Genomic DNA, 144,179 nt, shown 5'->3' on the forward strand with positions numbered 1-144,179 from the left:
TGCTGTCTCCGTGGAAGCTGAAGCTGCAGACTTCCTTAATTAATCATACTGGTCTGGAAATTGAAGACAATAAGGCCTAAGTACAGTGGAGCCTTCTGCTATAGTCAGCACTTTTTTGCTTTAAATACATGGTTTGGATGTAAGCTATCAGTGGTAATTTTCAGGGAGAACTCTGGGCATTTTAAATATACCCTGAAATACTTGCACACTATACCTTTTCCCAGAGGCTGAGTTCTTCTTTCCACAAAGAGCTTCCCAAACTGCTGCCTTAAAGCAGAATGCAGGCTGTGCACAAAACCCTTAACAATCTGTATTGTATATCATCAAGGAAATGCTGCTAGCAAGGCTTTATCCAAGTGAGAAACCTGACAATTCCTGATCATCACAAGGATCACACATAACTAGTAGACTAACCTAGTAACAGGATTAAACCTAGTCCTTGAATTACATGGTTCTTCAGGAGGTTTCAAGGTGCTCTGTAAAACAGCTGAACGGTATTCTTCTCCTGTATGAGGAGAGATTATCAAAGGGCTCAGTGACTTGCTATGTGGTACAACACAAATCAGAGATGGTGGGGACAAACATTCAATCTCACTCTCATAACTGCATTTTGAATTTTAGGTTTCATTTCTTCATTTTCATGCATTTAGTGTTTTTGTTTTTTTTTTTCTTCTTTATAGTGAGAAAGTGACATCAATGGATCAGAATGGTTCCATTTTTTTCCTCTGTCTTCCAGAATGTGTATGTCCCAGAGAAGTGGTTTTAATTTTGGTAAGATGTTCTCCTCCCACTTTGATGGGCTCCTCGATGGTAAAACAGACAGTGAAATAAACAGTATTGCAGTATTTTTTTCCTTCAGACAATAATACAGCGTTTGCTGAAAACACTTATTTTTGTCAAATAATCTAAGAAACACATTTCTCACTGAAGATTTATGTCACCACATTTCCAAGAGGCAGTCTGCTGAAACTTGTTTTTAGTGATTAAGCATAAATACGGCCCAGTGAAGGCTTTCTCTCGTATCACATCAGAGTTGCTTGCATTTAAATTAGTGGGTCAGCAAGGCAGGACAGTGGAACCTTTTCTTAGCAGCTGACTTCTCTCGAGTCTCATTTTACATTTTTGGTTCCAACACTATTCAGTTGAAAGGAGATACTGTAGGTAAAATAAAGGAGGTGAATAACAGAGACAAGGCAGCTGCCAGACATCAGCTTCCACTGAGTTCTTCAAAAATATCAGTATTCTCAGTGATAGTACAAAGAATCATAATGCAGTACGTTCCCTGTGAAACAGGTAGTCTTTTGTAGTCACTAATAAGAGCTTTTCATAAGCAAAGTCTATGAAAGAGTTCTTTTTTTTTTTTTTTTTTCTTTAAGCTGTCTTAGATGAAGGGGATTACTATTGAGTAAGAAATAATGGGAAATATCCATATAAATTGTATTTCACCTGCTGAAATCTTTGTGGTAGTGCTCTTCTCTAAGGAAGTCCATATTTTCCCTAACATCACTTTGTAAAAAGACCTCACAAGTAAATTTGGTAACGCTGTTATTCTGTCAGGATGTTGGACAACCTGATGCTCATTCATTGGCCTTTAGTGATGGCATTCTTTGAAAAGCTGGAGATTGAAATTCCTCCTGAATTTTGTTTGCAAAGGTACAAATGACAGAGACCTTGTGCGATGTACATAGAGAACATATAGCCTGTTATAGCCTTATATACATCAACAAGTAAGTCAGAGATGTTATGATCCTTTCTTTTTAGCACTTTCCAGCTCTAGCTGGACATAAGTGAACATTTTTTTGTCTGGTAACATGGGAGAAGGTTGTTGATCATTGGTATATTATGAATTACAGAGCACGTACAAACTTACAGGGCTACATTCCCTATAGAATGATGTATAATGAATACGTTTTACAGTTCTGTAATGAAAATGTAGAATACTAGAAAGGGTTTGTTGTTAAAGCTGTGTTTTCTTTGGGATACAATGTAAATGATCTGCTGGAGGAGCAGATGACAGGGCTAATTTATCCCTAGTGTAACTTCACTGGACTCAGTTGATTTGCATGGGATTAGCTCTGTTCATTCTTTTGTAAAAAAATAATAATAATAATAAAGTTGAGGATTATGTGACTGGGAATGTGTCCAGTATGTCATGTTTTAATGTGTTTTCTTGTTAGTATCTTAAATATGAAACTGTTATGCCAGATTTAGAGGCTCAAGTGCTTTCATTTACCGTTGGGGATTTAGAGAAAAATAAAGTCAAATTTAAAGCTATTGTCATGGACTGAAAATATTAATTAATTTTTTTCTCACATTGTATAAACATTAAAAGGAAGCCCTTCCCTTCCCTCACTACCCTAGAACTTTTTGCTTGGATATTTTAAGTTACGAGAGACTTGTGTTCTTCCAGGTTTGATTTTTCTTTTTTTCTCTTCTTCTGTCCTGAGTCAGAGGGGCAGTGAAACCACTTCAGAAGCTGTTAAGTCTCTTATTAGGAAGAGGCAATAAGAGGAATAGATGAGACCTGTGCAGAGGCCTTTAATTAATCAAGCTGCATAGCAGATGTAAAGAAGACTCGGTGGCAGAGGACTGGAGCAGTTTGAATGAGAATTATTTCAAAAAATTACATCTGATATTTAAAATGAATCATTTAAAATTATTATTGGAAAGAAAATGAAATGCATAAAATCTTCTTTATCACAAGATAAAATGTTTGTACATCTTGCAAGTGTTAATAATTCAAACTTAAATACTAGCTTATTGAGCAAGACTTGCAAGACTTTCTGGCAGTTACATGCAGCAGGAACTTTACATTTGCTGTACACTGAGGTACCACATCCATCATTTCAGGGAGGGTGCTTTTCCCAGACGGGGGTATGGCATTTTGGTGGAAGGTGGGCTTGTTGCTCTCCCCACAGTGAATCCGCAGTGGCATGGGCACTTTCACTTTATCCTGCTGATGCCACAAGTGTTCACAAGATCCCGGTTTCCTGATCACGAGGAACACTCAAATGCATTGTTTGTGTTATGATAGGAATATGGGATTCGCTCCAGTAAAGTACCTTTCAACTCCGGGGTAGTTGAGATGTGAAAAATAGAAAGAGATCCTATCAGGGAACAGCAGCAGGGGAGTCATAGGAGGAATACAGTAGTGCAGATAAATTCATTTGGGCACTGTTTGGAACTTGCAGTTTTTCTTCTGTTTGCTAATCAGCAAAAGATGTTAACTACTTCATAATAGGAGGCTTTCTAAATTACAGAGACCAAAATTTAGCTGCCTAAATGTAACATATTTACAGATAATTAGATTCTGTGAATTTCCATGTGGTCTTGGTAACCTTAGGAACTCATGTATGATTTAAAGACTATATTCAATTAAACATTTTGTGCTTGTTTTCTGCGACTTATTTACATAACTTAACAGGGAGAAATGTTTTCACTAGTCTACAAATGTGATATTGCCTGAGAAAATACAACAAGTACAGAGCACCATCTAGTGCAGAATATCCCTAACATAAAAGTCCTTCTGCTCCTATGTCACTTGACTGTGTTTATCTAATTTAATTTGAACATTTATCATATTGTAGAAGGAGCCAGCCCAGTGGCTCCTGTGGCAATATAATTACTTGGGAGCTTCAGCTCAGGACATCAAAGCTGGAAGCACGGAAATTCGGGTAATCATTTGTGAGAAACATGTACTTGTAAGAGGAAGTTGTTTATCTTGCTGCCCACAGTGCTGGGTGATACATTCATTACAACAACACAGTCCAATCTACCTATAAACCACGTTGGACATTAATTCTCTCACCAGATTTAGAGATCTAACTGCCATTTTAAGTGACTTGAGTGCACCATTTAGCTCCTCAAAGCCTTTGCTCAGCTTCCGCAGAGCCTCAGCTAGCCAGGTTCCTTTAGCTGAGCATTCACCGGTTGTGTATGCAAATCGTGACTAACGGGTGAGATTAAAGATTTGATTGTCATTAAGAAATGAAGAAATGAAGGAAGCTGAGATTGTGTAGGAGACAAGGAAAAGACTTACTGTTAATTGCTGAGGAACTGCAGAGAAAAGTGAGCTACAGGTTTTTGTTTGTTTGTTTTTCCTATTTTTGTTTTGTTTTGTTTTGTTTTTGCAAAGGCCATATTTTGATTCTTCTGGAAGCCAATAAATACATGATTTCAGCCCCAGGGTTGATTAATCAATATTTGAATATCAACACTCTTTTTGATGCGATCTATTTAGCATGAGGGTAGGATTAAGAGGAACTGTCTTAGTTAACTGAAGATGTAGTGGTGACAAGCTGGATTGCAATCTGCACTAAAAAAAGGTTGAAAAGGGCCCCAGAGAATTCAAAAAGATGATTTTTCATGAATGCTATGTTTTCAGCAAAAGGTAATAGAGCGTTGAAGAGCCACTGTCACTAGTGGCAGTTTCACATTCTCTTCTTATGTAGAAGGTGAACAAACATTGTAACTAACAGGAAATGAGAAATCCTCTCTCTCTAAGCATCTGTTGCACATGGAGTTTGGCTGAATGCTTGAAACCTTGCTGATTTCCCAGCTCTCAGACACTCTAAGGAAACAGCAAGCACACAGTCGTATTTATTTCAGAGTACCTCCTGATGTTGAATAGCTCTGGTTTTTGCTTTCTACTTTAAACTGTAATAGTCAATTAAAACAAACAAAGAAAGAAACAAACAAAAAGCAAACAAGAAAACAAGACAGAAGTAAGTAGAAATGTTTGAAAATCTAGATACAGAATACTTTCCTGGCTATTTTTTTCTGCTCTTTCTACCTCTTTCACAACTGCCAAAGAGCACCTACTACTGAAGCTAGGAAAAAAAAAAAAAGTGAAAAAAAAAAAAGTATAAAAAGTTGCATTTTCATTCTTGAGCTAATGAGGAGTAAATTAAAGAAACATGATAGGATTGTTAATGGACCTGGCAAGCTGTGGTTCAATTTGTTTTTCTGGATATGTATACCATTTTGGTAACAGCAAGAAGTAGCTTGGACGGAGCAGAGTGTTATACTTAAAGAAGAGGTTCAAGAGCTGGTGTTAGAAATAGCAGTGTGGGGGATGCTGGGGAGACACAGACAGTAGAGCTGAAAAGACGAGTCTCCACTGGAAAGAAGTAGGTCAGAAGTAGGCCTCAGCTCATTGTCAGAATGTACTAAAAGTTGTAGCAAAAACAACTGTTGTAACACATAGGGCTCTTTTACCACCCATAGGGCTCTTTTTACCAGGTGAATCTTTTTAATTCACCTGGGCTGTGGTTTCCATTGTTTTAATATCCAAAATGTTTAGCAAATGGAAGAAAACGGAACTAGCCAACTGAAAATATAAAGATGTTTCCCTTGAACAAGTATTACAAGAAGAGGCACTTCTGACTGCATGTTGCTTGTAGCTATGATTATGTTCTTTATGAAATCATCACTGACAAAACAGTTTCCATGTTATTTCCTTGATTCTACTTCCTCTTCTTTTGGGTTATATGATTTATATCAAGAGATATGTATTCATCTTCAGCTATTTGGGAGTTATTATGTTGTTCTAATGTCAGAACAACAACAAAAAAAAAACTGGCCTTTGCTCTTCTATCTTGTAAGAATAAAGATTCCCCTACAACATGTTCATACTTGTTAAGGAAATAAATAATTACCAACAGGACATGCCAGGCAAATAAAAGAATACTCGTGGTTTCTCTTCTATGCTGTAATCTCTTTTCCAGAATGTATTTAAATTTCCTCTTTGAAAATAAAGAGGTTGTTTATCTGAGAACAGTTATATGGCCATTTTGAATTACAACACCTCTTTCACATGTTTTTTATGTAACCAAAAGGATCAACAGAGAAAAAGCCATAGAGCCAAAATGCTACGGAGAAACAAAAGACCATAGAGATGGTGGGAATTAAAAACTGTATTTGTGTATTGCTAGCAATGTATGCTAGGTGCTTTTCAGACAGCTAGGATGCCAAAGACATTATTCTGAAGAGCATTCAGTCCAAATAAATGTACAAATGCATTTTGAGATGTACAAAGAAAGATTTGTTCCTCCATTTTATGATTTCCAATACAGAAAAGGGGGTCAAATTTTACATCAGAGTATAATAATTATATTCCACCCCTCACTCAGCTGGAAGATGTCATTAACATTCTCATAAGCAAAGAGGATGGATTTATGTTGCCACAAACAACAACAAAAATATTGCAGATTTTATGAGAACAATTTGTACACATTAGCAAAAGTCCGTGCTAGACATCCAACTTTGTTGTCCTTAAATCTTCTATGTCTTTCATTTAAATTAAGTGTTATGTGATCTGTCTTAATACTCTCCAAATATATGAGCTAATCTTTCCATTTTCCTGTGAAAAATTAAGACTTTTTTTACAATTTCAACATAATGTTATCCATGTTTTTGCAAGGAATTAAATATTTCGCCTCCTAGAGTAGCAAAATAACTTGAAAGTCATGATACAAAATACTGTACTTATGTTTTTAAACCACTCCAAAACTTCCATTGTATTTTTAATGACCCAAACCTATAGACTTGCTCCCAGAGTTATGCAGGAACATATTTTAAATTCTCTAATTAGATTGGATACATATCAGACATCGAATGCTGAATATATACATGTACATATTCATATATATGTATACACACCCATCCATACAGAGGCCAGGGTGTCTTCTTGTCAGATAGAGAATTTAACTTGGTTTAACTGATTAACCAAGGCTTCAGATAAGCAGTTATAGAGCTATCCATTGGTCCTCTCGTGCAGGGATACAGGAATGTGCTAAAAACTAGAAATCTCTAGCAGAGTATCTCTTGATACATTAAGAAAAAGGCTGTATGATCTAGAAAACCTCCTATTATCACAAAAATCTCAGACTGAAAAATCTCTGTATTCCAAATGTTTATCAATGTTATTTTTACAGGACAATTTTCTTTTTAGCTGCCTCAACCCCATTTTTTCTTAACTTCCATTTTCTGGTTAGATGTAATTTATTTCAGTGAATGAGGTACTGTTTTATATGAACCTCTCTTTTTTTTTTTTTTTCCCAGTTGTTCTACAGATTCTGCATCCCTTATTCCAAGCACTTATTTCAAGGATTCTCACCCAACTTCTGTTTTTAGAGCATTGAAATGGAAGGAACAATGGCCATGCAGAGAGTTCTCATTCAGCTGACTTGTTTTCATATAAATATAGATGTGAGTTGGCTGGTAGATTGCCAAAAGTTATTATGTTAATCTTGACTGAAAATCGTCTTGAGGTTCAAATACTGTATTTGGACAGAAGGAGATAGATTTATAGTCCAACCACAAAAGTAGCATCTGTTTTGTGAAAGCAGGAAAAGAAAAGTGTCTAAATTTGGCTCAGATCCATGTGTTTTATAAAATCATCATTCTTATCTGCTCAGCTGAAATGGATTACATTTCATCAGGTAACTTTCTAGCGAGTGTGCCTATCCTTCTCCATGGCAGAATGCATCAACCAGTATTTTTTATTATTACTGGCTATTACAGTCTACTGTGGTGCTAGGCACAAAAGCTATGGCTGGGCAGAATTTCTCTTATGATTTTTCTTGTACAAGAATAATGTGGATCTGTAGCTTGAGAGGGGTAAAATCCCAGAGAGACAAGAGAAAGACAGAAGAAAAGGAGAAGATAGAGGCTTAGAAGCAGAACCACTTAGAACTGACTGAACAGGGCATTCAAACCGTGAGAGCTGTGGAAGTTAACAGATACATAAAGATAGTAAGGATTTATGGAGTCCAGCACTAAGAACTGCTAAATGCCAGATTCCAGACTGCATGTGAAACATAATTCTCTCTACACATGCATTATGTTCAAAGCATAGCTCACATTAAGATTAGTTGCAGCTTTTGTTATTAAACCTTTTGCTAAACTCCAAAATGTCAATATATTAAAGTCCAGGATATCTATGTGGATACCAAAAAGAAGAAAGGTGTAATTACTGACCATCTGAAAATTTTTGATTGAAATGAAATCTCTAGAAGCTCATTTGATTCTTGCCTTGTAGCATCCCTTCTCTTCCTCTAGTTTCCTCCATCATTCTTTATGTTTTTTATACATGTTCTGTACACAACACATGCAACAAATAAATCAGAGGAATTTACAGACAACAGCTTTCTTCTAAAGCCTTGGTTCATTCTAGAGAAAGTATATCCACTGAGTAAACCAACCTTAAGGTTCTATTTAGATTTTTTTTTGTGTGCAATGCATACAATTCATTTTAATTTTTGAGACATGACAGTGACAATATATTTTTCTATTAAAAAAGTTAAAGGATTTGTAGGCACTTTTCATAAAATCATCGAATCACAGAATGGCTTGGGTTGGAGGGGATCTTTAAGATTATCCAACTCCAACCCTCCTGCCATGGGCAGAGATGCCACCCACTAGATCCGGTTGCCCAAAGCTCCCTCCAGCCTGGCCTTGGACACCTCCAGGGATGGAGCACCCACACCCTCTCTGTGCAACCTGTTCCAAGACAAAAATGCTCCATGTTTACGAAGATGTCCTTATTCCTAGGCAAACTCTGCCTTTTTTAAACAAACAAACAAACCCATAGACATGTTAGCAGTAGTGTTTGTATCTATGAATTCATAGGCCAGATTCTCTTCTGATTTATGTCTCATAAAGCTTTTGGTTGCAGAGGAATTATTCCAGATTTATATAAGCATATATGAGAAGCAAAAATCTGCCCATCCGTTTTAGTTTGGATTGATTTGCTAAAAGATTAACTGGACAAATCATCTTAATAAAATACTTAAACAATATTAGGTTCAAAGTCTGCTGGTCTGACCTTCATTACAACAGATTTCAGAGAATACCACCACCCATGCCAAGTGTACCAAACAATTCCATTGTCCGTCTTCGCAGTATAGGGGCCTTTATAGTACAAACCATTCAGGTTGGCTGAGTGACACCTGGTGGAAAAGTAAAGGAAAACATAAATTAGTCTTAGTCCAAATGTGGAGAGCATTTGTGATTTGTCTGCAAATCAAAAAGTCACTATGTTGTTAACAGCCCAGTCTGACAGCTGCAAAAATTTACATTTGTGGACTTCAGTTCCTCTAAACGTGCAGAGTTTAGTTAGGGGACAATTGCAAGTGCTTATACCATCTTAGAAACAAAAAGTTATTTCTATGCTTTCTACAAGTTTTCTGACATCAGTAGGTCTCTGAGTTTTGCCTGCTAATCTGTTTCAGTGGAGAGTGATTTCAGAGTCCTTCAGGTCATGTGTAGCAGCAAAGCATACAACAAGCAAAACTCTAGGAAAGAAATAGTGATGCTTTTTATTGTTAACAATTAATAACAATAATATTATTATAGCTAATTAAACATATATGTACCACTTCACTGGATCATCAGAGCTGGCATTTTATTGGATTATACAAACTACATTCTTTTTGGCTGTTAGACACACTGAAATAGAAATGTTGTTACAGTTGTTAAACATGCTACTAAAAGCTATCAAAACCCAAAAGGCTTGACTAGATACCACCACAATCTTGATACTCATTTGGCATTTCTATGAGAAGGGAGGAAATCTAGATCCTTGTGTATATATGGAAAGCAAAATGGTTGTTTCTTCTGCAGCACACATTAATAAATCTGCTTTGCTTATCTGCCAATTCAGTATTTTGTTATTAGTGCTGTTAATATCTAACTGTCCCACACAACAATGGATTTCCAAAGCAGACTTCAGAAAATATTAAAACAGAAAACAGTCCAAATGGATATTATTACTGGCAAATCCTAGTCCCTTTGGCTTTGCTTACACTTTATTAACAACAGGTTTTGAGAACTGAAATAGAAACAGTGATAAAAATCTCGTAGAAAAATTCTCTTACACATATGCTTATTTACTGCTTACAAGTTTTAAGCTGTATTTTGGTAATAAGCTGGTTGAGAATAAACTTAAGATATCAACAGTGACTTCATTTTTGATAAGGACAAACTTGTATGAGAGCTGACACAGCCTTTCTAGCCATACAAATCCTGCACTGAACAGACACTTTATTTACTTTGAATCAAAACATTTTGGTAGAAGAATCATAATTGATAAGAGGTATCTAGATCAGCTGAATCCTTTCTTCTACTTCTTCTATTGGAAACAGTCAAAAGTTGATTTTATCGCCAGTAATATGAGCCAGTACTAACTTGTAATTAGTGCTGGGAGGCATTAAGACCAAGAATATGCAGTATTCTGTAATAGACTAGATACAGGCTGAAGTAACTGGACATACTAAAGAAATAATTGGCATGCAATATGATATGAAGCAACATTCATTACTCACAAGTCAATAATCACCTTAGAGTTAGCCTATGTTCCTCCCTTCTTTCTGACAGGCTATTTTTTAAAGCAAAAAACTGCACAGCAATAGTTTCAGAGGCACAGTCAACTCCCAATTATCCCTGGACATTTCACCTGAGTTATATACTAACTGTATGACAGACGCAGAGAGACGGAGTTGCTTCTCTGGGAGAACTGGGAGTGCTGGGGGAAACAGCGTGCTCATGTCCAAACAGACTCGTTAGCTCTTATTTTCCCATTGTGAACCTACTGATCTGTGCAGCATCTTGGATGAAGGAAGCCCTATGAACTGGGTGTAGTACCAGCGAGAAGGAAGCTCTGGGGACTTGCATCCAAGCTGCAAATCTCTGCTTACAAAGTCACACAGAGAGACCGTTCTGCTGCAGAAGTCCAAGTTAACAAGTGCAGAGCTGGAGCAAAACCAGTGGGTTTAAATGAGATCTGAGCTATTTCCTGTGCCTCACTTGTATCACATCCTTTGGTATTCATATTATCTGGGCATTTATATATTTCATTAGTCCAGATAGCATAGAGCTGGCTACAGAAAATTCCTGCCTAGCTGCGAGCTCCTATACAAACCAGCCAAGAACACTAATTCCTTCTATGTCTGCTAATCTGTGCATGACATATTTGTGTTCTTGGTGCTTTCCTTTCTCTGGGCCTGCCAGCGCTGTTCTTTTGGGTAGGATTTCAGAATAGCAAAAATCTCTAGTATTTTGCAGGATTCAGTTTTCTATTAAGCGTAACATTAAAAAGCCAGTAGCAAGACAGTGGAATAACACTACTAGTCACACACTTTCATTATCCAGACAGACTGTCCCTTTAACAGTGTCAGACACACAGCCATAATAGGAACTAGCCTGGTAGGAGTCAGCTATCTTTAGTAGTTATGTAGCACCAACTACAAGGTATTCATAACTGTCAATTATGCCATGCAGTTACTATTGCAAAGGGATCACTTTTCTGGTCGGACCAATCTGATATTTAAAAAAAATAAATGAAAAAGAAAAAGAAAGTTTATAAAAGACAAAAAGAAAATGTAGTTGACTATAAGTGATTGATGATTCTCTGTTAATAAACTCCATGTCATGGTATCACAGTTTTGTGCTATTTGAAGTCTAGACATTCCTCTAAATCCACAAAAGTTCTGATTTCATTGGAAAAGTATCTCCAGCACAATTGCTTTTCTCTTTTATGTCTTATCCTTTATGAAAACTGAAAAAAAAAAATAAATGTCTACATGTGATTTTTTTCTATATTTCTCAAATAATCTGCCAACCTACCATCCCTGAAATATACTTAAATAATTAATTAATTGTGAAACACTGGGGAAATAGCTACCTCATTATAAGCTAAACTGGTCACAGCTTAAGACTACTTATTGAAACAGAATTTGGAAAAAGAGGAGTTAAAAAACAGAAACAAAGGATGACACAACAGAGGGAAACAATGGAGTTGATCCAGCCTGGCAGTTCCTGCCAAGTGAACTGAGATCACAGTGAGAGAGTACTATGCTTCCCAGAGCTGTATTTTAAAGCTATCTATTACACAGATACATTACATTGTTTCTCTTTATGGCTAGATTTATCTAATTAATTATGTGAAACAACATAGTTGCCTATACAGGCAGTGCTAAGGTTTATCCTTTCTTTTGAATTGCTATTTTGTATTTAGGGATTGTCTTAAAATTCTTTTACTGAACCCTATTTATTTATTTTTTTCCTCTTAGTCCAGTCATGTGCACTGAGAGAAACTGAGTGGATGCATTCCCATCTTGATATACATGTAGAAAGGATAACAAGAATGAAATGCTGTGAACTGAGGTGAAAAAACTATGGTTTATTAACCCAGCACTAGCTTAACTCATCAGACATTCATCCGTGCTGCTGCATCTAGTCTAGTGAAACAAAGGAGAAATGCAGGAATGAAGTGCAGCAGGGATACGTCTGCAAACTCTACATGACCTACTTGTGTAAACACTGGTTACCTTAAAGGGACAAAATTGTCTCCTCCTTACTGTCTGAGAACAAAGATGGCCAAAGCCCGTGGCAAATAGGCAATGAAATGCAAGTGAAATGGCAAATTTCACAGACACCTTGAGTTGTTCAGTATGTATTGGCACTTCTAAGGCGGGTCTTGGTCCTATCAGCACTGACATCTCTGGTAGGGGTCAAGGACGGATTGCAATTACAATAAACAATGCATATCCTTTCTTCGACTGTATGTTATTATTGTATGAATACATACAAAGTAGAATAGTTGATAATACAGATATGAAATTAAAATACCTGTTAAACCACCAACCAGCCTTTTCCTCTTCAGCACAGTTGCCTTCATAGTTGTCATTGTCCCTGTCTCGAGTACTGAATTTCATTCCTCGATGATCAGCCCACCATTTTACTTCAGGATGAAATCCCCCTGTCAGGGAATCACCAGCTGTGCCAGAATATTCACCACAGCTCATCTCATAAGAATGCTAATGAAAAAAGTGAAGGAAAAGAAAAAAAAGTAATCTAATGTGTCTTTTAGCTTTTAGCATATCAGAGAAGAAACTAACCTGTTCCATTGTTCCATTCGCTACTATGCCCAGTATTGTCATGGCACTTAGGCACTGCATACTAGCTAACAAGGGACTGTACAGATGCTTACCAGGGTAAAATTTGTCAATAACTTTGTGCATAAGCAACATAAAAACATTAGAGTTAGTTTTCAGTACATATTAACAAATCAGAACATTGTGTACCGTTATTGTTAGACATATAAATGAAAACAGAAAAATGCTTTTATCCATGACTTCTAGAAAAAATAATTCATCCAATTTACAGAAAGAATGAAATCAGTATATCCATATAAATGACTATTGTTAGATATTTGAAAAGTGGAAGCATTTGTAAGAAAGAATACAAGTTAATAAGGCTCTAAAAAAATCTTTATGAAAATAAGGGAACATGTGTGTTTAGTGTCTCTGTCTATAGAATCTTCATTTTCAATAAAGCTCCCAGTCATTATTTAATATTTAATTACCTCTTCACCGGCAACTCCAAATCTTGTATATTGTGCAAAACGCCGTTCTCCTTCAAAATCAGTTAGATCAATTCTTAAAGTATAGTTCCCTAAAGAAAAGACAATAACAATTATTTTTGTTAAACTAGTCTATCTCACTACTTCTCAAAGCAGAGCATTACAGTACAATATTAAAATACTCATTATGTTTTTATCATGAATCTTATCCATAGCATCACAGCATATTACGTGTTTTTTATTATTATTATCTCTTTATGCTCATTAAGGCATATCTTGCTATGTCTGTCTTTATTCACATTCTTCATCTTCGAAAAAATTAGAATTATTCCAATACAGATTTATATACATATTCAATACATATTCAAATGTATTTTGTTCTGAAACTTTGGGGAGGTCCATGCAGACAAACAACACAACTCAAGATTTGTTCCAACAAAAAATGCCCTGGAAAGAACAAAGAAACAGAAACAACAGAAGATTATTGTCACCATGCAAATCTTACCTTGACTGGTCAAGTAATGAAGATTTTTATTTCCAAGCCAATATTCACCATTTTTCAAAACAAAATTTCCAAAGCCTTCTTCATAGTCAGTCCAGTCTCTGAAAAGGAGCATAAATTACTAATTTGAGTAACAAAAGAAGTATGTTTGAATATTTATTTTATCATACAATCATAGATCACTGAATATTTTGACCTGAAGGAAAACCTTGGGAGGTCGTCTAGTCCAATATCCAGCTTAAGGCAGGGTCAGTCATGAGATCAGACCAGGTAACTAAGGGCTTTGTCCAGTCAGGTCTTGAAGAGACTTCACATCCCCTTTGGGCAACCTGCCTGATCATTCTCACAGTGAAAAAGATTTTCCTTATATCTGGCCTGAACTCTTTCTTTCAATTTATGTGCATTGTCTCTCACACACCCAAGAGACACTATTGTGAGGAGTCTATTTTCTCAAGGATTTCTCAAACAACTCAGTTTTCTTAGTGATCTCCTTGTAGGATGACAGGTTGCTATTAGGTCCTACTGAATCCCTCTCTTCACCAGGCTGAACAAGCCTTAGATCCACATAAGGATGTAGATATCTGAAATACAAATTGGACAAAACAGATGTCCTACAAACCTTCTTCTTGTTTCTAATATTTGCGTATATATATATATATATATAATATATATAAAAATTTCACCAAAAATTTCACTTCTGGGCATTCCCTCTAAATGCTTGAGTCTTGGCAAAGGTAAGGAGCTTACATGTCCACATATCAAGTGCTCACACATTTTATCTTCCCTGGAGGCATTTTACTATGAAATACAAATTACTTCATGATGGGTTTCTCTCATACTTGTGTGCCAATGGTATTTTATTTCCAGAATATAGCTTGCATACTCTTTACATTTTACATACTTTTTACATTTTTACTATTTGCAAAACACAAGATAGTCCTTTGCTTGGCATTAAGAGTCCTTGCTCCAAAAATAGTTAATGCATTTGACATTGAAATGTCTTTATGTAAAATGCACTAGTTGTCAGAAAAAAGACTAAAAGAGATGTCTTCCTGTTTCAAGGACATTGTATTGATTTATCTTTCTGTCTAACATTGTGCACACTGCACCGAGTCCAACAAGATGGATGCTATGAAGAGTGTGAAATTAGATCTTAAATACTTTGTTGACTTGACCTAGGAGAATTGATTTGGATCATACAGACAGTTTGTGACAGAGCCAGAAGTGATACCTCATCTGGAGGCTGTTCCACAGCATAACCGTTCCTACTTTTTATCTGACATAATAACTTCATATAATTCTAAAGTTAATGTTTAACTTAGTTCCATCTGGTTTTATGTTTCTCCACTTTGTTTCCAGTTTTAATGACCAAGTCTAGTACCTACCTATCAAAATTCTGGCTGCCATCAGAACGCCTCTGAAAAACAGTCCAACCACCCCCTTCAGACATGTCACAGAAGGCCAGGAATTCATTAGGACTCTGGATAGGTTTCATCTTATAAAATCCACTTTGCTTGTGGCCATCGTTGTAGATTTCAGCACAATCTGTTCATAAAACATCCATTGGACACAGTTCTTTTAATCCTATACTTACTGGCAAAACCAGAAAACAAGTCGGTGAAAGAAATCAAACCATGTCAGGTAAAGTCACATATGAACCTGGCTAATAGAAAGCAAATACCTCTGCAAATACATTTTTTATGACTTTTTGGCATTTTCTTGTATTTATGTTGCTTTAAAACTTTATTGAGCTATAATTATTTTGACATTTCTGTGAAAGAATCTTTTTTTCCACCATAAAATACTATTATTTCTGTCTTCACTCAACTAGCAAAATAATTCCTCTGGTTTAGGTGGCGCCACTTCCAATTTACAGTGGTATAATCCACATTAGAATCCTGTTACAATCATAGAATTTCTCTACATATAAACCACTCGGTAATCTTCAAAAACAAAGATGTGCTTCTGTGTCAGTCCCCAGCAGAACTGCTGAACAGGAGAGAATGGAATCACCAGTGTTAGAAAGAGGAAACAATTGCTGGACCTGATACTGTTGTCCCTTGTATCAAAGAGGTGCAAATACACACAGAAGACTATCCCCCTAAAAGCCCAATGTATGTCTAAAATCATACCACTTCATCTTGATACTAATTTTTAAGTCTGGTTTGGGTTGGTTTTAATGAAAGCAATGACAGAATTCAGAGCTCATGAAAATGTAACAGCAATGTAATTGCATAATCTTTTTTCCTCTAGGAGCTAAGAAACGAAAGGAATTCTTTGTTTATATGTAATCAGTACGTACCATCAAGCAGTCATACAGAAAAGATGTATAATTTTCAACATTTCTGTTTTTCCTGGCAAAAGTAGAGCTTATTAACTGCAAGATTTTCCCTGAATGCATTATGAACGTGTTGGCTGAACTTCCAGGCCATATTGGAACTTTGTGAACTATTATATTTCTTCTTAGTGAAAACATCAGTGAAGATTAGACAGAGAAAAAAATAAACAGTTTATAATGAAAACAAATAGCTATGCCAGGATTTGAACAAACCATAAGAGGGAAAAAAAAAAAAAAAAAAAAAAAAAAGACACCCTTTAAAGAACAACCAAGATGTTTTTGCAGAGAATGTTTGAGTGCGTTGTAGAAATACTTTTTTTTAATCTTAAGCAGGTATATATATGGAATTCCTTCCTCATTGTCTAACTCCAAATTATCCAACTCTGTTGACATTAAAATGCTACAGCAGCTTGAATGAAATAGTGCAATATCAATGGGGAAAAACATTTACCAAGCTATAGGAAAGTAAAAAAAAAAAAAAAGGGGGGGGGGGGGGAAGAAAGGGGAAGAATCAGCAGATACTGAAAACAAGAACTTAGATTTGTTATCCAGAATCACATTTTAAGAAAATAAACTGAGGACAAAGGACAAAGACATTCATCTGAATGTGGTTTTAATAATTTTTTCCAGTAAAAAATAAGTCAACCATAATAATAAAAAAGTCTTCTAGGATGCTGAATATGTAAATAAATATATAAATAAAATTTCAAGTCAAACTCATAACTGCTTTCAATTTTATTTTAATGGTGTTTTATTATATGTGATGCCTTGGTTTATGTTATGATTTCTTCCAGAAGCATAAATACTACAAGTATATTCAAGCAAGCTTATTAAAACTTATAGAAGTTAGGACTCTCTAGTGCTGGACAACTAGAAAGCAACACCATCCAAGAATCACACCCCCAAATTGTATTTTTCAATCCAGCTATTGTTTGGGAATTTTTATTATTTTAGATGAGTTTGGACCTCACTCCAGCAATGACGGATTAACACACTGTTTTCTTCCACTGCAGAGAGACTAGATCACCACCAGAATATAAACAACTTAAACCCAGTATTTTAGAAACTGTGAAGTCTGGAGCTGAACCTAACTCAGTCACAGTTTTGCAACATTAAGAATATAAGAGATCCAGATATCACAATTTCAGGCTTATTTTTGTAAACATGGATGCTTCAGGGACTTTACAGATCAGAACTCGCACACCTATTGTATTAAACAAGAGGATTGTGCATGGCAGGTGTTTTGTTTTGAGTGTCTTTATCAGTTTGGGGTTTGGACTTGGGTGTTGAGCATCTTAAGTTCCAGTTAAGTAAGGTCATTAAATTGCTAGCCATGTGTCCATCTGTTTCATGATTTTTCCTATTTTGCAGACATCCTATTTTTGAATGAGTTACTTAATTAGCAGAGTATGGAGGACTTAATATATGTTGGGATATTGCTGTCTCTTGTACAACAAGAGTCTCTAATATATTACTTCTTTAATCCCACTACCTTTCAAATAATTTCTAAAACTCCTTCTTTAAACTATTCTGCAATTAGAATCAAACTTTCAGCTTTCAAACTAGATTCAAACATTCATTTTGGGTTAGCAATTAAAACACTATACCCCAATGTTAAAGGAATAAAAGTACAATTGTGATGGAGAACATCTTTACTGGTGATAACACAGAATACCAAAGACATTTTAATATTCCTTGGTCTGTTAGCAATTTGACCTAAGACTGTAATATGCTGCCAATTTTTGGCAGTTAAGCATCTTAAAATGGGAAAGATTAGTAATGGTATACTGAACAGCTTCTACTTCTACATGCCAGTTTTCAAAATGTTCTGTTGGAAGAACACTGTAAATTTAAGGTAGTTGCATTTAGTAATCTCTCTGTCCTCTGAGGCCTTCCTGGTCATTTAGTTCATCTGCCTTACCTGTATTAAGCTAAATCATTTGGGATGTAACTCTAAGAGTTATTAGGACAAGTATGTTCTACAGCACAACAACAGTTTTACCACATTTAGGAGATAATTAATAATTCATTAGGAATTTCTTAGATGGGAATGCTCAAAAGCTTCAGGGTTGCAGAGGTGCTGTACTTGCAATTCTTTAGCATGATTTGCCTTTTTGTAACAGAAACCAGTCCTTTTCAATGTGCAAAACCACAAAAGCCATATTTTCCCCATAACGAGCATAGTCTGCAAATGGTTTCATTTTATGAGGAACAGGCCACTAGAATTATCTATTGCAATTATTATTATTATTATTATTATTATTATTGGTATTGTTAACTATACTAGCATCTTATGGTTAGGTATTATTTTTTATTTATAGTATTCCTCTAAACAGTTCTCTCTTATACTGAGAGAAACATCAATTGAAACCTTACTACTGTTTGCAGCTGAGAAAGAAAAGACTGCAAAAGCAGTCAAAAGATAGATAAGCCCCTAAAATCCTTCTGGGCTTTGTCTGTCAAAATGCCATCTTAAAATCTATTAAGAAATCAAGAGACAAAGTAGATCATACAGCTACTGTGTAATATATTTTTTCCATCATGATGTCTCACTTAAAATAAACAAAAAGTAAAAGGAAACCATTTTACCACATTCTCCTTCCAACCACTTGAAAGGTATAGCTCCTTGTAGCAAGCATGACTTTCTTCTGAGTTATCATAGATGTCAGGGTGTCTGTACAACCCCCTGGTGGTAACATGACCAAGATAACCAGACGTTATAGGAATGTGAGTTTACAAACTCTGTGTGTGAGTACAATATCTGAAACTATCTTTTCTGAGATGATGGTTGCCTCTAAAATGATAATGTGAAACAGTGAATTATCACTGATGAAATTTACTGAAGTTGATCATCAACCAGATTAAAAAACAACCGGGATATCACCAAACTATTATCAGTTGCATTGCTGATACTGATTCTAAATGTATTTTTCACTGATTGCTTTTTAATTATGTGCTATTAATAAATAAATAAACCTCTTCAATCCAGATTTGATTTATGAACACAGGCCTAGGTAACAGCTGAATACTGTGCTTTAAACAAACCATTTTCTGTGAGCTACAAAACAATATGTCAATGGGTCTAATTGTGCTAAAGCTTCTGGGTATCACTACAATGAACAGAAATGAAAAGAATAGCTTCATTTCTAACCTGAATACTGCCTTTTTCCTCCCAAGTCAATGGCACTGTTTTCATCTCCTCTGTCACTGTACTGTATCTCTTTCTTCTCTAAAAGCTGTATAATTTTTAACCGCTGCTGTTTCACACGATGTTCCAGAAGTCTCACCTGGGCCTGAAGTTGTATCTGCTCTCGAAAACAGTTTTGTAGATCCTAAAAATGAAAATGCATCCTATTGTAAAATCAATATTTTTTTGTCAAGTTTAACATATAAAGAAAAAAAAATAACCTGAATAAAGCATTTCTGTCTTAATTCCTTACAGATACTATTTTGACTTCTACTTTAGTTGTTACCTCTACTTTAACTGATTTAATACACTATAGAGTATCCAACCATACCAGCTTTGCACAGAGACTCAACCTTTATCGGCTAAGCTACCAGCTCTCTCTGGAAACACACAGAGGAGACTCCATAAAAACACTATCATACAGATTGTTTATTCTCTATCACCTCATCATGCACAGAGATTTACTTCCCAGTGAGGCCTCCTACCAACATGGTGCAGGTTCCAAAACTGCCAGAATTTTAAAGAAATGCAGTCCATGCTGATACCTTTTCAATTTCATTGTTCATTTTCAAGTGCTTTTTGATTACACACTTCTTATGATAAGGATCTAAATATTGCCAACATAAACATTGTAAAGTTTCAAGCTCTTTTTGGCACACTAAATTAAATAGCCCCTAAGAAACTGCAAATATGCACGAAAAATAAGAGTTTAAAACTTAAAGTCGGTATCGTGCTATGACCTGTACTCCTATCTTACCGTGCGGAGTAACGGAGATGTGATGATTTTAATACAGTGATACCTTCCACTCACTGCACATACTGATATATGACACAGGAGAGCTGGAATAACAGTTCCAAATTCTGACATGCTCAATGTATACAGAGCAATATATTTATTTATTTAGTTTTTAGATTAATGGCTATGGTAAGGCTATGGCCTGAGCTAGGGAGCTTAAATTACAACAGCTTGTACAGTTTCGAATACATAATAAACAAATTTGATTTCAAAAGGGAGGGGAAAGCCTCTGGGATTTTCTGATACATTCTACAAACGTGACATGAGGTTTTGTATCAGTAACATCATGTCTGCAACTTTATATGAGCAAATAGTTTAGTAGCTATGGTGTTTGCATGAGAGCATAACCAGCACTGTAAAAGTAAAATCAGAGGACAACCTTTTGGAAATCTGATAGGCGAGATCAAATATACAGCAGTTCTAAATTGGTACAACCTTATTCATAGGGCAACATTATTTGAATGTAGACCTGTAACACTTGCCATCCATACGGAAGAGCTGATATCTTAGAACATTGCCCTATCACGCTGAATGAGAGATCTGAAGCAGCATACTGATGTGAAGCTCCACTGGCATCAGCATAATTTTGTACCAGGCTCAGGCCTCATGTATTTTCCATGAAAACTACCATCAATATGGTTCTTGTCACTTTCTTGCTGCAGTGATGTGTGTGTGGTTTTTTTTTGTCTATATGAAAAGCTGGTACCATTCTGTACATTTCTGTGCAGCACAGGCATGGCTCTGGTTGGACTGACTTCCTTGCAGTACCATTAGTACCTCACCACAACTCTAAGAGCAAACTCAAATTAAACTAACAGTATTAATAAGAAATCACATTTCATGATCAACACATATGGACTTATAAGTAATTTCTGGTACTAGTTAAAAAGCAGAACTTCTGCTACTGTTGAGAAACATCTCTATGAACAGTGTCATGACTATGATGTCATTTCTGATAGAAATAAGTGTTGCTGATGTCCAAGCCCCTTTCCTTTTTGAATACAGAGGATAGAATTCATTTTCAACATAGACAAATGAACTTAACAAATTTCAGGAGAGTACTGTATGTCCGTGAGTTCATTCAAATGCTTCCTAGCCATCATGTGCCATTTGACTGTAATGTTCAGTCTCATTGAAAAACGTGTTGATCACACTTGCTGTCTTTGCAAACAAACCTGATTAGAGGCCTCTGCTCTGAGTATTTCTGTAGTGCATCAGATGGCTGTTTAAGTGCCATCTAATATATACAGTGGAATAAAAGAATGGGGAATATACATGCGGCAGGACTAGGCAGTTTGTCGGTGACCTGTCTGAGAGGAAAAGGTTTGGCTGCCTCTCTGGGGCTGGGCTGCCCATGTCAGCCGGCTGTGTCAACAGGTTTGTCTGCAGGCTCCGACTGTCTGCTTCCTACTAGGTCCTGATAAGCCTTGAAGGTGCTTGACCACAAGGAGGAGCTGTAAGTGAGATGCACAATTTACCAAACACTAAAATTTTGGGGAGGAAATAAAACAAAAGCAGCCAGTGACCTAATATCCCTAAAGTTCTATGCTATTTAAGAATATTTAAGAAAATCTGTTTTATTTGTTGATAGCTATACAAGATCCCTAACATGCCCTCTTTTATTTTTATTTTATTTTATTTTTTTCCTAGCAGGGAACTTAAGAAGAAAAATAAATACATGCATGTACACACTTTCTACAGAGGCTTATAGGTTATTTGACCATACGTAATGACTAGTGTGCTACATGCTTCATATTACAAAGAAAGTTTTTCAAAAGAGTAGAGCCATTCTGAGCCATTCAGAAGAGAAAGTTCTCTGCAAATTCTCAGCCTGCTCCTGAGTGCACACAGAAAATGAATGGGAACTGGACAGATATATAGGTGGGTTGAGAAAGAGTGAGTTAAAAAAAAAAAACAAAAACCAAAAACTTCTCAGATGAAATATTAATCTTAATCATAGTAAGCTATAAAGGAGCTCCCATGCTTTTGTTTACTGAGGAGGTTGGCCTTTAACAGTCTTACCTCAGTACGCACAACTTGGGAGAACATGGTAATAAAAAACAGGAGAGACTTCAGTTATCCTGGAAATGCTGGCCCCTGCAACCAGGCCCCTGCAATGTCATAAGCAAGACCTCAGGTAGATAGTTTTTTTCCCATGTGGCAGAGTCTGAACTATGAAGAGCTATTTTCACTTAAAGTGAAAGTTAAAGTAAGAGTCTGTGCTTTTGAGGAGGGAGAGCTACAGGCAGCTGTGTTTTTTGCAGGTCTAGTGAAAATGCATCATTCTGCCTACCTGTACTGCTGACAGCCATTCTCCTACTGTTTTTAAATTATATAGCAAAGTACAGACCTTCTCCAAAAAACCTTTTTGTACCTTAGAAAAACTTGCCATCTACCTTTAATGTGGCACTACTTCATATGCTGCCATAAAAGGTCTGTTCCTTTTAATCAAATTAAAACTATCCAGTCTGTATCTCCAAATATTATTCTTAACTTTGTATTTTAAAGTTATCTTTTCATTTTGTTGACTTAAAAAGTGTGAATTATTTCATGAAAATGGAAAAGTAACATCGAACCGATTCTCATCCTCTTTACAGACTGCACACTTGCTATAGGGTAAGAAATAACATATTTGCATTATACATCACAATTTCCTGTTGCAAAAGATTTAAGCTCATGATGCTGACTAGGTGACTAAGTACTAGGTGACAATAAAGAAACCATGAACAGTGCTAAGTACACCACAAGAAACAAATGATTTAACAGAACTAGTCTTGAAAGCAACCTTGAACAGTACTTGTATCTGATATTTTGCTTTCTCTCCCTGACTCAGGTCTTCTCATTGCTATCTCCTGCTGTGAACTCCAGTTCCTGTTATGCTTTACTGCTGAACAGCAACACTGCAATTCTCGTATTTGGAATCCCAGACATATTTTCCCCATGGGACAATCCTAAGTTAGCTGTGTAACTTTCAAGGTGGATCGCTGTGGCTTTTAGATTTGCATGTCACAAGATTGCTCTTTGCATGTACTACTCCGCTTTGTCGCAGGATAACTCTTTTAAAATCATTGAGGTTAAAACAGTGCACAGCTAGAGTAATACAGAAGCAAAAGGTATCCTAGGGTTACAGTGTAAGAGTTGGCAGCTATAACTTACTGCTATTCCTTTTGTTAGATATGGATCAAAGTAAAGCAATTATAATAGTGAAATGCTCTTAAAAAATGTGAATTTGACCATGACTTTCTCTATTGGACAGTAGTGCACACTGAAACTAGACTAAACACAACCTGTTCTCTCTGTTTCAGTGAAGCAACTGTTTGTACTACACATTGAGAAGCAATTATCTAACTGTTGCTGACAGCTCTGCTCTTGGACACACGGTTCCATATTTAAGCAGCTGCTGCAATTAGTATGCATTCACATTCTTTATTTTATTTCATTATCGTGAGGGCTATTTAGCAGCCAGTGTCCTTTCATTAAAACTGATGCTACAAATTATATTTAGAATAATTTATGAAAGCTACAAAAATACCAACTCTTTCTTTGAGGTGCTTTTTCCTGTATTTTTAGAATTTAAATGAGCTTAAAGAATACCTCGAATGAGAATAGTATTTTAAAGAGATTAAATATGAAAACTTAGAGAGGAATTTCAGAATGTTCCCAGTGCTCAGTCACAGTCAGCCACAGCCCATAATATTCCAACTAAAAAAGAAAAAATCAAAATAAATCAAATGTATTTCATTGTATTGCCTTTTTCTCAGTAGGTTTCTATAAAAATCAATATTTATTTTTTTTTCTCCAGTAAGCAAAGGTGATTACAGAGGCAGGTGCATCCTACCTATTTTCTCCCTGTAGAGCTACTTTTCTAAACAAAAGGCTTTCCTAAGACAGCCACAAACAGTTATGCTTACCTAGTTGTAAATTTGACAACCACTTCCACAGAGGCAATTACGAATCAAAAATTCAGTCTCCAAGGTCCCTGCCAATTAGGACTTGAATATTAAACTAGAAAGGACAGCCAAGACGGGCAGTACAGGACTGATAAGGTTACGACTATTTTAATTGGTGGAATAAATGTGTTTCTGTGTTTCTGCTGGAGACGCAAAATAAGTAGTACAAAGTCTGGGAAGCCAGAATCAAAGGAGTTGTGTTCATTGTTTCTCAGTGTGAGCTACAACATAGTAACATGGCAACAAGTAAGACAGTGAAGCTGTGGATCTGATTTGAGAGGAAGTCCTAAGGCCAGTGGACCAGGTAGAAGAGGATAGAAACATTCTTCTTGCTTTGTATCAGCATAGCACTGCTGTAGCCACTAAGTTTGTGAGACATGAGCTGTTTTGGCCTTTCTGTAAGTACGTTACTCAAAACTGAAGCTGTTATTCTGAGTTAGCATTACCACGGAATGGAAGCAATAACTGCCTTCAGTGCAATAACTGCCTTCAGTGCATCCTCTACAATGTTCATGTTAACGCATCATGTGATAACTTTTTAGTAAAGGTATTCTATTGCCTCTTTCTCCATGTTGGATCCAGTCACAAACTGACTGGATTACTTTCTCCAGTGCTATTGCTCAGCCATTGTATATTTATGCACCTGTTTTGTCATTCCTTATCAGAAACTTGTCTCCACTGAACACTGGTAGAGGCTATTTCCCCAGTCTTCTGGATTTGTTTTGTATTCTAATCTTTTCTGTCAAAGGTTCTGCCATCAGATCTAGCTGAGATACACTGTAAGGGCTAGAGAAGTTCTTCTTTATTTAGAAGAAACTCTAAACATAAACTTAAGGAGTAGAACTTACAGAGCTCGCAATAGTATCCGTCAGGCTAGCTGCAAGGACAAAATCAATCACTATCAAAATCTTCATTCTCTGGAAGCTGTGAAGTAGAGGGACAAATGAAATAGTAGTTAACTTAAACGTTAAAGCTAACGATTTACACCTGACATCTTTACTTGTTATTGCAAATAATCAAATTAACCTATAATTATTTCTCTATAATTCACAAATACAGCGTATATTTAGGCTTCATTACAATGTATAAAATAGTCTGATAAAATACACCTTCAAAAACCAGTAAAAACAATCCTTTTTAGGCCACTAAGGATCAGAGATCTCCAAACATTTTAGGAGGGTTAATCAAGGCTACAAAATGACATGACTTACTGTGGAATAAGACAAAAGCAAAATACCCCTTTAAAATTTTGAGTAAAGCAGAAGAATATTCCTTGGGCTCTGAAAGTTGGGAGAAAGGTCTCTATACATTCAAGTTAACTAAAATCTGTATTTGGTTAGCTGTCCTTGAAGTAAAGAAAATGTCTTGTGCAAGTCCTTTGTCCCAGGAAAGGATGGAGGTAATAATTTTTCTGTCACAGATTAATTTTGGAAAAAATGTGTAACAGTTATCAGCTTTTATTCTAGTGGTGACAAGGATGACATCTATCAACTAATAGCTATGTATATTTTGTACTGTACAGCCCATAGGATTTTAAGTCCCATTACTTCATAGGAAAATTCTTTAATATGCCAAAAAATCACCATCGTATCTGACTGCCTTGCAAATGTTAGTTAATATATCTTCAACAGTTTCCAGAATGTAGATGCATGTTTTTCAGTTCACAGATGAGAAACCAACTTCTGTAACAAGTAAAATATTGACATAGATTATACATAAATCAATTTCAAATTTTAAATTAAACTGCTGCAATGGTAAGCTGAAGGTTTTTTTGTGTTTGTTTTTTTTTTTCCTCAAATTTACGAAATTTTCATTTAAGATATGCTAATTCAATTTAAACCAAAATATGTGTCCACTCTGCTTTTTCTAGTTATTAAACTAAATCAGCTAAATACATGTTAAAGCATTTGTGGTTAGACAAAGAATAAGATACATTATAGAGATTAATGATTCAATTTCAACATGTGCTTATTGAATCAACTTTATGGAAATTTCCACTCTTATTTCTACAGGAATTAAGACGAAATACCAGTGGAACTTTGGCAGACTGTGCTTTTTACTGTACAAAGAAAACCAAGGTGCTTATGTGAATTTTTTTTTTTTTTTAAGTTCTTATAAAATCTGACAAATTCAACTTCATTTTCACCAATCTCCAAAAGCTTCATGCAAGAGTACAAATTACACTGCTGTCCAACTGCAGGTTTTAATCACCTATGAAATACTAAGGACATTAAATTATACTAATTTTATTTAAGAAGGCAATTTATTTCTGGTTTTATTTCTGAGTTTTGCTGGTTTGAAAACATCAAACTTGTTGCAGAGTTCATGTTTCTGCATAAATCTTGTTACACAGCTTCTTGCACTAGACTGGATGGAAATGCAAGGTGTTGAGGGTTGCCCAGCACCCCATGTTACAGCTAGCTCAGAGAGATTTTTTAATAGAATTTTGGAAATACATAAGCAAAATCTACCATTCAGCTGCAAAGCACTACACTAAGCTGATGTCTATCTCTAAGGATTCCAGAGGGGTCCCTTGTAAATTATTTATAAAATGTTTAATGAATAGAAGGTGTGACCTGAAATCTGTTATTTCTATGTCATACGATTTCTAAATTTTAACTTGTTTTTCTTCACATTAACCACATAAATGTTATGTTATTTCAATTAGAAACTTTAATAAAATTCAGTACAAGTTCTGCTATTGTTTAAAGTGGTGAGTCTTTTGAATTTAAAGCTTAAAAAGTGGGGGGCTGCATCTGCAAGAATTGTTTGGCATTGAGTTTTGTTATTAATTTGGATTTCAGAGGTTTTTCCCATGATAAAACATGCATTTTCACCTAGAATAGTAGTAGTTAGGGCTATTGCAGCTCTTGCCATCTATTGCAATGACATTGACTGCTGTGGGAGAGGAGTGCCCAAAGAACACGTTAGCTGTCTGGGCAAGCTGCAAATGACCTATCTTAGATAATTTCAGTCTCTACTCCATGCATTTCTTGAAAACGTTTTTTAGGAGAGAAGGGTTTCTATTTTTTCACTGGGAGATTCTTTAACTGCTCTGCTCAATTCTGCTATTTTAATTACAAAAGCACACTGTTCTTCCTCCAATTAATCTTTATATTCAAGATGTTATATCGTGATTTCACTTATTGTGAAAGCTGCATCGGTCTTAAAAGGATTGCACATCTTTATAAATACAATATTCTTATTAAAAATAAGAATCACACTATTGGGTATATCTTACATACTGTTCAGAACAATTTATATTAGCTAAGAAAGAGAAGACCGTTAGTCACAATCAAGGCAGACCATTTCTCTTACAGTATGTGTGAGCTACTGCAAGCATACTGCACAAAAGGAACCAAGAGCTGAAGAGTTTGTGCAGTTGGTTTGGTTTGTCACCTTCAGATGATGAAGTCACTTTTCTATTTAAAGTGTGCCTCTTTCTAAAGTATGTTCCTGTCGTGGAAAACTTCATGAGGGCTGCACTTGGAAGACAATGTTGTCAGTATCACTTTCAGTACCCTCATAAATAAAATTATAAAGTGATGTTTTAAATATATTGCTCAAGGTATCCTTGCCCTGGAGTTTAATTTTTAAGAAAGGGAGTCAGACAATAAAGCCAAGGTGCATTCTGGTGCATTATTAATCATGTGGTCAGTCATGCTAATTTTGAGTTCACTGTGATCATAAGAGAATTAAGGGGCATATAGAAAGGGAGCAACTAGCAACTGAGATCTCCATTTGGCAGACCTGTCATCCAATAACAGGGAATACACTGAAACAGAGAGGACACAGGAAAAAAAATAAAAATAAAAAAAAAAATACCGAGGTAGGCCTGAAGTAGGAGCAAGGGTTGAGTAAAGCAACATCTTTCTGTTGCTGTCATCAGGGGGAAATAAAATAAAATAAAATAAAATAAAATAAAATAAAATAAAATAAAATAAAATAAAATAAAATAAAATAAAGAGGGAGAGAGAGAGAGAGAGAGAGAGGTCAAGAAGACTAGGAGGAGACAAAGTCTGAAAGCAAATGGTTCACCTAATGTTCCTCTGCTTCTGTAACTGCCCAGCAGGGAGACCCAGAAGGGGCAGAGGAGAGTAAGCAGAGCTGTTTCTGGAAGTACTAATATTTGAGACAGTTTGTCAGTGGATATAAATTCATGTAGTTATCTGATTCCACAGTTGCAATCACAGGAGATTCACTGAGCAGTCAGAAAAGTGATTAGAAAAGCAGTAAAATATCATACAATAGGATCAGACCTCATACATGTTCAAAGTGTTTTGCACACGCTGACTGAATAAACAGCTTTGGTCTGGGAATTAATGTTGTTACCTATTAGTTAGTTTTTTATTTTCTACTCAAAGTTTCAAAATAGGTTGGTTCAGTGACAGTTCTCCGAAACTGTATGTTTATCTTCTGGTGATATGTAAAGCTAAAGCTGTGTTTAAGGGAAGCTTAAAATCCTGCTCTAGGAAGACAGCTTTGAAAGTCAATTTCTCAAACTAATTTCTCCACCCACTGAAATATTTAGCCTGGTTGTTACATAGCTATTTAAAATGCCTTATCCAGAAATATGCCTGGAGGGTAAAATAATTTAAAATGTAGGGAGAGAATATAACTTTCACGCATAATGCAGTAAAAAAACATGAAAAACAAACAAACAAACAAACAACACAACAAAACAAAACCAAAACCACCCAAGCCTTAATCCGCGTCACAGATGAAGACAATTGCATAACTATTTTTGTATTGCTGATGCTCGTGAGTCCAAAGAGACAATGTGTACTGAGAGACTTCCAAAGCTTTGGTTATAACACAGTTTTCCCATTTAAAAGCAAACAAATAACAAAAGCATCAACCAAACAAACTTGTGCAGGGGAGACTCCTTCCCAGGAAAGCTTTCAGCTCAGACAGCAGACACGCAGATTGATTATCACACATCAAGACAGACTGAGAAAACCTCGTTGTAACATTTTTGAGTTGAAAGCACAAGCCTTTAATAATTAGCTGCTTTCTATTTTAGCAAAACTGAGGATTAAGTGCAAATCTTATCCTTATGAGATTACTCAGATACCAAAGATCACACCTGGAATGTGCATTTGCATGACCATATGGAAAGATTTCTCCTACAGCTACACAATTAAACTTAAAGAAAAATACCTCTGAATATTTTTGCATTTTTGTACTTGGGATTTCTTTACAGGCTATTCAGATAGTAAATCCTATGGTCCAATTTCCACCAAATTTAATATTTTTCTGTGTCTTTCAATCACAAGTTACTGACTAGACTTGACGATACGAGCAAAACTCTTGTGCTATGAAAGTACTGAACTCTCAGCCTATTTCCTTCTTGAATTCTGGAGACAGCAAGCTATATAAAATTCAGATGCCAATTTCTGTTTGCACAGTGCCAGTAAGAACTGCCATGTTAAAAAACACAATAATAATAAATGAGAATCTGTCTGCCAAAAGGACAGCTAATGACTTGGAAGCCAAGCCTGTTTTAGAGATTAAACTCATGAACAAACTTTGCTTTGTTTTAATTAGGTAGTGCTATAAAAATTGAGCCAATTTCCTCATCTGAAAAATGGACAGATCATTCATGATCTGATCCAATTCTAGGCCTCAAAAGCAGCCCTATTCATCCAGCCATACATTATTAGACACTTAGAAAGTACAGATTTGAATATGGGGTTTATTATCAAACTGAGTATTCATCATAGCAAAATAGCTAGATCCTACCGAAGCAACATTCCTACATCATTAGCAATATTGCACCAGTTATACGACCTTCAAAAACTACTTTTAATCCGTAAGTATAGAAATTACCCCAAATTCTTTCTTCTTCCCTCACAGGTACCTAAAACATTTACCTTTCCCCTCTGGACAGAACTCAAAGTTGTTAAATCTTCTTAAGCTGATGCAAGGAATTCCAGAGCCCTTCCCAGACTGCGATTGTTTTTGCTATTAAATTCTGTAGTGCTGCTGCTTACATCTGCTATGAGTCAGTGGGCAGGAATGTTACTGAGGAGTCGCAGCTATCAACTCTGAATTGCAACATAAGAAGGAGAATTTTGTAATTTTGTGCCTAACACAACACTTCTGAAATAAAAATAGACCAACAAGAACAAAGAATCATCCACTTTCTTTCATTGCTGTGATCCAGGAAATTGGTCTCAGCGTGACATTCAGCTTTCCTGAACCAGAACCTAAATCTCTGAGGCTTCAGAGCTATAGGGAGCTTATCTGACCTGACTGATGTAGAGGGAAAACACTCTCAGACTATAGGTTACAGTTTAGAGCTGATAAAATATAAAGAAATCTGCTTAAAACAAACTAACGAGGAAACTTAATACAGACAAAGCCAAAGGGAACAGGAAAAAAGGAAAAAGAATGCTGTTTGATGTAGGTATTTTTTATCTAAATTGGAAGGCACCCAAAAGTCTCAGTGACTTGGTTTGACACTACCATTTTCTTTGTAAGCTTGTTAGAGCCAGATGAATACAACAAATATATGTTGAAGATGTTATTTGTTTTGCATGTTTGCCTTCCTTCTGTTATGCTGGCTCTTTCCAAACAGTTCAACAAATGAGAATACTTATAAGAATGCTTCTGGATGAAGTAAACTCTTAAGGAAATAGTGAACAAAAGCAATAAAAGGAGTTTTACGTTCCACAGCTATAAATACCTGGCAGTATTTCTCTTTACTCATTCCATTACATCTTAACTTCAATTTCTGAATTTCAAGTAGTTAATCATTGGAATAAATTACAATAAATAAGATAAAATTATAATAAATAAAAATTCAATAGAAGTATTCAACATCTTACTATGGCTAATGACTTTGGTAGGAAGGGGATACCTGATGATAGTGGGACTCCCGACTTAATTCAGGAAAGTATAGTGTGACTCACTGGGTGGGCTCTGGACTGGGAAAGTGGAAAAAGGCATGGTTATGTTAAACTCTGACTTAAAAACTGTAAACTCTGAGCATTCAAACAATTTATTGAGGGCTACAAGTAGATACTCCATCACTTCTAGTCTTTAAACAAAGATGGGATGGCGGAAATCTCTGGCTGTTTTTCAGTTAAACATGACTGAACTCAGAACAAGAAATTCGATATGGCATCGAGTCAGAGATCTGTATTCAAGAGGCTGCACATCATTGGAACGATTTTGCAAGAATAGACATTAAATAGAAGACTCTTGAAGATTATACAAATGGGAGTCATATAAGCACAAAGGAAAAGAGAAAGGTTTTGGAGTCTTTTTCTGACCTATCAGATATATCAAATACAGGAAACTGGCAAATGCCATAGATCTCAACATGGCCAGTAATGACCTGGCTGTTCAAAGAGAACTTACTCAGATTTTTCTCTTCTTGGGAGAGTTTGCACAGAATTAAAACTAATTATAGCAAGGATTGTTAATTACTGTTTTATCATTTTTTAAAAAGTATTTAAAGAATAAAATGCTGTTCCTCACTTTTACACTAACTCAATATGTTTATTACCTCCCATAAGTACAGCAAAAAGAGTTGTATTGAATATTTGCTCTTTTGTGGATGTTTAAAAGAAATAGCTAACAAAAGAAAGCTGTGGTCTTTGTTCCCATTATATTCCAGCCATCGGCTGAGTACTTCCTGAGGTATTTTATCTAACAGAAGTTTAACAGCTTGTAAAATCAGTAAACACAAGATAATGTGTTCATAATATCATCCTTTTATCATCCAGACTCAAAGGAAATTGCAAGCACGCAAAAAACGTTAATAGTATACTGAACATCATTTTTCCATGATAAGCTCTAATGCAGGTGGTTAAACTCTATTTATAAAAGGTAAAGATTTTTTTTTTTTTCTCATGTGTATGATTCTTATCCAGGAAAGTTTTAGATCACCTTCAAATATCATGTAGAAATGTGGGAGGGTCAAAGATTGTACAGCCATGACATGGTAACTCAGTGCTTGCCAAAATGTTCTTTCATTCCATCTGTTATGAATTAATTTGGTTATGCTCTTCTCTGCATTGTTTTATTTTGTGTAATGCTAAGGATGAAACAGAAAGCATGTAACAGTCTCCATTCAACTGAGTTAAGCTCTGCTGTGTGAAGGGTATATGATAGAGAAAGGACTTGCTCAAGATCTCAGTGCAAGAGCCAGGAAGAGAACACAGTCTGTAATCTTCTTCCTTATTTACAAGAACAGCTTAGATACCTTGCCTTCTCCGAACTGTCTCCTTTCCCTAGGTTCCTGTTCACCTCAGTTTTTCTTTTTGTTCTCTCCAAAGACACCTTTCACCTATATTCTACCTTGCAAATCATATCATCTCTGTAGAAAAGTGAACCAACTAATTTCTCTTCAATATATGTCAACTGAGTCTTGTTTTCCATTGGTGCCATCTCTAACCAGTAGTAAAAATTAAATCACATAGCACCAAATCTCTACTATTCCTCTTATCATCAGGAAAAAAAAAAAAAAGGCACGACAAGAGCAATTTTATTGGAAAAATGATTTAGGTTACACAGTTATTTAAAACACTAAAACACTTCAAAGTTATTCCAGTTTCAAACCTTGCATCGTCATTGGACATGCCGGGTCATCATATTTCACTCAAGTACCTCTACAGAAAAAAAAAAAATGGAAGAAAGCATCTACAACCCCTTCCTCTTAGAATGAACTCTCAGATGGTTGTACAGGACCTTTCATTCTCTACACTCAGAACCAAGGAAAATAAAAAGCTAATAATGATGGATTTAATTTCAAAATGGAAAAAAAAAAATATCTGGGGCTCGGCAGGGAGGCAGGAGAACTTTTGATTCTGGACTTTTCTTTATAATATACAAAGGGGTTCCTTACTTCTTTAGTATTCTTGTCCTTTGATTCAGCTCCGAGGGAGAAATTTATGAGGTATTTCCAACCTATGTAATCATTTAATCTTTCTCCTGATTATGTATGTTGTTGTTGTTGTTTGTTTGTTTGTTTTCTTTCAGTCAAGCATTCATCTAGATTGTGACTCCAGAATTCTAAGCAATGTGGAAGTGCCTAGACAATGTGATAATATACAATGACCATCCCAGGTATTATAAATTACAAGTTGTGGCTACTCACTTTTCTGAGGAATCTGCAGATAAGCCTGTTTAACTCAAATCTGACATTTCAGAATAACTGAAGTATTTTTTGTTTCATTTTGGACTGCTTTTGTCAGCCAAGGAAGAAACTGAAGATGGTGCTACTGAACTGGAAACAGAAAAAAAAAATTAAAAAATTAGACTATATAACTAAGAGTGCAGTGTATCAAATGCAATGTTAAACTAAACAACAAACAAAAAGGGAAATTCAGATTAAACACTGGATCTGTAGGCTGTTCACAAACACTGTTTCATAAAAAATGGATCTGAAATTAGGAGTAGAATAGTGATTTATGACCTTGCTGTCTTGTGTGTTACAGAGACCTCCTTGAAAATGTCTTCAAAATGGGCTCTTCAAAGTGGACAATGAGAATACTTATGGTCCTAGAGTTACAGAGAAACAGTGGTTCTCCTGATGTGTTTTGGTTGTGTGAAATGAGCATGTTTAATAAAACCAAACCGGTTATGCCTTGTGCCTCCACCTTGTCACTTTTTGAGCCTAAGGATGATAACTAAGTAACTAGCATTTTGCTAGAATACTTGGAATGTGCATAACAGCAATTATTACGGAGTGCTGAGATAAAAGCAGTGTCAAGTGGATTACCTTCTCCATCCTTACAGATTGTGGTGAAGGTTTACAATGGGGTCCTGTCAATTCAGGACCAACATGCAGATGTTTTTCCAAGGTCCAAGCAGGTTAGCTATTTTAGCTAATTTTGTAACTGCCAGTTACTTTTTCCTTTATTGCTTCTGATGGTTATTATGTGGATCATCACAACTTGCTTTCTTCTTCACCAGTAATGAATTGTCTAATCCTTGGCTAGCCTAATGCTTGGTTTGGGGATATTCAATGCCAATGCCTCTGCCCTATGCCTGCTTAATATATTATCAGGTCCCACAGGGATAAAGAGACACTTTATCTTCCTGTATAAATCAACTCAAAACTCTTTGCTATTGCCTTAAGAGGAAACCATATTTCCAATGTAATGTTATGCAAAAACAAAAAACAAAACAAATCAATCAAACAAACTTTAGTTTGGTGGCCTGATAGATGCTCTGCAGCCATATTATGGTAGTCTAAATATTTTGGGCCAGTTACATTTTTGCAGTAAAAGCATCTTTGTGAGCAAAGAAGCTAACAATTACTACTATTACTCAAATGCTGTGTTAATTACTGCTTTTGTTTCAGTGCCCTTAAAAATCTTTCTCCCCAGCTTCTCACATCTCTGCAGTCTCAGTTAAACTTTAAACCTTCACTTCTTTTTGTTTCTAGTCTTGATATGCCTGTGTTTATTATTATTATTATTGTTTTTTGGCTTTCTTTTCCTTAACCCCAGAATAATAAAGTAAAATTAACAAGATAAGGCCAGCAGATGCACAAGCAAAAATCATCATGTCTCTGACATAGCTTTCAATACTAATTAAACTGGACTATCTCAAAAGATAATCCAGTCAGTTTCTGTGAGGGTGCATTCATTAGTATGTCTGCTGATGGCAGCACTTATAGCAGAGATCTTTGTAGGAGGAATTAGTTACTGTCAGTCTAGAGGCTCATTAGTGTTGACATGGGACTTCCCCCAAAAGGTATGTTTATTTTTTAATTAACAAGACATTCTTTAAGCCATATTGTTTTGGCTCACAATTTTTCCCAAATCCTGAGATGTTATTTTATAGCAGTAGTAGAGAACCATCTACAGTAATGCTTCTTGCAGATCTAAGGTTCCTTATTGCACATTTTTTTTAGTCTACCACACACAATAAAAAATGGTATTGAGCAGCTGGTACTGTTTTATTTCTTTGAAGCACCTCTTAAATTATTTTTTATTTCTATTTTTTATATGGTAACAAATGTGCAGCCAACTCCAGAAGAGGGACAGCAAAATAAAAAGAAGAAAAAAATTATTCTCCAAATGTCAAGTGGGAATCAGAGTGATGATAATTTAAGCTTCTAGAAGAGCCATACTACCAATATATCACATCCTATATTAAGGATGAGAAAATACACAGTTTTGATACATAGAAGAGTACAATAAAGATATTGTTACTAAAACATTCTAATATCTATTTAATGGTTTTCCTTAACAGCATATTATATTTTTATGTAAGACTTTTTTTTTTTTTTTTTTTTTTTTTTAAGAAACAAAGAAGGAGCTGTATTTTAAGAACAAACCACAGTGACAAAAACAATTGTAATCACTGTATTAAGGCATTTTTTTTTTCCTCTTAAATTTTGCTTCCACCTGCTGGGCATTGAGAGGTATGCCACTGTGACAATAGCATCCTGCCAACAGCAACATTGCCAGTACTGTGCTGAATATCCAGACATGGTACCTGAGGCCAGGATAAAAAGACGTTTTTTTAACTTTCATAATACCATATACACTATATTATATACACTATATATAACTTTTATAATACTCTAACATTATAACTAATCAGTTGCAATTATAACTTTAAAAAGCTGATAAATAAGTGGCGGAGCTGCAATGCAGATGAATGATATCTACTCCTTATATGTAGAGTGTCCAGAAGGTTGTTGTAGAATTTCATTACAGTGCTTTCTCTTATGGATATAGGCATGTTGCAACGGTAGGAATGTGAGCAAAATGCTGTGCTGACTGACAGGCTTACGCTCACCTTCCACACACATCTGGTGCTGTCCAGAGCTATTCCTTTGATGCCAGGGCATTTGCTGGAGAAAACAAAAATATTTTTATTGAAGTATTTTTGTTTCACAGATTTTTTTCCAGTGATTTTGTTCCCTTTCTAAATTAGAGAGGGATTGATGTGCCATCTAGATTTTTGCTGGAGCAAAAAAACATTGGCACAAGTATTAATGACTGGGGATTTAACTCTACCTCCAGGTGGTATCGGTAGAATGCCTCTAGCCCACCACGAACCTGGAGCTTTACTCAGATACTTAATGTTTCTGCCTTGGAGCTCAGCATAATGCAGATCCTGAAAATGGTAGCTTCTTTTTCCTGTTCTGACAATTGGACCACGATGACTGAAATACAAATCCTATCAGCTTTTCTGAAAAAGAAATGGAAAATAACAGTAAATGACGGCACGAATACTACCAAATATATACATATATATATATATGCCATTTTATAAAATGGCTAGTCCTTTTTTTGTTTTTCCCTATTTTTTTTCCTCAGCAAAGTTTTAGGAACCCAGCCCTATAAACTGCAAGCCCTAAAGCAAGTCGCTAAGAGCGTGCAGTAGCAACGCAGAAAAAGTAGAAAACGACCAGAAACTGACTGAAATGACCTCCAGCTTCCCCTGCTCTATTTTTAGCAGGGAATTCCTGGAGGAGACCAAAGAGCACAGCACTGTGTGAGGCGAAACTGCCGTAAATAAATGCTCCGGACCTCATCCGAGCCTCATGGTTTTGACGTCATGATTTTACTAGTCTTCTTCCAGTCAGGTAAAATCGTTTATAGAACTCATCAGTTTGCGTATTTTATTTTAAGGGCAAAACGAGCCCGACGCTTCACAGGCGGCCCCAAGGAAGCTCCCGCTAGCCCCGCCACCGCGCTGAGCGCCGCCCTGACTGGAAAACTACACCTCCCAGGAGGCGTTGCGACCAGATAGAACGAGCGCGGGCGCTCTCCTCGCGCGGTGCACGCTGGGACTTGGAGTTCCGGCCGTCCCGCCCTTCCACCGCGCTGCGCAGGGCTCCCCTCCCAGAGGCGCGCAGAAGCGCGGGAAACTCCGTCCTCCGCGCCTTGACGTCACGTAGCCAAGCCGGGGCGGTGCACCCGCAAGCGCGGAAGGGCACCTGCGAGCCGCGTTACCACGGCAACGGTGCGGATCCCTCCGCCGCGCCCGCCTCCCGCACTGTGGCGGCGCCTCCAAGATGGCGGCGGCGGCGGCCGTTTTGGCCGAGCTGTGAGGCCCCGCGGGCAGCGCCGCGCTCCGGAGCCCGCCGCTGCTGGAAGGCGACGCCCGCGGCCGGGACCGGAGCCGGAGCAGCGACCGAGCCCGGGGCCGCCGCCCCTCCGCCGCGGGGTGAGGCTGCGGGGCCAGGCTGCGGGGCCAGGCGGGGGCCGCCCGCTCCGCTCCGCGCTGCCCGGCGGCGGGAGGAGGCCGCGGGGCGGGCCCCGGGCTGGCTGAGGGCACGGGGGGCTCTTACCGGGGTTTTTATAGCTGCTGGGTTCCGCTGTTAGCCTCTCTCCAGGCGAAGTTGCAAGCTGAAGGGTTTTTCTGGGGGGTGTTGCAGCAGGGGTGAGTGCTGTTGGGAAGACGTGCCGGCGGATCTGGTGCAGTTAAAAATACTGGAAAAAAAATAAATAAAAAAATCTAAATTTGTATCTTTATTATTAAATCCTGTGATACTTCAGAGCAATTTTTATATTGCTGCGGCATGCACAAAATGTGTGTGATCCTAATCGCTCTGGCAGGTAAAAGTTTTGACCATAATCTGCCCTGTTACCTTATTTTTACTGTAGTAAATGTACTTGAGAGGATTTTATTATTATTATTATTATTATTTTCCTCAAGTTCCTGATAATTACTGTAAGGCAGCGTGCACACGCTCAAGCATGGCTTTTGTGCAGATTCCCTAATGTGCAAGGAGCTAAGATTGCGAGCGGGTTGCTGGATGCAGGAGTAGGACGATGGGAGGGCACCAGGGCTCTTAGAAGAGGATTTCATCCGGCTGGGGAAATGTAAAGGAAGGCAGACCACATTTTTTCTTAAAATTCACTTGGTGAAAGTAATCAGGTCGCTGTTATTTTTGAGCTGTATTTAGTAGAATCCTAAATTTAGTAGAATACTGAATGCTAATAAGTGTGCCTGGGGTTCTGATTTGAGAAAACTATTCCGAATATTGCATCTGTGGTAGTGAACTTACTTCATAAGTGATTAGAAACTCTTAGAACAAGGGTAGGTGAAAATAGCTTTTGTGGAAATTTTCAATGAAATAAATGTAAACGTTTATTTGTATTATGTGAAAATAAATATTGCTGCTTCTTGGTTTTGCACGGAAGGTAGGAAAAATCGCCTTTGCTACAGTTTCGGTAGAATTATATAATGGTATTACGAGGAAACGGCTTACTGAATTTGGCTGTGAACCCAGATGGTCTCCGAGCTTGTCAAGATGAACTCATTGTGCTTAGCGGCGTAGGTCAGGTTGGAGTGCCAGTGGAAATGTCGGGTCTTGCACAGCTGAACAGGCCTTCTGTAACTGGAGAAAGTGTTTATAAAACAGCTGTTGCTAAAATAAGCTAAATTGATAACTATGTTTTTGCTTTGAGTGCTTGTCAAATTTACCTGGAGTTGGTGGGAGAGTTTCTCTGTGAACTGTTTGTAGGATAGTTGCATTTCCATGTGTAAACAAACACGCTGTGGAAGGGCATCATGTTTTTATTTTCTAAATTAATCGGACTGTGTCCCTGGATGAAAGTGGCACAGAAGGTGTGTTTGTATAGATCTGTCTTGGTTTTGCTCTTACTGATGGCATGGTTTTTATTTGCTTTCGCAGAGCCTACAGCTAGAGCTTATAGAGCCATATGACTAGCCAGACTGGGGAGCTGATCCACTTATCTCATCTGGGTTTTTTTGCTTGTTTGGTTCATTAGTTGGCTGGACTAGTTTATAGTGGTACCCTCTGGTTGCTTGGACTTGTGAATGCTTGTGGTGGGACAAAGAAGGGATATGGATGGGTGTGCAAGCACAGTGGGGCTCAGATCTGCCACTTTCCAAACTAGCAGGCGGTAATTATACGGGTATTGTGGTTCTGATTGTGGCTGCAGAAGCTGAATTGCTCCTGCAGTGTGTTAGCGTGACTGAGGGTGATCCACTGCCAAGTAGAGAGGTGGTTGTGGTGGGGTGAGCATGCCTTGTAGATCCCATTTTCTAAATGATGTAGCAGTACTAAGGTGTGTTTGCATCCAAATCCCGCTTTGTGCAATTCCACCTACTGTTGTTAGCTGTACGGTGTGATTTTGGTGAAATACTATATATATAAATGACTTAGGTGTACTAGTGCAGCCTTTTAAATGTCAGCTTCCTCCCCACCCCCCATCCTGGAACTGATTATAAAGATGTTTCTTAGATGCTGCATAAAATTTTGAGTTTTAGGTGATTTCTTCAGCTGCATGCTGTGAAGTCTTGGTGTGAAAATTCCTACTAGATAGGATGTAGAAAAATGCTTAGAAATGAACAGTCAATTTTCTGTGTTTTTCAGTTAAAGATACAATGGCGATCATGGGCTAATACTGTAGTTAAGCCTTCCTGGAGAAAGTATTTACAAGACAGTTTCTCTTCTACCTCTGTAAAGATCTTTGTGTTGTAAAGCTGTTATGAGGAGCAAATTTGTAGTTGTGAGCAGTGGACCTGTGTGAGTGGTAGTTAGGATACACAGCTCTTGTTGCAGCCTGATGGTACATACAGCTATGTATTCTGCCTCCTGTTGAGCAGGGTAATCTAATTCTTGTGCTACGGAGGAATACTTTGTTTCTGACCTTTCAGCTTTAACAATTTTTAAAATTCCTGTTTGTGTCAAAACTAGTAGTGAATGTGAGAATTCCTAAGGTATAGGTTGCTTAATCTGCACAGAACAAGACAGTTAATGAGAACAGCAAAGCTCTAGGAAAACCATTTATTTACCTAGAAACTATTATGTAAGTGGCATGGCATTACCTGCTTAAATAACTTAACCTGTAGTAAAGAATATAACAAACTTCCTGTTGATGTGTGTTGTATCGACATGTCTTGCCTTCGGTGCTCTGTCAGCTTCTTAATATTGAAACAAATGCAGAACTTGGACATCCAGGAGGCGACTTTGGAGGTCGAGTATCGAATAGACACCACTCTGGACCTGAAAGTGCAGGCTTGATGAATTCCAGAGTGGTCTTTGCAAGCTCTCTGCAGTGTACTTTTAGAGGAATATTGAGATCCTCAAATATTGTTTGCTTCCTAAGAGCAGTGATTTAAAAGGAAAAGCAAAAGGGGTGTAAAAAAAATACACACAAAGCTGAGCAAAATGCATGCAAGCACATAAAACCAGCACTCCCTTCACACAGCTTCTTGATTAATTTTTAATGCCAGTATCTGTGTTCTTCTCACTGTTACATTTTTACGTACACGGGTTTTAGTTTCCTAAAACAAGTTTGTGTTTTCATTTTATTACAAATAAGTAGTTGTCATCTCAAATTAGAGATCATAATGTAAAATATTCTATATGAACGGATTGTAATGTAGCCTATTCCTCTCAACTATTTCTTTTAGATTCTTTTTAGTGGGTGCTTATCATGGCAACGGGAGGTGGTCCATTTGAAGAAGGCATGAATGAGCAGGACTTGCCCGGCTGGAGCAATGAGAGCCTTGATGACAGGCTGAACAACACGGTATACTTCATCTTAGCTCTCGGTTGTCGTTTTATGCTGTATGTTAAAATTAGTAAGTAGATTCTGTTACGCAGGCAACAATGGAAAAAACTAAGTCTTTTCAGTACTTCTCAATTTCAAAAGTTCTAAACTGCTTAAGAGTCTTTGCCAAAGAAGAGATACAATTTTAGCTTTATTGTAAGCTAATTAAATGCATAGCAAGATGGTACAGGTTAAAAATTTCTAGACAAGCTATTCTAAATTTAAGCAATGGAAAAAATGATATTTTGTAATGTGACATTTGCTCTAGGAATCTTAGTAGCAGCGCATGTTTTGGTATCACTCTTACTTTTAAAAGAGAAGCTAAATCCCTTTCACTGAATTAAACATTTGCTATCCATACAGACAGAAAGTAAATATGACTACTACTTCCTTTCATTTCCTTTGCCATAAGGACTGGGGAAGTCAACAGAAAAAAGCAAACAGATCATCAGAAAAAAACAAGAAGAAGCTTGGTGGAGACACAGAAACGAGGCTTACTAATGATATATCTCCAGAATCTTCACCTGGAATGGGACGACGGAAGACCAGGACTCCTCATAGTTTTCCTCATGCACGATACATGACCCAGATGTCTGTTCCAGAGCAGGCTGAACTAGAAAGACTTAAGCAAAGAATAAACTTCAGTGATCTGGATCAGGTTTGTGTGAATACTAGCTTCCACTGTAAATGTGACTACAAAAATGAATAAAGAAAGCTTTCATAAGCAACTTAGATTTAAAAATAAATAAATCTCATGTTCTGTGGGAGCCAAATCACAGCTCCAGTTCTGAACTTGAGGAAACTGGAAAGTTGAAGACCATGGCTTTTCTATGCCTGAGGGTATGCCATCAGTCTTTACTTTGTTTGTCTCAATTATTAACAAATGTCTGTGTCCTTAAATGAGTATTTATTACTCATCATACTTGTCTGCCACTTGGAAATGTCTGTTATCTTATTTGAAAGTATGTTCTTAAAGTGACATAGTTTGTGATTCTGACCACTGCTATCCTTGTGCATTAAGCAGAAGAGCAGCATTAAGAATTGCTGCTCTGTAGTACAGCGAAAGGCACATCATGAATTCTTGAGCCATAACTGTTTCTTTGGGAATATTGGCATATTTAGCCTTCCCTTGTCCAAAGCAATGGGAAGTAAGGGATTATCTCACTGTCAACAGAGTGATAAATTTGTGCTAACAGTTTCAGAATAGAGGTTTGTTAATCTTTACTAAAGCTTGCTGTTAACTTGTTTGGGTTGTGAAGATTATCTTTCAAACGTGATTCATTGTTTTGACTTAGACTATAAAAACCAGGCAGAGCTGCTTCCAGAAATGTATGTTATTGGAACAAGTTGGTGTTCAGAAGTTTTTAAAGAAAAACTAAAGTATGAGATTATATTATGCAAGTCTATGCTGTTCTTGTTTGGTTTTATGATTCTCTTAAATACCTGGAGAAGTAGGATGCCATTCACTATAGCAATAGACTGAGCTTTGTGTGGGACTGCAGATCCCTTCCACTTCTCAGCTGTTCTGGGAGGGTGGGCTGCTTTCTGGAAACTATGACAGAGACCACTGTCATGGTCTTGATTAGTGAAACTAATCAGAGCTAAGAATATATTGGAGAAAAAATAAAGCAATTGTTCTCTGTTTTGTTTGTTTATAGAGAAGCATTGGAAGTGATTCTCAAGGCAGGGCAACGGCTGCTAACAACAAACGTCAACTTAATGAAAACAAAAAACCATTCAACTTCTTGTCACTGCAGATAAACACTAACAAAAGCAAAGGTCCTGCATCAGATTCCCAAAAAAAAGAAAGCGGGATACCATTGCAATGTAAAGAGTTGTTTGAAGCTGCTCTAAGTAAGGATTTCTTGCAGAATTGTCAACTCTCTCATCAAGAAGATGGAAGAGGAGAACCAGCTATGGATAGCAGCCAGGTACTTGCTTAGCCTGTAAGGTCTACAGAATAAGCACTCTTCAAAGGGTTTTACTGACCCTATTACTTTTCAGGTGCATCTTTCTTAATTTCCAGTATAACTGTTGCAGTTAAACTTGTATTGGATGTACTTATTAGTAAATACTGTTCTACAAGGCAACCTGAGGAAAAGATGAAACCAAGCTTAATGTATTGTCCATTAGACCTTACTGTCCATTTTTTACCATTTTTAAAAAGTACTAATTTTCATCATAGAAGTTAGTTCTGTTATACAGTTTAAGGAAATAGTCTCATAGTTCAGTATTTTCATATGTTAGTAGTATTAGCTCAACTCTGTTAAGGCTATGTCAACAAGAAGCCCTGTGCTTCAGCACTTTATGCATGCATACATGTATATTCTCGTTATAAAGGCTTTTGACTTATAAGCACATTTCTGTAAGTGGTTAAATGATTGAAAGTACAGTATGCCACCCTATTGCTGCCACTTTACTGTTGCTGTCACCATATTTTGTGCATTACAGACTTTACAGCTGTAGCTGAATGCATTCAGTAATTTCAGTGTCTTTGCAGATTGTGAGCAGACTAGTTCAAATTCGCGACTATATTGCTAAGGCCAGCTCCATGCGGGATGATCTTGTAGAGAAAAATGAAAGATCGGCCAATGTTGAGCGTTTATCACACCTTATAGATCACCTTAAAGAGCAGGAGAAATCCTATCTGAAATTTTTGCAAAAGATGCTTGTAAGTTTGAGAACATAATGTATTTGTTTTTGCACTGTAAGATTTGATTTTTATAAGGAGTTGACTGTTGCTGTTTTGATGGTGCTACTGGGGGTGTTGATTTTTGAGATGTAGTACCTTCCATAATTCATTTTTACCACCCCATTTGCATAGCTCTTGATTTATGCCACTGAAATATTTCAGGCTAGAGAAAATGAGGAGGAGGATTTTCGGACTATAGATTCAGCTGTGAGGTCTGGTTCTGTAGGTGAGAGCACATCGCTAAACATTGATGTGCAGTCTGAGGCTTCAGATACCATGGTAAGCTGCTTTTTAGTAATTTAGTAATTAAAGTGCTAGAAGTGAAGGCTCATGTGGGTTTTATTTTTTCCTCCTAATTGTTGTGACAGTGACACGATCTGCAATTCAAAAATACGAAATCCCCTAACCTTCTATTTAGGAGGTATACATGCACGTGTGGGACTTTCTTCAATATGAATTTAAAAATCAATACTTCTGTCACAACAATATCTCTTGATAGTTTTTCTTTAATCTTTGTTCAAAGGAGATTGAAGGGTTAAATGTGTATTTCAGTGAAGGTATGCACGGAACTGATGTAGGAAGGAATAGTTTTCCATGCGACTTTCCATCTGTAAGTTTTTCTGTTGGTGGGAAAACTTACAGGTGTTGGCTAGGGATGAGAGGGTTATAAATGAGTGATTAGTGGGCCATTGGTCAAACAACTTCCTAGTCATCGTAGAAATACTGGCTGAACACAGAAGTTTGTTTTGTTTTGTTTTTTGAGAGAGATGGGCATCTGTTAGAAAATGAAATCCTGAAATGCACAGACCATCTTCTTTCCTATCTATAAAACCTCTGTATCACAAGCAGTTCTTGTAGTAGGCAAGTTAAACTGCTGTCCTATGTTCTGTCTTCCAATACTTCCAATGCACTGAGGAGAAATAATAGCTGGTGCTCTTGTACCCAGTTAGTACTCAGTGCTCTACAAATGGTAAGAACTGAAGTGCTTAGAAGTAAAGCAACCGTTAAGATGCTAAGGGATCTTTGTAATTACGTTTTGAAACATTTTTTGCTGCTGTAAAGAAATACAACTACAGACATGGAATACATATATTTAACTTTTATAAAATTTAATCTGAAAATGGAAAAAGACCAGATTTCAAGAGGTATTAATATAAACATGCATTTTTCTGCATCTTTGCAAAAGGAGTTCTAGTTTGCCATTTGGCTCTTCCTTTTGCAGCTGATTTCTCTTTATATGCAGTTTAAATATATGCAGAATGAATGCTGCTGCTCTTGTCAAGTTGATTGCTATGTGGAGTTTCATTGTTACACATTGTAAGAATGACTAAAAATATCTTTGCTTTTTAGTAGATTTTATTTGGTAGTAGTTTTCAGTATATGCCAAGATACAAGTGGGTTGATTTGCAGCTTAAAAATGCATGCTAAGCTGGAGTACAAAATCTAACATACTAATTGTTTAGCAAAGGAGGTGTCTTTGAGCTTTTATCCCTGCATTGAGGACAAACTGGGGAATTCAGCTTTACAAGAACAGGTTACAGACATTGGTGTTAGAGCAAGACCTAAAGAGAAAAGTGACACAGCTGCCCTGAATGACAGGGATATCTGGCCTTGTACAATTAATAGCCAAGGACATGGATTGTCATCTAAGGTACACCTCAAAATATTATTTTAGCCTCAGAAACATGGTTTATGCATGCTGATTTTATTTTTGTCCCTGTTAACGTGCTTCGGATGTATTTGTTACCTATTGTTGAATGTTTCCATTTGCCCAGCTTATCTGTATCTACCTGTCCTTTCACTGAACTCATTTTCTTTACCTAGAGTTGTTTTCTTTGTTTAACAGCATTCTCTTTTCAAGTGTCAATACTGGTAGAGAAAATAATACTTGTAACATCTAACTACATCAGCTGTACAGAAGGTGTTTTGACGGAGTGATAGATGACCCTTCCAAATTCTCTGTTCTCTTTCAAGGAAAGCATGTTGTAAATTGGGCTTTCAGACGCTTGTCACAGTAATTTCAGAAATTTTTGGGGAAAAAATGAATCGGGGGGTTAGATGTCACTTGTTCCATGTTTTTTGTAATAGATTTTCATAAAAATCTCTGCTTGGAAGTTGAAGGTCAGAATGTCTTGGAGTCTAGAATTTGATATGTTTGTAGGTTTTCTACAGCTTTGTCTTCATTTCTGATTTAAAAAAATAAAATAGGCATTTTTTATAAATCAAACATTTAAATGTTTTGTCAAGCTTATCATTTTAATCGTAGACCTAAACCTGAGAAGTTTGTTTTTTAATGAACACTGGCAAATCTGGTACTTCATGGATTAAAGCTTAGGTTACTAATTAGGTGTGTGAGATTCAAGAGACCCAGAGTTTTTCCCTTTCCTCCCTCCATTCCTTCCCTTGTTGATTTCATTGTGCCTCTACTCTGCTTTATACACTCAAAAACTTAGCAGGAAAGTTTAGTGTCAGTTGCAGCGCATGTTTTAGTGATGCTTTTCTGAGAAGCTGAGAATTCGAGATGTGTTCTCCTCCCTTATCTGCTGGGAAGCTGTGTTCCGTGGTACCCAGAACATGTTAATAAAATACCTATTCTGACTTTCAGTGCTGAGTTTGTTTTGCATTTAGAGAATTTTGTATTTTAGGAACTCAGCACTATGTGGATAGATGATGCTTTTAAGACAGGAATTCATAAGTATTTGAAGAGAATATTGCTAAGGAAAAAGGCAAAATTTTCCATGTTTTTATCTGCATAGTGTAATAATCAAACTTAAACAGGAGCGGGATCTTTACCTGTGGGATGTCTCCCTGAAATACGTAATTTGCTGATAATTCCTGAAAAAAAAAAGAGGCAAATTTCCAATTATTAATTAGGATAGTAAGAGGAAAGTAATTTTTTTCCTAATGTATTTTAACTGTACAACAAGCTTTCATTCCTTCAGTTTATTTCTATATGGTTGAAAATAGAGAGGGGTTTGTGCATGTCTTGTCTTGAAATTGGTTTGCCAAAGTCTGGGTGGGGTAGTTGAGTAGCTGTTGCAAAAATGTAGCGTGCAAAACTAAATACACACTACAGAATCACAGAATGGCTTGGCTTGGAAGGGACCTTAAAGGTTATCTAACTCCAACCCCACTGCTGTAGGCAGGGAAGTAGGTTAGAGAAGAATAACTACGCAAAATTTTCTGCTTAAAATGTAGGGATTTTATGTTAGTAAATCAATCTAGATCTTGTATTATATGTAACTCCATGATACCACACCTTATGTTGCTTAGCTTTAGCAGTCTTATAAATGTATGTACTCTGTTGTGAATTTATGATTCAAAGGATGGAGGGATGCTTGGCTTAGTCTTTGGGACGTGCTAGGTGGCTGACGGGATTTCTAAAGAAAACTTTACCCCAGGAGTGGTAGGCATATCTTGGTGGTACAGTTTTCTTCCTGTTCAGTCTAAAATTCTTAGACTGAAAATGTTTCACCTTTCAGGTAGCCCATTTCACTTGCACCAGGCTGTTTGATTCTATTTAAGTCCTGCTTTTGAAAGCAGTGGTACTTTCCAAGTAAATTGTTATGGTTATGGCAGTGCTCTTCTGTATCTTTCAGGCCAGAGATCCTCAACAGGAAGCTAAGGAGGAGCTGGAAAACTTGAAGAAGCAGCATGATTTATTGAAAAGGATGCTACAACAGCAGGAACAATTGAAGGCTCTTCAAGGAAGACAAGCAGCTCTTCTTGCTTTGCAGCATAAAGCAGAGCAAGCGATTGCTGTCATGGATGATTCTGGTATGTGGAATGACAGTATCTGTCATAGCTATGGTAGTGTGCTGATTAAATCATTAAAGCTGCAATTGTGGAATACATTTATAATCTTTAAAATCTTACTGCAAAGTCTCTATTTATGAAAAAAATGACTAATACTGTAAAATAATATGTCAATTAAAAAACATGCAGTTGATTTCTGTGGCTTACTTGTAAAATTCTAAATGTGTGTTGTTTTTCCCTAAGAACTGGTCTACCAGCTCAGATTAGGAGTCTGCCTTTTCTGTCACTCCATATATCTTGGCCATAGGCAGTCTGAGGATTTTATTTTATTTTATTTTTCTTGTTTCTGTTTTTGTTTTGCTTTTTTTTTAACGGGTGGTTGCTTGACAGTTTAATAGCCGTTGATAGACAAAGGGTTTATTCAATAAAAGGAGGACATTGCTAAAGCAGTACATAAGCAAATACGGAACTAGAACTCTAAAATTCATTGCCCTGTGTATTTTGAGGTGGCTCTCACAATAGTGTACCGCCATTATGTTACAACCTTCAGTTGAAAAACATTCTTCTAATCAGTTTTCATACACGCCCAACTTTTTAAAAGCTATCTTTAGAACAGAGACTTCTCTGTTATGTTCTTAAAGGTTGCCAGCAGAGTTATGTTTTCTCAAATGCTCAATTCTGAAAGGTCATAGTTGTTGTAAGCGCCATTGATGTGTGAGTTATCTTATGTTGTTCTTTGTTGCGGGTTAGTCCTTTTAGCTTATAATAAGAAAATAATTTTTTTTTGCATATGATACCCTTCCTCTACATCTCCACAAATCGTGTTTTTTGTTTTCCTTGCAAATGAGGTAGATCACAGTTGTGTGCAATCCTAGGGAATGATGTTTTTGTACTGAGTAACTTCATGTTCAGACCACGTTACTGTTCTTCTTGTTATTTATAAGATTATATGTTATTTATTATATTATTTATTTATTAGATTATATGTTATTTATTATACAAGATATATAAATACGTCTTGTTCTTTGTTCTTCTTGTTACCTCTTCCCCATAAAAGCTGTCATTAGGCTTCATTAGAGGGCTACGTGGAACAGCAGTTCTTATTACAGTTGGCTTTTGTATTCAGTATAACTTAATTTGTAGGGAATACAAGCATTGATATCTGTATTTTATGACAAGTCCAAGTTTCCGTGTTCTGATGAGCTCCTCTTTCTGTTCTCTTTTCCTGTTCTTGATTAGATACGCTATGGGACAGCAGGTAGAACTAGCTAGGAAAATTAGATTTTATTGTAGGAAGTGAAGCAGAGAAGTTGGCAGAGAGCTTGTAGAAACCTTCTACAGGAGCAAAAGTAGCAAGCTGCTTTAAAGGGATTTTCTTGCTTCTTTCTAAAATGGCTCCCAGTAACTGTTTTTCTCCTATGTGCTGTACTGCAGTAGATCTGTGGTGGAATCTTCTCTCTCCACTTTCCTCAGAATAAACAAAGCTCTATTCACAAAGTGGGTAGAAAATAGGATTGCTTATGATAAATTAGGACTTCGTTGTTGTTATTTTTATTTATGTAGTATTTCCAGTGATGTCACCCTTACTAAGTTTCTTACTGCTACTTGTGTTGACTTACTTAAAGCTGTAAAATATACCAGAATTGTAGGGCAGAAAATAGGTTCAAATTCAGTGTAGGGCAAAATAACTTGCTAAATGTTTTTGTATTTGAGAATAGCAGAACTTTATTGTGACCAGAGCAGATAATAAAGTCATGATCTATGGGGAAAAATAAATATTTACGCTTGGTTCTCTAATGAAGTATTGACTTATATCTGGAGAGAAAGGAGTTGTTTGAGCCTCTGAACTGTCAGTTCCATATCTTAGTACTGTTACAGCCTGAGCTTTCAAGGAGGAAAACATTTGTGCTTTTTTTTTTTCTGTAAAGGTTTTTCAAGGATGAAACCTTGAGACTTTGCAGCTGTAAAAGTTATGATTTAAATCAAGATGAAAGCTTAGTGTGCTGTTTAATATTTTAAGGAAGTAAATTAAATGTGATATGCTTTAATTTATCTCTACTGGGTAAAAGAAGTAATTTAATATTAGTAATAGTTTTTTACAAACAAAATGTTTCCATCAACCCGCAGCAATTTGGTTATATTTGTTTTGCTGACCTTTTTTTTGCAAAACAGAGTTCTAATTTATAGTCTTTTTTTCTATATCCTTTTCATGAAGGAGCTGTAAGTTGACTTGCAAGGGAAATAATCTTTCAAAGTTAAAGTTGTTGGGAAGGCCACAGCATTAAAAGTAAATGCTGCTGTTTTAAAAGGCAGAATATTGTAATGCTTGTTAAACCAGGCATTTTCATCAAATGGCCTTTTATTTCTTTGCTGTAAACAAGCACTAACGTTTTTCCTCCTTTATCTGCATGCCCAGTTGTAACAGAGACTACAGGTAGTGTTTCAGGAGTAAGTCTCACATCAGAACTGAATGAAGAATTAAATGACTTAATTCAACGCTTTCATAACCAGCTGCACGATTCTCAGGTCAGTTCTTGCATCGCGCTTTAAGTTCTACCGTTGTCTGTTTTTCTTACTATTTTGAACATTAATTAAAATGTTTGTCTTACTTATTTGTATTCATCTACTGGTGGAATAATTAGGGCTCTTCCAAATCTGAAAACTCAGCATCGTTGTGTTCCTAAGACTGCTTATCTAAGACTGATCTATCCTTTCTGTCTCATGGTTCTCCATGAAAGTCCAAAGAAATAATTTCAATACTGCTGTATAACGATAAATAAACTTAATACATAATTGGGATATCATGAGACTGTTTTCAGTATCATTTTCACTTTATTATAATGTTCTTTGTTCTGTTGTTGAGCCTAGCAAGCCTATAAGAGGGCTTTTAGTTTCTAACAATATATTTTGCTTTTTCGCGTGGTACTTTTGAATAAAACAAAGTTACTCTTTTTAGACACAGTCTGTGCCAGACAATAGAAGGCAAGCAGAAAGTCTTTCACTTACCAGAGAGATTTCACAAAGCCGAAACTCCTCAGTGTCAGAACACCTGTCAGATGAGAAGGCACAGCTTTTTAACAAGATGCGGATGTTGCAGGGTAAAAAGCAAAAAATGGATAAACTGTTAGGAGAACTTCACACACTTCGTGACCAACATCTAAATAACTCCTCTTGTAAGTAAACATAAGCAGAATTATCTCTCTTCAAAACTACAGTTGATTAAATACGTTTGTAAGGTGGTCTTTCAATTTGTGACTGGATAATGAATTGTCAATATAGTAGGTGATCAAGCTGTGATGGAGCAGTGTTATGTAACTGGTTTTTAATGCAGTAAAAGTTTCAGGCTTGATGGAGAGCTTGACAAGCACAAATGAGTGTTTTTGCTAGTAGCACTTATTGTAGCATTATTACAGTTGACTAGTGAGGTTGTGATGACTGGATTTCTTTCTTCAAGGCTTGTCAGTGATACTTCTGACTCCTGGAGCATCCCACATGAACTTTCTGTACTGTATCACAGTACAGAATTTATGTACTCTCTACTTCTGAGTACAGAGTTAAGAGCTCTATGGCAAGATCAGGTTTGATTTTTTCTGCTGTTCAAGGAACTTCTCATCCACTAATCAATAGGAACTTGGATTACGGGTCACACCAGAGAAGCTCAGCTGTCTGAATGGATTAGATTTTTCTGTTTTGTTTCTTAGATGACTTTCCTATCCTTAAAGCCTTCATGTGGGCCTACTACTTGTTACAACTTTCTACTTCTATCTTCACATTTACCCTGGTGAAGCTTTGTTCTATAGCTAGAAATTACTGAGGGATGATACTGTGTAGTCTGATGAACATTAAGAAATGAGCATGCTCCTATAGAAGGGCAGACGGGTTTGATAGTTACATTACTGTAACCCTTTCTTCCTACATGCGTTTAAATGAATGTATTAGGATATGATTTTAAGTAGCTGGACAAAGCAAACATCAGATCTCAAGGCCATTTCTAAAGCATATGTATACAAGAGCTTAAGAGTTTAAAAAAAAAAAAAAGCTAGAAGTTTTTTATTATGTTGAAACACAAAAGCAATTCATCCACAAATTAGCCCTTAAAAGTAGTCCTAGGGCAGACTGACAGCGCGAAAGCTTCTGCTTTGAAGTTTGATGCATAGCTAAAGAGAGCTGACTTAAGTATTGTTTACAGAAGCTGCCTGTTACTTTCTGATGGCATTGCCTTTCATGAAACTTAATACAGAAGTTCTTGTTCTTTTAAGAGAGGTGTTAATTGCTGCTTTGTATGTTGATATTTTCTGTAGTTACATTTGAAAGTAATTCAGATGGGCGAGTTCCTTTTTGCACGTTGTTCTTATGATATATATGTCTTTTCTGTAGTTTTTCCTGCTTCAGGTTCTCCTCAGAGGAGTATTGACCAAAGAAGTACAACTTCAGCTGCTTCTGCTCCTATAGGAGTGGTAACTGTTGTCAATGGTGAATCAAATAGTCTGGCATCTGCTCCCTATCCTCCTGATACCCTGGCTTCTCAGAATGAGAGTGAAGAGGATGACAACTTAAATCCAACAGAAAAGCTTCAGTAAAAGTTCTTTAATATTTTTTCCATAATCTGCTTCAGTGATTTTGAGTGTTAAGTTCTAGGTTGTTTATAGTAAGTTCTGTGTTAAGAAACTTCATATTTTAATGTACCCGATTTAGTATCATGGACTACTTAGGTGGTCATGGATAGTAAAATGAGTGCTCAACTTTAAGCAGAAATTGCTTACAGCTAGGAAAATTACAGTAAATTTCAAGAACTATAAATATGTCTATGTATTTTTCATTGGTTTAGTTAATAAAACAAAACTTTTTTTTTTTCTCCTCAGGAAGCTAAATGAGGTTCGTAAGAGGCTGAATGAATTGCGTGAGTTAGTTCACTACTACGAACAAACATCTGATATGATGACAGATGCTGTGAATGAAAACACTAAGGAAGAGGAAGAAACAGAAGAGTCAGAAAGTGATTCTGAACATGGGGATCCACAGCCTGTTACAAATATTAGGTTATCATAATTTTTGTTGTTCTAAATCTTTGTAGGCAACTTGTTACAGTTATCCTGAAGCAATACAAGATTTTAATCAACCAGAAGCAATTAATTCTGTGGTTACGTTAACTTATTTACATTAATATTTACATTCACTTTTCCAAAATTTCAATTTGAAGTAGCTTTCTTGTATAGATTAGTAATAATCTTGTACTACAGCAAATGTAGGTTAATTTGTACATTTAGAAAATCATTATAAGGAATTAAAAAATCTGTAATCACTCTAGATTTAAGGGCTCAAATGTGTATGAAATTCCATTAGAAGATTAACAGGCCTGGATCTAGAAAAACGGAATAGAAACAACCTGCAGGGTATAGATGCATTTGAGTGTGCACTGAGGATCTTCACTGTGCAGAAATAAATACTAATTTGGCTATGAATCATGTAAAGCTTTTGGTGAAGATGTTCACATTGAAATCCTCTTGTAAGCTGATGTTGTAAATGCAGCAGGGAGATGATTTGTAGTTGCTTCTGATTGTTTTGAAAACAGACTGTTGGAGAAATTCTGAACAGCAGGACTAATTTTAGAAGGAAATTTTAGGAGGGATTGACTTGTTTTTTTATTACAAAGGATCGGGAAAATAGGCACATTTTTATAAAAGCCAGTTAATAAAATGGCTGAAGTAAAATTCCATCAATGCCAGTTCTTAAAAAGCTAACATAAGTAATGCATTTTACCCTAGAAATCCTCAAGGAATCACTAGCTGGAGTGAAATAAATAGCAACTCAAACGTGCAGTGTGGAACTAATAACAGAGATGGAAGACATCTTAATACAGACTGTGAAATAAATAACCGATCTGCTGCTAATATAAGGACTCTAAAAATGTCTTCTGCTCTAGGTATGTTCTATTTTTTTTTTAATAATTTCAGTTTAGTTTTGATATCCATGTGATGTTTTGTGGGAGAACTACGTTTGAGCAAAATGTTAAGTCAGCAGTTCAGTAATATGTCCTTAGTACTGTTTTGTTTCCTCCCATCTGCACACCTCCAGACTGCCATAATAGGGAGGATGACAAAGAGACTGACCTACCACAAGGTGAAGATGATGAAGTGGAAGAAGATAGAGCTAGTGAAGATTCCATACCTAGTCACAGAAGCAGCCTGGGTGATGCTGCAGATGCTGAGTTTGAGCAGAAGATTAATAGGCTCATAGCTGCAAAGCAGAAACTCAGGCAGTTACAAAACCTTGCTGCTATGGTGCAGGTACTTTTTAAATATAAATCCATGTACGAAAATATAACTTTCATTCATTATTTCACGTAACATATGAGTTTGAGTAAGGGAGAAACTCTTGCTTAGCTTACTATTTATAATATGCGTTATTAGGCTGGGGAAAGGAGACACTGATTTGTCTGAGGTTGATGCTTCTCAATTTCAAATCTGTAATTTTCCTGAGGGGCACTAAACTAAGACAAGAATGGCCTTAATAGTTAACTTTAGCACTGGATTATTAAAAACAAAACAAAAAGGCATCGTGTGTGTGTTGATCTACATTTTTAAGCTTTTAATGAATATTCATAAATTTTAGTTCTGGAATCCTAGGTTTTGCAGTGTTGTTTCATTTGGGAAAAATGAATTTTTTTTGATTAAAATCTTCAACATGTTGTAACATGTTTGAGTGGGATTGGGGGGATATTTTTTTTTAAGACTCTCAAGGGCCAGCTGTGAATTAACTGTTTTAATTTAAATGTCTCACTAATTTTCATGATTTATATTAAAAAGAGCTTTTCGCAAATCTAATGTCTCTATGGAAACCTTACATCTAAGCACCATCTAATCTTATGTCTGCACAGATTTGTATGAGAGACAGGGAAAGTTTTATGTGAGAACTCTAAAATCAATCTGAGTGAGAATGTTTTATAATAGCAACAGTGTAGATAGTATATAGCTATTTCAAGATTATACTGCTGTCAGAAAATTCTCAGCATCTGCATTAGGCTTGTTTTTTTATGATCCCTACAGAGATGTTAGCTACATAGTGGTATAAATCAGAATTAGAGATAATACACCAGCGTTTAAAAAATAGCAAGTCTTCAATCTTTCCCTCATATTTATGAGGTTTGCATCTTTGCAATCAGTAATAGTACTGTAGGCTTTTGTGGCTGTGTCATGCTGGGGAAAAAAAAAAAAGAAGCAGTGGCTATAGCTCTGTATTTTCAGATTCACTTGAGAGCTATGAATACAAAAATTTGCAAAAAAAAAAAAAAAAAAAAAAAGTGGAATAGAGAACCATGATTTAAGGTATCTTTAAGTCAGGATGACATAAAGGTAACCTCTCTGTTTATCATTTGAACTAAAGGTAAAACTGTATAGACTGTTTAGTTTAGAATAAAATAATTTAGTTTGACAAACTGAACTTTTTTTTGTGTATCAATTTGAAAATAGTCTGACTACCTTTCTAACACCCTTTCAGGATGACGATCCAGAACCTCAAGCACCAGCTGCAAATGCATCTAATATGGGTGACTTGTTTTTGGGTGAGATGGAAGAGACAAAGCAACAACCAAATAATGTCCGAGCTAGTACCAATAAGATGCAAAAAGACGTAGGACTGAATGAAAAAGCAAGGTATATCTTTGCTTGATGATAGTAGAATCGTGCTTTAAGTTATGTCTTGTCAAATAAAATGTGGGTAACTTAATTATACAGGGAGAAATTCTATGAAGCTAAACTTCAGCAGCAGCAACAGGAACTTAAGCAGTTACAAGAAGAAAGAAGAAAGCTGATAGAAATTCAAGAAAAAATTCAAGTGCTACAGAAAGCTTGTCCTGACCTTCAAGTAGGTAGAATTTCTTTGTTTCCTTAAGCTGTTCAGCAGTGAAATGTACTTTTCAAACTGTCTTTTTTCCAAATATAATAATTGGATTAAAAAACTTACAGTTGGTACCAGTCATATTATATTATAAGAAGTTGGATTTCTAAAACTAAAAAAGAGCTCTAGTTATCTAGTTCCTTTGTAGGCTCTTGCTCAGTGATTGCTGTATCAAGCTCTTGTTTTGCTGCTGTTGGTCCTCAAAAGTTGCACAGCCTAATTTCAGGTCTTCAAAAGTGGAGAACCTTCTAGTTTATTGTTAGACTGAAATTTGTCTATCTGCTGTACCTAGCTAGTCTCTGCGTTTTCGATTTTGTCATTTCAGGTTCTGGTATTGTGAAACAATTTTGTGTCTCATAAACGTGATCAAAATCTTGTACTTGCAGTTGTACTCCAAATGAATTGAACAGTACTGTACTGTTTTCATGTTCTTTGAAGATGTTTTTCTATTAAGTGAGCAGTAAATGGTCAATACTGTGCATCTACAGCATTATATAATGCTATATTACATAAAAAGAATTTTTGTTGCTTTCTCTTAAATAAGTATTTAAGGGGCTTTCAAATCAAGGTTCTCACTGAATACTAATTATGCTATTTCAAGAAGCCTGAAGTGTTTTGGGTGTTAACAGTGGATAAGTTTTTAGAAAGTTAGTCTTTTGCTTTCTCTTTCAGTTGTCAGCTGGCCTGGGTAACTGCCCAGCAAATAGGCAAACTTCACCAGCAGCCTCAACTCCAGCCATGAATGAGTGCAACATGGCTGGCAAGCCTTTACTTGACTTTGATGAATCTGTACCAGTTGGCAATGAGGTATTTCATACTTGATATTTTTAGACTTAAAAAAGAGGGGATGCTTAAAAAGGAAAAAAGTTCTAGGTAGCTTGGACACATTTTTGAGTACTTTGTTTGGAGAGTAGAGTAGTAGCTAGTTTAATAAAGTGTGGAAAGAAGTAAATAATGACCTGAACTAGCAAAAGATCTTTGCCCAAAGGTAGCAGTTGTTGAATGTTAATGGGGAAGTTCAATGAATTTTAAATTTATGCTTTGAGCATTTGATAGGGCATATGACAGGCAAGTCATCTGTGAAGGAAATTATAGCAGTATTTGAAATTTACTGTATGTTTTGCATACTTTTTCCTCTCTTCCCCCCAAATTCATCTTAATTACAGATCTGGGTATTATCCTGTCTTTTGATCTGAAAATTATGGTAGTACGTGTAGATGTGGAGGAAGATATTGTTTCCAGTGGGACTAGACATCAGAAACAATTATCTGAAAAATACCTTTTTTTAAGTGACGTTCTCTGACATCATCAGCATTCCTCATAAATTTCACTTTAACAACTTAGATGAGGCTGAATGAGAAACGCGTGTTCTGTTATCATTAAAAAAAGCTGCACGTTGCTTCCTCAAAAGGAGGACTTCAGAATTTGTCTTCCAGATGAGCATTATAGGATAACTTGTCTCATGTTGTTAAAAAAAAAAATAAAATAAAATAAACTGAGTTATTTTGTTTTGTTTACACTTGAATGCCGTCCTTTTTATTGGAAACAGTTATGGTCTGAGATGAGAAGACATGAGATTCTGAGAGAAGAGTTGCGACGGAGAAGAAAGCAACTTGAAGCTTTAATGGCTGAACATCAGAGGAAGAGAGAGCTGGCAGAAACAATATCTACTGTTGCTGCCTCTGTTAAAAGTGAGGGATCAGAAGCTCAGCATACTCCACAGCAAAGCAGGACAGAAAAGTAAGAACATGAATCACTCTTTGTAACAGTCAGTGGGCGCTTCTGTTTAGCGAGGTTTCGGTCTTGAGGCATTCCTGATTTTTGTCTGAGCATTGTCAGAGCATGATATAATAGAGCAGTAAATTATTTTCTTGATTTCTAAAGTGACTGTTAGTTGGCAGCTTGCCCTGTTTGTGGGTTTTCCCAGCATATTCAATCTCCGTTGCTCACCAGAAGAGAGGAGAGAGAAATGTGTGCCAAATGCTCAGTTTCCTCATCTTTACACCACTTGCAGTGGTAGTAATTTTCCAGTTATTTTACTCAACACTATTGGAAGAATACCAGCTTCATCTGTGCTAGTGAGATAATGTTTAAATGATTTTAAATGATTTTTTTCCAGTTTGATTAATTGATAGACTTGTAATTGGCAAGAGATCATTTTAATATTTTGTCATAAATTGAGGAAATACTCCTCTCACAAACAGCCCTCTTTTTCCCAATATTTAGTAGGACAATGGCTACCTGGGGAGGCTCTACCCAGTGTGCACTAGATGAAGAGGATGGAGATGAAGATTATCTCTCTGATGGACTTGATCAGGCAGAGGAGGAGGAAGAAGATGCGTCAAGTTCGAATGACAGTTTCTCTGTTTATCCCAATAACCATGTACCAGAAAACATGTATTTTCTTAAAGAAAACAAGGATAGGTGAGTGGCATTGTTTGTTGGTCTGATGCTTGTCTGGGCGTATTTGGGAGGGGTGGAAGAAGCATTGCATCAAAAAGGCACCCTAGTGCAACCAAGTGGAATTTCTTCTTACTTGCTGCTGAGTTGTTTGCAGTGGCACTTTTGTCTTATCCTCTGTAACTACAGAGGATAAGACAATGACTAACCTAGATTGTCTTCTGTTTCCACACTATTGTTGTCTGCCATTCAGTTCTCCGGTTGTGTTGCATTGTATTTCCCTACATTGCCTTGTTATTTTAAGCACCATAGTGGAAGATAATCTGTATCAAAATTTTTGCTGTGATATTCTTCAGTCTTTTCAAAATAAAATATTCTCAGAATTAAAAAACAGTTCTTAAACTTTTGCTTCTGTTTTCTGGCTTTTGCAGCACTGAAAACTATTTCTTAGCTATTTTTTAATTAACATGAACGTTTTTAACTCTTGCTTACCTGATTGATTTCATTAATAATCTGTGTGAGCTGTAATGAAAATGCCACATAAAAAGTAGTGTGCACGTTCAATTGCTTTCCTCTTTTTGATAACAAAACAACTGTAATGAATACTAATGTATAAGGCCTGTTTAGAAGCAATCAACATAATACAGTAAGATGTCAGAGGCACAGCTTCTATTTTCATCTGTGAATCTATGGTAAATCAATACTGGACAATACTAAAAAAAGATCCAGAAACATCCTCAGCAGTTGTGTTTGTTTTTGACAGTGGTGGCTGTTACTTTGTTTGTTTGTTTTTACAACTGCAATGTAATTCAAATAACAGAAGTGTCATTAAAGGGAAAGATTTGAAACGTCAGCTTCTGTATTCATTCTTCCTTTCTGCCCCATCCCTCCCTTAGGTGGAAAAATGTCCGTCCTTTTTCAGCAGATGGGAATTACCGTCCATTGTCTAAAACCAGGCAGCAGCAAAACGTCAGTATGCGACGTCAGGAGAACCTTCGGTGGATGTCTGAAGTTTCTTATGTGGAAGAAAAAGAACAATGGCAAGAACAGATCAATCAGTTGAAGAAACAACTTGAATTTAGTGTCAGCATTTGTCAGACCTTGATGCAGGACCAGCAGGTAGGCATGAAGAGTTAATTCACCATTCTGACTCTATTTTTTTTTTTATGCATTCTTTCCAGCAATAACTTCTGGCTTTGGTAACTCTGTCCCTGTCATGTATTTTATTTCCACAGGCACTCTCCTGTCTTCTACAGACTTTGCTTACAGGCCCTTACAGTATGATGCCCAATAATGTTGCATCTTCACAAGTACATCTTATCATGCATCAGTTAAACCAGTGTTATACTCAGCTGACTTGGCAGCAGAATAATGTTCAGAGGTTTGTCTGTATTTTGAAATACTTCAGTAATTTGTAATACTTTGTAATTTGAAATACTTCGGTAATAGAGAATAAGAGATTAGAGATAATGGTTAAATAAGAGACTATTGAGCATCTGAATCAATGCAACCTGTTGAAATTATATACTTTTTTGAGTGTTCTAGTAGCTTTGAGATGGTTCTTTTTGAATAATCATCAGTGAAGAGATGCAAATATTGACATCTTTACTGAAAACCTATTGCAATAGCTTTATTGGGCTTTTTGATATAAAATTGCTTCCTTGAATGTTGCTTTTATGGCTTCAGTTTTTGCTAGACTACCCAGCAGGATTATGAATTCTAATGGCTATAGAAAGATGGTGGGGAAAACTTGCTTTGCTTGGTGTTGTCAGTCAGAATTTTTACTAAATTGTACTCGACTCGGACATGCTACTTTTACCTCTTGAAAAATGATCGTGTTTTTAAACATAACTATCAAGTTATGTCACTTCATGGCAGGAAATGTCAAGATCTTCATCCTTGCTTTGTATTTGATAAGTGACATGTATTTACTGTTTCTTTCGTGTAATACTTTAATGACAATTGCTTCAAGTATTTTTGCATCTTGCGTTGTTTCTATTTAATTTTCCTACTTATTTTTTTGTTGAGTGAATTTCTTGTCATTCTTGCAAGGATGTTTAACTGCTGTGGACATGACCACTAGTACAGAGCGGTTGATTTTAAATTGTGCTTGTCACTCAGGATTAAGTAAGTTATTTTTTGACTAGCTAAATGGAGAAGCACTTCACGTGCATACTGAAAACATAGTTTACGCATATTAACTTGTGATGGTTATATGGGGCAGGTGAAATAATAAGAATCTGAGATTACTCAGTATAATTCAGTTTTCTTTTAGACTGACCATCAAAGGCAATCTTAGTGGTTCTTATGTCTAATGCTAGAGTTACTGTTGGGTCAAGGAATTTCAATTCAAGAACTCATCATATTATTATAGTTGAGCTCTGTAAGCATGGTTGCATTTTTAGTATGGTGTTGTCATTCCATAATGCAAGTATCCTATTGATTTATTTCGATCAAATTATTCTCTTGTGCTGTTTAAGCTTTGAGATGTTTTTTCCCCAAGTGCCTATTTTTTCTTGTTTTCAAGGTTGAAACAAATGTTAAACGATCTCATGCGCCAGCAAGAACAACAACAGTGTCAAGAGAAGCCTTCAAGAAAGGAGAGAGGCAGTAGTGCACCACCACCTCCATCACCTGTTTGCTGTCCGTTCAGCTTTCCTCCACAGCCTGTGAACCTGTTTAACATACCAGGATTTACCAATTTTTCTCCCTTTGTTCCAGGTGAGTATTACCACAAGTGTGAAAAAGTGAATTTTAAAAATTTGTTGCCTCATTTAATTGAAACCTTAATGTGAACTTGCTGGAACTTTGTGGCTTCAAGTTCTTAAATGGTACTTGAATGAGCAGAAGTTTCTCACTTCTTGGTATTTCAGTACTTGTTATGGTTTGAAATACTTGTAAATAACGTGTTACTGTTGTTTGCATCAGATGTATAGAGTGTTGACTTGGATACAGTGTTCCAAATTTCATCACCAAATCTTTTACCACTGAATTTGAAATTGGAAAATAGGTATTTTACTGTGTTCTTTTTTTTAAAAAAAAAAAAAAAAAAAATGCAGGTTTTTAAAAAACAAAACAAAACAAACAACAAAAAAAACTAATTCCTAAGTTGTCTTAAACAATAATGTGTTTTAGCTTTCTCAGAAAATGAGCATAAATACAGTTGGTAGCTTTCAGAGTCTCAGGTCTATTTTCTGTTTTAGCATATTTTAAATAATACAAAGTCTGCACAGAAGAGTAGTTATGTTCAATTTGCTACTGCTTTGAAGATTCTGAAGTTGAAATAAGTGTTATGTCATCTTTGACCCTGTGAATACTTGTACTGTTGGAATTTTTGTGTCAGTTTGGTCACTGAAGAACTGATAGTCTTCATTCTCAGAACTCTGGTGTGGGTTGCTTTTGGAACTTGTAATTTTTACCTTTGCTTGTAGGTGTGAGTATTCTTAAAATACTTTTTTCTGTACACTGATGGGATTGTAATGGCATGTGTGGCATCTAGTGATGTTTGGAACCTGCACTTAAGATAAGTCCTCATTTATGCAGTGTTTTCAGGATGAGAGAAGTTTTTGCTTACTTTTCTGCCGAATTTTTCATAGAATGATTTGGGTTGGAAGGGACCTTAAAGCCCACCCAGTCCCAAACTCCCACCAGACCAGGATGCCCAAGGCCCCATCCAGCCTGGCCTTGAGCACCTCCAGGGATGGGGCATCCACAGCTTCTCTGGACAAATTGTGCCGGTGCTCACTGACCAATTGGTTTGTTCCAAAATTTTATGGTGCTGTAAAATGTCTCAGATTTGCACAGACAAATGATGTAGTACCTTCTAACATTCTTGTTTACTTCGTAGGTATTAACTACGTTCCAGTGTTTCCTTCTGGATTTGGAGACTGTGCACACAATGGTTCCCCACACAGCAGTGAGCAGCAGCAACATCCTGTAGATCATAATGCTTCTGGGAAAACTGAGTATATGGCGTTCCCCAAACCTTTTGAAAGTAGTCCCTCTAACGGAGCAGAAAAAACAAGGTATCGATTGCAACAGTGCCACTTTCCTTTAAGTGGTCTCATCACTCCCCATTCCAGCCTCACAGGACTTAAGGGCATTCATCATTCTTTCAGGGAATATAATGAAAACAAGTGATTTACAAGACGAGCTTTAATTTTGCAGTTTCAAGGGGTTTTTGTGCATTTTTTTCAGTTTTTTTTTCCCCTGTATATTAGTTAATGTATCACTTTATGAATGTTTTAAGCTTTACTTCAGCATTGGAATAGCTTTTGGATGCAAAAATAAGTGGAGGAAGACTTCTCTGTCTTGAACATGAGCAGTCTTGAAATGACAAGGGGAGATGAGTAAATTCAGTGGCTTTTTTTTTATGCTACAGTAGTGAATGTTGTTTTAAGACTATTTTGTCCTATAATACTACTTGCATACAACATAAAGTGCATAACTATATTCAGGTTGAAATCAGTGAGAAATGTGAATTTCTTCAGATGTTGGTTTTCAGTTTGGTAGGGTTCTTGCTACTTTTTTTTTTTTTTTTTTTTAAGTAGTGTTCAGTTGATGACTAGTAGCTAGGGCAGACAGCTTCTTCCATAATTCAAGTTATGTATTTGCTTGGTAATACCTGCTGAGAATATCTGAGAGATTATGTTGTAATATGTTGTACTGTTTGTTTCTTTTTGATGGAAGGAGTCACAGACAACCTGAAGAGGAAGTGGAAAAAAGATCGACTTGGCTTAATGATAGCCAAGAAATGAAAAAAGATGATCCATCTCACCTGAAAGCGGGTTTTCCAGTTTCAGTACAAAACGTTGCTTCTGGTCATAAAAATCAGTCTGATATGAGCAGGAGAAGAGACTTTGAGGAGGAGTCTTTGGAAAGTTTTAGTAGCATGCCTGATCCAGTAGACCCAACTACTGTGACAAAGACATTTAAATCCAGAAAAGCATCAGCGCAAGCAAGCTTGGCATCAAAAGATAAAACACCCAAATTGAAGAATAAGAGAAAGAGTTCTCAGCTGAAAGGCAGAATCAAAAATACTGGTAGGTTGTAAAATAATCTTGATTCATGTTGTGTTTGCCATGGTGTATGTGAACTCTACATTACAGAGAATTTATTCTCCATAAATGTTTTCTGTAATACGTTCTTGAAATAAATGTTACTGAACTAAGAATTGATTTCACATGCTTTCTGAGCATTTCAGTAAATGAAAAGCATAAATTATTGGGAACCATGATTTGAATGCACAGTGGATACAGATTTATTAAGATACGGAATAAGTGGCCTGGAGAATCTTCCTCTTCATTAGGTCTTCATGTTCAAATTGAACAACTTGATGAAAGAGGTACTTCAGTGAAATGCAGAATTAGCTGAATGTAGTTACTGAGAGGGACAGCACTACTGCAGTCATTGAGGATTTAGTGCTGCTGTTTCACTTCAGTGAACAGAGGAAAACCTGAAACAACATTGGTGTTTTGCATCTTTGAGATTGTCCTTGAACCTATTTACAACAGTGATAAAACATTGTAAGCTTTTTTTAAATACCCTTTCCATTCCCTCCCACAAGGTTATGAAAGTGCAAGCGCTTCTAGTGCGTGTGAACCCTGCAAAAGCAATAAAAGCAAACACTCTGAAGAGGTTGTTCATGCAAAGGTGTTCAGCAAAAGGAATCGGGAACAATTAGAAAAAATAATTAAATACAGTAGATCTACAGAAATGTCTTCAGGTATTGTTTTCTGAGTTTTAATAGTTATGGTCATGTGAACTTTGTATAAACGGTCTCCTTAGTTGCTAGTATATTATTTAAAATCAATGTATTATCACAAGACAATAATACACTTTAGCATGTGGATTTGGCTTTTTAATTTCTAAAGATTCTGTAAACAAAAGCATGTAACAGATGGGTATTGACTACTGTTGGGTGTTCTCTGTAGATTAGGTACTTGATTACAGCTTGTTTCTAATTTATTTTAATGTGAAACAAAAACCTAGTCAACCAAGAACCTCACTAATTTCCTGGTATTTCTATGGAAAGTGATAATTGCACAACAGATGCAACTTTGTTTAGCATTTTAATTACATCCTGTACTGCATGCATGTTTTCTTTCTGTCCATGCTTAAAGGAGCTCTATCAAATATCATTCAAATTAAATCTTATAACATTGCATAATCCCTTACATTTTTGCCATCTGCACTGCTTTTCTTGCGTCTATATCATAAAAATATTCTTTTTTGTGTCTTCTTAGGTTCTGCCAGTACCTTGTTTTGTTTGAAAGATGCAGATATGTTAGTTGTTGCAGCACGATGTGCAGCTTTGTCAATGTAGCTGTGTCCACACTGAGAGCTGTTTATTAGTGTGTATATATAAAATAGACTCTTACCAGTTAAGTTTTCACAATAAGCAGCTTTGATGTGATTTGGATGATTAAGCAGTTTTCCTCCTGCTGTTTTGTATAGACCCTGTCTTTATTTCTGGTGCGCATTTTTGTGTTTATCACTGTCTATCCCCACTTTCCTACAGCACATGCTAGGAGAATTCTGCAGCAGTCTAACAGAAATGCATGCATTGAAGTGCCAGGTAATGCATTCACTGCTTAGCTTCAACGATGTCCTCTTACTTTTTTTTTTTTTTTTCCTCCTCTTAGCTTTGATCCTACAGCTCAGACTGTTTAGCAGATGTTCAAAACTAGGTGTTGCAGCACCTTCTTTATAAACGAGGCAAGAGAACTTGTAGTTTGCACGATATGTAACAACACATACTACTTTAAAATGTGGTTGTGGATAATGTTGATCATGTTCTTGGTCAGTCACAATTATGAGTGGAAAATACACAGGTAGACTCTACAACAAAAATGAATTTCAGTGGACATTTTTGGTATATGTAAAAGCTGCTATTATATTTTAGTTATGACAAAGGGAAGCAATTTCTGAGGGCTTATTGCAGGTTGAAAAAGCTTGCCTCTATGCTTAAAAATTCTGGTAAACTATTTGCAGTAACAATAGCTGTATAACTGATAACTTCATTAACTTGAATACTAACAAATATGCATCTGTTAAACTCAGCTGAGTTGTTTTAAAATGTAACTTTTTTTTTCCCATTCAACTCTTGTCCAAATATGTGTGTAATAATTTAGAAGTTGCAATATAAGGACAATCCCTTTAATTTTCAAAGGGTTAGTAGTCTTACTAGGAATCACATTGTCGTCTTGTGTCTATGTAATTGGGCTTAAGGGTAGGAGGTTTTATGTAAGCCTTGGTAATGTATGCGAATGTAGGATTTATGCTTGTGTGGGGAGGGGTGGCTGAATTCAGTCTAGAATCTCCTTCATGTTCTTGATTATCCCTTGCAAAAATAGAGAATATTTATATATGCTTGAGGCCTTTGGTTGTCTTGTTTTGTATATGTTAAAAGTTGATTTTCAGTATTGAATACTTGTTCTGAAAGCAACATTGTGTTGTGTGTAATGTTCTGTTTAATAAGGAATTCTTTATAAAAATATTTGATAGTAAGAACAAAACCTTTTCTACACGAATGTTTTATATTTTGTACCTAAAGGATCGAGTAATTATTTCAGCATGTTCAAATCTTTGTTGCCTTCAGGAGATGAATAAACTTTAAGAAAGCAGCTATGTAATGGAATCTACAGTGATTGAAGTCTAACTTGCTTATGTAACACGGTTTTCTTTCATTTGGATGTCAAGAACTTAATGAGTTCTGTTTTTTTCTCCTACAGAAACTGGTAGCGATCTTTCTATGTTTGAAGCTTTGCGGGACACAATTTATTCAGAAGTTGCAACTCTTATTTCTCAAAATGAGTCTCGTCCCCACTTTCTAATTGAACTTTTCCATGAGCTACAACTGTTAAACACAGATTACCTAAGACAAAGGGCTCTATACGCTTTACAGGTATGCACAGAATTTCGGATCTTATGTATGAATTGAACAAATCTAAATACTCTTTTTTTTTATACAGTATAGAGTTTATCTTTTCCAGGATATAGTGACAAGACATTTATCTGAGAACAATGAGAAAGGCAAATGTACAAAATCGCTGAATTCCGCAACATGGATAGCATCTAACTCTGAACTCACTCCCAGTGAAAGCCTTGCTTCTACAGATGATGTAAGTTTTAATTTCAAGTTCAGAAGCTCATTTACTGTCAGCTTTTCCTGTATTTTCAATTTACATGCATATTGGGTACAGAAATAATCATAGTAGTGGCTGAATTTGTCAAAAACTAATAAACATTCTAAAATTCTGAATGAAGGTATGCAAGAGAAGCTTCATGCAGAAGTGATTAGACATGGAAGGATTCTTTACACAGAAAATTAGTGATGTGATAGGGAGGAACAGAACACAGAGGGGATATGAAGGGAATAAATGTGATACTGATGCTCAAAAATAGCTAATACCCACCCTCATGTGAATAAAGTCAGGTGAGTACTGATCACACACACAAGGTTCTCAAGCAATTTTTGAATTTTTGTATTTAAGAAACTACTGATGCCTCTGCTTACCTTCTTATGTGTTTATAGTTAAGTATTTGGAGAAGAAAAAAAAACCATGCTAGAATTATCTGACTGGGGCAAAACCCTTGCTTTCAGGATACAAACCTGTTACACCGCCTGGTGACAACCCTTAATACCACAGCATGTGCCTGAAAAGAATTGCTCACTCATTCTCACATCTGTGAGAGTATGGTGCAGTTATGCTCTGTATTCAGCTGATTGATGTTTTTTAGGAAACTTTTGACAAGAACTTCCCTACAGAAGCATGCCAAGACTGTGAACCAAATGATGCAGACAATGGGAGTACTATGTCTACATCTTCTCATTTTGAACCCTTTGCCACAGATGACCTGGGTAAGAATGATGTGATTTACAACATTGCAAGTATTATTCCTTCATGTGCTCTCCAAAAATGCCTGCAATCGTGAACTCTTATATAGCGCACTTCTTTTTGATATAATATGTAACTACGTGTTTTTTATTACAAAACTTGGAGCAATTAGCCACTTGTGAAACACTTTGAGTTGATCAAAGTGTATGTTAAAAAAAAAAATAAATATATAACCGCAATTATGTGTAAACTTAAAAACCTATGGCTTTGAACTAATTTGTATCTGTTTACTTGTCTATCCATTGAAAACTTTATTTAGATTAAAAGGTGTTTTTATTCTAAATATAGGCAACACAGTGATTCACTTAGATCAAGCTTTGGCTAGGATGAGGGAATATGAGCGTATGAAAATTGAAGCTGAAAGTACCCTTGACTCTGAGGGCTGCTCTAGTAATTTTCAGGGTGCTACTGCTGCTAAATTAGAAGGTATGCACATATGTACATATTTTGCTTAGTTTTAGAAAATAATTATTCTAAATATCAAGAATAATTTAATTGGCTGACTTGCTTTCCTCTTCGTTTATATTGAAAACTTAGCAAAGCTTCATAGAATCTTAACATACTTAAGCAAATTTTTGATTTACTTTAAAAGAAGAAAATGTATCTTTTGAAAATGATATTTCTCAAATAGTAATGTTGAATGACTTAGACGTGTGCTCTATTTTAACAAGGTCCAAGCACCAGTGAATGTCTTTCTGCACCACAGTCAAGTGAAGCTTCTGCTGTTCCATGTCCTCGCATAGATACTCAGCAGCTTGACCGGCAGATTAAAGCCATTATGAAAGAGGTCATTCCTTTTCTGAAGGTAAGAATTCTTTTCAGGAACATCTGAAGAATTAGGAGAATAAGACAAGCTCTACACTTGCATAGAAGAATATTGTTACTATTGAATTAGTAGAAAAGGTGAAAGCCTTTCTGTGTTTAAGACAATAAAAGTAGATTTCAATTAATAATACTTCTTTTTACCGTTCGAAAGCAAACTTATTTGCTTGCACTTTGTTGAACATGTGTGAATGTGTTTCAGTACTTGAAGAGTAGATCCAAAATAATAGATTTATTTTGTAATGGGTTTGTAAAAAATAATTCTAAGTTGTTATTAAGATAAGTTTACCATCAAATATCTTTCAAGTTTCCATTTTATTTAAAATGGGTAGCACATCTTAGGAACAGCTGCCAATATGTACGAAGTTGCAGATACTGCTGAGAATGAAGTAAGGATTAAATACTCCACTGAAAGATTCTGTGGAGATTTTAATGGGAAGAAGAAATGGTAAAGTTTCTAGATTGCGTAAGGTTGGTGGACTTTGGTTTCAAGAACAGGGATTTCTTTGTTTGGAGCTGACTCAATCATATAGAAATGTTTGGAAGTGTATTTCTGAAGTATTTGCTCAGAAAAACTGAAAATTCTAACCGAACTGCTACATACGATTTAACTTGAGATATTTTTTGAAAAATAGTTGTTGTTGTTGATTAACATTAATTCTTCATGCTAACAACTATCTTTAAAGTTCTGAAGAACTTGTGAACTTCTGTCTATACAGAAGAGAAATGTAATTCTTTAAAGAAGGAAGAATAATCACAGTTAATTCTTTGCAAGGTTAAGGAACAGAGAATGTTGAGTTGTAAGATGAGCAGAGAATGTTGAGTTGTAAAATGCGTAAGTCATCTCCATTCAGTTCAACTTCCCTTTTATAATATGACCAGTGTGTAGGCTTAGGTTTGTGTGATAAGGTGCTTAGTTGATATTAGTTGCAATTTTAAAAACTCTGTATGACTGACATGCCACCACCTCACTGCATGAGGGCTTCTGTTTTGTTTGCAGTTTTAAAGAAACCTACAGCAGTAGGTATCTTACGGTACACTTTCATACACATGTAACACAGTAATACAGTTGTTCAAATGGTACAAGATGACACATACATCCAGTATGTTAGTATGTATTGGACATGTAAGTGAGATAGTTCGTGTGTCATGGTGGATCAGTCATTAATGAGGTATGGTATCTGCTATAGTTGTGTTCCAGTTTAGTTTGTGAGGGAAGCTAGAACCTAAGCAATCTATTTCTGCAGTAAGATTCCTTGAGTGCATTTTTTTTTTTTAATAAATTAATTTCAATATTTGAGATGAGGGCTGACTCTCTTTTAGTGGTAACTAAGCTCATCTTGTAACATTTAGGAACACATGGATGAAGTATGCTCTTCTCAATTGCTGACATCAGTAAGACGTATGGTCTTGACTCTTACACAACAGAATGATGAAAGTAAAGAATTTGTGAAGTTCTTTCATAAGCAACTCGGCAGTATACTTCAGGTTAGTAGCTTTTCAATATTGTTTTGCAATACTATATTGCAATTCAGATAATCAGCTAAAAGCAGATTCCCAAAAGCAATATTTTACAACTCTGGTGATAGCCCTTGTGATTTTCTGAAAATCAGTAATTACTGTTTTCTTTTTTTCTACAAACATGAAGATTGAATCAGTAATTTGATAAGTTCTGTTTTATGGTACTAGAGATTCTACATGAAAGCTGTTTAACACACTAAACTTGTTTATAATAGTTTGTAATTTTATTTTTAATACTTAAGTAATTTTGAGAGTTAAGAATATGACAAGTACTTAGTCTTTGAAGTTTGAAAGTTTGTTTCAAAAACTGAAGTATTTCTCTTCATAGGATTCACTGGCAAAATTTGCTGGTAGAAAACTAAAAGATTGTGGGGAAGATCTTCTTGTGGAGATTTCTGAGGTGTTATTTAATGAATTAGCCTTCTTTAAACTCATGCAAGACTTGGACAGCAACAGTATTTCTGTAAAGCAGAGGTGTAAAAGAAAAATAGAAACAACTGAAGAGATACAGTCTTATGCTAAAGAGGTTAGTTTTATTTATTTTTAATTTAGCTTTTCTAAATTTCGTAGATGTCTGTATTTCCTAAACTTGTTTGATTAACTTAGTTTTATATGTTGTATATATGGGTGGTGGTTGTGGTGTGGTTTTTCTGTGTGGTCATAATTTATTGATTCTCTGCTACAGATGTCTAGTTGTGTAGACTTTATAAATGGGAAATGTAATTTAATGGTTATATGTGCACATCAGGCAGAATAGTCAAGTGATGAAATAATATTAATATCTGGGGCCATCAAGTAGTCAAGTATTTCGACATACAGGTGTCCTGGCTCATTGTGTTTTCAGCTATTCCTACAGGTTTCCTTGTGGTAGCTTATTAAGGCACCAGCTTTTTATAACACTGTTACAGCTAGGTATTCTTCAAACAGTTGGCTTGTTGGCATATGTACCATCTATGTCTTCCTGGCATTAGGGTAAAAAAAAAAATATATGTACACATGTATCTTTGAAAATATGTGAGATTGTACTACGTATTCTACTCTAACAATGCAGTTTTTAGTTGCTTTTGTCACCCTTTACAGTATTAAACATGTTTTGTGACTTTTTCTATTGCAATCCTGCAGTTTTTACAAACGTAACTTTTTTTTAGTAAGGCAAACTGCTTACAAACGAAATGCTAAAAGAGCTCTTGTTCATATAACTCTTAACTTAATTGTGTATCTACCTCGGTGTTTCTTCTTGTGTAGTCCTTTCAGCTTTCTTTTAGAAATACAAATAGAAAAAAAAATAATCTATAAAGTCATTCATACTTTAAAATGACAACAGAAGATACTGTGAATCTGTCCTCAACTATGAACTTGTGGTTTTAGCCATAGCATCAACTTAATTTCAGTATACCTCAACTTAGATGTGCCGGTACTGTAGCTAGTGTGAAACTGGCTCCTTTACAAGCGGCTCCACAGTCTAAGAGATGATCTGAATTGAGAGAGATTTGGATATGATTTCCTGTGTTATCTGAAGTGGGTCATTGGATCCTCTTACATAAAGGATTGGTTTATACCATGCCATAAGAATGCATGGAGCCAAATTAGATCTGTCGTTTTGTCTCATCTCCTGGTGGAAGTCAGTGAATTTGGGTTAAAGTTCAGTGTCTGTGTTGTTGCTGAGACATAAATTCAGATTCAGTGGGGGCTGAGGTGAGCCAGAACTGGTAGGTCCTGGATATTTTGTACAGATCATACAAATATCTCTATATAATCTTCTCATAGCTTTCAGATCCAGGATCCTGATACAGGCACATCTGATTTTACTCCATTTTGTGACTGTCTTGAGTTCAGTAAACTAACTGGTTTTAGATTCCGTGCTGAAAAACACAGCTCTTCTCTTTGATTAGAGGTGGCATACCTAATTCTATAGGTTAAGTAAGATTCAACAACAGTCTAGAGAAATAGCCTGTGTACACATGCTTTTTAAAAGAAAAAGGTGTAGCATACTTCTTGCAATATTTTGCAACTCTAAAATTGTGAAGACATCTGTGCAAGTATCTCATAGTCTAGAATTCCCCGTGGCTTACCACAGTTAGCCAGATAGCAGTTCTCGGGAAGACTGCATTTCAGGCAGCCTTCCATGAAGCCTTAGTTTGGTTCAGTATTTCAAACTTATTTCAGTGTAGAATTGAAGACAGTTTGTGTTTCTTCTAGGCAAAAAAAGGTCTCCAGGTGGATGTTTGTTCATCTGCTGAAGATGTCGATGAGGACAAAGTATGTTTACGCTTCTCAACTGTCTTTATTCATCAGATAATTTCACAGATGATTTAGGCTTACTGTTTCCTATCATATAAATCCAGTAGCTGTAAGCTGCCCGTTTCTTAGTGTTTATAAATTCATTAAACATCTTGTTTTTTTTTCCTATGTTGTTTCTAGTGATTTACTTTATCAAAGTAAATTATAACTTCCCTTTGGTAATTTGAGTTGCCAGTCTGGAAAATAAGTATAAAAAAAGTCTTAATCAGTAAGTCTCTGTTATCATATGCCTTCAGTAACATAACTTGGATATTGGTTCGTTAGTTGTTCTGGTTTTTATTCCATTTACTACTGCAAAACCATTGTCAGTGTAAACACTGATGAATTTCTTACAAAACAGTATCTTGTTATCTTTCAACAAGTGCGGTAAGGTTAACAAAGACAGCATTAAACATACTTTTCTTATTTACTGGTGAACTATTACGTAAAGTCTAAAAAGAACAAAGTTCAGTCGTGTAACGTTCAACATGAAATGGAGTAATTTGTGATGCTTTATTTGCTTTAGCGTAGCAACTTTCTTTTCATTTTAGTATTTATTTTCTATGTTCGGAAAAAAAAAATTCCAAAGTCATCTTATTAACAGATTTGATCTTCGGCTCAAAGCACTGAGAATGCAGTCATTCTTTGAAAAATCAAATAATGAGGGCAGTAAATAAAGATGGTGCTCAGCTACTTTTAGTAGTGGATGTTTTATTTTGTAATGTTACTCAATTATTTTTCATCCTGAAGAGAAGACAGATGTTCTGCATTGGGGCACGTAGTTGAGATCTTTGGAGTTGCTTCGTGTGCTTTCTGAGTTACTAAATGTTAGGAGCTGAAACATCCTTTTTTTTTTTTCCCTTTAAGTTTGTTTTGAAAACCATTAAAAATCATTGTGGTAGGGGAGAGGAGTTGTTTTTAAAATTTTGTTTTGTTTAGTTTGAAATGTTTGGGTTTTTCCAACCAAGAATAAGATATATGATGCACTAAAATAGTGTGAATGCTATCCTAGATATCATATGCATATGTATAGGTCTAGAGTCAGTGCTTTCTTCTAGGGTTTCGGGCATCTGTTATACTGCTTAGGAAGTGCAAGTGGGAATCTATATATTACTTGTTTTGATTGCTTTCATGTAGAAGAGTGCTGCAAGATTTGGAGTCAAACTCAGGGCTTTATCTTGGGTTCATATAGACTGAGCAGAAACTTCTCACTTAAGGTATTTAGCAAATCATTTAGCAGAGAAACTGTTGAGTAGCTCTTGTCAAAGAAATTCAAAGAAGTGTTAGGGAATACTCCTAATATCTACTAGAGGTCATTTAGGAGTGAAAAGAAACCACTAGACAGTAACAATGCAAGTGTTCTACACCTCCTCATGTTAATGAAGTACCTGACTGAAGGAAAAATGCTTAAAGCTAGAAAGTCAATGGATATGAGCCTTTTCAGATAATGAAATAATCAGTTATGGTGTCCTTTATGGATGATAGTCTGAATGATGTGTGATATCTCTTAGTAGGTTCTGAAATACCTTTGCAGCATTCATTTCAAGGCCTTACATCCTTCTTAAACGTTAGCTTTTAGCCTGCAGGTGTTTGATTTTGAGGTGGGGGGAAAAGGTGATTCTTTGCAGGAACCATAACTTAATCTGTAGATAAACAAACATGAAATCACAGGATGTTCTTTGTTTTCCTAGGACAAGGATGAGACTGAAACTGTGAAACCAGCAGAGAGCTCAGAAATGTATGATGGTAATGAAGTTCCTGAGAGCATTAAGTCTGATGCTTCTGACCAAGAGGAAGATGAAGAAAGTGAGAGTGCCCCAGTGGCTATAAGTAAGTGCTTTTTATAGCTCATTAGTCAGTGCTTTCACCGTGGTCTTGACCAGCTAATTTTACAACAGAAATTTCATGAAGTGCTGCTTTGTAACATCTTCCTTCAAAGGCTTTCTAGTCAGGTCTTTTCCAGTGAAAGTTTTCCAGTATGGTATTTACTAATACCTTGTCAAGGGTTAAACGTTCCGATAAGAGGAGCTTTTGCTCTTTCTAATTACTGCATATCGTAGAAGCACATGTTGGAAATGTATTCATAGCTTGCTAAGTTGCCTATCCTGTTTCAAACTTGAAGTTTCTCAAGCTTTGAGCTGAATAATGTGAAAGCTGCCAAAATTCTATGCAACTTTTCAGTTAGATGAATGTTTGAATATGCTTATTTTTCATATTTTTTAATAATCTTGCATGTTTTTTAATCAATTCTGTCCTGTTTGTCAAAAACCAACAACTCGTGTCTTGGTTTCCCCTACTTACATTCTTAACACCAATTTGTTTAATAAGTTAAATACTACTGTATTGGTGTGAAATATTTTTTGATAATATGGCTCATGTGGAGCATACGAATAGTGGAAAATATGTCATCACTGGATTGTAATTTAAAGGAATGTTTTGACCTTAGAGTTGCAAGTGATGACTGCAGTAAATCCCTTAAAGGGATTTGGATTTTGCAGCCATCTTACTCTTTCAGATGCATCAGTAAGAGTTCTTACTGAGAAAATAACAGCTAGTTATATTAATATGTAGATCCAATATGAAGGCGGTTTTATGTTGATCTACATTTAGGCTTATCAAAAGCAGAAACCCAAGCTCTGACTAACTATGGCAGTGGAGAAGATGAGAATGAAGATGAAGAAATAGAATTTGAGGAAGGACCTGTTGATGTGCAGACATCACTACAAGCTAGCAGTGAAACAGCAACTGAAACTGAACAGGTATCACCAAAGTTGTAAACACAACACAAGAAAGCTAAGTCAGTGCGTAACCTTTCAGAAAAATATATTGTAGCACACTTCATACTGATAAAGGTAGAGAAACAAAGCAAGAGATGAAATGAAACCAATGGTTGCTATATTTAAAAAAAAAAAAAAAAAGCTTACTACTCGTTGCCTGCCTGAATTTATTGCTGGCATACTTGATGCCAGCATGGATGCACACACACACATGCATGTTTAAGTCTGCTGTTGCAGAGATAACACATAAGCAATAGGAAAGGTAAACTATCAAAAAAAAAAAAAAAAAAAAGTTTTACGCTGTTAACTTGTTCTTCTGTGCTTGCTGACATCAAGGTAATTATTGGGCATTAATTTGCAGAAGACATTGACACTTGTATTTTAACATGTCTTTGATTTGTCTTTCCTTTTTACAAGGTATGTAATATTTTTTTCCAGAACAGTGGTGAAATGTTATTGGTTGTTATTGCTATTTCATTGTTAGCTTCCTTAAAAACACCTGGATGTGTGTGACCTGGTTTTGGAGACTTATTTACTGACATGCAAAGAATTAACAAAATGGAGTTTTGAGTCTTTTGAAACTCTGGTTTACTCAAAGCTACTAACATTTAGGCAATTTATAGAGCATTTTGTGCCTTAAAAGCTAAAACATTAGGTATTTCCAGTGGAACCAGAAGGTTTATTTGGGAACTACCATAGCAAAAAAATAAAAAATAAAAAAATTAAAATTACATGTTCAGATAAAACACATTGTCGTGGTTCTGCTCGAGTGGGCAGCCAAGCTCCACCACAGCCACTCTCTCACTCCCCCTCCTCAAAGAGGAATGGGGAGAAAATATGTGAAAAGGGCTCAAGGTTGAGATAAGGACGAGAAGATCACGCAGTAATTATTGTAACGGGCAAAACAGACTCAGCATAAGAAGATAGTAAGATTTATTCCTCGTTACTAACAAGTGAGAGAAGCGAGAAACAAAGGAAAGAAACCAAAAGCACCTTCCCCCCCATCCACCCTCTTCCACCTCCTCCCCCCGAGCGATGCAGGGGAACGGGGGAATGGGGGTTCTGCTCAGTCTACAGCGCTTCTTCTCTGCCGCTCCTTCTCGATCACTCTCGTCCCCTGTGCTGTGGGGTCCCACCCACGGGATGCAGTCCTTGATGAACTGATCCGGTGTGGGCTTCCCACAGGCAGCAGCTCTTCCAGAACTGCTCCAGATATGGCTCCGTACCACAGGGTCCATCCCTCAGGAGAAAACTGCTCCAGCCTGGCTCCCCCACGGGCAGCAGCTCCTGCCAGATCACCTGCTCCTGCGTGGGCTCCTCTCCACGGGCTACAGGTCCGGCCCAGAATCTGCTCCGGCAGGGGTCTTCCACAGGCGGCAGCCTCCGTCAGTGCAGGGCCACCTGCTCCACCGTGGTCTCCTCCACGGGCTGCAGCGTGGAACCCTGCTCCACCGTGGTACTCCATGGGCTGCAGGGGGACATCCTGCTTCACCATGGTCCTCGCCACAGGCCGCAGGGGACTTCTGCTCCGGCGCCTGGAGCACCTCTCCCCCTCCTTCTGCACTGACCTTGGCGCCTGCAAGGCCGTTCCTCACTCTCCCAGCTGCTGTCTGGCGCAGCGTTTTTTTCCCTGTCTTAAATATGCTCTCACAGAGGCGCAAAACAACATCGCTTATTGGCTCAGCTCTGGAAAACAATGGGGACCTTCCCAAACATGGGGCAGCTTCTAGATCCTTCTCACAGAAACCACCCCTATGGCCCCCTGCTACCAAAACCTTGCCAGGTAAACCCACTACACACATGTATCAGTATTAATAGGTGGTTGACCAACTGATTGAATTCTATTTCCAAGAGTAGAACCGAATATTTTTATTTCATGCTAGTTAAGACAAAAACACTGAATAAGTGTACAATGTGGTTTTTAATTACCAAGGAAGAGTGAATTATGCAATAAGCTACAAAACTGGTTAGTAGAACTTGTTCTAATTCATTTTCACCTTTTCAATAGACTCCAAACCAAGAACTGAATAAAACAAAAGGCAGTGATACTATGTCATCCAAACAAGAATCTGCTAATGTAAAAGGTAAGACCAGTATGAATGGAGAGATTAACAATTCTATATGAATTGCATACTGTGAGAATTATCTGGGACAGTGATAATTGAGAGGATGATGACCAAACTTGCAAGAGTTTGTTGGGCTGTTTTTTCTCATGATACTGTCATTTGGCTTAATGCATCTGTGTTAATATAAATGTAGCAAATCTTTTAAAGAGGAAGCTTGAAATAATCTTATGTAGGTAGATGCGTTACAGTTTTTGATGTTTAACACTTAAATGAATTTCAGGTAATTGTTGCAGCCACTGACAATTGTAGCTATATAGTGTGTCTATTACAGGATTTTGTTTGGATTTGTCTAGTACATGTTTTTTTCCTGCTACTGCCATCTACTAGCAATTGAAATAATTTTATATTTTGAAGATTTATGCTGGGTTGTAACTGATTAAGAACTGAGAAATCATTTTCTGTGTCAAAACAGCCAACTGGTATGGATGTTATTTCTAGCTGTAATCTCCTGCTTTTTCTGTGTCCTTTTGTTGGAAATACTGGTTTGGGGTTTTATCTTTCTTAGACTAAAAGCAGAATTTGAATAGATTCAACATCAACACAAGAATGTGTCAAAATGTTAGGGGATTTGTTGTTCTGAATCTCCTTATACCTAGATGGTGTATTTAACAGTAGGCCTTACAGTTCTGGAGTTGGTTTTAAAAAATAAAAAATGCTTTATCAAGTCAGAAGTTTTTAAATCAGATACTGTCCTATGATAATTGCTGATACCATAGTGTATGGCACTCTCTACAAATAACTCATGTTTTATTTCAATAAGTTGTGTGGGTCTGAGGGTCTAATTCACTTTTTCACTTTCATTGCTTATTTGTAGCTTTGAATCATAATTTGTTTAAGGAAAAAAAATATAATCTGTTTTTTATACACTCAGAGTCTTTTACCATTCCTACCTAGTTAAAATGAAATTTTATGGTTTTAGGTGAACAAGATGAAGCTACACTTCTGCCTCATTACCTCAATGTCATGGAGAACACACCACCTTTAACAGTCAACGCCCCAGAATCATTTATAACAGCCAGTGTGAAAACAGAAGAAATGAGCTCATCGTTACCAGGGAATGAAACTCAAAAGCTAGATACAGCATGCGTGGTAAACAAGTCATCTGCTGGAAGTTCTGAAAGCTCCATGGCTGGCAGTCCTGATACAGAGTCACCTGTATTAGTGAATGAATATGTACGTATAATTCAGTTGGGATACATCTAAGAAAAATGAAAAGCTTTTTTTTATTTCAGTGTTATTTCTTGTTTCCAGTCTTGTTTAGTTGTCATCTGCAAATTTGATGTGGGCATTTCTTTTTGACGTACTGCTTAAAACGTTAAAAATTCTAGTTTTGGAGTGAAAATAAAACAGTGGCACTAAATGTCACTATTTTTATTAACAGGAAGCTGGTTCTGGAAATATAAGTCAAAAATCTGATGAGGATGACTTTGTGAAAGTTGAAGACTTGCCCCTTAAACTTGCAGTCTATTCAGAGGTACTTTGCTGTTTTTTGTTGTTATTTAGAAGTGCATGCTTTAAATGTCTTGATTATCATCAAGACAACAGTAAGAATTATCTAGAATTCTGAGTTTTGCTTTATCCGTTACAAAGGCAGATTTAATGAAGAAAATAGCATCGGAGGCCCAAACCAACAGTTTGTCTGACGAGTTACTGGATGGAGGTAGAGCCCAAGAGGAAGAACTAGTAGGAGATGCCCAAACTTTGAAAGAACCAGGTAGGGATTATTTTCTAAATCATCTCCACATATTGGGAAAACATCGTGAAATGGCCTTAGAATTTACATATCTTGTTGTCATTGGCTGAAGTAAGAAATCACAGTGGTACAGAAAGCATATCCTTTTATATGATCATGTATTGGCAAATAATGCATTGATATGAAGGGTTTTGCCTTATATGTCCCTTCTGTATATTTCCAGTAGATTCTGTGTCTAAAACTCATAAAAATTAACATATAAAATGCACAGTGTAACTTCATGTTTTTAAAACTTATTAAAAGCATTTTTATTTTTTGTTATATAAGCTTGGGTTTAATATTTTAAGTTTTAATTGCTAGTATCTGATTGGTAGCATCTGAATGCTTAATAAAATCTGCTGACAGATTGCTCAGTGTTTGTAATAGGGAAGCTCTAGAGACTTCTTGGAAAAGTAAAATATCTCTTAAGAGAAAAGAAAATGTTTCTGATATAAACCCTGCCATGAGGTAGAAAAAATTCTTTAGGGTGTGTGACAGTAATAAAAATTTCCATTGTTGCTTTCATGAAACTATTTCTGTAGCTCCAAAAACTTCATGGCAATATATGTCAAAATTGCTTTTCTTGCAATGTGATACTGATGCCGTGACAATTTATGGTATTAGTCTTCTGATACATTGTTGGGCTCATAGTTCTTTAATGGAAAGTATGTGTATAAATGCATGAACTGAGTATTCCTATGGTAGGAGGCTTCTGCTTGTATAGCTAGTCCCAATTCTGCAAACAGTCTAAGCTGATGAAAACTTTTTACTGCAGTTGTAATGACAGCATAGGACTTTCAAGATCAGTGTGACTGGAAAAAAAAATCTTCCCTTCCATTTCATGCAGTGCCCATCATCACTCCTTTGTCATAGTTAAGGTAGCAGAAGTCTGTCATGTCAGTCTGGTGCATACAGGTGCATGGTGCAGAAATGGTCTGTATAAGAATGCATCGTCACAGAAAATCAGTAGCTAGCAACTAAGACTTTCTTCATCTGTGTATGTGGGATATCTGTAGCTGTTTAAGTAGGCTCTCAAAGTACTTGTGCAGGAGAGGTGAGGATCAAATATTTCATCAAGGGTATAATAAATAATGGATACTTAGATGGAGATGAAGTGTGGTCAAGAGCTGTGTTCAATACCTTGTAGTTGCTAGCCAGTAATGAGTATGCTCTTATTTTACAGAAACTGTTGGAGTTCAAAGTGTGTGAAAATGATCCGAAGATACCCGCATATGTAAACTCCATGTATACAAATGCATATGGAAGATCACTACTTTCACAAATTCTGAAAGTGTATAAAAATGTAAAATAGTTTTTGACACTCTGCCTTTTAGGATAGGTATGCTAACTTCTGCCTGTGGCAGTTCAAACAGCTGGAACTGAATCCTCTTTTATTCAGTTTTGCTGCACTGTTCTTTTTCTGTCTTAATCTTTTTTATTTTTTATTGTGACTTGTTTAGTAATTTTAAAATTGTTCAGAATTGTAGTTTAAATAAAGTTTGGACTTGTCTGTAAATTTGTCTTTTGAAAAATTTTCCTCTTACTTATAAAAGGATATGAAGAGTTTGTTGTTGGAAGTTAACTGGCTTAAGTGTAGGCCTGCTTGTAGCACTTTGCTACTCCTGTTCAGAGAAATACTACTAATGTTCCTGGGATGAGAAATTCTCATCCCACAAAGTTTCTCCATCTACAAATAAGACTCATAGGTACAGTATGTATCTCTACATTGCCTTAAAGCCTAAGTATAGCTGGCCTGTTAAATATATATATATTTAATGTATGTATACATACATATATATATATATATATATATATATATATATATATTCCTGTTCATGTCCTGTAGAATGAATCTTCCTCAGCACCGTGGTCTGAGGTGAAGTAGATACCCTGTTTTTGTACTTAACTGCAGAAACCATCTGTTTTTCTACATTTCCACTTCAGCACTTTTCAACATGAAGGAGGATAAACTAGGCTGAAAATTTTTGTATCCTTTTGCATGTAATGTCGCAGCTGAATATCTGTAGCATTTGTTCCCAAAGTATTTGACTTGGTGATAGCTTTTCATGTAGAAAGGAAGAAATTTAGGAAATAACAATTGAAGTTACTGTTAAAAACACAGGTAAAGTCAGCAACTAATGAAGTCTCGTAGCAAAAGCAGAATTAAGATCAGAGAAAAGTAGATTAGAAAACTAAACCAGAAGAAAATCTTTATTCTTTAATATTCCTGCTTGCATCAGAGTTTCTAACATTATTTCTAGCTTAGTTTTATGATATCACAGAACCACAGAACTGTAGGGGTTGGAAGGGACCTCAAAAGATCATCGGGTCCAACCCCCCTGCCAAAGCAGGTTCCTCAGATCAGGCTGCCCAGGTAAGCGTCCAGACAGGCCTTGAATATCTCCAGAGAAGGAGATATTCAATATAGGAGATATAGCTTATTCAGTGTATCTGTTCCAACTTAGAGGTCCTGTTTATCTTAAATTAGGGCAAGGTTTTTCTCAAAATAGTTAAAAATAATAATAATAATAAAATCATAAATTCAGTTTCAGTTAGTTCTATAATATGACTATATGCTTAAGGAGACATTTTAGTGATAATCCTAAATACACCTGAAGTAGCCTGAAGTCTGAATAGAATAGTTTAAATTTTATTTTTTGTTTTTGAGTCTCCCCAGGTTTTGAGAGTGGATTTTGAAATGGCAGGTTGGAGAAGAGAGGTATGATTGTAACAGCAACATTTACTTACTGTGCAGGCTTCAAACTCATGGTCATACTGTATGCAGAGGACAAGGGAAATACAGGTTTGTGTTGTCACAATATGAAAATGAAACAAAAATGAAAGCTTTTAATCATGAACTTAACACAGGAATCAGTAGACTTCAAAGAGGACATACATAGAACAAGAAGATCTGTGCCCTATTTAAGATTAAAATTTGGTTAATGTGTTAAACAAGCTTTAAACTCAAGGAACAGAATGAGCACAGATCATTCCAGGGCAAGAATTCAAGAATGCTGTACATGAACAATACCTTTTAATGGATTTGGCCTGCCTTTGGTGATCAAATTTTCACCAAAATGTGACATCCAGTAGTATTTGCTTAGATTCTGTAAAAATTATAAATGCTTAATGAGACCAAGGGATAGTGCAGCTGTGCCACTGGGTTTGCTTGGACAAGGAATCAAATAGCAGTTGAAGAAATATGCTTAAAATCCATTTTAACTTTGGAAATGAAACAATGGTTGGCAGTGTTAGATTAAAATTGCTATGAGAGTTAATGTTGAAGCCTAAAATTAGCTCAAGGAACAGCTGTCTATTATAATATATGTCAAAATTAAAAAAGGAAGTCTAGATTTACTGAAGTATTGATTAAATATCATTCTGAATGAGACAAGGTAGAAAAAGGAGTGCTTATTCTAGATATATTCAACACCAGCACTGTACCTCACAATACTCTTAGAGAATTGAATACTGACCTTTGGTCATGTCAGTAGAAATGATGTTACTTGCAGGTTGTGGGTGTAGCAGGGAACAAGTCTTTAAAAGAGAAGTCTTTGTGCTCAGGATAGCTCTTTGCAGGGGATCTTGCTCTGACACCTTCAGGGACAATAAAGAAGCTTGGTATAACGCAAAAGTAAGGTCTCCAGTTGCAACTTCTGGATTAAATGCTCTGTTTTCAAATTTCACAGATGGAACTGAGGAACATTCCTTGTGGTTGAAGAAGCTGAAAATAGTAAAGACACTAAAAGTCATAGCATGGCTGGGGTTGGAAGGGACCTTAAAGGCCGTCTAGTTCCAAGCCCCTGCAATGAGCAGGGACACCTCCCACCACATCAGGTCCCACAGGGCCCTATCCATGGTGGCCTTGAGCACCTCTGGGGATGGGACATCCACACCTTCTCTGGGCAGCCTGTGCCAGGGCCTCACCACCCTCTGAGTGAAGAATTTCTTCCTTACATCTAATCTAAATCTACCCTCTTACTCTAAAATCGTTACTCCTTATCCTATCACTACATGCCCTGATGGAGTCCCTCCTAAGCTTTCCTATAGGCCCTCTTTAGGCACTGGTAGGCCACTGTAAGGTCTCCCTGGAGCTTTCTCTTCTCCAGGTTGAACAACTCCAGCTCCCTCAGCCTGTCTTCACGAGAGAGGTGCTGCAGCCCCCTGATCTTCATAACACAGTGACAACCGTGGAAATGGGGAAGCTGAGGTGTTGAGGAAAGAAAGAGGTAACAATAACCAAGCATAAGAAATAACAAGCCAACATGTAACATTCTTAAAAATGCCATATCTTTATTGTATACTGATTACATATGTATGTGATGTGTATAACATTGCAGAGGGCTCTTGTATTATAGTGTCTGTTCTGTGAGCTGTAATTGGTTAAGGAAATCTTAGTTACAAAATGTCCATCTAAAATACACTTTTACAACTCCAAAATAACATCATATTTCTATACAGAAACAAGATTTTTTTGTCTTAGTTTTTGTTAGTAAGCTTGGGGGAAGGGTATAAAGTCTTCTGTCATGGTGGAGCGTTTTTTTAAGCATCTTAGCAAAAATTGAAATAGCTCTTATACTTGTTTCACTGCTCAAAGTGATGTGATGCTGGACTGCATGTCAAGCTAGCCCCCATTTAGTGAGTCATGTGAGACAGGAGAAAGATAATATCAACTGCTTTCAAATGAGCTAAAGATACAACTTTTTTAATAGAAAAAATCTTCAACATTGGTTGTGTTTCTCTATCATGAGAGTGACATATGAAGAGGGAAGCCTCTCACAATTCTCCCAACCTCTGACACTGTGTAAGTCAATTCTCTACGAATCTATCTACTTTCAGTATTCCTTTGTTCATATCACAGAATAGCTGAGGTTAAAAAGTAGTGCTGGAGACCAAATTGTCTAAGCCCCTTGCTCAAGGAGGGCCACTTACAGCCAGTTGCTCAGAACCACATCCAGACAGCTTTCAATTATCTGTTTGGCAGACTACAACTTCTAGGCCACCTGTTGCAGTGCTCATTCACCCTTATAGTAAAGAACTATTTCCTGATGTTCAGACAGAACCGATTGTACTTCAGTTCATAGCCATGTATTCCATTATTCCTTGCTAAAAGAGTAGATTTACCAAAGGAATTAAGGTGCATCTTCTGTGTAGTCCAGTTCATAGAATCATTAAGGCTGGAGAAGCCCTCCAAGATCATCTGGTCCAACCACTCCCCTACCACTAATGTCACCCACCAAACCATGTCCCCAAGCACCAGGTCCAACCTCTCCTTGAACACCCCCAGGGACTCCACCACCTCTCTGGGCAACCCATCCCAATGCCTGACTACTTGGTCTGAGAAGAAATGTCTCCCCATTTCCAACCTAAACCTCTCCTGGTAGAACATTTTTTTCAGTGTTAGTAGAAATGATCTTGCTTAAAAAAAATGGCAGAATATGATTGAGACACAGAAAGCAGACTCCTAAGCATAGCTTTCTGGTTGATAAACTGCTTGCTTATCAACCTGGACCAAAATTAATAGTGTAGTGCACCACTCAATATGGGCATGTTGGAAAAAATGGGGGAGGTAGCTGCTGGGGTGACTGACTCAATGGCTGTCTTGCAGGTCACACCTGCTCTACAGCCTTCAGTAAAGAAAAAAAAAGAGTCATCTGTGAAGTGGGAACAACCATTTTCCTGAAACTATTCAAGATTCTGAATTCCAGCGTACTCTTCATCACTTTAAGAACAGTTCTGTGAAGCAGTAAGTACAAAGTATTCAGATAATTAAGAAAGGTAATATACCAGAGCTGGTTCTCTTGTATAGCCAACAGAATTTAGTAGCAACTCTTTGCTTAGAGGAAGGGTGCTGTGTAACATTTGTTACAACAGTATATCTGTATGGTGAATGAGCCAAAAAAACAATAGGATGCACTGGTACAGAGCAAAACCAAATCGTGGTGGACTTCGATTCATATTTGCTATGGAACTATCTGCTACTTTTAGGAGAAAGGTGCAATAATTGATTTCTTAAGAGTTTGTGACATTGCTTTTGAAACTTTATTTTCAACAAATCATTGTATTCCATTGTGTCCTGGAATGATTCATGCTCCAAAACCCCTGGTTACAGCATTTGCACAGTCTAAGCATTAAGACAACAGAAACCCCACAATAACTTGGGTTACTTTCTCTGCAATGCTAGTATTCTGAACTGTAGGTGGCTACTACAGGTAGCATTTAGTTGTGCTGTCTTGCATAACAGCAAGGAACTCAAACAAAATTTAACCCATTTATGGTAAATTTAACACCAGAACTTAAACTATTTTTGTCTTAATTAAAAAAAACTTTCCTCACTCTACACATTTGCATATTCACTATAGTAGTATTTATTCAAAGACAGACTGGAACATTTCTTGTCCTACCTTTATATAAGCTTCCCTCTCTTCATTTGTCATGAGAGATACAAGCTCTGGATTTTCACTAACTTCACTGTACGAGTAAGGCTGACCAGCTACCATTAAAACAGGATTTAGAGCTTCCTGTTCCTCCTCTTCAAAGTTGCTGCCTCCTACTTTTGTTAGTGCTGTTCCTGAGTGCTTGGCATCTTCAGACTCACTAGTGTCGCTGCCTGATTCGGGTAGTTTGCTTTTGACAACAGGAGCGTGGTCTGTGCCAGACAGTGACTTGGATTCATGGATCAGAAGAGTCTTGATGATTTCATTCTCAGGGATAGTTTCTTTATTACTTTCTTCAGTTTCTTCAGAAGCACTTACTCCTACATAATACATAATACATTAGAAGTTTTAATAGTTTTATTGTTACACACATCCATCCTGTGAAAATATTTTTTCTACTTTTTTTTTTTTTAACCTCTTCCTTTAGAATTTTCTCAAGTGCAGGTGTTCCTGCTTTAGAAGTTAATAGCACTGGTACCACATGGTTAGAGCCAGAACATTTCAGGAGTGGGTGGTTAACTTATGGCTTTAGGAATGCTATCTAAACCAGCCTAAAGAATAATTTTTCAGAAACTAGGTTTTGATAGGCACTGGTCCAGAATTAAAGGCTTGTTCTGGATTTCTAAACTAAGCTCATTACATTTTCAATAGGAAATCTATATTTAATTGTAGTAAAGCTGCTGAATTGAATTATTTGCCAATGCTCAAAGCTTACCAGCAATATTGTTGGTGACTGTTGTTGCTCCTTCCACAGTGCTCTGTGACATCCAGACAGGTTGCTCTTCAGTTGCTTTTTCTCTCTTTTTCTTCTTGGGCTCAGAATCTTGGACATCAATAACTAAGTTTTGAGTATACATGTTGCCAAACGATGAACTTCTGGTGGCCCATTTTTCAGGTCTGCCACAGGGTTCCAGCATACTTGAACATGTCTTCTGATCAAAGCTGAACAAAATGTTATCCGTTTTGGACAAATCATATACAAGCAAAACCCCCAGTTCCCAGTAAAAAAAAAAAAAAAGTTTTGTTAGCTGCTTAGCGTTAACAAATTCTCTCAATTTTAAAATTTTCATTCCCCGTCATCTCATAACAGAGGCATGTGATTTTGAATCATTGATTTTTGTATAGTTTCTTCAGTAATGCATCTCTAGATGAAGCATACTGTTAGAGCAGCACTACTTATGCACAGGAAGGGCTATGAACAATATTAGCCAAAGGAGAAGTCTGGAAAATTGTTCCTTGAAACAAAAAAAGGAACAAAAATAAGACTATAAATGCATAATGTAGAATAATTCAAGCAGTTTATAGTCACGTACAGTACCTACTGAAGAAAGCAAAGATTAGGTATTTCAAAGATTTTACAACAGGAAAGTTGTTGGGTGGTTTTGTTTTGAGTAGGAGATGGAGAGTTATGTTTATACCTTTCTGATAATTCTGGGATTTCTGTTGGCTGAGGCTCCAGCAAGTCATATGGCAGAACAGTATCTTCAGTCTCCCGCAGTAGTGCAAAGATAGGTTCCATCTGCTCATTGAATTTTGCTAGCAGGGTCCGAGCATCTCTCTTAGGAAGCGCTGAAGCATCTTCCTCTACCTCAGTATTGCAGTAAGTGCAGCGGAAAGTCTCTGCAATGGTGTCAGAATTGGAAATCACATTCATAGGATGCGGTAACATGCTAAATCCACAGCTTGGACAGGTTCCAAAATATTCTGACCTTCCTAGACTTTATGCATTTGTTCATATCATCCAAAGGAATTTGAGTTCAAGGTTTTTGTTTGTTTTTGAAGACGACTATTCACATGCTTGCTATGCAAGAAAGAAATACCTATATTGGGGAAAAATGAAGTTGGCTAGATATGGAGTAACATTAGATAGTAACTTGTTTTTTTGTTTTCCTCCTTTTCTGATCTCATGTTTTTCCATGCCACATAAATTGCAAGCATAAATAGCCTATGTTGGTTTTACTGCAAAGTTTAAAGTTCAAAAAAGACTTGGTCAAAACACATGCTAAAACCTACATTTATGTCTCAAAATTAAAGTAACACATTCCGTTAAAATGTGATCACCACTGAAACGTTTGCATTTCAGTAGCTTGTCACAGTCCCTGCACTGAGAGCAAAGCAATGGTTTGCTAACTGACTGTACACTAACTTGACCTTTGAAATTTCAAGTTAGTCATTATAAAGTATTGTTCATTGTCCCTGGTTCTGCCTTCCTTTCTAGATGCTGTGACCCAGATGTTAGCACTGTAGCTGTAGAGTAATATATTGCAATATGATGCCATTTTAACTTACTTTGAAAGGGTGCTCTCTAGTTATTTTGATTTTAGAGAAGAGAACCCCCTGAGCTCTGATGCCTTGTCTTGTATGGATGCCTCATTTTGCCCTGCAAGGAGCCTGAAATTCTGTTTTGAGTACAGACAGCAGTGATAGGACACCTCTCCTCTGCTGCTGATCTGCACTATGTTTATTGCAGTAGGTGGCTGCAAACTGTTTTAACCATTTTATCCAACTTTTCCATCAGAAAGACTGAAGACACAAAGATTAACAAATTCAGAACAGAATGAGTACAGTTTTCATTTCCATGTGAGGAAATGGGACTCGCAAGGTGGATGAGTAATTTTAACCCAGGTTAAATGTCTTGTTCCTAGAAAAGATGAGGCCTATATCAGATTCCCAACCCCACCTCTTACACTCAAGATTACTATTTCCTCTTGCTTGGCCTGTTCTACAAAGAGAGCTTTTCCTCTTACCCTCACCTCCCAGCTCCTCCTGTCCCAGGTGCTGCTCCCACCAGCAAAAAAAAAAAAAAAAAAAAAAGTATATCCTAACAAACCTACTTTCAATGCAAAGTTCCCACAGGAGCAAATTTTATGTTACTGTAGTTACTCTCAAGATTAGAGCAGATAAACACCTGTAAATACATCAAAGAGCTGATTGACTTCCAGATCCGTGTAGGTGCTGGAGCAAGATGGACATTTAAAAGAGGACCTGGTAGTCGAATCCCGCTCATCTGCTTCTATCTTCCGGCGTATGTGGTCCAGCTTGTATTTTATCACATCCACCAGCACCTTGTAATTGATGTAGTAGTAGTTGTGCCTCGTGCTCTTCCCGTTAGGGCCCGTCTCAACTCGCATGCGCACCTTCACAAACTTGTCTGCCTTGAGTGTGTTGAGAACAGTACGCAGCTGTTTGCGTTCGTACTTCAGCAGCGCTAACAAGTCATCCTCTTTCACGCAGGGGTGGCGGATCAGCACATCAAGGGCCAAGGAGTACTCAACTCCATAGAAGCCACGCACCGTGTATTTGGCCAGGCGCTTTAAGGCTGCTGGGACTTCGGTGATAACGCTTTGCTCTTCCATCAGGAGTTGAACCACTGCCAGAAAGAGAAGGGAGAAGGGTTGTACAACAAACAAGATGGATGTGAGGTGTAGTAAACCTTTCTTAGAGTTCACCATTTGCTGTGCTGCTCTTCTGCAGGAGAATAGGTTAATATAAAATCCTTAACTTGCACCTGGGGAAGGGGAGGTATCAATAGCTATCAAAGATTAGGTAATGCAGGTGGTTAAATGGAACAGGTGACTGCACCTCAAGTATTCACATCCTCCTGTGTAAAAACAACCAACCAAAAAAAAAAAAAAAGCAGCTATCTAGGAAAATAGATTACAGAGACTTCATAATAATCTTCACAGAAGACAATGTCTTCATGTGTAGGCCTTCCTGAAGATACATATCCATTTTCAATCAAAGCCAGGCAAGTAAGATCTGAAGTGAACAGTATATGCCATAAAAATTACAGCTCAGGACACAAGTCAAGTAAAAAATCTTTAGTTTAATTCATAACAATGTGAAATGGATGTGATTACACCTTTTGTGACAAAAATTTCTTTTTTTTTTTTTTCCTATTTCTTTTTTTTTTTTCTCCTCTATTGGCTGTGATGGTCAAGTGAAGGCCCAACTGGAGTACTTGGAGCTCCATCCTGTCTGTCACTGCCCTCACCCAGCACAATGTCCAAGGCTGAGCCTTGTTTTCCACCACACCCAATCATTGGGGAACATTTGCAGCTGAACATTTAGGTCCTTGGTACTCTTCTACTCTGTAGAAATAGAGCTTCTGGCAACAATCAATTCCTAATCCCATTAACTAGAACATAATTAATTTTAATCTCTCAAGTCCAACTGTCCTAACCATTTCTTATTTGTAAGGAGTGGAGGGAGAAGAAAAAAAAAATAAGGTAAGCTTCAGTGAAGTCACATCCCTATTCCCTTGTTTGAGGCACATTAAAACCCTACAGTAATTTTTGACATCAGGGCCTCTAGCCAGACTGCCTTGCAGAGAGGCACGCAGCGTGCGGCTGAACAGTGCTGGTAGAGCTGCTGCTGGACCAGAGGGTGGGTAGGTGGGTGGTGGGACAGCACGTTATGGCATGGTAGGTTGCCAGTGGCATCCACCACTGAGGGGCACCATTCTCAAGCCCAGGGGATTGTGTGCTGCTGCACAGAGCTTCCAGGTAGCCTTCAACAGAAATATGAGTTATGAAACAAACAAAACTATTTGCAGTAGCCTAGTGGTTAAGCTGTGATTAAACTTACATTATAGGGGATGCACCATCTTTCCAGTAAATCTGTATAATCCTGCTGGTCTGAGGCTAGAAACCCAGAAGGAAACAGCACCACCCTGACCTAAATTTCCCCACAGGAAGAGCTGGGGAGCACTGCAATAGGGTGCTCAGGGAGGAGATTGAATCTTCACCTGGAGAAGACCTGAGCAACCTGACCTGGCTTTGAGGCTAGCTGTTCCACAAGCAGGGGTTGGGCCAGATGGCATCCTGAGGTCTCATCCAACTTACATCTTCTGTTCCAAGAGTTAAATTTAACCTTAGTAAGGAGAGAGACTTTGGCAATGTCAGTCAGTTCCCCCAGTAGTCCATAGACTGTAAGAAGAATGTTTTTACGGTTTTTCATAAGAACCTCAAGGAAAAAGCATTTTTTCCCCTCTCTCTCCTCTTACATTCTTTCCTCTCCACTTACATTCTTTCCCTTCTCTTTTGTTCTCATCCTCCAAAAAGGTTCAACTGATCAGCATATCTGACCCTCACATACTAGCAGGGCAGTGTATCTGAATACATGATAACACTTCCTCTTCAGGGTGTGTATACAGAGTACCCTATCTCTCCCTCTTTCTAGCCTCACTTTTTTTTTTTTTTTCTGTGCAGTGGCATACATTCAGCAGGAAGGTGAGTGTCCTTGGCCACCCTCAGCTGTCTTTGAGTCTCCTCAGGCTGTGGAGAGCACTGAGCCCTTGCCTGTTGCTAGCTAATCCCCTACAGAAGGAGGCACTGTAACCTCCACTGTGTGCCCACCAGAAAGCAGCTATCTGCTATTTCTGGAACTAGGGCCAAAGAGAGGCAGGGGCAGCCTCAGCAGCTTCATGGGATACAGTACCAGTTGTGCAGTGCCCTGGGTGTATGAGTCTGGGCTAGCATCTCAGAAAGGACTGAGGTGCCCTCTGCACGGATTACTAATTTTGTTTTATTTTTTAAATAAAGGCCAACTAGATTGTGGCACTATAAAAGAAAAAAAAACCTTGTTTGCCTCTATTCCTCGACTAATGTGGGGCAGAACCATGACACTTAAAGGACTTCTCTTAGGAGCAGATCTCATGACTGTTTTTTCTTACCCTAAATCAAACAGAATTAAAATAACTTCAAAGGGAACAGGATAAGTAGATAACATCATCAAAGAAGAAGTCAAACCTGAGCTGTAAGCTTGGTGTTTGCTGGCTTATGAATTCCTGTGACTCCTTATCCCAGACTTACATTAGGTACTTGAATCTGTAAAGCAAGCAGTACTCTGAAGTGCTAAAGAGTCTGCATTGCACTGAAGTGCTTCCAAACACCTTAATGTTAAAAGCTCTTCAAGTCTGGACTATTATAACCATATGAACTATTTAGGGGAAAAAAACACCACCAACCCCTCAAAAAAACAACCCCCCCACCAAACAAACCAACCAACAAAACAGCACACACACACACCAGAAAAACCACCACCAACCACATGTGATGTAAGTAATGTGAATATATACTAGGAAAAGAGTGAAAAGTTATTTTTCAACAAATTCATAAATTCACTGTTCATTTGCAATGGAAATTTAGATATGCAAACCTTTGATTGAATATAGAAGAAAGTGGCTTACCTATTTTATTTTTTTATTTTTACAAAAAATGTCAGAATTTGCCTGAAATAAACACCATGCATGGAGAACAGAAACCCATCAAGAAGCATTCTTTTAAGCTACAAAAGGACCCAAACTGTATTCATTTGGTATTAAAAGTTATTTAAAATCAGAACAGGTATGGGGAGAAGCAGCATTCTCTATAGTGTTTTGGTATATTTGAGGTTATATTCTCTAGTCCATTTTGCTGTGTTTCCCCATCTCATAACTCCAGCCTGGAGCCTTGCAGTTCAGGGGAACTGCTGTTTTTTAAATGCTGTTGTAGTCTTCCCTTCACAGGTAGTAGTTCTTCACAGGCAGTAGTTCTCCTTTAGGAAGAACATGAGACCAGCCTTGTCAGGGAAAGGAAAAGAAAGCAGCAGCAGCTCTCTACAGACACAGAAAGGCTTTAAGCAGGAACCTACTCCAGATCTGAGCTGCAGTCTCCATTAAGAAGAAAGGTATTTTGCTGCTCATACAGACATTTTTTTTTTCAGTATTGACAAGGTATTTTACAAATAATGGTCTAGCTCCTACTTTTTCTACTTTTGAAGTACTTATTTTTATGACAGTGGCAGCTCACTTTTCATTATGTTTGATGTTTTTAGTATTACTATTTTAGATGTCAGAGCAGCCCTTCTGGTTAATATGGAGCTATTAAAACTTTCATCTAGGAGAGAATATGAGAACTGCCTTTTGGACCATCCTTCTGCTTTAGGAAACCTACTCTGAGTTGCTCATTGTGTTCTCAAGCAATGATCAAAAGCAGAATTTCAAGTTAACAGACATCATACAGAGCAAATTCTTTAGGGCCTATCTGAAGCCAGCTGCTGAATTAACACATTACTTGAGTTGTCTGAGCCAACAAGCTATGCAAATCACTATTTTTATCACAGTGTACGCTTTAAATACGCTAAACTAGAAAGATTTATTAAAGCAGTCTTTTATCAGGCTTACTATAACCATATTATTTACAACTGAGTTTAAAATCTTATTGTTACCAGTCCTGCATATACAGAAATCTTCAGGCTGCTGCCACAGAAGGATCACTCCTTTCTTAAAACAAGCTTAAGTATTTCCCAGCCTTTTCCTAGACCTATCTGTGATAAGCCCTGATTATCACCCACCTGGAGCAAGAGTCCCCAAATCACATTTCGTTAGGAACTGATTTAATTCTGCCTCATATGCATTGCATCATAATAAAGTTACAAATCTTATTGCTCAATGAAATACACCTTACACCTACAACAGACCAAGGCTGGAATTTTAAGTGACTGCAATCTCTGATTAGTGTTTTCATTAGCATGACTTTAGAGGACTAAAAGTAACATGGTAATTAGCTATTTTTTATTGTTGCAAAACAAAAATGTAGCATAGGTAATTTATATAATCTGTGTGTAGAAGCTTTCATAATCAAACAAACCTGGCAAATTGAACATTTTCAGAAAAAAAAAAAAAAAAAACAGATTTTTATCTAAGATTTTCTAGCTTTTACATTTTTGCATGTTCATCTTTTTAGGTGGTTTATGTCTTCAAAAGAAACAAAAATAATTTTTTCACTGTATTTCTCTAGATGATAAAATTATAGATCCTTTCATTTCCTTCTATGAGTGAGACAACTGTGGTTAAAAACAACACTAAAATAAGGCTGACAGATGCTGGACAGTCCAGGACTGAAGAGTGAATTCTCTTAGAACTTTAATCATCATATTTGACCTCAAATCTATGTCTTTCATGTATTTTTTTTTATATGTGCACAGTGGAGGTTGGTCCTATGTGGTACATGGTTTGTGTCATAACACGTATTGTACTTTTGTTGCTGGAGCTCTGATTTTCCAACTTGCTGGTGCATGGAGAGCCCCAGAAGTGCAGGAGTTTGTCTCCATTGGACAAGTTGTCTGGCTGGCGTCCATCAATGTGGCTAGCAGAAGGTAGTGCCTGTGAGAAATACTCAGTACCAGAAATGAAAATTCATAAATTATTAGCTGCAGCAAGAATTCAGATTTCAAAATAGTTCAAAGGTCTGAGCCTGTAGGAGACAGCAATTTAGAAATTGCTGGGGGAGCAGGTGACTGTAAAAAATACCCTGAGATTAGCCCTGCTTCTGCCTGCAATTAATAGTATAAGAGGGGTCAGTTTCATGCCTTATGCTGCAAAAAATCCTACTCCTACTCTTTTTTGTTCCATTGAATAGGGAAACCATCTAGCTGATACAAATGTAATCAGCATAAATTTTCAACTGCAAATCAAAAATGTTCACGTGGAACAGTTAAGCAGGTGTACCTCATTCTGTGTAGTGGTTCCTGAGCATGCTCCTTTGCTATGATGCTACATTATAAAATGCAAAGTTGCATGACTGCTTGCTGGTACCTCTTGATTTTAGCCTGTGGGAAGGGTTGACAGTGCATAATGCCTGTGGGTTTCCTTGCTGAGTGTTTTTTACAGGGAAAGTGCCATGTAACCTCAGCGCTGTTATTCGTGTGACAGTCCTTGGCTGGCGTGTGGAGGTGTGGAAACATCACAAGAAAACACAAAACAGCTTCCTAAATTAAGGTGTGTGATGGCCTGGCTGGTAGCGCTGCTTTCAGAAAGAGGAAACCACAAGCACCTGAGCAAGCTGTGGCTGATAAGGAGAGGGCTGGTGGCTAAGGACAGTTAGCCTCCTCATGGCAAGGGTAAAGCTCTGCGTGGCAGGGGCATTGCTCAGCCCTGTGCCTGCCTGGATGGCAGCTGGGAGATCATTCTGCGTGGGCTCATGCTCTGCTGCCTGTGGCATGAACACTCAGAGTGAAAGCTGTAAGTAAAACTTAAAAAAAAAGTGGTTTGAGCAAGTGTTTCTGCCTGCATGTAGCCCTGGCAGTGAGGACCGTGGGAAGCAGGATTCATGCTGTGAAGTTGTTGTGATGTTGTGCAATAAAGGCATTATTGAAAGTAGGAGCTCGAGACGGGGCTAGGCAAAGTCATCTGGCTTTGTTTCAAACCCATCTGGCTGGCTCTGAGGTTGAGCTTGAATGGCATGGGTGCTGCGCTGCGCTTGCAGGCTGCTTGAGGGAAAGGAGGCAGGGAGTCAGCCAAGTAGTCCTAGGTTGGGAGATATAAATAGGGAGCCTGGTCAGAGGCTGAAGGAGAAAATTCAATGTGTGGAGCAAAAGTGTGATTGAGATCCTCACAGAGCGCATGCAGGATGTTTGACTTGGCTATTGGCAGGGTGCAGATTGGTGCAAGGAGTCTTGTGGCACGTTGTGATGTGCACCTTGGGCAAGTGGGAGCTGTTGTAGGATGCTTTTTTGTCCTCTTGGTCCAATTCGTGCCCCTCTGCCTTTGTCCTGCAAGGCACATGGAAGCTACGTTCTGCTCTCTCCTATTTCTCTGTGCCAGCTGATAGCCAAACCTCCCTCCATTTGCAGAACGTGACTGCTCGCCATCTACATGCATTCAAGCTCTGTGAAATGTGAAGACTTCAGGGTTAAGTACGTAACCTGCTCCCCTGTACACGCAGGGCTATGGGTTGCACAATCGCCTCTCTCTTCCCCTGTGCTGCCCCTTTTGCAGCCTCTGCCTGTGTCACTGCAGCAGGCACTACTTCTCAACAGCGTGCAGCCCCGAGCCCTGTTTATTTTGTGAACCATCCAAAGCCTGCACTGAGATGATTTATCTTCTCATCTGTTTTCCTGTGGTGCTCTCCCCACATTACCTAATTCCTGATCCTTGAAGGGATGCAGGTGTTAAACTAAATCAACTTTGAGGGCTACAGACCTCTGAGTAGTTTGTTACAGCCTTCCTGATAGCCAGAAAGACAGAGGCTGTCGTGCTTCCCAAACACAGCCCTTGGTGCCACAGAGTGGGTGCTCTCCCAACCTGCTGGGTTGCCATTGCAGCACGGGGCAGAAATACAGGGAGAATTCACCTCTCTCAGGAAGTGCTTAGATTTGTCTGTCTGCAACACCATCCCTTCTCTTGCACAGCGTTATTTATTTACCGTCTTGAAAACCGGAACAAGGCATAAAGCCTTTCTGCTGTCCTCGATTATCACAGCCTGTCCCGGGCAGTGAATGAAGCAAGGGATTTCTGTAAGAGGAAGCTTGGGCTCAAGTAAAGGGATGGTGTCCCTTCCAAAAAGGAAAGGGGGTGAGTGGCTGCCACGCTTGTTGACCTCTGGACAGGTTGCTTACAGCCTTGGTGTTCTTTTCATGTAACTTACCCTGCTCTGAAGTCCGAGGAATGGTTGCTTGTGGCACTATGCATTTTTAACTTCCAGGTTTTTTCTTAGAGGGTCAGTTTTAGATCTGCCGTCTCTCAGCAGGTAAATACATGAAAAAATGTGGTGGTGGCACACAGGCTGGTGGGGCGGGAGGTGCGTTTTGGTTGGGGTTTCAGATGACAACACAAAAATTCTTAGTTTTGGGAGCGGTGGGGTCAGTAAAGAAATATACTGTGGTCCTAGATCTTCATAGCCTGCCACCCTTACCTGTCTTCCGTTTTACTTCTTTTTCCTCTGTCATCTCCTGACATCTGGCTCCTGCTCCCCCCTCTTTCTGTCTCCCCCTCTCCATCCCAGCGGCGGCTCCTTTCTCCCACCCGCCTCGTACCGAAGGCGTGTGCCTGCTGCAGCAGCTGGTTGTGGCTTTCTTGGGAGAGCAGTTTCCAGCCTTCCGTGGCTGTACACCTCTTGCAGGAATGCAGATGTAGCATTTCAGGAACTAAGCTGATGCAAATGAAACCTTTGAGTAGTTCTGTGTAACTGCTGGTGTGATTCGGGTGGTAGGTGTGGCCTGAGAAAGGGCCGTGGCTCACCTCAGCACCTCCAGGTACCGGATGGTCTGCTGTAAAAACGAGGTGGCATTCCAGCACTGTCACAGCTCGGTGCTGCTGATGGCTTTATTGTCCTACTATAGGCAATTTATTTTCTTCATTTAAATTTCTCAAAGAGAAGAACCGCTTTCATTGAAATATAAAGAGGGAAAAGCCTAGGAATTATTATTTTTTTTTCTACATCAGGTGTCTGTGAAATGGAGAAAGCTTAGCAAGATCAGAAGAAAGCCAAAACCCTGCAAGTGGAAAGCCCTGAGCAAACCTAATGACTGGAGTTACCTTAAACACAGCACACCCGTCGGAGGCAGTCTTACTACTAGGATTCTCCTTACGCTCACGCATAACCCTTGAGCTAAGAGAACAAACTTTGCAAAACAAATTAGAGTGAGAGAGGTTGTCCTATATACAATTAATGTAATTCAGAGCTGATTCACTGTAGTGCAGAAAATGGCCTGAGCTCCTGGTACTCAGTATGTAAGCAGGCCAACTCCTTCATAATTAATTTCATCTCTTTTAAGTAACAGGGTGAGAGCAGACTAAGCTAAAAAGGATCTTGAAAAATTTGGATACTGCAAGATATAGTGCTCTGAACAACTGGTAGGCAGACTTAGAGGGAAGTAAGCATGGTCAGCTTGCTTCTTGGTCACAGATTTGGCCAACTTGCGTGTTGTGTTTCCAGACTGTTCTGACAGTCACAGGGAGCTTTTTATAAAATACGTAAGTATCTGGAGATTTCTTCCCAAGGCAAACTGTGGTTTCTGCCACTGCTTTGATGGAGCATTATTCTTTCTGGCTAATCTTGTTCTGCTGGTGCAAAGGATGCAAGGTTTTGCTGCTTGGTGAGCTTGGGCGTTCCTCTCTCACCACCATTTCTGGTCCTCCAAAACCAGAACAGCTGATGAGCCTCAGCATTAGCAGGTCATTTGCCTGCTGTTAACCACTAAGGTGAAATCCAAGCTCTTTTGTTTGCATTTATTTTTTCTCCTTCCACCTGTAGGCTGAAGAGCTGTCTGGTTAAAGGTGGGACGGGTGTGCTGGGAAGGAGTGGGATTTTAGGGCTCTGGCCTCTGCTTAGAGGTCTCTGCTGCTCTGCCAGTGCCCTCCCCATCACGGCTGCTTGCTGCAACTTGTTTTCTATTGATCTTGCTCTTTCCTTGCAGCTATTTTCCATGACATCTGTGGGCACTGCTTTTGGAGTTCTGCTTCTGAACAGAGCCTTAACTTGTAACTGACTCAAAAGCAAACTCAGTTTCACGTGTGTCCCAAAACCTTGGCTTGATTTGAGGTGAAAATTCCTTTCCTTCATTCTCCTGTTCTCACTTGCTGCCCATGTTTTGCTTTTTTGAGTGGGAGATGTCATTCTTTCTTCCCCTGAGATGGCACAATCTTCACTGTGTGGCTTTCTCAGATTTAGAAGTGAAAATTTTCTTGACAAACTGACATTTTTGCATTCAAATGCCAGTGTCCAAACAAATGCCTTGTTTCCTGTAACGCCTTATTTAATGAAGCACTGAATTAACTTTATTGTATTTACAGTAATGACAAAAATCTGCTGGAAGCTAAAATAATGAAGCTACTCCTCATAGAACTAGACTATGCAATAGCAGTTAAAAATAAATTTGTCTTGTTGCTTACATGATTTTTTTCTTTCTCTCTCAAAGCAGCCTGATATAATGGCCTAGTGGCTTGGACTGCTTCCTGCTCTCTGACAAAAGAAGTCTTGTGACTTTTCACATCAGACCTAGGAAAGCTGTGTGAGTCTCCTGTACTCTGAATGAAATGCATGCTGCTCCTGAAAGAGAAGCAGGAAACTGAGCAAATGCAAGTAAGGATTTCTAAGCAGAACCTTATTTAAACTTAAAAACAAACAGAACCTTGATGCTTTCAGCATCAACAGGTGATGGTTAAACCAATAAGCAGTTAATTGCACTAATCACTTTATACATTAAGGCAGACATAGCAAGACATACTTTTTTTTTTTTTTATTTTTTTTTTTTAATAGCACTGATTGTTTTTGTCAATAGCAGATGTATTTATTGAGGCTCTGGATAGACCTCCACAAGATTTGGCTATGATTTTGCAATTGTAAAGCAATTTCCAGTGTGGAAAGGTAGATTCTCTTGCACAAGGGACATGCCAAAAGCACATTAGTTAATGGCTGTGAATAGTCTACATGGCCTTGCTCCATATACTCTAAAGTGGGACAGGGCTAATTAAGCAAGTAAACTTACCGCTTATTTTTAAATGGCAAAGTAATTTGATTATGCCTGTTAAGCAACTAATTCCAAATGAATCTGAACAAACCCCTACCAGATTAAGGTGTGAACTCAGCAGTATCGTGACTTCATGGTACTGACTGCAACATTTGACTTGATATTTTATATGAATCATCTAACCCAGAAACTCCATTTTACACCACGTGTTGTTTTTTTCCCCTAATCTAAAATGTGATTTTACCTTACAAAGGTTCAATATTCCAGAGTCAGACTGAAAATAGACTCTGGTAGTGCAGTCAACCTAACATGCTTCTGCTTGCTTATGGTAGCTGGGAAAAAAAGAGATACACAACTAGCATCACCCTTTTGTTTTTAAGGTCATTTTAAATAGTAGGATGCTGATTTCTGTATGGTGTTACTGTGCCACTGGTTTACATCCCTTTGATTTGCTTCTTGCTCTGCTACAACCATTTTTCCTAAGACCTAGGATGTTCTTTTTTTTTTCTTTTTTTTTTTTCCCAGCAAGAAGGCATGTTTCCTAACATAGCAGATGCTAAAGCTATTCGGCTAATTAGCATTACTTTCATCTCCACTTCTTCCGTTGATGAAAGGAAAGCTTATTAGAACCGACGACTTTGCTGTTAGCTGGTAACCTGGTTCCTGAAACAAGGGATGACTAAAGGTTAGCTTTAAATACTTCCTTCAGAAAAGGAAACAATATTAAGTATAACTTAGCCAGCCAACTTGGATGAGAGGTGACTCACTATCTCAAATTTATGGGCAGTTTGTTTCTTCTTCTGTAGATTCCTTAGTGTTGGTTGCTAAATATATATATATTTAGTAATATATAAAATACTAGACTTTTTAATAATTTGACTTCACTGTTTGGAACAGGAGACTACTATTATCCATTGTTCCAAGCTTCTGCAATACACTTTTACTGCTTTGAATATCTTGGTTATCAAGAATCCAGTCATAAGTGTATGTCATCAACTTCTGAACGCTGTAGGTAGGCAGAATGACTTATGCAAGATAGTCTGGAGATACCAAAGAGACACAGCAAACACTTACTTTATGCCAGTGGCAATTTTAAATTAATGGCTCTACTATCAAGTGGAATATGAATAGCATCTTTTTCCTAGGGTGGTTAAAGCGCTACCCATGAACCAACATGTGTACAGGCCCCTATGCTTACTCTCCAGTGTTTCCTCTTTGTGTATTATAAAACAAGAGTTGGCATTGTGTTTTATAACTAGGCCCAGAAATGATCTACTGACATAGATAAAAGTATTGCCTTCTACACTGTCTGCTTCCTAGGACATGAAGGTGCCTGCACTTCTCCCTGTTTCTGAAGGACCTGTGACATGTAATATACCCGACGACTTCCAATGAGGTATGAAATTGATGCATGTGTACTGTGGTCTAAGAAAGAAGTTCTTCAGAGTATGTATTGTATTAGTATTTATTTTTTTCTTAAACAACAGAAATCTGTATTAAAAATATATATCTGTTAACAGGCCAAGAAAGAACTTCAGCTAGAGATCTACAAATCAGTGAACAGACGTTTTAGGCTCAGATCTAGTTTTAGATATTTCTGCAAGTGCTTGCTTCTGTGAATAGATATAAAATAACCTGTCAAGAAGTTGTAACAGGGCATTTTAGACATACCATCACACTAGACCAGAACAGTATCTGTTCATCCTGAGTGCTTAGGAAAGAATAACATAATATCATCGCAGATGTCCTTTCAATACACAATTCTTTTCAAGCTTGGCAGGTGCCATTTAACTCATTTGTGCTTTAGAAGTACTTCAATTAAAACAAACAAACAAAACAAAAAACACAAACAAAACCAAACAACCCCCCAACCAGACTATTGTCAAGACTGAAGAGATCTAGAGCTAACTGCTGAACTCCTTTTGCAGAAACAGCTGAAATCAAAACAGATATACATTTTTGTATGTTTCTTGCCAGCAGAACTGCTGAGCAGAAAGCAAGAAGGTCCAATGCAAGATGATAGGGTCTTCCACTGTTAGAAGCTCATTGATGTTTCTATAGAGCTATTAGATTGCTGAAGAAAGGGGTTAGGCTGAGGAATCTTTTTTTCCAGGAGTATTTTTTTCCTTGGAGGGCTTCCATTTCAGACAAGCAGCTTCCAACACAGGAAAGGTACAGGACTACCAAGGACTGCAGGGATCTGGGCATTCCCGCAGGTAAGTCTCTGTATGACCATTATACACCTCCATCAGTGTCGTGCACACCGTCAGCTAATAAACAGGTGGGAAGAAGGAAAAAAAGCCTCATTAGAGGAATTACTTAAAACAAAAAACAAAGGTACTAGCTGAACAGTTCAAATAAAATGTGTGCTTATCTTATTTAACTAATTGCGTAAGTCTAATCTCGAGATCTGTTCACCAAGTCAACAACATGTAAGTAGCTTGTTCGCAGCCAAGAATGCTGCCTCCACTGAATATAGTAACTTGTTGTTCAAAAAAAACCCAACCACCACCTCCTCACCACCTTAGTCTTTAAAAAATATACACAAGAACAACAACAAAAAAGCACTAAAACCTCAAGTTCAAACTAAAATATCTTCTGTTGTAAGAAGAACGTGCCTGTAGTATGCCTAAGTGATGAGGTATGTTAACTTGTTCCATGTTGAATCTGAAGGCATATCATAGATTAATTCAGACTGGAAGGATTCTTTAGATGTCTGCATTGCAAACGCTACCTCAAACCAGGGCCAGCTATAAAGAAGTGGGCCAGGCTATGCAGGGCTTTAAAGCTGTAGGGCCTCTGGAAAACAGTTCTTTCGAAAGTAACTTGGATTTTTTGTTTGTACCTGTATATTTTCACCTAGCAACCTATTCACCCTCTCAAAATCCACCACTGAGCACTGTGAATATATACTAGGGGGAAGAAGCAGCAGAATTGAATTTAAAAGGTTGTATTCTCCTACTTCCCTTCTCATGCAGTGAAGGACAATGCACCTGAATCACACACATGCAGGAAACCTTCCTGTACAACTCCATGCCCCTTCTCCCTTTTGCTTTTTGCTCTGTCTTTCCAGTAGAGCTACTCTGTTCTCCTTACAATCTAGTTTTATTGGGCTCAGGATGAGCAAACCTTCAGCAAGCTTATTTTGAAAGGAAATTATCAAGTGGAAGTCTTGTGGGAGGCCATTAAAGGCTTTTAGAAGGTAGACCGGCTTTATTTTTAACATTTAAATTCTAGCTTCACTTTTAATACCTTAAACTTCATTTACAGTACAAATTTAGCCCTCCCACAACCTGTCAGTGTGGTAAAAACTGAATGTATCACTGTGACCTCCTCCTTAGAAATGCAGTACTTCCTGGTCTGTTGCCCCTTTCACCCCCCCTGCTCTAACCTTTCTGCAAAAATAGAAGCATTACCTTATTGAGGACAGGCTTTGTAGAGAGAACATCATAAATAGTTGGCAAGGAGATGTTCTGAAAGAAAGTAATACAGTGATGTTAATGGCTATTAACCTGTTACCTAACACTGTAAATGCTGTGAACTGTACCGTTTGTGACTGCTTACTTGGTAAGATAAACCTTTAAGAATACAGAAATACTGCAAAGACTTGTGCGGACTAGCTTTCAGTACTGCAGGGGAAAATTGAGTGGCAGTGGGAAAGTCAAAACACACTGTCAGGTAGCAAACTGGTGAAGTGAGGAAACACTTAAACGAGGAGATACTTTGAGTAATATTATCTCCTTGCATATGCAGCAGCAGAAAACGCTTGTAGGAAATCCACCTACAGTAAGAGAGAGCCTGCAACTAAAAACCAAACATGTGAAGAGCCACCTGGTACTGTATTATCCAGAAGTGTAGACCAATTGTCACAAAGCCATTAGCCACTTCTGTCATTACAGCTGTGCTTCCAAATGCCCTAGATATCAGATCAGTATAATAAGAGTTTCACAATAGCAAGGTTAGGTATTTGGAGGATGTTTACCTCTTGTGTTGTCTGGTTCAAGCACTTCATTGCAGGTGTTCTACGATTATCCAAGATCAGTGGAGGCTTCCAGCGATCATAGTTTGTTTCTAACACATACCACGTGCCCTTCTTTATATCAAGGCTGGAAAAGAAGTATACGTTTGTGTTTTGCTTCTGTTACTATACATTCAAAATACAAAACTGGAAGATTTTTTGGCTCACTACAGATATATTTCAGTGATGCTAAAGGACTGAGTTCTTACGCAACAAAAATCAAGACAAAAACCTGTGACAATTACTGGTGGAATCTGTCCTCTTCTGGAACGAGGAGTCAGGTATTAGGTCAAGCATACTTACTCCCAAATATCCAGAGCAGCTGTCCTGGAACGAGTTATCACACAGCCTTCTCCAGAATTTTTTCCACCCAGTATAAAGTAAGCAGGAGCCAGCAGTCTTGTTTTTGCCAGTTTGTCTTTTGCATCCTGGTAGCTGCAAATAAAGTGGTGTTGGACTATTAAAGGCTATAAATGGTTCAAGTACTGAAGAAAGTTCACAGACAGGAAAAGTTTGGGTACACCTTTCTTCCCCTTTCATGTACTGCGTGAGAGATTGTATCACAGTGAAGGAACGCATTTAAGTAAAGCCTCTGCACTGAGTTCATAGTTGCTGAGAGGTGTCCTTTGTCTGTTCTCTACATTAAAAATGAAGATGTGCTACAGCAGTGTTACACTCTAACTAAATCATTTACTACACGTGAGCTTTATGGTGGATGTGTTTTGATGCAGAATGCTGTTACGCATTCAGACACCAGTAGCTTCATTAGGGAAAAAGTCTGAGAAAACAGTTTTACAAGTCTTCCCCACCACCAGAATACCAGCAAAACCAGAACTATTTAATGTGCAGGCTTCTAGGAAGGTATCAATATCATTAGATACTAAGCAGGTAGCTACAGTATTCATGCCAGTCAGGAGCAAAACAGGGTAAAGCAGTAAAACGTTTATGTGGAAAAAAGCAATACCTTGTAGCGTTCTCTAATACTGCTCTGGTAAGAAAGCCCATCCACATACCATCTCTTCTCCCAAGAAACCACTCAAAGATACCTGAAAAATAGCACTGGTTACAATATATTTTTCAAAAGGTTCACTTGTGCTATTCTAACTTCCCCAGCCTTTAAAATGAATCGTGTTTTATCCTACCCGTCTGGAATCTTATCACTATTTGTGTGACTGTTAAAGGTAACTGCAATGTCTGAGGTCTGGAGGACTTGTACTGAAACAATGGAAGAATTACTCACCAGCTTAGCGTTACTCACCAACATAGCCACCATCCAGACTGAAACGCTCGTTCATTGTCAGAGTGAACAAATCCTGAAAAGCATTAAACAAATCAGCCTCCATCTGTCACTAACCCATCAGTATCAGTAACAGACAAAAGGCAGTGTTGCAATTTACATGCCAATTGAGCTTCTTGTCTGTTAGACTATTCCCCACTGAGTAAAGAGCTGCAAGACCAACCCTATGTGGAGAAGAACCTCATTAGTATCTGCTTGAGGAAGCAGAAATGATCATTTGTCATTTCCTGACCTAGCATAGCATGTACATGTAGTTTGCTGGACTGCTAATCAAGTCGAGCCTCTGGCCGTTTTTCTCTTTTTCCATGTTGTATGACTGAATCACCACCTCCCCTTGCTGTACTTTCTTCTCAGAGCTCCAAGTACTGTTCTAGTTTGAAGGCAGAATTTTAAGGGCCTATGCTATGTAAACCCTGCCATGTTGGTGCTGTTCATACGGGCGTGCAGCTGCACATAATTCGTCGTGCACTACTTGCAACACACAATTCAGACTCACATCCCAGACCTCTCCCGATAGTGTTTCTTTCAGAGGAAAGTCGAATTCAGCCATATTGAAACATTTTCAGAATAGAAGCTTGTCAGTTTACTGAGATCAGAAGACAAGAATAAATTGATGCAATGCCAATGCTCTACTACGAAAAGAGCCAACTGTAATAGAGGATAATGGCAGAGGACGTAGAAAGGAAGAGCTGCGGTAAGCCAAAGACCCTGCTCAAGTTCTCTGCTGCTGGTTTTTAAGGTCTAGATAAAACCCAGATTTAAGAAAAGAAGAAGAAAACAGCATTGCATTTTCCAAGAAGAATTAGAGAACTGAAACAGCACAAGTATGTGGTTTCACCTCTGGGATCACAGCACTGTCCTTCCATTTGCTAGTGAGAAACAACAACCGCTTCAGCGCTTTATAGTCACTCATTTGTATGTTCAGAATTCAACATATGTTTAGGGATTGTCCAAATGCATTCCATTTAGCCCAAATTCTTTTAGATGGAACAATGCAGCACTGTTTCCTTTCATCTTTCTTCAAATATCTATACTGTGTACTAAAGCAATTAAGAGCTCATTAATCAAAATATCCCAGTACATAGGATTAAAGTAGGAGATTTACATCTTAAAGGGAAGCTTGCAGCATTATTAACAAACTGACAGCCTCCCCCACCATACTTACTGGTTTGACTCCGGACACCATGCCAATATATCCTGCAAAATTTGTAGACCTAAATACTGTTTTGTTGTTTCTCTGGAAGTCCAAGTTTACCACTGTAGGCTTCAGTTCCCGAGTCAGAGTCCAGGAATTGTTTTTAACGTCCCACCTGTGGAAGATGGCACAAAAATTTGAATTTTTCCCTCCCCCAGTAGCTTTTAAAGCTTGTAATTACAAACCACGGGTTTCTTGTGTGTGATGTCTGTGCTCTGATCTTACTCATACCAATAGACAGTATTGCTCAGTGGTTACCTGAGCAGCATGAGCAAGGGACAACCAGAAAGTCTAAATGCGTGGGCAGTCAATGAAGAGAACCAAGTTTTAATGAGACCAACAGCACAAACACTACTCTGTATTAAACAGCACCATCAGTATAGCTGGTTTGTTTTAAGGTAATGATGATGGTAACTTCTCAATGATAATTTAATTCTATTCCTACTGCCAGGGGGAAGCCACTACAATACTGATTATGACACTGAACCTGTTTTATTCTGAAAGCATACGTTATTTGTGCTGCAGCAGAATGAACCAGTTCCCTCAAACTCTTTCATTTCAAAGGCAGAAAACAAATTTGTGCAATTGGATTTGTTCTACGTGATGGGAAGACCCAATGACAGCTTGTAAGGTAAGCCAGAGCAATCTGTATGTGAGGAGGTACTAAGGAATACTTAATAGACAATTACATTCTCTGGAAATAATCCAAGTTCTGGGAACAGCTTTGCAAAGTTGCCTTAATTTTCAGGGAGCACATTCCCAGTCCTTCTGGCACATGGGAGTAGTTGCACACAAGCCTATTAAGGGATAGGTGCAATCACAGTTGACGGTATCTGACTATTTGACAGGCAGCTGAGAAGTTTAATGAACTTGTAAATTCCACCTGAACATTAACAGTCATCTGAGTAAGTGACATTACAAAATATACTGTAATATAATAAAAGCATGCATGGGAATATGAATATACTTGGAAAACATAATGAAATACTCAATTATGAAGTATGAAATGAGAACTAAAAGAGAATCCAATGCTGGTCATCAAGGTTTGTATGTCAATAAGTGATAAAACCAGATCCATGGAATATAAATCACCGACTTCTGAGCAGAAATGATGATAGAAAATGCCAGTGAAGCAGAGCACAGCAACTGTGGGGATAATTTGGAAACAGCAAACAAACAAACCCACCCTAAACCAACCCCCATTTCACTGCACACCCTAAAATTGATGCTTCTGTCCCATCACTTCACGAACAAGATACACCGTGCCTCTGAAATAAGGTTACACAGACTGTTCTTTGCTAGAGATATTTGAGATGGATTTAACTGGAGCTGAGAAAGCACTCAGTAACAACAAACAATTGTTTTTGCAAAGTCATTCCTTACAACTGCAAAGCAGCTTGACATGTGATCACAGAACAATCCTTTTGTTCATTTTAGCCTTTCTTCCACAACATGTAATGCAGACTTGCTTGTCACTGTTCCTAACAACATTCAATTATGCTTAAGGAAGGCATGTAGAAATCTGCTCGGCTGACTTTCTAATCTCTGTTTCTTTTTTAAACCCAAAAGATACAAGTTTATGTACTTACCCAAGGAAGAGTCCAAAATCCAAGTTTCTGGCATGATAAAGCTTCCCTTCAGTAAAATGAAAAAATAAGTAAATATATACATACAAACTTTCCTAAAGAAGAAGACAAATATCAGTTTAGAAAAAAGAGAAAACACACATCAGCAGGGAAAATACCACTGCATAGTTTTCCTTTTTTTAAGCACAGAACAATGGTTGTTTTTTCCTGTTTTACCCAGAGTAATGTTTTACCTAATAACTAAAATAATAACCTAATAACTGAAATCAACCAACTTTTAAAATCACTATCTAAGCCTTATATACGTTCCAAATTGTTAATCCAACAATAATACCTCCAGCTTTCTCTAAAAGTGAGACTTTTGTTAAGCCTTCTGAGAATCCTTCAGAAGTTTCCTAAATAGGAACAGATGCAGACAAGGGCTGCAGAACTGATTTAGAAAATGAAACCATCTCTTATTTTCACTCCTTCCTGCCATAGAACAAAACCAAAAGCACCATTCTGGGATACATTACCTGTTTTATCTTCTGCCACTATTGAGGTACACACGGTAAAAATTTCATAAAAGATGTTAAAAATAACAATTTCCCCTAGAAAAGAAGAAAAAGAATAATTTGAATCTTTTGCTAAAAAAAAATAAAATAGAAAAAAAAATACTGCAAAGTTCAGCATTCTATCCTATTTCTCTTAAGAATTTATTTAATCACATTTGGTATTTAAAATGACCAATTCAGCTTCCTGACAGGCCAACAGAAGGATGAAAATCTCTTGGCCTTCTGCCTTCCCATACAGAAAGCTGACAGTCACTGCTACTTCCTACTCTGGAAACTTCAAAACAAGCTGTAAAATTCACTTTAAAGAAATAAGCTGCTATATGCACAAGTTCTCCCTTGCAAGAAATGGGCGTTTGGCTCATATACAAAGAAGCAGTGGGAGCAGGACTGTGAACCTTCTCTGTCTATATTCTGGAAGAATTCAGTGTCTGCTTCTTGCCTGGGATTACATTTCTTCTGCAGGGGGTGCAGAAGACAGGCAGGAACATGTGATAAGGATCTCAAAGGAGAGAAAGCACAGCATGAAAGCGAGCCTCGCCTTGGTACATCAACAGCAGATGCAGCTGAACAGGAAACCAAAGAGAACCAAAGAATCCCCCAGATTCCAGGTGCACAGAAGCCAGAACTCCCTCCAGTTCCCAAAGCTCAGGGGTGAGAAGTTACACGGAGAAGGCCCAGCCTGATGAAAGGGTTATGTGATTCATTGCCATTCCCTTCTAAAATACTGTTTTCACTTAGTATGGGATGGAATTTATTGCTTTATTCTACTTAATTAATAATTTATTTGTTAAAGTCACAGCTTGAATACAACTATATAGCAGATTGTTAAATATACTAGTTTTAAATGAGTCTAGATTCCTAGTTTTCCATTATGTTAACAAAACATTGAAGACTATTACCCAAAGGAACTCCAGATGAATTTGCAATCCCTTGGAGCTCTTCATTGAAAGGATACGGAAGTGTTTCGGTTAGGTGTGACTGAAAGGAAAAAATTTGTATGTTTGTGTAAGCAAAGGCTATTTGGTTATTTGAAACAAACCTCTCCCCATTCTTAGCACTATAAAAATAACTATTTAATTCTTCTGCAGTCTGTAGAACTTGAGGATGTTTGTAGAGCACTTGGAAGAAAAGTACATACTTATGGAAAGAAAATACTATTTACCAAAATATTGACAAGTGAGCAACGGAGATTAGCACAATATCTAATTGTTGTTAGCGGCAATAGACAGCATTAGCAGGACAGCAATAACAGCATTAAACAGGACTCAACAAAAGAGTTCGACTGAAACTGAGCCTGAGGTTGTCAGTATTTAAGGGAATCTCTAACATTGGCATGACTACCCGTATATGGTAGCTTTATGTCAAAATAGTGTATATGCCCAGTATGACTAATTCAAACTTGAAAAGTTCTTGGAAAAATTAAAAGAGGTGGAGATAAGCATTTTAGGATTGATGGCTTCAGAGTAATTTAACTCTTCAAAATAACATTTTTGTTCTGAATAATCCAAGAGGAAAAATTATTACATATAAAGGTCTTTATTGCCAAAAATTAGTAGCATTTTAATTCCGGTAGTCAGAGCACACAGTCATAATAATTAAGCTGAAAGTACTTACTATTTTGTGATCCACTATGTCAACAATTTTGCCACTAGGAAAGAAGGTATTTGCTATATCTTTTATATTCTGGACTACAGTCTTCAACTAAAAAGAACAAAGGCTTTTATTGAATAGAAGATCTTGAGCATAACAATTGCTAGAATACTAACAAAACTCTTCCACATACTTTAACATCTTGTTAAAAAACATACATATTTATGAGCTCTTTGCTTAAGCATTTATATTTTTAAATCAAAAAAAAAAAGACTAGATAACTTCATTAGGAAAGTACAGTAGAAAAAGCTTTGTTTGCAAAATGAGAATGGCCACAATGACTAATCACCACACTATGGGATCTAACTCCAAAATGTATGGTAAAACCTTTCAGCATTTAAGATGCAACCTTAAGCTTTCAAAACCCACTTGTACAAATTGAAAACAAAAAAGTCTTCTTTATTGAAGACTTTTAAAATAAAAATCGTAAGTAGAATTTGTCTAACTTTCTGAGTTGAAAGGTCAAAGTCAACAGCAATACAACACATAGCAAAACCGTCAATAGCAATATAGCCCTAGCCTTTTTAGTGAAATTTAGTATTACTGAATTGCATTTTCAGCAACCTTCAGGAGAACAGTTATAGCCTGAAAAAAATCTGGGGTTTTTACAGGGTAAAGGTTATTTACCCTGTAAAAACCCCAGATCTGCAACTAACACCCCCTAAAAAGGGTGAGACATTCTTCATTTCCCTCCACCATTTCATCATCTCACCCCACGTTTTCAGAGAAGTGTGGATGCACAGAGAAAGGATTCTGTCTCAGTTTCGCTTCTGCTTACTGAGGCTGTTGCTTTGATACACTCCTCGCCTGGTGCTGTATTACTTCATGACTAAAGACCTTTTATAAATTAAAGTCTGCTTTATGTCGCACCATTTTCATTTTTCTGTGCCCCAACCATTAGTGCCCCTTGTTCAAGTGTTGAACAGAAGAAAGTTCAGTCAAGCAATTACCATATTCTAGAACCATTTCAAAAATAAAATAGAAATATTCTATCCTAAACTAGAATAAAAATAATAGAACAGTATTTCAGCACAGTATTTCTTACAACCTTTTAAATAATAAAAGGACACATGCCAGTCATAGAAGCTATGCTGAACGGTAAGCTCTGCTTTCATACCTCTGTCTTTTTGTCACGCATCAACTCATCCCATCTTTTGCTGGGAGGCAAATCAAGATTTATGATATATGTGGGTACATTTCCTTTGAACCTAAAAGAAAAGTGACAGCGCAGATTTATAGGAAGTTTGAAAATACATTTGACAAAACAAGTGCTTTTCACTTGTAACTGGTATTTTCTGTATCTGTAATGTGAACAAGTCTCAACAAAACTTGAATTGCTGACACTTGCAAATCTCTGCTTTTCTGCAATTAGTTAGACAGGTCCAAACAGATTACTTACGTTGGTCCTGACGGAGGGTATGTTTTAGTCTTGCATTCTTCTCCATACTGTGAAGACAGTAAAAGATTACTGCTTAGCTTCTTTGTTACAATATTTTATTGTTCTAGAAGACTTAGTTTTGATTTGGACCTTTAAGACGAAACAATTGATTTGATCTATAATGACTCAATAATAAAAGAAGTGAAAGTCTTGGGACTTTGGAAAAGGAGGAGAGGAGAATAAAAGAGGCAGTGGGCGAACTGCAACTTCCGTATGCTACCTGACTGAGCTTCAGGTCACCGGTCCAATGTAGCCCAAGACAAACCCAAGTTTACAACAAATGTACAAACCCATTTTTATGCAATGTGTCTCAACCACATGACCGTAAGTGCACTTGAAAAGCATTTTCTTCAGAAAAACTCAGGCATCTTGAGTCTTGGTATGGGCCTATTTGTTCTGTGTACTGAATTAGTTTCACTTTATAATGCCATTCATAAATATATTCAGTATTAAGCTTCACCTACATGGATATACACGCCAGCATTATTAAGGCATGTCTTACCCGCTGCAATACAAACAAATGCCTGTTAGTTGCATTTGGGCTTCAAACCAGCTGAGCACAGGCCGCATTTGCCCCCCGAGCTACTTAAGCACATCGGTGAGCTCCTGGGAGCTCAGCATGCCTTCCCTCTTCCCAGGAGGAGGGAAACTTACTTAGATGCCATTTGCTACAAGTTCAGGCACAGGCTGCCAAAGCACAAATGTTTGGGAGACAAAAGATAAATACAAACATATAGAGATCCTTCCCCCACTTCCTTGCTGATTTCCAATTTTAATGTGGCAATTAGATTAGTAACGAGTCCTTGTAACATGTTCCACAATAAAAACAGGCAGGGTCTCCAGCAGCTGTGCATCTGCGTTCAATAAGCTCCCTAATGGCCACGTTAGGGCTAATCACACGGCCTGTTCTCAATGCCATGATCTACAAAACGCACCATCTGACACAGTGCCACCAACTTTAAGCACTGGCACAATTTGTTACAATGGGAAATGCAAATTTTAAAGTCACATCATTGCATTATCACAGCATTTTCTTTTTGTGTGGGTTCCAGGGGCTGGGAGAAAGTGCAAGGTGAAGGCTGGCTTTCCCACACATATGGCTAGCAGCTATGCCCTTCCTAGCCCTCAGTGCGGTGCAGTTACAGCCTCGGCATTGCTGGAACAAAAGTCAGCCCCAAGAACCCATTTAATTTTCAAAACGAGGAAGTTTCAAAACAAGGAGGGTGGGAGAAGATATCAGGTGACTAATTAGGCAACAAAAGTCAGAGGCTTCATGCAAAGACAAGCATATGACAGTATTAAAGCAACTGTCTTGGGAAATTTTCCATCCGTCAATACTAAAATAAGTTAGAAAAAACTATGCCCCATATACATCCTGCAATGATTGCACAAATTTGGACCTTCTGGAGAAATCTGCTGTCAAAATCTGCTTCCTGACAGATAACGGCTACAACCAAAAATAATCCCAAAGGGTCCCTTTCACACCCAGCAGGTAGGCTCTCTTCAACGGGGAGGACAGGCTACAAGTCCTGGGAACAGGACTGGTGCCAGGTTAACAGGAACACACGCTCGTGTAAGTGATGAATTGCACATGAACACATTTAGGTTGAGATTGTCACGTATTTAATGAACTTCACCTTGGAAATCCTGCCTCCTGGAAAGGTTACTGACAGTTTTCTCTGTCAAGGAGTTTGTACTAAATACTGCTAGGATCTTTCCACCATACAAGTTCAGTTATCTGTCAGCACAGTCTGTGCTGACAACACAGAGCAAACAGTGGTGGCCAGGCAAACTGATTTCAGAGTGCTGTTCCAGGTACTAATTGTTATCTCATTCCTATCTCCCCTGAGATTTTAATCTTGTATATGATGCTATTTTTGTCCTCTGCAGTCCTCTGCAACCTAAGCCACAAAAGAGGTGAGGAAAGGAACAAAGGAAGAGTTAAAAGAGAGATATAGAGAACAGAGAAAATATCTCCTCCTTGTATCTCAGTAATTTTTGACTTCTTACCTGCCTATGTATAGAGCAAGCTAAATAAACAATACCCCTTCTACATCTCCCAAACCTGCAAGTGTTGCTTAAGACATCTGATGAAAGCCAAGATTATTAACAATTTTTTTACATAAACTATTATATGCTGGCAGACAAACAGCAATCTACAAGGATCTCAAAACAAATCAAAAAAAAAAAAATATATATATATTTAAATAATTTTCTGCCAATGGACAGAAAATTGGTTTCTTTGTGTGATTTTTTTTCTCTTTAACAAGGTTATAAAAAGAGAAAGTCAACTTTTTAAAAACAGTTCAGTGTAACTGAGCTTCCTGCCTCGAGAGGCTGATGTCACAGCCAAACATTCGTGAGCTGGTGCAGTTTTCCTGGGTCTTCGTAAAGATCAAACACTCCCGCTGCTGCACTAGATTTCTAAGTTCCAGCACAAACCTAACTAGCTAGCTATTAACCTAGCTAAAACCTAACAACTATTTGTTGCTTGAGGGACTCTTTACCAGAAAAACCACCAGGCACTTTCTATCACCAGGACGGAATAAGCAGCTGTGAGGTTCGTGCTGCGTCAGCGAGATCCTCCCCTCTGCAGAGGCTTGACACTGGAAGAGCAACAACAAACACTGCCCAGGAGAAACACACGGAGCCTCCTAGCACCAAGGAGGGGATCACCTTTAGTTTCAGACTTCACAAGCTGCAGGTGGTCTCCCAGGAACAGCCAGCAGAAGCTCGCTAGCACAAGGAGGTCACTCTGAAATCGCTTTTCAAACATTGAACCTTCCTGTGAGGAATACAATTATTCTTGAAAGGTGATTAAATGATGTCTGTCCCTATTTTTATTATTAACAAAGTCACCTTTCGCTAGTAGATTGTGTATTTTCATTATCTGATGTACAGCTGACTTTAGAATTTGTATGCACATAATGATACAAAAATGGATGCTTAGCAGCAAAAGACCAAAACGCTAAAAGAAAAAGCTGGCAGTGGGGGAGAAAGACAATGTGGCATGGGGAAGGATGGAAATAATAATTAAAAAAAAAAAAAGGAAATAATACAAAATAGTTTTGTTATGGCCTATTCTATGAACAAAGTAGAGTGGAGCAGAAACCAAACAGCTAAGAAACTAACACAGTGAATTGCTGCCTGGAAAAACAACAACAACAACAAAACTACCTAATAACAGTTATTATTCACTGTAGTAAAGACAATTAATGCATGGTTTATAACCGCTGAGTTATTAAAACCTTGCCTGACTTCATTAATATAAATAGGTTGAATGTAGCTTGTCCTGTTTAAACAATGCCCTCGCTAAGACTTTCTTTATTGCCCTCAAAAACGTTTTTGACATAGACGGTCATCTCGTCTCCTCCCTTAATATTCAGTGCTTCTTATCTTCTTATTTCAAAATAGTCATAAAACACTCTTCATGCTGTGAAATACTGTCCTGTAGTTAAAGGACACGACATTCAGTCTCTGTCAGACAAAACGCGCTGTTCTATTCAGCATCTTTTGGTCCTTGAACCCTGTGGTCTAGAACATTTTCATCTCTGCTCCTTTCCCCTGGCAGGACAGTGCCGACATCCTGCCGTGCTGCAGCACTCCAGGTGATGTTCACCTTTCTGCACATGGAAGTTCAAAGTCCTCCGGCAGCACCGAAGACATGGGATCCAAGCCAATTTAAATCACGTTTTGGACAGAAAAAAAAAACAATCAGTGTGGCTGCAGAGACCTAACCGAAGCTAAAGGGAGTGAAAGTCTGTAGAAGTGCGATGTAATTCATGGCGTAATTCACAGCATTTGGGTGGCGTGTTCTTTGCTAACAAAAAGACAAGAACCCGAGCAGCTGCATGGAGGACCAGAGAGCGTTGTTCATCCCTTGGTGACCGTGACAGGCCAGCAGCTGTGGCACAAATCAAACACCCGAGCCTGAGGTCTGGCTGCCCAGCAGCACCACTTGCAGCCTGGACACCCCGTGGCTGCTGTGTAAGCGTGAGGATTTGCTGAGTGCGATGGGATACAGGAATGTGCTGGTAGCTGCCACCTTCCCCTCGAGGAAGAGGAGGAGATTTGGGAGCTGAGGAGGTGAAGGCGTGCTTCGGGAGTAAAAACCAGCAGGAAGCAAGAAGGGCTCTGCTCATGCACTGAGGACGGGGAAGCCAGCCCCATGCACACAAACCTGGCGTTGCCTCTGAAGGTGAAATACTTCGGGTAGTAAAAAAAAAAAAAAAAAAGTAGTAATAAAACTGGGAACCCAAACCCACCTGCTCTAAACTTCTCCTCTGGGATGAAACGACAGCAAGCGCACTAAGTAGGTTCAAAAGCGTATGTATTTGTAGCAAGCCCTTAATTTTCCTTTTGAAAAACGACATTTGGGCGTAGCACCGCGGCGTTTGTTCGACTTATTTACAGGAAATACGCCGCAGCAACAACAAGGCGGGTGGCGAGCGCGTAAATTAAGCCCGATAAACACCAAAGCAAGCGACCACCTCCGCCAGAGCGCTGCCTGCCACCACAGCCACCCAACACCTGTAACAACGAAGGAAAACGAAGGAAAACGAAGGCGCCGCCGCCCCGTGCCCGTCCCTGTCCCCTCAGCAGCCCCGCCGGGCCTCCGCCGGGCCGCGCCGTGCCCTAGGACTCACCGGGTCCGGCGCTAGGACGAGCGGCGCCAGGACGAGCAGCGCAGCGGGCGGCAGCAGCGCCCGGCCCCAGCCCGCCGCCATCCTCCTCCTCCTCCTCCCTTGGCTTCTCCTCCCTTCGCTTCCCTTCCCCTTCCCGGCTGGGCTGGGAGCGCCGGTCATGTGCGGCGCCCCACATGACAACCGCCCGCCCCGCCCGCCCGGCCCGGCCCGGCCGTGAGGGGGCGGTGGCAGCCCCGGTACGGCGCCAGGCGCGGCCCGGAGCGGGGCTGAGCCCCCCCCGTGCCTCAGCGGTGGGTTTCGGGCCCCTGTGCCCCGGCTGTGCCGAGCCCTGGGAATCCCCCCCTCCTTCCTACCGCCGCCCTTTTATTTTCGTTTTGGTAAAGCAGAGGCTTGACTTTCAGTCATGAGTTTAAAAAAAAACACAAACCCACACACCTTGTTTCTGGTGTTAATTCCCCATCCACTCCCTTTTCAAAGCTTTCCATGGGAAATGAGGTGCTTCCCCGACAGGCTCCACTCTCATTTTCAAGTAATGACAGCATTACCACCTTCCCTTGCCTTAGCTGCCCTGACCTGTTTGCATTCCAGCAGTGGTGGAAGTTTATTACCTGGAAATTTCTCAGAAACACAGTACCATAGAGTACTCTTCACTTGCTGCACTAGCTGAAAAGCAGGCAAGGAAGAATCTTGCAAACCAACAATGGAAAAACCCCGCAATGCGTTTAACGATTTTTTTAAAAAAAAAATGTGTTAAAAAATAAAACATGCCCTAAAACAACACCTGGGGTTCCAGGCACAAGAGCTGCAGAAGTGGCCAGCTGCACCACAGACCTGCCAGCAGCTGTGGCAAAGGGAAGCTGCTGGGAAAACGTAATCCGAGGAAAACTTCTCCAGCAGTTCTGCTCAAGAAAACCTGAAATAAAGTTGTGTCTCTCAGGCAACGCTAAGACCAAACCTGTGGCACCAGTTTTCACTTTGTATAGACTGTGATGTTTAATTGCTCTCTGTGCTTGGGAGATTTTCAAGCAGGCAGTTTTTATGGTAATGGGAGATGCAAGGCAGTCGCCTTCTGCAGGAGAAAGAAGTTTCTTCTGCCTTGCCTGCTTAGGGATGCAGGAAAAATGCACCTGCAGCAGGGAGCCCTTCTACTACAATGAGAATCAGAGTATTAGATCCATCCCTCTACACATTGCCTATTAGTTATTTGCTACTATAAATAAATGTTGTATTTGTTCTAATATGAAGTACAAGTCAGCATCAGAGTAAGACGCATACTACAAACAGTTTACTATGAAAAGTATTATATTACTGTGAACAGGTGAGTGTATAATCTAAATGTTAGCAACAGACACTGGAAGAAAGTCCTGCATAAATATTAAAAACCCTCTAGAACCTCTGTGTTTTAGTTTACATCTCGTGCCTTATCTAGTGCCCTAATCAGGTTCTATACATTATATCTTTCTATGCACAAACAAGCAATACATTCTTTAATATCGTGATTTAATTGGCTATGCAATTAATTCTTATATGAAACAGAGTGGCAAAAAAAATAAAGTCCCTAGCAGATAGTTAATTGGAAGGTTGCACAGCATTGCAGAAACAGGAAAGGATAAAATAAATGCATTATAAGGTGTGAAAGCATTGGGCAAATGGAAGGTGTGCAACAGTGTGTAGGAAGAAATCAGCTCAAAACTTAAGCTTAGAATTGCACAAAACTTTAGGTGTCAAGCAGAAAAGCATTATATGCTCAAGGAAGAAGGTATAGAACCAATCAAAGGATTTAAGAAAGAAGGAAAATTACAGAGTAACGCAATAAACTTGAGATTTTTTTGACAGTGTCTTCCACAAATAGAAAATGAAGCAGTATATATAGGCCCCAGACTTTTTTTTTTGGTTGAAAACAAATACCTGTAAGACAATTTTATATTTACTTGCAGGTACGTGAATATGTTATGGTCTGTGGTGATAAATAACCAGATTAAAACAGACCTGCTATTTTCTAAACACGCAGCATCTTTTGCTTAAATTTAATTTCTGGAGCACAGTTTAGATGCATTAGGAAATTTATCTTTTGGGCATTTTTAACTGCAGAAAAGCAGTCAGAACTTTGGGAAATTACAAATTCTGAAGAAAAAATACGTCATGGTCACATTACACATGCATGACTTACTTTTTTGAATTCTCTTTGTACTTTTGATTTAGTTCTTTCACTGAAGAAGTTCAGAGTTTAAGGAACAGTTAACATACATGAATGCCTGTGTTTTTCTGACTACAGCTATTCTGCAGGGTTCCTATCAGAACACCTGGTCTCCAGGATCCAGGTTACATCAGGTCCTTCATTTTGTTGGATAGGTTTCTTCCATTAGTTTTCATCAATTTAAGTCAGAAGAAAGTAGTTTGAGATGCGTGATTTACTCATTAACTGTACTACCTGACAGCTGGTAACACCAGCTGTCAGGTAGTACACACTTAGTGACGCTGTTAGTAGTACTTCACGTCCACCCTTCTACATTCTTTTATTCGTCTATCCTGTATCTACTTAGCAGATATATTCCTTTCTTTAGAAGTACAGACTGCACAAATTACTTCTTTCCTTTGTGTTTCAGTTGAAGCTTTCTGCTAACGCTGCTGCCAGGAGACCTCTGCCAGAAGACAGCATCACCAAGAACAATCCATGAATGCCTCCAACACAAAAATACACCAACACACTGCTTACAGCAAGAGTTTAAGACAGACTGATATTCACCATTTTGCTATACCTTTGATTTCACCAGCATTTCAGTGAATCCTCCCGATCTCTGCTTCTCCACTATCTTAAGCCTTTCAAGCCTTTCTTTCATTTTTCAGCAAGTACCCAATGTATCCTTAGTCCCAACAGGGAGGGCAACCCTGTTTCTGTGACAATACTCTTTCCACCCCAGCATTGCCAGTCCATTGCTAAATCCAGTGTTCCTCCTTGTATTTGGGGAAAGTTTCATTTTATTTATTCTAAGATTTCTTTTCACTTCACATCTTCCTAGCTCTAAAACAAACATGCCTCAGTTCCATTTTTCCTTTACTATCACTTGCAGCTACTTACAGTGCCTACACCTTGTATATTCATATTTACATTGGTAAATATGACATGGAAAACTCCCTTCCATGGATAATTCCAAGGCTCTTCTTGAGATTCTGAATAGTCCTTTCAGCACCCTTTCCACCAGTATATCAGATGTCTGCTTCAAGCTGCATCTGAATAATCATTTTTGGAGTTCTGCCAGACAAAATTTTATTTAAAGTATGTATTTCTGAAAGGAAGAACAGATGCTGTAACATCAGCCTACTTCACCCATCAGCATTCATTTCAGATGCATTTCAGAACCATAGTGATTGTTGATCAGTGAAAACTGCCATGAGCTTCACAGTTAAGACCTGAGGTTATTCGAAGTCAAAATACATGGTGAAGGCCAACTAAAAAGGTCTGTCACAGCCACTTTATTTTTTGTATTATGTGCTTACCTAACAGCCCAATAAACAATTACTTTGGCACAGAGCCTGCTCCTCGTGGTGCTACCTCCTTCCCAGTGTTTTGGGGAACAGTTTTGGCAATAGGCCACTTCCAGGTCCAAGATATTGCAACAGCTGTACATCGGGTTATTTACATTGCCACACAGGGATATAGGACCTACAACCACAACTGCTTAAAGAGCCCTAATCCCTGGACCAAATGAGGAGCGCTAGGGAAAACTAATTACATTTTTTTCAGTGAAAGCACAACCCACAGCTACGATGCATTTTCACCCAAAAATTCCTTGGACTCTGGCCAGGAGCATTTGTCAGTAGTCATTTATTTCTAGCTTCCAGCCTTCTCCCTGCAAATTCAGTGTTTGCATTTAAGATTTTTTATACCTTGGTTATTGATGCATGAGAGAATTTTAATAAAATTCTGAGGATACCTGCAAAATTAGAATCAAAGGTCAGTGGTGCTAATTAGTTTCTTTATGCAAACCTTCTACTGCTGAGTCTCACTACAAAACACTTCAGTATTCTTAGTGATTGCTTGCTTTGAAAGAACATGCAGTTAATAGAAACCAATAAGAAATAAAGATAATTTCCAGCCATTCCTGTTACGGTATGCTTATGCTATTACCTTGTATCTTATGATTAAAGATTAAGCTCCAATTTTTGTACTAAAACTAAAATTAGAATCTGTTAACACTTTAAAATGAATCATTGAACTCGATACTGCTAAAAAGGTAGTGTTTGATCACTGTGTGATCATCCGATCACTACATTTTTGTTAATAGTATGGCCTGAAATAAAATAGATAAAGGATACCTATCACTGCACAATTATCCCAGTTGCACAAACTGGGGGGGGGGACATTTTTCATTTCTCAAGCTAAATTGGGAAGAAAAGGCACTTAATTCCAAAATAGACATTCATACAAGGAACTACTGAATATGCCTATTCTTAGAAAAAAAATAGGCATCACATGAATGGGAGGTATAAATTGAATAAATTCCAATGACTTAGAGGAGAAAGCCCTGTGGCAAATCTCTTTACTCAGACCGGATAGAGCTGGTTATGGAAAATTTAAGAGAGTCCTCAGAGAAAGGTCTAAATTTTCATTTGCTTTTCTAGAAACACACATTGAAGAATCACTGCATTGCATATGAATTTGCCCAGCCCATGGATTTTTTTCTCCTTTTGGTTTCATATATCTGTATGGGTTATCTCCTTATTTATCCCTTGGCTAATCTTCCCCTACCAGCTATTGTTTTAATCTTGAAAATTCAAATCAGTTTAGATAATTACAATGCACCTGAACTCTCCATTCTTTTACTTAAGATCAAAATAAGACCCATTTAAATTGCCACTACTGCCTAGACTTTATTATCCTGTTCTCGTGCTTTTTGCAGACATCATTATCTTGCACTAGCTTATGGCTTTGTACTACTGCAGTTCAAACTGACAGCTAGGAGAGGTTTTATGGAGATAACTCAAATTATCATCATAAAAATCCTCAATATTATTACCAAGTCATCTTTATGAAGCAGATTACAGAAATGGAGAGAGTAAGTGATCTGAGGTAGTTCCTATGGAGATGTTTTTATTGAAAAACTTGGGAATCAGAACAGAAATGGAAAACCATATTTTATACAAGATACTAGGAACATGTATTACACTATGACCTTAAATTTTTTTTTTTTTTTAAATTGAAGTCCATACTCTCAAGAAACCAGCCAGTTTGATTGAAATGAGTCTTCCCATCTTGTAAAATGCGCAGCCTGCTAACACAAGCCAGTCATTCCCTTTTCTTATGAGATACCCGCATTTCCATTTGTAATGGGGTTCTTGTGACTTGTTCACACTTCCACCATATGGATTACATCATTTCTCCATCAGACAGTGGGTCTGTTTTGAACACTGTTTAAAAAGAGACTGAATATTCTGGCCCCTACCTGATACTGCACAGGAAGGCTCCACAGACGTCCTACTCAGTTTCTGATATGATGTATTCTAAGACATCCATTTGCAATTGTTTCCTCTTGTTTGTTGAGGACAGTTATGCATTTCTTGATAGTTCAATGTGCTAACAATATTTTCCTTTTGAGCTTTATCACCATTCTAATCTGCCCTTTAATCACTGTAAGTTCAGGTTCATTTCATCAACCTCGGAAGATTCACTGGTAGAATAATTTGTCTTCAACTAAATAACTATCTTGCTATTCATTACTAGAAGGTGACACTAGTTCAATGCCTAATTATAGTTCTCAGGCAGTCCTTTAAAAATAATAAAATAAAAACATCAGCAAAATGCGTTTCGTAAAAAATAATTATAAAACACTTTACTTGTGTTTTCAATTTGACCATATAATCAAAGACGCAGAGGAAAACAGCCCAGCTGGTTGTCACTTGCAGTATCTGTCCGCTTTCACTTTTGCTCGCCTGTGTGGAAAGAGTAAGGAAACAAGACTTAGACTAAAACCAAAGGCGATTACATCTGAATGCTTTAGCTGCCTCAAAGTCTTAAACAGACACAAAGCAGTACTCTCAAACTTTACTTCAAAGCACACATAAAAGCCTAACAATACTCTGTTACTTTTTTTTATTTAAAGGAGCTACAGCTATAACAATGTGTAAAGTTAACATTGTCTTTCCTTTCTAATCAGGACCTGTGTTTTGTCAGATCACTCAGGGAGGGAATTCAACCTGAGTGACAGTTGAAACTGACACTCAGTCATGACACATCGCCATGGTGTGTTTTCACATCACAATAATACAGTATCATAAATCGTCTTCTGCATTTCACCCACTGAATTAACACAACAAATATTTATACCATATAAGATATTTTAAAAGTTCAAGACAGTTTCTGTATTCTCAGCTTACAGGGAAAGATTTATTCCCACTAGGTAATGTGAAGACTAATTAAGAAATGCTATTTCTCTTTAAAATGCAGCTGTCTCCTTTCCAAAATGTTCTGGTACTGAAGGTGCTGAAAACATGAAAAAAATTTTTTTTAAAGATTTATCCCTCACTTCCGCTGTACTCCACAAACTGAGCAAACTTCTTTATAGATGTCCAAAAGAATTCACTTCTGCTTAAATCCCAACCTGGGAAGTTCAGCCAAGGAAGTGAGAACTCAGAATAATAAAAAAACAGAAGAGGCAGAACACCAACCAAGGAAAAAATGTGCAACACCCACACCTATTCCCTGAAATCTAGCCATCTTTTGTACTCCAAATTCATTGCAATTCCATCTCCCAATAGCTTTTAAATCAGTGCATTATTTCTTAATGGAGTACCTGTCGAGCAGTGTTTCGTGGAAAGTGCCTTCTTTCCTGGCTTTTCTGAGGGCTTTTGTATCTTCTTTGCTTATTTTGAGCTTTTTGTCTTGAAAACTTTGGAATTTCTTTCTATAAAAGGGAAAAAGTGTAAGAAGTTAATTTCTTTAAAATTTTATGTTTCAGTAAAAACAACGGATAAGCAACTTAACTCCTGTTGTGCAACTGGCCTAATAAAATCCAATAAATCATCATACTATCAAGTAGTGCTATAAGACTTCCCTAGGTGAAACACACTCAGGCATTTTTGGCGTTAAGTAGGAACAACACCATACATAATTAACAGTGTGGTTACAAGTTCTGAAGAACTTCAGCTCCTTCTACTACTAGCATGACAAGTCAGGAGTGAAGGGGGATAGAGGACTCTGGAGTGAAGCTGAATAAGGGGAAAGACAGGCATTTTAGTTTTTTGGTCCATGTTTCTCACTACTTATGTCTATTTTATTAGTCAATAAGTTAATTTTCTACAAGTTGAGTCTGTTTTAACTGCAACAGTAACTGACAAGCAAGCTCCCTGTCTTGATTTTGACCCGTAAGCCTTCTCAGCCTATTTTGTGTCCTCATCCTGATAAGGTGGAAGAGAAAGTAAACAAAGAACTGCATGGGAGTTTAGCCCTTCCAAATAAAACCCTAAAGAAAAGAGGAAAAAAGGTATTTAAATCTGTTAAAAGGCTCTCAATTACATACACATAATTGATTTCACACTGTTTAACATTTCCTTTATCTTCTTGTGGGATGTCATCCTTCTTCTTAGTTTCTCTTTCAGCACAAGTTCGAATCTAGTCATCGAGAAGAAAAAAAAAACCAGAAGTTGCACGTTAAAGAAGATAATATATCCTGCATAACTTAAAATCTGTGACTGTCATTCTGTTAGCACCTTTGAAAATAGTTAATTCACAACCAGAGAAAATAGCAGTAACAGCAAAAGCTGCCTGAAATATGAAAAAGGATTAAACATAGTCCTTAATACTACTCTAAGGCACAGCTGCTTTCATCTCAAAGAAGCACCATTACAGTTTATAGAGTAAGCAGGGCTAAAACACCTTTTAGAGAAACTGACTCCACAGCATTACTGCTCTGACTAGTACATGCTTCCCTGTTTGGAGAGGCATGCCTTCTGTTGGACATGAAAGACAAGATGGTCCTTCCACATCCTCTTACATAAGCAGCCTCCACACCTGCATCATTCTGGCTAACCTTTTTTTGTCCCTGGTTCTGTCAGATTTTGTCTCTCTTGTTGAGATATAAGCTGTTGAGAACTATCCGCAGTATCACACAGAAGGTCTTACCCACCATTTCTTTAGTGAAACAAATACAGTAAACAGGAAAGTATCTTGTAATTGTAACCACAGAGTAACTGTACCATACAGATACTTAACTGTAGAAGACAGATTACCTTTATCATTTCTTCTTCCCCTGCTGTTTTGCTTTTGGCTTCTATATCTCCCTCTTCATTACATCTAATAAAACGGCTGTTTGCTGCTAGCAATGCCATCTTCTTCTGCAGAAAACAGTATCACATGATTAGAATAAGGAGTGTGTATATAAACATTGATTCATAACATTTACTTCATTCCTCAGAAAGCTCTGTAAATGTGTCCTGTTCTTTGACATATAGACACTTCAACAGCTAGCTAGTGGACTCCTTTGTTCTTAATTTGTATGTTAAACTGCAGTAACTTTAGGTACTTTAAAAACTTAAGAAGAAATACAGTAAATACATTGTAGGAGGGAAAAAAGAACACTAGAATTTACAATATGGAAGAGACTGTGAAAGGGCAACCAACAGTAAACATCTTATTGCCTGTCAATATAGGCTGCAAGTCAAAATACAGTTACATGTTGGGAATCTCAAGAGAGTTGTCTGAAGCAACTTACATCTTGAAAGACAGGTTCCCATTGCTCTCTTGATCCTATAGCATCTGAACGTCCAATAACAAGTCCATCTGAATTTATACCGAGGTATTTGCCATAACCAGACTTCAGAGCAATTCTCAAAGGGAAAATGAAGTGAAACAATTAAGAATGTTTTGAGAGAAAGCCATTCACAATATTCAACACACCACAAGCATATTTTTTTTGGTATGCAATTTTTTTCCAAGAGAAAATTAAAACTTGTTCATACCAGAAACAAACAAAAAACAAATACTGAAACTTGAAATATTTTGTTACAGTAGTTACCTTGTATCAGACAACTTCACTGCTGTAAACTGTTCAGGAGGACTAGGGCCTTCATCACCTTAGGAATAAAATTTTCATTAGTTAGACATTAAGTATTATGCACACAGTATTTAAATTGTTAATACTGCAGTTTCAAACAAGCTGGAAAATTACGCAACAGCTTCTGCTAAATACTATGGAAAGCTACAATACTGCATTTCTTTAGAAATTCCTTTTGAACATTCACACTCTTAAAATAAAAAGCAATGCAGGAGCTTATCTGCATTCATGTATTTGGTGTGCTTTAAATAATGCAAATGCAATCCTTGTGTCAAAAAAAAAACCAAACCAAAACAAAAAAACAACACAGAAAATGTGATCTCCTTATAAAATTATTTTCTCCATACCAAGACATACTACGGTTCAGCTGTGGTAACCTAACTTACCCAAAAAGCTACTACTCTCCATCTCTCAAAACCCAAGTGAGATAATACTGTCATCATTGTTTTTATCTCACTCTGGAGATGAGGCACACTGTCAGGGTTTTGGAACAGTTCTTTTCTGACTGATGGTTCCGAGATTCAAATTCAGAGACAAGCTAATTATCTCCACCACCTTAGTAGCCCACTTGCACAGCAACAATACAAATACAGCACAATGAGGATACAGCAATACTCCTTGATGCTCATCTACCTTGAGTTTCACTCTTCAATTGGCACCAGAAGCATTTTATAGAATTTAATAAAAGTTATACTGCTTTTTATTCAGTAAGTTGTATGGCCTTTAACAGGTGATCCTTTCCAATGCGGTTCAATTTATTATACATATAACACAGCAAAAAACTAAGTAAGTGAAACTGATTGGTAGTCATTAGGTTTCGGTCACGCTACAGCCAACTTTATTGCATTACATGTAATAACTGCCTTGAGCTGTAAAACACTTTGCCTTAAAGTGATGCTATGTTCATGCTTTTCATTACTAAAACTATTTTTTCCAAGTTTCCTGAAACAAACCTTTATGCGGTGCTCCAAGTGTAAACAAACCATTATCAAGGGCATGGATGTAAGCTCCTTTATCCATTTCTATAGCTATAGTTCCTGTAATTTCACCAAAATTACTGACAGCCCACCAGTTTCCTAAAATACAAAACATCACAGTTAATGGAGTAATTACAACTTCTGATTACAGTGGTTCAAGAGATAGTAATCCAGCACCTACTCTGAGATTTGGCACTCTATAGATAGCAACAGGCTTCTAATTGCAGGCTCCTGCGCTCCATCCCCTCTTAGTGCTGTTAGGCCATGGAATGCATTGATCCATCCAGCAGAAGATATACCTTGCAAGAAAGATTCCTTCCCCCGTTCCCACCCCAAACTGCTTCCTCCAGTTTTGTGGTCACAGTCAATTACTAGTGTAATGATTTCTGTTGTGCTGGAGAACCTCTCATCTTGCTGCTGGATTAATTCATGAGCTGCATTCCTTAGACTTCATATGTTCTGGACAATCAGTGTCAAATATTTTAGCTCCCCAGAATCCAAACTTAAAGGCTCACATGTATAAATTGGAATTATGACATCTGTATTTTTAAAGAGCAAAATTTTCTCCTGGTATAATCTTAGATATATTTTCTGCCTAAGATAATTATTTTAAAATTAATCAGAATGACGTCTTTTTTCAGCAAGTTGGTCCTGAGCAGAAATAATGTTCCCCTAACTTCATACAACATACAGAGCAAATAGGCTTGTCCTACAATGTCATGGCTTAGAGATCAGCATATGAAATTTCCAAAATCTCTTTCAGCACGTCTTTTTGTGACATTCCTTTGGTGTAAAATATAATAGTCCATTTTCTCATATATGGTATTTTGTTTTAACAGAAAAATAGGGATAACTCCCCTTGTACGGCTTTGGATTATGCCTGTGCACACATTACAGAAAGTGACATTTATCCCATAACATGCACTGTTACGGTATATATCTGCATCTTTCAGGGCTTTATGGTTATTTCTTTATCTGTTTTTGTGAACTGTGATAAATCAAGCATATAGCAGTTCCAGAATGCAGCACTTAGCTAAGTTATCACTCAAGACCATACATACTTTGATCCTCCTCTTCCACAAATCAGGAAAAAATACCATTATATTTGGATACTGGTTCATGTTTGTCATGTTCAGTTTCAATTACTGATAGCAAGTTTGTAATGTGAATTCATCACAGTAATCACGACAAACTGAGAACAAGTAAACAAACCAACCAAGACTTTTCCTTTTTAGAGGGCTGAAGGTTTGAGTGAACTAAAGACCCCAGGCAAGAAGCAACTGCTGGCAGAGTAAGAGCAGGAAGTACAAGCACCCCATCTAGTGAACTTTCAAGTAACAGTAACACAAGATACATTATTTACATACAAATATAAACAAAAGTGTTACAGCACTAAATATAAGTCTCTCTACCTGAACCAAATACTCTTGGGAAAAAAAACCACACGAGTTACAAGCAGACAAGGAGCTTGAGGTTATGTAAACAAATAAGTGTGTTAAAAAGATAAATATGTGTAAAATTGATCCTACTGGTGTCAGAAATTCCGTCTGGTACCTAAGAAGGCATGACTTATAAACAGTGTGCTGTGACAAGTAGTTAGAAACCTGCTTTAAGCGCCCTACAAGCACCTCTTCAACTTGTGCTACCCCCTACAGCTTCCCCACTGCCACACAGCTCCTGCAGGGCCGCTCACCGACGATATCAAGCTGCTCTTCCGCATCCTCCTCCCTTTTCCTTTTCTTCTCCTTGTGCTTCTTCTTGCTGCGAAAGGAGAGGCACAAAGGTGGGCACACGCCTCCCACCCAGACCCCCGCTCCGCCACAGCCCCCGAGGAGTGGGGCACCGGGGGGCGAGCGGCAGCGCACCCCAAAACCCTCACCCACCCGCAGCCCCTTTACAGCGACACCCCCCACCCCGTGCCGAAGCCGGTGGCGAGGCACCGAGCCGGCAGCCGAGGGCCAGGACGAGCCGTCCCCTCACCTCTTCTCCTTCGCCCCTTTGAGGACCAGCTTGGTGGACTTGACGCAGGAGTACTCCGCCATGTCGGACCCAGGGCAGGGCAGGCAGGGCCGGGCTGCGCATGCGCCCAGGGCTCAGCCCTCTGCCGCCGCCATGGCGCCGCTCGGCGGTTGGAAGCTGAGTCTGAGGGGGAAAGTGAAAGAATCAGCCTGCTTTCTCTCACACCAAAACAGACACCTTTAGCCCCACCTTCTTAACAGATACTATTCGCTCTCCTTTTGGGAATGACCTCAGGAACACACGTGTAATCAGGCTCCAAATTGCAGCAGTCGTTTTTAATTTACGTTTTATCACCCAGCCTATTGTTTCCACTTCACACCAAAAGAAGGGGTTTTGTGCCCCAAATGTTGTTTGCTTCTGATTAAACTGGTCAAGTGAAGGACACCACCTCTGTCAAATCTCACGGACGCATACCCAGGTGCTCACATTGTGTTATTTCCCTCTGACTTCTCATTTCATCACCTGCCGATGCTTACAAAGCTCCCACAAGTAAGTTCCTCCTGCAAGTAATAAATGAGGTTCATGCAGTTATGTTAAGGTCTTTACAATCGCTGAAATCATGTCTGGGAGATAAAACTACATGTGTAACTTCTCTCAGTGAATGACCCAGGAGTTTGCTGATGACTGCAGATGTCTTCTGCAGATACCCTGATTGCATCCAGGACCCTGCGATTTCTCACAGAAATGCTTTTAATTTTTATCTATATGCCTAATGCGAGTAACCCCGCATTTTTGTCTGCAAGCTGTGTTGGAGTGGTTACATCTGCTATGTGAAATAAAGACAACAGTGTGTCTGTAATGGACTCTCAGGAGTTTTTAGCAGGTCTCCCATTTTGGAGCTTTGGGGAGAAGGAGGCTGGGAAGAGGCATGGGCTTGTCAGTAAAAGCAGTGCTTGAATCAGGCTGCTGGTGCACGTAGATTCAAAATGCTTTTTTATTGTGTCCCTGGCGTACTGCCTTCCTGCTTGTGTCTTCACCCGCTGTGGTCTGTTACTGAAAGACACTCGTCTCTTTGGTCAGCATTTGGGAAGTGGGTAACTTGAAGCAGGGCACTACTGTAGTAAACAGTAGGTGACGTTATGGATTTATTGATTTCCCAGTCCCTGGAACGTGGATCTCTGTAATTAGGGCTTCCAGTAAAAACTGAAAAAGCAGAGACTACAGAAAGCTTCAGGCAATGATGGGCTCCTTGCTGACTGCTTCTGATTTCTTAATGGAGCTCAAATCAGGGAATTGTGTTTGCAAAGGCTTGTATCCAGTGAGGCTGTGAAGGTCCCACATGTCTTACCATGTGTGTGAAGGACCAGAGAACATCTGTATTTCCAATTACAAGACTGAGATACCTTGTTAAACTGCTAGCAACCCATCCATTGCTTTCAACCTCATCTTCGCATACATTCTGTTTCCAGTTTTCACCTTTCTAGAGATTATTGCCTGACTTCTAGAAACCTTTTGGCACTGTCATCTTAGAGTTTTACAATCAATAATAGAGTGGTTGTTACTTATTGCAAACAAACTTCCTTGGTTTTGGTGGTAGATAAAATGGCTTGTTCTCAGTCAAAACATATTTTCAGTATATCAATTTTTTGTACTACATACTCTTGTCTGCAGATGTTTGGAAACTAAATCAAGCTAGCATCAGCACAAAGAAATTTTAGAAAATATAATTTCATTTGGCTCATTTTATCATTAACTACTTTTTTTTTTTTTTTTTTTTTTTTTTTACTGATTCTAAACAGGTATGTGTAAATTTTAGTAAAGTGATTAAGAAAAGAGAGCAATTTGTGTAGGAATTAGAAACAAGCACAGAAGAAGAGCGAAGCAAAAAGAATGCCTGTCAGCACGCCCGTTGCCCTGCTTTGACATTGCATGCTAAGTTGTTCTTAAGTGTTTTGGTTGTTCTGGGGTTTTATTCATTTATTTATTTAGGCCTTGATTCTGTGGAGAGAAAATCATCAGGGGGGTCCCTATTGTTTTCTTAGCTCTGGTTATTTAATCTGACAGCTTTATTTATGATTTATTACTTTTTGATTGCTTAACTGTGCAACCTTAGCATAAGGGGAGTATTTATATACTCTTGTCAAAGCAGGTCTGTATACATTGATTTGCCATTACCAACACTTCAAAAATCTTAAATACTTTCCTGGGAGGGAAGATGGGAGGGGAAAAAGGTAATATTTTAGCATCTTAGGAAGCAAAGATATCTTGCCCACTCGTGGTTAAGAGTATAAAGTTTTCAAAGTTCAACATTTTCAGTAGTTACCTAAGGCAATTGTCATTTTTCTTGTTAACGTTTAAAAAACAAAAGCAAGTCAAAGTGGTTTGTATTTTAAAATATGTGTTTATATGATAGAAGTGCATGAGATTTATACTTTGCTACTTGTCCACCAGATGCTGCTATAACCACAAAAATAAGTGCAGATTAAAAAAATCTAAAAAAAAAAAAAAAAAAAAAGAGTGGTTTTATTTTCATTACAGATCACCCTTACATATCCTGATCCCAGAAAGAATTACACACATACTTACATTTTTGCGCTGGGAATAGCCCCAGTGAGTTCAATTAAGCAACTCAATGTGTAAAGTGAAGCATGGCCATAAGCTTCCCTAGGATGAGGCCATATCAATTGTGTTTGCTGGTTTAATTTCCATGTTGTAAAGAGATGAAGGAACAGGCAGAGGGACAGAGGCCATAAACTTCTAATTTTAAATGAAAATTAGCCTCCTAAAGTATGAAATATACCTTCTTATTAACAGATACATTTTTATTTACAATTGACCTATTTTATTTTTTTTATTTTTATTTATTTATTTATTTTTTTTAATTTAGCAACTGCAGCAACAAACAGGCATCACTACCATATATACAGAAGACAGTGAAATCTTTTCCTGCAGGGCAAAGTGATGCCCTCAATCAGAAAACCGTATCTAAAATGGTGCTACTTTAGAAAAGCCATTTAAACTCTAATTTGCTAGTTAGTATTTTTGAAATTAAAACATTTCCAAAATGTGCTGGCTACAACTGTTTAAAAAAATAGAGCAGTCCATTTTCCTTATGGCAACGGAAATAAATGGAGCCTTTGTGTTTGCAAATGTAGAAAACAAATCACTTTTTTAATGACTGGATTTTTTCCTGCCAGCTTGGAATTTGCCGCATGTGCATTTTATTTTGAATGCCTAAAGAGTGAAATCATTTGCCATCTCTCATGCAGATGGGGCAGATTGGCTGAGGTGTCATTTGCAAAATGTGCACTTTCATCGTTTAAGTTTGAAGGGGATCATTACAAACAATGTTTCCTGTAGACACTATGGAAGTGCAGAGCTGAAACTGTCCATGGATGTAGCCTTGTGTCCTAAGAGCCTGAACCAAAACTTGGTCACGTTGGAGTTTTCTTCTGTCTTGTTTATTTATGTTAAGAGATAGAGAAATACCTTCCCAAAGCAAAGAAACTTGAATTAGCTCTCTTGGTAGCAGAGTTGACAAATAGTCTGTGTGCTTTTTATTGCTTTCATTTATAAGTATGGGGCCCTTGTGAAATATCTAAGCTGCTGACTGATGTAACAGTGAAGATTGATCCAGTTTTGTTTACTCATTTACAGAAGGAGTGAAATCTGATGTGAGTTAGAACCAGAGCAACTACATTTTAATTTTTCCCAGTGGGACGAAGTACATACGCAGGAACGTTGCGGTGGTTTCTCATAATGTTCTGCAGCAGTTGTGTGAGAGTGTTGATGCATCCCCAGGACATGATGGTGCATATCACAGTGACATGACAGATGTATATAAAAAGCTAATTTGATTCTTGGCACTTCAAATCCTGCATGCTGAAAATGCTTTTATTACGGCTTCTCAATTTTAAATGTGACCCGAAATTACCTTTTTTAAAACCTAAAATGCTAGAGTTAGGTTTTTAGCACAGATGAATAAATATTTACAAAATGGCATTTCTACTACTCATTTATGGTATGCTAGTTGGAGCATTTGGAAAATAGGAAGGAGTTTTGAGCCTGTCAGGGGCGGGATGGAGCCCCAGTGCTCAGGGCCCCTGTGATGGTTGTGGCTTCTCCGCTGCTGCTCTGCCTGATCCCTCTCTCCCTCACTTTCCTCCATTCTTGCTCTGTAAAATTATTGTGGCTATGTTTTTGCAGGTAGCCAGACCTTCCCAATGTCTGCTTCTCCAGATGTTGGGACCACTGCACTACAGCTTAGCAGTGGCAGACAGTGCACTCTCCAAAGTCCCTTTCTGTTGGACAGTGGGGAAATGAAAAGAGAAATAAATAGGAAACCTTGAATGTACAGTAATCTCACACAGGCACCAACTCTGTGTGGCATTTACTTGGCCTCAGGCCATCATACCATCTCCAGTGCCATATCATGTCTACTTTTTACACGTTCTGGGATTCTTTTCCACTGGTTGCTCTGATTTTTATCCTGATTTACTAAGGAGGATGTTTATGTATACGAATGCATGTCTCTCTCTGCCTGTTGGTCTCTGTTTCTGTATCAATATTTCTGAACTGGTCAGTTGAGTTCTGCTTTAATGGATAAATGGAAGTCATGAAGATAATTAAACTCCAGTGAGTTCTGAAGGAGTTGTTAGGAAGAAGGCCTATAACTTCCCTGATGGATGGACAGGCTACAGTGTGAACTCCCATATTAGAGATGGGAGAGAACCCTCATATGGGAAAGAGTCTGTGAGGAAAAACTCCTTGTAAATCATGGGACACTAATGAGTGAAAAATCAAACTGCATTGCTTCCAGTGCTTAAGAAACAATTTATTGCTATACACTGTAATTCTGTTTTTTATGGGATGGAAATTTGATTCTGTAAGTTGAGTGTATTTGATATTTTTTTGGTGTTTCCTGACAAATAACTAGCCTGCTTGATGCAAGTGTAGTTGAAAGCCCATTCCTCAATCCACTGGTACTGTAGGTAGACTCACATATAAATTAAACATGACAGGATTTTGTGGCAAGTTACCTGCTTTGTGCTGTGTGTTCCCATGCAGACTTTTACCTCTCTGGAATGCACTTTTATTCTCGTCTCAAGTGAGCCTCCTTTCCCTTGTTATTTGTGGTTGAGTTTATTATGTCATTAGGAAAGCCCCAACGTCCATGGGGAAAGAAAATGAAGTGGGCAGTCTACATTTCATGTATACAGACTGTTGTTGTGGTTGTTCTCTTTTTTTCAGCCTATATATATATTTCATTTAATTTAAATGTCATTTCTATGTAGTGTTAATCGAATGCTTCAAAACAGATTTCTTCCTTTTTGTGTTTCTTTTGCCACCTAGTACGAAATAAACAGGTGGTTTTGCATGGGCTAGGAAGAGTTAAGGCAGCCTTCCATCAGCAGAGAGGTGGCTTACAGGGAGGTGTACCTCACCTTTCCCCACTGGTCCCTTTTGCTGATGGTACAGCTTGTCTTTTGGCCCAGACCAAAAGATTTTTAGGGAAACAACCAGCCAGAGCTCTTGTATTTTTATTTTTTTTTCCTAAAACTGTTTCTTTTCTTTATTTTTTTTTCTTCAAGAGTATGTAACTTTCCTTCGGGCCATATATTTTTCTTACCCTGTGTCCTGTGAGACAGCGTGGATGTCCTTTATAAATTCAATGGGGATATGAATTGGCAGAGCTTAAAAGGAGAACAAATCCTTGGCAGGGTGTTCATTGTCAGTGCTGCCGTCCTCCCTGGCCATAGAACTGTGCACTTTTTCTTTATAAATTATGTTTCCTCTCCCCCAGGATTACCAGATAATTTCTTTCTGTATATTATTATTTTTTTTTTTCTAAAAGAACAAGCTCATTTACCCACTATGATTGTTTTCATTGCCCATTTGAATTTGAAGAGCTATTCTAAGTGATTTTCCTCTCTTATCCTCCATAGCTCCCGATTCCATGTAATTTGTCATGAATGCAGATGCACTTCCCCTAAAAGGCAATTTTATTAATGCAGTGGCGGTGAGTGTGTTTTAAAAATGCTTTTGTATGGACGTAGCAATTGTGGAGGTAGGAGGGAGACCTGTAGGCTATTGCATACAGAATAGGTGCAGGCTAGGCAAAGGTAGAGAAAGCTTTTTGCTCTGAAGGAAATTCTGAGCTGTTCATTCTCCCTGTCCACTCACTTCTTTGTGAATGTATAGGATTAAGTGATAGTGGTTCCAAATGTGTTTATTTTCCTTCTTGGGCCAAATATAAAAGAGAAATAAACACACTTCTGCATATTTGTGGCAGCCTAACTCAGACTGTCATACTTGTTTTTCATCCAAAGAGCCTCCAAATTGTAACAATATTTATTAGGTTTTGAAGCAGTTGAAAGGCAATTTTAGAAATTTTAAAAAATATTTACCTTAATCAGGACCATGATCAATATCTAGCTGTTCTTTTGTTGTTAATTTTGCACGGATATCTAGTAAGTCTGGTTTGCCCTGCTTTTTGTGTTATGCTTTCTAAAAGCAGCACAAGCAGAACAAAACAGGTCCTGAGTTCGCACTCATCCTTCCTTTTTTCCATTAGGAAATAAAGTTTCTAAGCCATAACACAGTATATGGAAACTGTTTTGAGATGAGGCAGCCAGAGATGGCAGCATTCTCCGTTCTAATGCAGCTTGACTTTTTTTTTTTTTTTTTTTTTTTTGTTAAGCTTCAGTAATTTGAGTGAATGAGTAATGTCAGGCTTTTAACTTCCACCGAAAAAATACAACACAAAGCAGGGTTCCTGTCCTTCACGTTTATGAAGAAGACATAAAACCTGATTTTAAGAGTGTAAAACTTTGAAAGGCAGAACAAAAGGCAGCCACATGTATTGTTTTTTAAAAATACTGCTTTTATATGCCATTGCTGTGAGGTTTTTTTTGGTCTGACTAATGATTGTTGAGTGCTTTGAGTTGGCAACATCTGTTGGCTTGTGTCCTGTCACAGCAGGTAAGTGAGTGGGAGTTGAAATTGCTGATCTTCCCACATTGTGATCCTGAGAGAGAAGGAGAGAGAACATTTCAGCATGCATCACCTGCTTTCTGACTCTTTTCCCCACAACGTACCGTCAGATACATCAGTGTTTTGCTTACAGTCTACGTGCAGCACAAAATATTTTTTCCCAATTAAGCTTTGTTTTGCTGAAGGGGTCTCTCCTGCTCCTGAAAATCCCAAACCTAATTTACCAAAGATAAAAATAGCCCTTTTGCTGTCACAGCTTCATGAAACTATGTTGTGACAAGTCGTGATCTGGTTTAGATCATAAAATGTGAAGTCAGGGAGACTGGCTGAGGTGTTCAGTGCATCCCAGCGTACTGTCTGGCTGGAGCGGGGTCCCAGGGAGTAATCCAGGCAGAGTTCTCTGGCATGTGCAACAGATGTGGTGTAACTTATGCAATTAACTTCTTAATGGAGCACTGAGCCCTACCCATACTGTTTCTTGACATGTCTGGGAGTCTAGAGTCCCTAGGGGGGCTGTGTGTGAGGGTCTGCTGTAACCTGTCTGGAGCACTAGACCTGAAGGTCACCCAGGGCCTGCCTTGGATGCTTATTCTTGTGCAATGTGTGTCAGTCAGATCCGGTTGCGTTGTGCTCCAGGGGAATAATTTAGCACTGGTAGGGCCCTGTGTTGCCATTGTCTTTGCAAATGACCAAAATCTAGCTCAGGCTTCATCCCTGCCTGAGGTGTCTAGAATTACTGTATCTCAGAGGTATGAAATGTCTGGTTCATACCCATGGCTGGAGCTCCCAAGTGTCCAGCAGAAAGCCTCAAGCAGCCCAGCTAAAGGGGAATAATGTCCTGCCCAGGCCTCAGCAACAGGAGCGGGCAATGCACAGTCAGACATGTTGGCCACGTGCACCATAGCCACACACCTCATTGTCCCCTGGAGACAGGGACATTGCTCTGTCCTGAGCAAGGCAAACGGAAGGCGAGTGCAGCTGGCTCAAGTTAGAGCAAAGAAAAAGAGCGGCAGTTCATTTTTTTTTTCCCTCAGGAGTTGTGTGAAAGCCAGAGAATAGGCTTGTGTTGTTTAAGTCAAGCAGCTTTGTTAGTCTAAAAATGATTTTGGTAGTCTCGTGGTGTGAGGCAAGAAGTGAGGCCTGCAAGCCAGGCTCCCCTGCTGTGCTGGGCTGTTGAGGCAGCACAGTTAGTAAGAAAGCAAGGCTTTTTGGCCAAGGAAGGTCCAGATCACCTATACCCATGCATGCAAATAGAGCATCCATCCACCAAATGACGGTGAAAACTCAACAAGGAAAAGCACGGAGGGATCTGTCAGGCTTCTGGATGCTGTATGGAACCCGCTCCCTTCCTTTATGTACCACTATTTCACTCCCCTGACCTGACGGCACCAGGCCTTTCCTCCCTCTGCTTCTGGGGGTGTGGGAGCTGGTAAATATGCCAAGACTGTTTGGAGGTGCCACTGTTTTCTCTTGTACACGTGGAGGCATACGACAGGACTCCCCAGACTTGCTGCCAGTGATAAGTGTTTTTGAAAGTGTGCCTAAAAAGCAGTTATGGCTTCAAATGTGATGCTAGACTGAGAAGCAGTCATCCATTTGGCCAGCTCTCCTCTCTCCAGCAAATACATGCATTTTAACAATGACTATCAAACTGACATTGTGTTGATCCTGGTTCTGTATCAGACTTCTAACAGGTTGAGTGCTTGGAGCATTTGACTGCTTTTGCACCTCACTCTGCCCTGCTGCTGAGCTTCAGAGTAAGTTAACTTTAAGCCTTGGTGCCAGTGATGCCCTTGCAGAAGGGCACATCAGTGTGGGAGTGTGATTCAGATGAAAGCCATCAGGAGATGACCTTTATGTTTCCTGAGGGTACCTGTGAGTCCCCTGCTAGCAGAAGGAGGAAGAGCAGCTGGTGGCATCTGGCATTTCAAATGTCCTCTTTGATGTTGGTGACAGAGGGCTCGTTTTGGCCGGATGCACAATACTGCCTTATGCCTCTACAAAGCCTGTCCCTGCAGAGAGGCTAGGGAATAATTTTGGATGGGCTGGTGACATGGTTTTGGCTACTGCTGGGGTTGTGGCCTGCTCTTGGCATGAGAAATGCATTGCGGCCATCCTCTCAGGTGATGGCCAAAGGGTTAGATCCTCGGGGTCTTCTGTTTCTTCCCTTCGTCCTCCTGAAGGGTAATGAGATTCCTTGTGCCCTCCACAGGCTGCATGCTGTGTGGTGGCTTCATTCATCTGTGAAATAAACTCTAACCACGGCAGTTTTGCTTTTAATCTCTTCCAATCTCCCATGGAAGAGTTTTGAGTCCTCTTACAGACATCTTCCCCCCCCCACTTTTCTTTTTCACATTAATTTGGCATGGCTTTTAAATGTTACAATCTGAGAAGTAAATCAGACAGTTTTCTCAATTGTGTGCCAGTTTTTAGAGCCTATGACGTGTCCATCTGGCTCAGAGACAGATTCCTAGTGCTGGGACCATGTAGTGCCTCAGGCTGTTTTCTTATAACCGTTAGATGGTACTATGATTTTCTTTCTGAGAGCCTGTGTACTCTGGGGTGTACCATAAGATATGATGGACAGGTGGGGATGGAGGCAGTGTCAAAAGGAATCCACACCCAGCTCCATCTTGTGGGCGAGATACTGGCAGCACTTCCAGCGTACCAGTGAAAACAATGTGGATCGTGAGACAAAACCTTTCAACCTAAAGTAGAAACAAAAAAAATGAGAGTATGTGACTGGGTCAGTATTACTTGTATTTATGAGTTGCCGCAAGCAGCAGAGAAGTATTCATGCAGACTCACATCTTCTCTTACTTAAAGGGAAGCTGTAAAGGCAAAGAAGTGTTTCATGAAGTGTTTTGAATGTTCATGCAGGGGAACACTGGTTCACCTAGTGTTTTATAAAATATAGAACTAGTTCTATAATATTTTATGCATCAGATCATGATTTAACAGGATAATGTGATTAGATCCATTTGTCTTTTCCTTTATTTCCCTGACTGCACAGAGAGGGTATGTATTCTGCAAAGTTCAGATCGAAAGCCTGCTTTGTAGCCTAGGTGGAACCCAGACCCTTGCTAAGCACGCAGTTTTTACTTTGCCACAGGTAGTGTGTGTGCGGTGGCTAGCGGGCTGATCGGTTTATAACTCCTAGGATCTTCCCTTACCTCTGCTAGAAGACCACTAACATCATTCTTCTTCTTCTTTTTCAGTGTTTTGCAAAGCAAAATAATGAATGGTGAATCAATAAAAGAACCCACAGTTTAACTGCTCTAAGGCAAAAAAAAAAAGGCAATTTAAAACTATAAATTATTTATTTTTCTTAAAGCATTTTAGCTGCATCATCGTTCTGTGTTTTACTTGAAATATTATTTGGATCCCCTTCATGTGAAATGCTTTATTTGAAGCTTTTTCAGACTGTTAAATTAATAGATTAGTTTTAGTAGTGAACCAGTTGGAGTTAATCAATTGAGTACAACTGTACAGAGGCTCTGTAAGCTAGGCTGGATTTGAAGGGTTTAATTTTAATCATAGTCTGAGAGGTACAGCTGCTTCATGTTTGTTTAGTAATAGAGTTGATGAGCAGCTAATTTGAAAGGAAAGTGCAGACACAGGTGTGAAATTCCTCATGGGTATAAAAGAACTGGCTCTGGAGGCACCAAGTTGGTGCTGAACATATTGTGCTATGGTAAGCCAATGAGTTTTTCTTCAAATATTTCTAAAAGAGTACACTTGACTTAAATCCCTTGACCCAAACATTCTGCACCTTTTTATCATACCACTAATGTGATCACTCAATATGTCAGAGACTGGGATTTGCTCCCCTGCTCTGTCTAGTGTAGGATTTGCATCTCCCAGTTCCAGGCCTTCAGGCCTAGCGGCAGCGCTGCTCTGAGCAGGCCTGTCCTCCTGGGGGCAGGAGGGACGTAACTGCTGAGGACTGAACCCCCCTTCTCTGGCACTTCCTACTTGCTGTGGTCTTTGATGTGAAATTGGGAAGGGCTCTGATTTGCGATCCTTTTCATGTTTGCTGTGATTGCGCTACTGCTGCTCTCACCGCTGCTGTGAATCACGGCATTGCCTTTAACAGCCATCTAGATAACTTTATGCGAGCAGTCTGGCTATTAAATTGTGGGAGCTGAGGAGATGCCACCTGATTTGCTCTGTTCCCTCTGCTACTAGATTGGTAAATTCTGGAAAATGTAGCTGTGGCAGCTGAAGGGGCTGCCCTCGCAGATACTGCCGACAGGGTTGGCCACTCTCTCAGCTGGGCTTTGGGTGCTGTCCATGGGCAGGGATTCCCTGAGAAGGCAGGACGTATGGGATGCAGGTGTCCTGCAGTTGCTATTGCAGTGTGGGCTTCTTTTGTGCAGCTAGCCTCAAAGCACCAATTTATGGCAGGCTAACATGGAGGAAAGATCTGGAGGAGATTCAAGAAAACTTCAGAAGTCTCAAATAGTTGTAGCAGGTTTTGACCAGGGTACATATATATAAACACTAGAGCTAGCTTTCTTCTGAAGTCTACGGACAAACATATATGTATTCTCCAAATTCTCACAGGAAGCATGAAAATATTATCTAAAACTGAGTCATTTTAATGATATCTGCATTTTCTTGATAAGATCACAGGCAGAAATACTGTGCAAAAAGGTGGCTCCAGTGTTGGAGGTTCAAAGCAATCACCAGACTGTGCAGATAATAAATCAGTTATCCGGCTTCTTTGAATTAATGAAAAATGAAGTCTTAAAACTTGTTTACTAATAATGAAGAATGTTACTGACATTTCTGTTAGGTAATTATATGTTAGTATCCATCTTTTATATATGGATGCAAAGATGAAGGTATTACAGCGGTGCCTATTTTGAGACTGTGGAAGTCAGTGACAAGGTGAGGAACTGATGCCAGCAATATTGATTTTAGCATTCTGTTGAAATAATCAGATGCGCTGTATCTCCCATTGCGAACTCATGCGGATCCTTGTGGAGTTCACCAGGCATTAATATTAATTCTATTTGAGATGAAGATGAATGAGGAGAGAGGCTTCCTTTCCCAATTTTAGGAACCTGAATTGCTGATACTTCTAATTAATCCGGTTAAAAAACAAAACAAAAACCAACAAACAAAAACCAACCAAAAAAACCCACAAAAACAAAACAAACAAAAAAAAACACCAAAACCCCCCACAAAAACAACTTTCTTCTGTGAAACAACGTGTTAGGTAGTTTTCCAGGTGTGGTTTAACAAGGTGAATCATGGATTCCACAGGGTCTTCGTATTGTCCAACACAGACAGAAAAGGCAAAAAGTAATCCTTTCTGTCCTGCTCTCTTGATATTTAGGGTTGTTATGGTTGTTGTGCTGGCATATAAATGATTTCATGTTAAGAATTTCCTACATTTTACAAAGATGGAAAAACTGATTTGGCTAATGTTTTAGTTTCACGATGCCTGCCTTTCATAGAGAAAACAACCGTGTTGTGAAAGGCATTGCATGCAGTAGTAAGAAAAACATCCTGTGCCTGGGAGGCATTGTGAGCCACCAGAATCAATCCTAGAACCTTATCAACTACAAGTAAACAATAAAATGAAACCCATTTATCTGAACGGGCACTACAAGTGTGCGATATGAGGACTGCAAACTTAACCCTGTCAAAACCGGCACAGCAGCAGGAGAGTTTTTTTTTTTTTTTTTTCCTTCCAGATTATCTTTTATTTTTCTGTAGGATGCTAGGCTTGGGGTAGGGGGGCATGTGTCCTTGTGCACATATATCCGTGTAGTTGAACTTATAAGCCATCTTCTACTTTAAACAGGAAAATTATTTTTTAACAGCTTTATTTTTAAAGTTTTACAGAGCTAATGCATGAACATTAAAAATCATTGTTTTTCACGTGATTTCTGACTGCTAGTGTAAAACTCAAAAGCAGTCTTCGATGTCGTAAGCTTGTCAGTCTGACTTGCTTTACAGTGAGAAGGAAAGAGTAGATGGAGCCTGTGTATTTTTGAAAGAACATCTGAAAACCAGTTATGGTTTCAAATGTGATGCTAAACTGAGAAGCAGTCATCCATTCGATCAGTTCTGCTCACTCCAGCAGATACATACATATTAAAATAAGATATCAAATCTACCTTGTCTGTGTTCATCCCAGGTTTGTCTGTATCAGACTTTCTGCCTTGACTACAACTTCCAACAGGCTGACCAGCTGAGGATTTAACTGCTTTGGCACTGTACTCTGCTCTGTAAGTTTTAAGTCAGTTTTAAACTATCTGAAATTAGTTTCAAGTTAGTTTGGGTGTGACTTACAGTGATTGTGCCTCTACAAGGCCTCAGACACAGACTCAGCAGCACAGGTGCTTTGCACTATGCTGCTGGTGGAGTCGCTGCTGGGCTAGAGATTCTGTAGGGTCTTGGAATTTTTGTTAGCCATGACTGCTACTACAGCTGGAACTGCTGGAGAGCTCGGGAGCTCAAATATGAAGAACACTTGTAAATTGCTAAATGTATTGGGAAAACTTAACCCAACTAAGGGGAAATACTTAGATGTTTAGCTGGATAAATAAGTATCTGGGAGATGATTTAGAAATTATGAAAGAATATACACTTGTGTATGTAAAGATAAAGAATACTCATTGCTCTAGCACCCCAGAACCAACTGCATATTTTCTAGATAAAAATAGTGACATTGAGGTGAGAGGGATAATGGAAAGCGAGCATGTAAACTGAAATGACTTTAAACAGACTAGAAATTCAAGTTATTCGTACATTCGAGTGTATTAATTCAAATTATTAGTATACTTGAGAAGGATTTCTGAGATAATCTCCATCCCAGAATTCTCAGAACTGTTGTGGTTCCACCTGGAAATATTTAAAACAAAGCAAAAGGGTCTTCCAGAGACCAGCAGAGTTACAAATAAAGAAGTATTTGAGAAGCAGCCAAAAGTCCTCATGAAAACTGCAGGTCAGTAAAACTGACCACAATTGCCTTCAAGTCTATAGACAGAAATGCAGCTTGAAGACATGGAGTAAAATGGAATTAAAATGCTACAGTGGTTTTTGAAAGATAAATTACATGAAATTAACATTACTGCTTTCTTTTGATCTGGTGCCAGTTTTGCTAAACAAAGATGATGTATCAGATCTTATCTATTGGAATTTCATTATAGCATTTGACACAGTATCACCTAATAAATAATGGCTTAAGTTGGAGGAAAAAGGGGGGTGGAAATCATTAATTTGAAAAGAGCTGCTAATGTTTAAAATATAAAATGCCCAGTCTATCTATCAAGATAAATCCAGTAAAGAGAGAGAAGGATGAATATCACTGTGTGGTCCCTGAAGAGGCCTTACCTGGAGTACTGCGTGGTCACCCATATTAAAGAGAAAATGAAAACTGAACAAGTGCAAAGAATTGATTGCTATTAGAATAATGAGGAAGATGGAAGATGTCACATCTCTTCATTTTTTTTTTCTTATACTTGTTTAGCTTAGCAAGGCGAAGGCTGAAAGGGAATATTAGTTTTTCTATGAATATATTAGGAGGTAAGCAGAAAAGAAGAATTCTGTAAGGTAAGGTTATTTTTAGAATAGCTTGTGATAATAGGTAGTGGGCAGAAATAAATGCAAGTGGAAATTAGAACAGCTAGCTGCTTTTAGGATGGAGCTTGACAAGTTCCTAGAAGGCCTTGCTGGGTTGGGCACCTGAGTGTGGTGGTTTTACCCTGCCTGGCAGCCAAACTTCACCACAACAGTGTTCTCACTCCTCCTTCTCAGAAGAAGAGGGGGAGAAGACAGTATGCTGGAATGAAAAAAGGCTCACGGGTTGAAGTAAGGATGATTTCCTTAAAAGGAAAAGAAAGAGGAGGAAATAAAAATGAGCAAAGTCTGCATGGAAGCAAAAAGGGAAGAAAAACAATTATTCTCTATTTCCCATTAATGAGCCATGTTCAGCTGCGTCCCAGGAAGCAGGGCCTCAATACACACAGTGGTTGTTTGGGAGGACAGACATTTTCATAATGAGAACCCCCCTCTCCTTCCCCTTCCCCACCTTTTATTGCTGAGTGTGAGACCACATGGTATGGAACATCCCCTTGGTTGGTTAGGGTCAGCTGCCCTGGTGATATCCCTTCCCTGTGTGTTGCCCACCCCAATCTGCTGGCTCTAGGGGGCTTTGGGGAGTCCAGATGCTGTTCCAGCACTCCTCAGCAATAGCCAAAACACTGGTGTGACACCAATGCTGTTCTAGCCACGTGTGCAGAGCATAACACAGCATGAGCTGCTGTGGGGAAAGTTAACTCCAGCCCAGGCAGACCTGGTACACCATAACAGTAAGGAAATGGATTTAATGACTCAGAGTAAAGCTCTGTCCCATTTGTATTCACATAAATGATTGTGATGGAAATTTTGACATACCTCACTTTGTTCTCTAAAACAGTATGAGCAGACAGGTAGGCTTTGGGGCACTACTTGCTTGTTTTATTCTTTTCAGCATTTAATCAACTCTATCATTTTGATTTTGGCTCTATGGTATAACATTTGACTTATTTAAAAGGTGGAAAATAGGTATGGATATAACATTTGACTTATTTAAAAGGTGGAAAATAGGTATGGCAAAAACTTTCATTGTCTCAGCTGTGGTAGCTGTTATTTAAAAAGGCATGTTTTACTGCATAATGCATTTTGGATAGACAATGAGAAGATTTTCTGGTTTTGCCTCCTGGTTATAACCAAGTCATAAACGCTTGGGATGAGGATTTGGTACAAATAAAACAGATTCTAAATTTTTTGATGCAAATGAAAAAAAGTAGTGTAAATCCATAGATCATCTGTATTCAATTACTAAAAGATTTGGATGAAATTTCAGATGCTCACTGAATATTTTGTCCCCTGAAAGTAAGTAGTAAATGTTACAAAGATGGTTGATGATGCAATTGCATGTAACGTGTAATTGTAGGCAAAACTGCGTGGGAAAAAATATTTGTCAAATGATGTAATCCAAGGTAAGTGATGAGTACGTTTCAATTCAAAGCATCTAACAAACAGAAGAATGTGGCGTGGTCAAGGAATATACAGGATGTGCCATTCTGAGGTGTTAATTGCTACTGCTCAATAGGAAAAGAAAGATCTGCAATGGTGAATTATCCCAAAAAAGCCAGTCTGTAAAAGTACTTAAGGACCTGTGGTGGGGTGGCCTGGGCGAGCTACCAGACTGCCCCCCAGCCATAGTTTTACTCCCTCTTTTCTACAGTTTTGCTGATGGGCTTAGCTTTGGTTGACAGCAGGGCTGTTTGGAAGCTGGCTGGCTGGGGCTCTGTCCAGTTCCAGGAATAAGAGCCTGAAAATAAAATAAAGACAACTGAAGTACATAAGCATCCTTTCAAGAGTTCTCAGTATTGTTGGTGCTACCAATGTGAAAACCAAGAATTAAAATAATAAGCTGTTAATATGGTCTGCTGTCTTACACTTTGCCATCCTTTCCTAATTTCCATACTGGTAATGAAGCTCTGACACTTGCACTTGAAAATGTGATGGTAGAAGAGAATCTGTCATAAATTGAAATAGACCCTTTGACATCAAAGGAAATACACCAAACCAGAGTAGCTCAAGCAAAAGATGTTAATAATGCAATTCACAAAACATTAGTAGAAAAAGAAAGACAACAAAATACTCTCCCTGGCCCTTATTTCTACAAATCACTTTTGGCATTAATTCTTCTCCATTCTTTTCTTTCCTGCTCAAATTCACTAATTATAGGGGAATTTGTTTTGTTGGTTTGCTTGTACATAGGGAGTAGTTACGATGAGCTATTTTATGTAAAGCTGGCAGAAATAGGTTCACAATTTGTAGTCTCTTCTGGTCTGAGATCATCTCTCTATGTGGTACTGTAAGAGTGTGTGGCACTTAAATGTGTACCAATAATATTAAAATGAAGGACTTGAATCCTCTTCATTGCAATGCTGTTAGCTTGCAAATGAAGTTCCATACCCCTCCTGGTAAATTGCCTTTGAGATGGGGGAAAAGCTGAGATGACTGCAAGCATTCACACAAGCACGGTCTGGAACACATTTTCCCAAGCATATTGCAGATTGAAAGAAGTTCTGTTTTCCTCCTCGAAATTCGTAGTTTGAAGAGAGTTGGTATTACAAGTCATCTAAAACTAATACAGGCAAACAGTGAGGATTTCACACCTTCATTTTGATAAACACTGTTTAGTAAGTCAGTTATCATGCTTATGAATCCGAACAGTTTGAAACACGTCTTTGGTCTCTTATCTATTTTAAGTAAACTCTTGTTTAAAAATTGCTCTGCATGCAGCAGCGTAAAGTACACAACTTCGGAGTTAAAGGGAATAACTGGTATTCTCAGGAGGATTACCCCCAAAAGCTCTCTGAGCTTTCGGCTATCTTATGGCACATCTGTTTTTTCAGTCACAGGAATAAACTGAAATGTTTGGGTAACAGTTTATTTTTCAGAATGATTTGTGAACCTGAACTACAGAGTTCAAGTACCATTTTTATCTTTCACATTTTTCCTGTGCTTAGGTACCAAGCAAACAGAAATCACTGGCTACTTCTGTCTCTGACCTTCAGGTGAAAGAACTGGAGACGTACATAGACATGTGTAAGGCTTTTAACAGATGTTTTAAAGCATTATTTTGGATTTTTTTTTTTTTTAACATAGCAAATCTGTTTTCTCCAAGCTGAATAGTTAAGACAGAGGCATTTCCTTTGCTCTTTTATCAAGGTAGGTGGAAGTGATTAGAGCAAATTCTGTCATCAGTTCCTAGTATTATACTTTTATCTTCAGCCCCTAATAGGATGATTGTGTCAGCGCACACTCTGGGTCAGCCCTTGATCTCTTCAGGCAGCCCCAGGCCACCCATGTGCTCAGGGAGATGAGGTGAGGCAGAAAGGTTTTTTTAGGCTGAGGTAGCGTTTCTAACTGTGACATGTTTGTTATTTTTCTGAAATTTCCAGCCTTAGGAGTCATTACAATCTGAGCTTTAATTTCGAGCGAAACTTCTAGTCCCAGGAAGGAAAATTAATATTAGCTTTTTTTCCCTACTTTTCTGGGAACTGATCCCAATTTAAATCTCTATTTTGAAACTACTGCAGACCATATCAGAGGACCACAGTGCTCCCTGATAGATGGGATGCAGCTTTTCAGAGGTGAGGAATATGCCATATCTTCTGACTAAAAACTTAGATTGCTAGAGACGAAAGGACTTCTGTAGAAGTAAAGGCTGCTGAAAGAGAATATTTTGACAGTGGTGCTTTTTTTTTTTTTTTTGGTTTGGTTTTTGATGGATTCAGTGCATCTGGGAACAGATGATGCATTATATTGATGATGATAGAATGCAATTGGAGTGAAAATGCACAAAAAGTGGACTTCAGATATCACTTGCTAGCAGAGATGTCTCATAGCTACTCAGCAATATACTAATCGGTTTTGCTAGTTCTAGGAAAGTGATTGGCACTATACTGCCTCTTTTGTAGGATCAGGAGAAAAGGAGCTTTTATGGAAGTTGGGGTCTTTAGAATTAGAAAAATTTCTACCTTTGTTTAAAAAAAAATCAAAGTACTTTTGATCAAAGCACTGTAGTTAAT

General features: G+C 38.0%; 5 protein-coding genes across 15 annotated transcripts; 1 reads left to right on the top strand and 4 right to left on the bottom strand.

The window, feature by feature from the left end:
- Nucleotides 1-2,122: 2,122 nt before the first annotated feature.
- On the bottom strand, nucleotides 2,123-30,122 carry FGL1 (fibrinogen like 1). Its single transcript, XM_082759946.1, has 8 exons — nucleotides 30,010-30,122; nucleotides 24,985-25,060; nucleotides 19,355-19,535; nucleotides 15,251-15,410; nucleotides 13,869-13,966; nucleotides 13,367-13,455; nucleotides 12,631-12,818; nucleotides 2,123-8,951 (listed from the first exon to the last, which is right to left on the bottom strand). The coding sequence occupies exons 2-8, from the start codon at nucleotides 25,048-25,050 to the stop codon at nucleotides 8,792-8,794; spliced, it is 942 nt and encodes a 313-aa protein (XP_082616072.1). The 5' UTR covers nucleotides 25,051-25,060; nucleotides 30,010-30,122; the 3' UTR covers nucleotides 2,123-8,791.
- Nucleotides 30,123-36,921: 6,799 nt separating this feature from the next.
- PCM1 (pericentriolar material 1) lies at nucleotides 36,922-79,050 on the top strand. Of its 11 annotated transcripts, XM_082759813.1 has the most exons (40): nucleotides 36,922-37,276; nucleotides 40,499-40,617; nucleotides 41,051-41,296; nucleotides 42,297-42,569; nucleotides 43,139-43,309; nucleotides 43,493-43,609; nucleotides 46,930-47,107; nucleotides 49,503-49,612; nucleotides 50,043-50,259; nucleotides 51,464-51,662; nucleotides 51,949-52,125; nucleotides 52,852-53,009; nucleotides 53,162-53,373; nucleotides 54,584-54,738; nucleotides 54,820-54,949; nucleotides 55,655-55,789; nucleotides 56,532-56,722; nucleotides 57,209-57,406; nucleotides 58,279-58,501; nucleotides 58,618-58,763; nucleotides 59,910-60,103; nucleotides 61,230-61,407; nucleotides 62,072-62,424; nucleotides 62,949-63,107; nucleotides 63,903-63,959; nucleotides 65,116-65,288; nucleotides 65,377-65,505; nucleotides 66,125-66,245; nucleotides 66,571-66,708; nucleotides 66,954-67,087; nucleotides 68,458-68,592; nucleotides 68,954-69,151; nucleotides 70,825-70,884; nucleotides 72,597-72,735; nucleotides 73,516-73,664; nucleotides 75,691-75,766; nucleotides 76,728-76,981; nucleotides 77,190-77,282; nucleotides 77,399-77,522; nucleotides 78,724-79,050. In XM_082759813.1, the coding sequence occupies exons 2-40, from the start codon at nucleotides 40,522-40,524 to the stop codon at nucleotides 78,747-78,749; spliced, it is 6,222 nt and encodes a 2,073-aa protein (XP_082615939.1). In that variant the 5' UTR covers nucleotides 36,922-37,276; nucleotides 40,499-40,521; the 3' UTR covers nucleotides 78,750-79,050. The 11 variants fall into 11 exon arrangements, with proteins under 11 accessions (XP_082615939.1, XP_082615938.1, XP_082615945.1 ...); XM_082759812.1 differs by lacking the exon at nucleotides 43,493-43,609; XM_082759817.1 differs by lacking the exon at nucleotides 43,493-43,609 and having other exon boundaries at nucleotides 36,931-37,072.
- Nucleotides 79,051-83,908: 4,858 nt separating this feature from the next.
- On the bottom strand, nucleotides 83,909-87,367 carry LOC309877575 (general transcription factor IIE subunit 1-like; the record flags this gene model as incomplete). The annotated part of the gene is made up of 4 exons (XM_082759044.1): nucleotides 86,886-87,367; nucleotides 85,396-85,597; nucleotides 84,693-84,919; nucleotides 83,909-84,297 (listed from the first exon to the last, which is right to left on the bottom strand). Exons 1-4 carry the CDS (start codon nucleotides 87,331-87,333, stop codon nucleotides 83,909-83,911), a joined length of 1,266 nt encoding a protein of 421 aa, XP_082615170.1. The 5' UTR covers nucleotides 87,334-87,367.
- Nucleotides 87,368-98,661: 11,294 nt separating this feature from the next.
- Nucleotides 98,662-113,741, bottom strand: ASAH1 (N-acylsphingosine amidohydrolase 1). The gene is made up of 14 exons (XM_082759239.1): nucleotides 113,595-113,741; nucleotides 108,910-108,956; nucleotides 108,628-108,718; nucleotides 107,475-107,561; nucleotides 106,760-106,838; nucleotides 105,822-105,896; nucleotides 105,310-105,355; nucleotides 103,691-103,835; nucleotides 102,487-102,541; nucleotides 102,193-102,274; nucleotides 101,532-101,663; nucleotides 101,193-101,316; nucleotides 100,627-100,683; nucleotides 98,662-99,480 (listed from the first exon to the last, which is right to left on the bottom strand). The coding sequence occupies exons 1-14, from the start codon at nucleotides 113,673-113,675 to the stop codon at nucleotides 99,391-99,393; spliced, it is 1,191 nt and encodes a 396-aa protein (XP_082615365.1). The 5' UTR covers nucleotides 113,676-113,741; the 3' UTR covers nucleotides 98,662-99,390.
- A 5,657-nt stretch (nucleotides 113,742-119,398) lies between these two features.
- Nucleotides 119,399-125,690, bottom strand: FRG1 (FSHD region gene 1). The gene is made up of 9 exons (XM_082759672.1): nucleotides 125,602-125,690; nucleotides 125,315-125,382; nucleotides 123,598-123,720; nucleotides 122,606-122,663; nucleotides 122,303-122,417; nucleotides 121,821-121,925; nucleotides 121,112-121,203; nucleotides 120,386-120,496; nucleotides 119,399-119,525 (listed from the first exon to the last, which is right to left on the bottom strand). The coding sequence occupies exons 1-9, from the start codon at nucleotides 125,661-125,663 to the stop codon at nucleotides 119,489-119,491; spliced, it is 771 nt and encodes a 256-aa protein (XP_082615798.1). The 5' UTR covers nucleotides 125,664-125,690; the 3' UTR covers nucleotides 119,399-119,488.
- Nucleotides 125,691-144,179: the final 18,489 nt, after the last annotated feature.

This window comes from Aythya marila, assembly GCF_965140915.1.
Source record: "Aythya marila genome assembly, chromosome: 4".
NCBI lineage: Eukaryota > Metazoa > Chordata > Aves > Anseriformes > Anatidae > Aythya > Aythya marila.

Coding starts and splice junctions, on each gene's coding strand:
- FRG1 (XM_082759672.1), bottom strand. CDS start 125,663: ATGGCGGAGTACTCCTGCGTCAAGTCCACCAAGCTGGTCCTCAAAGGG. Junction 121,204..121,820: donor GGGAAGAAGAAATGATAAAG/GTAATCTGTCTT, acceptor CTCGATGACTAG/ATTCGAACTTGTGCTGAAAG. Junction 119,526..120,385: donor CACGAAACACTGCTCGACAG/GTACTCCATTAA, acceptor CTTTCCACACAG/GCGAGCAAAAGTGAAAGCGG.
- FGL1 (XM_082759946.1), bottom strand. CDS start 25,050: ATGAAGATTTTGATAGTGATTGATTTTGTCCTTGCAGCTAGCCTGACG. Junction 15,411..19,354: donor AGGAAAAAGGCAGTATTCAG/GTTAGAAATGAA, acceptor TTTTATGAACAG/ATTGTGCTGAAATCTACAAC. Junction 13,456..13,868: donor TCATTACTTGACCAGTCAAG/GTAAGATTTGCA, acceptor TCTTTTCTTTAG/GGAACTATACTTTAAGAATT.
- ASAH1 (XM_082759239.1), bottom strand. CDS start 113,675: ATGGCGGCGGGCTGGGGCCGGGCGCTGCTGCCGCCCGCTGCGCTGCTC. Junction 103,836..105,309: donor GATTTTGGACTCTTCCTTGG/GTAAGTACATAA, acceptor CATCTTCCACAG/GTGGGACGTTAAAAACAATT. Junction 101,317..101,531: donor GCTGCTCTGGATATTTGGGA/GTAAGTATGCTT, acceptor CTTCTTTTCCAG/CCTTGATATAAAGAAGGGCA.
- PCM1 (XM_082759813.1), top strand. CDS start 40,522: ATGGCAACGGGAGGTGGTCCATTTGAAGAAGGCATGAATGAGCAGGAC. Junction 47,108..49,502: donor TGCTGTCATGGATGATTCTG/GTATGTGGAATG, acceptor CTGCATGCCCAG/TTGTAACAGAGACTACAGGT. Junction 55,790..56,531: donor CTGTACCAGTTGGCAATGAG/GTATTTCATACT, acceptor TATTGGAAACAG/TTATGGTCTGAGATGAGAAG.